This window comes from Pteropus medius, unplaced genomic scaffold (genome assembly GCF_902729225.1).
Source record: "Pteropus medius unplaced genomic scaffold, Ma_sr-lr_union100, whole genome shotgun sequence".
Taxonomy (NCBI): Eukaryota; Metazoa; Chordata; class Mammalia; order Chiroptera; family Pteropodidae; genus Pteropus; species Pteropus medius.
In genome coordinates, this window is record NW_024340693.1 from 935,219 (window position 1) to 1,077,470 (window position 142,252).

Below are 142,252 nucleotides of genomic sequence, written 5' to 3' on the forward strand. Positions count from 1 at the left end.
CTTAGGCCCCTGCAGCCACCTCCTAGCTCTTTGGTCTTGGGGCAGGTGTCCTCACCTGTGGCTTGGTAAGGGACGGAACAAGAGAAGGCACACGAAGCACGCGGCGACGTGCCTGGCACACAGCGGGCGAGCGATGAAGGAATCGGTGCGAGGATTGTCGAGGGTTTGGGGGTTTCTCGTTTCTTCTTGTTATAAGCGGCTTCCCAGTGTTCTTTAACGTTCGTTTTTCATGACGATTTACACAGAACTGCAAGTTGAAACTGTCCACTCTTGGACTTTTGTGACCTTGCCTCTTCCTTTCCGTTTCTCCGTTCCCTCGGCCACCGTCCTAGTCTGGCACCATCTTGCATTTAAACCATTAAAACTGTTACCCACCAGTGATCTCTGGCTTGTCTCCCCTCCGGCACCTAACTAGTTCCTTTCTCCAAACTGTCTTATACAAAGCTGCCAGATCATTCTAGTAAAACTCTGCTTCGCACAATTCATCATTCTCTCAAGACAAACAAACAAACAAATGGAAAACTAATCCCCAATTTCGACACCTCTCTGCTAAGAGCGTCCAATCTCGTAGGATGACTGGCACCTACGTCTCCACAAACTAACATACGAACCTCCCTTCAGAAAATCCTTCCCTCCAGGCAAAACAGTTTGCTCTCTGTCCTCCTGGCCTCCGTGTTCACAGGCCAGTCTCCCGACGCCTTCTGCTGAAGTGTCCCTCCGTCACAGGGACAGGAGGGTGACTCGAGAATAAAGGGAGACGTAGCTTTCAAGTCTTGGGCTTTTTATTTATTAAGAACGCATATGAATTTTGTATTTCTATCACATAATACATCCACGTTTTGGGGCAGCAGCCACTGCCTCCTGTGAGATCCCAGGGTCACCACTCTTGGTCTTACCACTATAGCTTGAACTATCGACCATCTGTTCATGAAGAATTCTGTTCCCCTAAATGAAAGGTAGCCTCCTTGAGACAAAGCCCCGCCTGTGACACCAGTGTTTGTCCCTGGGTGTGGCAGCTCTGATCCTTGAGCTCAAACAGCAACGTTTTCTGTATTCTTCAAAGCGTCTCACGAACATTTTCATTTTATAGCGACTTCTTTTCTTTCTTCTCTGTTCTCTCTTGAATTCCCGTCCTCCGGATGGCATTTCCTTCACCTTTGTTCCTTTCTCAGGTCTGAGTGAAACAAACACCGAGTGATCGAAAAACAGTCGCCGGTTTTCCGGTGCTCTGCTTGAAAATGCCTCCAGCAACACAACAGAAAGAGCGATCAGCAGAATCAGTGACGGCTGGCTTATTTATTTCTGTGTTCGTTTGTTTTTTGTTTGTTTGCGTTTCATCAAGGTCGGGCCCTGTGCTCAGAGATCTGTTTGACTTGCTTCATGATAACGCAACCAGCGGAGAATCCCTCGCTGGGGTAAAGTGGAACTTTCTCGGAGAGGACATGAGCCCCTCTCAGCTTCCTGGGAACTCACTTCCTTTCTCGGCAGGGCCTCCCCCAAATAATTTCTCAATAACAGCCTCACCGCAGGGGAAGAATGACGACGCCCGGCCGAGGACTCAGGGCAGGAAGGGCTTCGAAACAGAGTTACAAGGAGAGGCTCTTTGCCTCTGGTTGGTTCCCTGGTCAAAATGGAGGTGGAAAGCGTGCATCGGCTGAATTGCAAAATGTGACTGTGTTGTTTCCCCCCTCTCTGTGGGTAGAAACTACACACACACACACACACACACACACACGCACGCACGCACACACGACACACCCCTGTTCTCCACCCCCTCCCCACTCTCCAGCTCATGGCATCCATCGCTTCATGCAGCCCAGGGAGGGTGGCCTCCTGGCTCCAGGTAAGAACGGACACTTCCAGCCGGTGCTGCGGCCACATTCTGGTTGCCATGGCACTGAAAACCGGGAGGTGAGCGCAGGGAACCGAGGAATCGTGCACCCACCGTGCAATCTTTCTCCCTCCTGTCGATTGGCCGAGCAGTTACTTATTAGTTTGAATCCTGAGAAGCCTTACATTTCATCACATTAAGGCGGTGGTTTCCGGACTATTAATAGCAAGTCCATTTTCGCAGTAATGTCAACCTTTCAGGGCAGATTCCCCCAAAAACCGTCTCGCAGAATGATCTAAAGAGAGGCGGGGCCGTTGCTCTTTTACGGACAGACATTCTGATTTCCTCGATGCCCGCACTGACTTCTTCGAGACCGGGAGGGAGGAGGGGGGCCGGTCTGCGGGGCTGCGGTCGGTGTTAACCCGCATGCCGCTCGCAGACTGCTGCGTAGCAGCTGGGCGGCAAGGACGGCAAGGAAGAAGGAAGCGCGTGGAGCACTGTGCCGAGCCAAAGTTGTAACGTGGAGAGCAACTCTGCAGAAAGGAACAGAAACCTAAATGTTTGGGGAAGAATAAGCCCCCGAGCCGCTGTGCAGTCGAGTGCACCCCTTCCTAGTGATCTCATTTCCACGAGCATCCCACATGCTGTTTCTCTGTCCCCGTTCAGATAACCCTCGCCTCCGGGGCGGGGCGGGGCGTAAAAATGATGCTCTAATAATGTGCCACATCTGCGATCGAAAACAATGAAACACTCTCACGATCAGGGCGATAGGCTTCAAAGGACTGTTCTCCGGACTTAGACAAAACCAGCTGGCTTCTTGTGGGAACTTTCCCTGGCACATTGTTCGGTATTCTCTGCAAGAAATTACACCTAAGCTAAGTGCTCGGGGCGGAGTCAGCATTTTTTTATTCGGCCGTGAGGACTCGCGGGCTCCCAGGGGACCTCTGAATCGGTGCTGTCCATTATGCTGCATGCGTAATATAAAATTCTCTCGTAGCCACACCGAGGGAAGTACAAAGACACGGTGACGTCAATTCTAATAATGCATTCGATTTCACACACTGCTGGAGCCGCGAGATTATCATTTCAATGTGTAATCAATATGGAAACACTATTAATGAGATCACTTACGCGGGGTTTTGGTACTAAGTCTTCAAGATCTGGCGTGCATTTTATGTTCACAGCTTATCTCAGTTCTCAGCAGACATATTTCTACGAGGGCTCGGTCGCCACCCGTGGCCAGTACTGGATGAGACAGCTCTAGGGCAAAGAACTTCAGAGAGAGTGGCCTGCAGCCAGCTCGGCAGGAAAAGCCTGAGTCTTAAGAAGAATGTTTAACCTCAGAAATTAAGAATGCAGTGGTCCTGGGGGGCTCCGTGTGGAGGTGACCACTGGCCGACAGTGAATGGGGGGCGCAGGGGCAGAGAGCACTCTGGGAGAAGAGCATTGCACGGGGGTGGTCACAGGAGGGGTGGCAGGCGTGGCTGGAGCCAAGGGAGCAGAGAGGCTCGCGGCCACCCACCATCCCCACGAAGCCATGAAAGCATTTGGGGTTGGTCCTAAGAGAAATAAAAATACCCTGGTGGGTTTTAAGCCAGGGCACGTGGCACAGGGCTGATGGTGGTGGCCGTGGAAATGGTCCAGGACAGAGATGACGTTGGCTCGGACAGTGGGGCAACATGGAGGTGGGGAGGACTGGCCGGTGGTGGGAGGCACGCTGAAGGACAGCCGAGGGAACTTGGTGTGGCGGTCAGCCGTGGGGTGAAAAAGGACAGAGGAAGGGGACGGCGCCTTCGTTTGCGGCCTGGGCGCCTGAGTGGTGGGTGGACGTGTACTGAGCTGGGGAGGGCGTGGGGGGTGGGAGGTGATTATAAAACCTCAGACTCCCTTTCCACAACCAGAGAGGTGCTTGGCACGGAAAGAATCCTGTCAGTCAACATGCAAGGGGAAGGAGAAGCCCCCCTTGTCACATCTCAGCTTCGTCTGTTCTGCTGACACCCACGGGCGCCACAGAAGAGGCGAAGAGGCATCCCCGACCCCAGGAGTTAGAAGGAACCCCGGCCCCCCTCCTATGGAACCCCCACCCCAGGCGTTCGCGCATACAAATTCACACACTTCCTGCTTCTTCCCAGAGCACCTGCATGGTCACCGTCCACCAGCTCGGTCACCCAGCTCTCTCGGGGCTATCGGAGGGAGTCAGCGTCCTAAACTGACCCACACCCCGCATGATCCCCTCCCCATGAGGGCGAGCAGCCCGAGATATGATTCCACTCAGTTACAGGACAAGGTCAAGGCGAAGGGATCTTGCAGATGTAATTGAGGTCCCCAGCCAGGGGACTTTAAGCTAATCAAAGGAGAGCTCACTCTGGGTGGGCCTGGCCTAATCAGGCAAGCCCGTAAAAAGTGGGGTCCCCGGTTCTCAGATGAAAAAGCACCCACGACTCCCCTGCAGGCTGTAAGGAAGGACGCCGCCACGTCGCAGAGAGCAGGGCAGGGCAGAGTCCCAGCTGGGCTTGCGCCGATCGGACCCCGGTTTCTCAGCCGCCGCCGCAGCTCGCTGCAGTGCAGGGTCAGGCCGCACTGACCATCACAGACCTCCTCCCCGCAACCTGAGCAGGCGGCCCAGCTCATTGCGGAAGCTGTGAGACAGTGAACGTGTGTGGTTTGAAGCCACACGCTGGGTTCCCTGGGTTTGTGGGAACTTGTTATGCGACCTTAGAAAACGAATACAATGAGAACAACAACTATAACGAATGCGGATTCCGTGCTAGCCGTCTTTAACTGCTTTCTCCCGCCTTTCGTCACGAGGACCCAGAAATCTGACACCGCTATGATCCCGAGTCGACACGCACGAAGCCTGAGGGGACATCACGGCACCGGGGATGTGACGTAGCAGGAGCTCGCGGGCCTGGACCTCTGAGAGTCGGAGCGTCTCCCGTGCTGCCTCCAAGGAGGACGGGGCTCCCGTGGGAGCTTTGTGCCCCACACCCTCTTCTTCGTCACTGGGAGGCTGCTGCGGCCAAGTCTTCCTCCGTCGCGCCCTCGGTCACTTGCACTCCACCCAGGCTGCTGGCCTCGGGTGGGTCATCTCGGCATTTCCTCTCCTTTCCCTCTGGGGTCCCGTGGTCAGCCGTGGTCAGCCTCTCAGAGCTAAGGCGTCCCCAGGCTCCCTGCGAGTACTCTGGCCTCGGTCACCTTCAGGTTTTCCCAGGACTGTCCCAGTTTTTGAACTGAAAGCCCCACCTCCAGGAGTCCCTTAGCCCCAGGCGACCTGGGACAATCATCACCCTGCAGCCTGGGTGGGCCTGGAGGTCACTTCCTCCCTGCAGCCTCCTGCGACTTCCCTGTCACCAAGAAGAAATGACACACCTAGCTAGCATATTTGAGTCTTCCTCTCCACCAGGAGCTAAGAACAGATCCAGCTCTATGACAGCTCCTGCCGGGCGAGTTTGGCGGTGACAGTTGATGGGGCTTCGGCCTGGACCGGCAGACAGGCCTAGGAAGCCGTGCCCACGTGGGGGCCTTCCCCCCGAATGCAGGGATCGGCTGCCTTGAGCATCACACGTGAAGCACATGGATCCAGACACCACACAGGCCGGGCCTCAGGTCTCCACCTGCTCCGCTCCCCAACCAGGTGGCTCGGCGGAAGCTGGGGCCCCTGGATTCACCCCCTTTCCTCAGCCTGGCCCCTCGTGAGACTCTCACCGAGGGCTGGCCACCACACCCGGGAGTTCAGCCCTGATGGGATGACCCCCCGTGGGAGCTGGCTTCTCTCCGTCACATGTCCCGGACTCTTAGCCACACCCAGTCAGTCACCTTCCAAATTGTGCCAAGGGATCCCAGATGTGACCGTGGTTGAACCACCACGAGACTGTCCACAATATGGGAAATGGCTCGACACGCATATTTTATTAAATACTGTCAGCCGGCAAATCGTGAGCGCATTCATTCGTTCATTCACTCATTTGTGTGGCCAGTATCTGGGGACACCTACGATGGGCCTGGCGTTATCAGAGGCTCTGACACTGGGGTACAGCGCATTTCAAACTGAATAACGTGACGAGCGCTGGGCACGACGCTAGACTTGAGGGTGCCGACCTGATCCTCTTAGGGAGTGTGAGGGGACACAGCCAACGAAAGCTGCGTAAGGTAGTCTGTCCCTCCGTGGTGCATATAATTTTTCACTATTCATGATATGTCTTCTCATTAAAAGAAAAACACATCTTAATCTCATAAAACTCACACCTCCAGCCCCCTACAATATAGCACTTTGCAAGATGTTTGTTTGGGTTCCCAAACGGTTTGTATCATTGGGTGCCTGTTATGTGCCCATCCCCGAGCTTGGCACAGGAAAAGAAAAATAAACAGGACATTGGGGTCGGTCAGGAGCTAATGGCTTAGTTGGGCAGAGTGACGCATCTCCACAGACTCTTTACATTGGACGATGGATCTGCGGTGGCTGAGATGTGCACAGGGTCCTGAGGGTCACGGGAGGCACGGGGCGACCCGGAATTAGCAAGGCTTCCTGAAAGAGGTGACACTTCAGCTGCGTCTCTTCTGTTTCTTTGTTTAGTGGCGTTTATTTGCTCATTAAGAAATTTCAAGTAATTCATGCAAATGTAGACAAGAGGCTAAACCTTACTCCAGCTCTCTTCACCTGGAGATAATCGCAGCTGACATTTTGGTGCATATCCTTCAGGTGTGTGGTATTAAATGTGTGTGTGTGTGTGTGTGTGTGTCTTTCGTGTAAGGATAGTGTATGTTTGATTATCGTCATTCAAATTGAGAAAAACAATCACATTCAACTGTAGCAACAGACCCATAAAAAAAAAACTCATCCACCAGCCGAAAACACGTGTCTGCATTTTATTTTAGGAAAACATAAATCGGGTCTCGAAACGTCTTCAGAAAGCAGGGCAAGTCAAGGGACACACAGAGCGGCTCTGAACTACAAGTCTGAGGCCACTGCCATTTTTCGAGGGGCACCGCGGACACAGAGCTATTTTTTCCAGGAAAAGCGGGGTTCACTCAAGCCACGAAGCCCGTCAGATCTTTCTCCTGCCGAGCAAGCGAGCGAGCAAGGGACCTCGCTCTGCTCAGGGGCTGAGTTGTGATGACTTCCAGGTATTGCTCAGCCGCGAGCGAGCCCCCGCCCCGTGTTCAGCAGAGAGCTAGGGAATGAGGAGCAGAGGGGAGATGGTGGTGGTGACCGTCTTTATGTAGTTTTCGAAGTCGCTTCCGAAGAAGAGGATGAGGTAATAGTTGGCGACGCCAGCGAGGGACATGAGGAACAGGAACAGTATGATCCGCTTGCCGAATATGTAGCCAGGTGTGCTGTAAGAGACGGGAGAGGAGGCTGTACCAGTGGCACGCGGCCCCGCCTGTGCACGGAACATGCCCCCACTTGGAGGGGTGTGTGTGTGTGTGTGGTGTGGGGGCGGGGGTGGAGTGACAGCTCCCTTTCCTGGAGGTGCTCCATTTCCTTCCCACTGGCCGGGGAGCATGTCTGAGAACCGAGCCCGAGGAGCCCTCGTCATCCGTGCTCCCCTGGGTGCCTCCTGGAAGGCAGCTCCCCCATGGCGGTCCCTGCCGGTCACCAGGAGCCCTGACGGGGGTCAGGAAGCCCATCCCGCCATGCGGACCCCTCACCGGCCCCGTCCGGCAGCACCTGAGCGAGCCTGCCGGCAGCTGCGTGATGCAGGCCTCAAAGGGCCTCGGGGGAGCAGTGAGGATGCAGACGGGGCCTCAACCTCAAAGGCACAACCTCAAAGGCTCCGCCCGCCCGCCTGGGAATAACTCGCACTCACTCTAAGGAGAGCTGGGCCCCCAGCGGGAAGATGGGCATTTTCAGCGAATGCAGACAGAGGATTTATGCTAAATCCTAAGCTGCCCAGGCTTATGGTCAGCTGGGGCCAGGGGTATGTGACCGCCTACTCGTGTACAGCCACCATCCTGGCCCCTCCCTCCCTCTGCTGAATCCTGTGACCGCTGTGACTGGGTCCATCTGCGTGGCGCTAAGTCCGGCCAAGCGGCTCGTTCAGGCCGTGATATGGACTCGGCAAGGAGACCTTTTGGCCGCCAGGACAGCCGAGCGGGCGGGTCGACCCTGTTGAGCCTCTTCCCTGCCACGTGATTGTGGAGAACGAGTTTGGCCTCCACAGGTTTAACGCCAGAAATTCTACCTTTTTGAAAGGGACCCTGAAAGTTCGCAGTGTGACCCGTCATTTCCCCGTGCCAGGCATGCCAGAACCCGCAGTGGGTGAGCAGCGGCCACCTAGCTGCGCCAAACGCAGTCCGCGGGCCAGCGGCTTCGGCACGGATGGTGGGAAACGCAGGATCCCGGGCCCCTTGGGAGCCACGCATCAGAACTGCAGGGTGACAAGCTCCCTCGGGGACTCTAGGCACAGCAGAGTCTGAGAAGCACCGCCAGCTGGGGTGCCCCTGCCTCCTTGGGGTGGCAGTCCCTGAGACCTTTGAGAGATCCTGCCCACATTCAAGAATAGCGCTCTGTCATCGGGAGGCACCACCACTTCCTACCCGAAGCAGCTTCCCAAATCCCTTCGCCTGGTTTCTGAGCATCGGTGGCCTCACGCGCGCGCGAGAGATCTCAGCCACTACTGTATTTGGCCTCACGCGCGCGAGAGAGATCTCAGCCACTACTGTATTTGACTTCTCACAATTTAACCCCTCCAAACCCTCTGTTCTCAGTCGGAAAAACAGACTCCTGTCCTTTCTTTTCATCTCCTTACCAGCGTGAGCAGGTGACTCAGTATTCACCTGCTAGAGCCACCATAGCAGGTGCCACAGACGGGGTGCAGTTGGCGGGGGCTACAGGCAAGTGATCGGGGCAGAGAGGGAGGGGCTGGGCAGGGGGACGCAGGACTGAGAGCGAGAGCCATAAGCTTCTGGAGGGGTGAAGGAGAGAGCTGCAGAAGCCATGAAGAAAGACGCTCTGGTAGGACAGACACACCAAGGGACGTCCTCTTTGCCCTCGGGACCAAAAAACGATGCTGCAGCCCTGAAGGGGAGGAGCCCACGCCTCTTCTGGGGAAAAGCAGAAATGCCCTTGGAGCCTGAGGGAGAAGTCTCGGGGGAGGAGCTCGCTGAGCACATCTTCCCCGCCAGGGAGGCCGAGGGTCGGAGCGGTCCTGAAGGCGTTGTGGCATTGTGGCCGCTGTAGCATCCGATGGTGACACAGCCCAGGACAGAGGGGGGTGGACGAAAGGCGGGGTTCGCCATGGGAGAGGGTATGAGCGCGTAGTTTCTGGAAGGCAGAACTGAAGACCCCCTCGGACCGAGTCGCAGAGCCCCCGAGGTGCACCCACCCCAGGCTGCGTTTGGGTCCCCACGGAGATGAGCCATCCAGCCTGGAGCATGGGGCGTCATTCCTACCGCTGAGAACTCCGTGCTAAGGAGCGCTGTGAGGCCACATGTGGTCTCAGCGGGAAAGAGCACCGTGACCGGTCAGTGACGACCTCCGGGGACGCGGAGTCGGTGAGGAGGGCGGAAGGCAGCACAGGCCGTGGGGAAAGGGGTAGGCGGGACCCTCCTACTGCCATCTAATGGGGGAGACCCCGGGGAATTCGAGAGGCGAGGCCATTTGTAGCTCAATGAGGTCTGGAGAAACCGCGTATTTTCAGGTGTGTCGTCTGCATCCTACCGTTTATTTTTGCCACCTCTGTCCACCCCCTGGTAGTAATTAGCTTTAAAAGGAAAAGAGCCAGGGGCAGACAGGCGCATTTCGTCGAGTGCCTTGGATCGTCTTAGAATTAAAGCAACTTTAAGACCCACCCCCAACTCCTGATGACAGGCAGTCTCCCGGGGAAGGCGGAGTAGATGCTTTCTAGGGTAGAAGAATAAAGGCTACCGTCGAGGACAGTGTTGAGAAGGGGGAGAGGAGATGGGGTCGTGGTTTTAGAGGGGGGATCGGAAGGCACCCCGGGAGGAATGAGGGGCCGTGAGCTGGGAAAGAACCGCGGGAAGTCCTCCTTCTCCTCCCGGCTGCCTGTCCCCCTCGATCCCCCCCGAACCTCAGCTTCGGGCGCCTGGCTCCCCAGCTGCGGATGCTTCCGCCAGCCGACCTGGCAGGTGGGGACCTGCCACCGCCTCTGCTACCGCTGAAGGATGCTCATCAGCCACCGGAGAAGCACGTCTGGGCTCACAGGCCAGGCGGCATGTGAGCCCAGACGAGGGACGATGCCGGGGAAGGCTGGGCTCGGGCCGCCTGCCCTCCGAGGCGCACTGTCACCCGACCGTCTCTTCGGCGAGTGCCATCATGGACCTGACTGAAATCGGACTTCCCGACCCGGGTGGGGCAGCAAGGAGATGCTACTTTGGCACCTCCTATAAGCCGTGCCGTGGTGACCGTTCTCGGACCCCACCCTCTGCCTGCGATGGCATCTCATCTCCCCAGCATTCTGCTGGTCCCCAGTCGGTCTGTCACTCGAAGAGAACTTAGCACGAGGCACGAGCGTCAGTTGTCTCCTCTCTAGGCAGACAACGAAAGGCTTCTCCCACTGGAGGCCTGGGGGAGCCAGACAGAGAAGCCGTCCAAGCCCCCCACCCCGGCGGGTGGGAGTGGGGGGCGTGGGGGTTGCGAGGAGTGTGCCCTGAGTGTCTTTGCGAGCCCGACAACACCGGATTGGGGGGACGGGGTGGATGGTGTTTAACAGGAGCCTGGGTCAAGTCAGAGTCCGCAAAGTTCAGGGACAGAAGCCCCCCTCCCAGCCCCTGCAGTGGCCCGCCAGACCCCTGAATGCCAGGCAGAAGGTGGCCGTGACTGGTCACTCTTCCGGCCCGAGCAGCCTGGCTCCCTGTGGCCCTCGGTGCGCCCCGCGCCTACCTCTGCGTCCGCTCTCCGAGGTAGCCCACGAAGTACTTCTGCCTCACGAACAGGTACATGAGGCCCGCGAAGGCGGCGGGGACTGTGAGCGGAAGGGGGGACACCTGTGTTAGTCAGCCCGGCAGACGCCGAGACGTGCCGAGTTAGCGCAACGCCAACACGGGCACCGTGCGATCGCTGTGGGTCGCAGAACCTGCCCGAGGCCCCGGGTGCCGACGGCGGGCCGGTGTGAACTCCGGCAACGGCCTAGGGCATCGTGCTTTGCCTCCCGAGGTATTTTCACGTTTCCAGATGTGGCAGCCTGGGCTGGTGTGGCGGTGGGGGGAGGGGCATGGGCAGCCTTGAACCCTGAGCCCAGCTCTGAGCCTGGGTCTCTTAAAGGGACCCCCTACGCCTCACAAAACACAAAAGGCACTGCTTGTGAGGTTCGCCCTATTCTCCGGAAGCCACGAAATTGTCACAGTTCACCGTGTGTTCTCCGGTTTGTCTCACCTGGATGGCTCTGTGCTAACGCAGTAGCCCGTCTCCCCTCCCTTCTCCCTCCCAGGGCCGAACAGTAACAGGAGTCGGGTGGGCGATGGCTGGGCTCCAGGCCAGGCACAGTGCACGCCCTGGTGACCTGAGCCGCCCAGAACAGCAGTGGGGGCGGGAGGGGGGCATAGTGGGCCCACCTCTGGGCTCACAATTCTGAGGTTCGAGCAAGCCACTTGCCCCTCGGGGCTTGGGCTCCTTGTCTGTGACGTGAAGGGTTTAGGATAGAGTGATCTCTGAGGTTCCTCTCGGCTAAAAATTTCTACCATTTACTATATTGATAAGACAATTACCAAACCCGGCTGATTGACAGCTTTGTCCGCTGGAGACGCCCACGCTTGTGTCAACAGGAAATGCACTGTCCCAGGCTGACACACCTGCAGACTCCCGTGTGTGTGTGTCTAGCTAGAACAATTCTACATTCGTCTAGATCCCGTGTCATCCGAGACATAGGAGGAATCGTCACGCCTAGCATGAGTGTCATTTGGTTCGACTTTTCAAGAAATGCTGGACAGGATGGAAAGTGGAAAATAAGCAGTGAGTTTACCAATGGCCTGTGGAGCCCAGAAAGAGCGGTTTCTGCCGCCAGCCCTCACCTCTCCTGGCTGTCACTGCTCCGTTTTCTGTTCCTTCGTGGCCCTTCTCACTCCTGGCAATAATTTATCCGTTCACTGGTTTTCTACGGTTCATCCGCCAACCGCCGTGTGCCTTACCGCCTTCTCTCTCTATGTCCCACCGTGCATCCAGGCACAGGGCTTGTCACAGAGGAGGCGTTCGATGAACATGGATTATATAAAGGATGAAGTAGAAGGCTACTGGTGAAAAATCCAAAATGTAGCCCAAACCACCTGGGCTCTCATCCTGGTTCGTTACTCACCAGCTGAGTGACCTTGAACATACACCCTTATCACCCTGAACCCAAGTGTCCTCAGAGATCATGGTGAGGGGAAAGAATACGCAGTCTGCCTGCTTTACGACGTGGGAGAAGATGATGAGGGTTACACGGTTCGTCAGAGAACCCTCGTGGCCTTTCTGCGGCGGCCTGCTAGGTCACAGTGTGGACACCGGCCAGGTCACGCCAAGCCTCCACCGGACATCGTGCCAATCTCCAAAGGGGACCTAAAATTTTGAGTCTGGTTTCCATTTAATTTTAAATGCACGCTGGGTGTCAGCTGGCAGAAGTCCAGACTGTGAGCTACTGACAACCCAAGGAAGTCTGGACACTTGGAATCCGGCTGTGGCTCTGCGGACGCAGGCCTGAGGGAGGACCACCGGGCTGGACAGGACAGCGGGCGCGGAGCGGGTCCCTCTGGTGCTCGCATTTATAACGCCCTCGTCTCTGCGTAAGGACGTGGCTTATGGGTTCTGAGTCACAGTTAGCCTTAAACCACCCCTGTCAGGGGTGGCCGCTCTCAACCAGCCCGCAGGGAGCGAGCATTGGCCACGCGTTACCGCACCGCTTGGTGGGCACAGAGCCGCCGGACACGTGGCCCTGAGTCTGTCACCTCTCCAGGGCTTCCCAGACTGGAGCGGAGTCCAGGCAAAGCCTTTCGACAGGGAGCCTGCACCGCAGCCTCCGTGAGACCGAGGCCCGGTTCGAGGAGGGAGCGCACAGAGAGGAACACCTCACCTTGGCTGCACAGGAGCCCCGCGCCCCAGAGGACGACGAGGAACGTGGGGTACGCGTCCACGCAGTTCTGGCTGTGAGATAAATAAAAACGGAGACGAGACGTCAGCCACGGTTTTACCGCAGCGTCGTCGGCGACCCCCCCGAAACCCCCTACGCGTAAGCACAAACCCGCTCAGGACCCCACGCACGCCGGCCCCCAGACCCACGGCACCGGCCACCGCGTGGGACACGGGCAGCCGGACCACGGCCCAGAAGGGACGCAGGCTCAGAACCCATTTCCTCTCCTCTGCGGAGAAGCCCGGCGGAGGCCCAGAGCTCCTGCCTGCAGCCGTGCCGGGCGCTTCGGGGACCTAGCGTGGGACATCAGATAGCAGGGCTGCGGTGGCAGGCGGGTGGCTTCTCAGGAGCAGAGCTGGTTGGCTCCTCAGGGGCCGGGCGGGGAGGTGACAGCCTGACCAGCTCTGCTGCTTCCTCATTGCCATAAAAGAAAGGCGATGTAACGTCTCACGAGGGACGGTGGGATTCCGCCCGGGGCCCCCCGCCTGCCGAGGCCCGTGCAGGACACAGCGTGACACTGAGGAGGCGGGAGAGGCTTCCCTCGCCCATGTGTGCAAGGCGCTGAGTCCACAGCGGCCTCGATGGCGCCCCTGGTCACACGCTGTCCTTACAGCTGCCCCATGCCGTGTCCAGAGGGGCCCTCGCCTGTCCCCCTGCATGTGGCCGATGGCACCTTACACGAGTTCCCTGCCCTCCTCTGAGTGGGTCGGTGTAAGTGGGTCGATCTGATGCTGAGGACCGAGACGCTGAGGCCCCCACAGTGACAGAATCCCCCCTGTGGGCGGTTCAGTGAGGGGTGCCTTTGAGATCAGAATGCAGGACAAGCCACACTGGAGCGCTGGGCATGGGGGATGGGACCGGGGACATGTGGTGGCGGAGACTGGGAAGTTAGCCTGGCAGAGCCCTACAAACGTGTCTGTGAGTGGCTCAGACTGTGTACACAGCAGTTTAGAAGCTGGGCGACAAACGGGGGCCAGTGAGGAAAAGGGGCACCCCCCCCGGCTCCCCCATGCCCGGGCCGCGTTTAAAGCAACTGACAAGTAGCTGAGTGGGGCAAAGGGCAGCCGAGAAAGCGTGTCGGGGACAGTCACGAAGGCCTGCATAGTGGAGAACCCTTGAAGCCACTTCGGTTCACAGGCGAGGTCGGTCCCCAGCGGGTGGCGCCTTCTCCCTGGCCATTACCACGGAGCCCCCAGCCCTCAGGGGACTCCTGGCCCTGTGTCTGAGCTGTTGCTGATACTCTAAAACTCCGTCCTGTGGGGGCCACGACTCCTCCCTCGGAAGCGTCCCTGGGGACGTCAGCCACCTCCGAGCCGAGCCTAAGGCCCATCAGCAGCTCACAGCCGAAGACCCCCATTCCGACAGGCCTGGGGGCACAGGCACAGAGGGGCAGGGGACACACCGGTGGTGGAGCCTCTATTTAAATGCTTTCTGCATGGAGGGAAGATGAAGGTTCGCATGACGTCCACCGGCACCCTCGTCCCGAGCGGCATTAGGAAGTGGACGGTGTCACCCTCAGACTGCCAGCAAGGGGACCTCAGGGGCGACGAGGGCCAGGCTGCTGCTGGGTTTCAGGAGCGAGGGGGGTGTGGGGGTCCCACCCCTTCCGCTGGGTCCTCTTCCTCTAGCACTGGCACTTGCTAAGATGGTGACGGGGTGTCCAGCAGCTCCTGGGAACCCGCCCCCCACATCCTGGAGGCTGGTCCGGACGGACACGCGTCACTAGGCAGGGAGGCCCCTGTGCCCGCCCCGTCGACCAGCAGGCGCAGGGTTTGGACTCACTTGGCAGTGTAGACCCGCTCGAAGGCCAGCGTTCCTGTCCTCTGGAAGCTGCGCCCAGACTGCGTCCTGCTTTCGTGCTCCACCTTGTGGGCGAAGAACCCTGGCGGGGAGAGGTTTGCGTTTGGGGTGCGCCCGGCACGCTCGTGAGCCTGCCGCCCCGCATGAAATGTTCCGTGTTTCCTCGACCTGGCCTCAGACGGCCCGAAATGTCGGCCAAAACTGACTCAGCAGCTGCTCTCCATCCAACCGCTGTGCGGGTGCGACTCTGAGCGAGACACAGCCCCCCCTTCATGCTCCGACAGTCGAGGAAGCAGATGCATGAGGGAAGTGGACTCCACCTCCCCCACAGTGACACACGCCCGGAGGAGATGGAGCGAGAACACGGCGCCCCCCCAGGGCCCGGGGAGTTCAGTGCTCGGGTCCCAGAGGTGTCCCAGAGGTGGGAGCACCAAGGATAGCACCTGAGGAACTGGTAGGAATTGGCCGGCAGATGCGGGGGGAACAGGGGACAGCAGGGGAGAACCCTCCTCTTAGGGGGGACGGAATATGCAAAGGTCCAGAGACAAGTCCCTGGTTCAGTGAGTCCTGCTTCCAATGGGGAGTGGGGAGCAGAACCCCAAGAACTACAATGCTGCCAGAGTGGTAGGTAGTGAGTTGTCCTTTCAACGACACTCAGCCACTGTCATGCTCAGACCCTTAGCTTAGATCCGAGGAGCAACACACACACACACACACACACACACACACACACACACACACGGAGCCTTGGCCGCCTGGGAACTTACGTCCTGGCAAGGATGGGGACAGACGACACACAGCAAACAAAACGCATCAGAGCAGGTGCACACGGGCCGAGCGGGGAACGCGGCCGGCCAGGGAGTGCCCAGCAGAGCGGACAGAGCGAGTGAGCGAGCGAGCGAGGCGGGAAGACGGCCTGAGACCCGACACGCGGCCCCCGGGTGCGCCCGTGAGACCGTGACCTTGGCGAGAGCCAGGTTAGGACGTTCGGAATTGGCTTCCGTCTGGAGAAAAACAGGGAGTTATGGACGGGTGTAGGCTGAGGGACGGCACGGTCGGAAAGTCACCGTGTTTAGCGCGGGGACGAAGGTGCAGAGGAATGAGCCCAGGACGGGGGAAGATGGCAGGGAGCTGACGAGGGTCACAGCTGCGGACCCTAAGAGGTGCTGCCTCCAAGCAGACAGCGCCCGGCCGGCTGGTCTACAGATGGGGTGCCGGGCTGCAAATGAACCCCCTCCCTTCCGATCCTTTGTGAGATTCTCGGGGACGTGCCACAGGATTCCTCTTCGTCAACTCCGTATTCACCTCTTCGGAAGGCGTGGAAAAGGCCTCTTACCCATCGCGTACGTGACTAAAGGCCTTCCATGCTGTCCCTCACGGGAACGGCCCGGCTTGTGGGCAGGGGACCCACGCTAGGCATGAGGCGTTAATTCTCTGCCAGGCCTCGCGCCAACTCCGTGACGGGGGCGGAGTTGTCCCCACCCCGTAGACGAGGACGCTGCGGCTCAGGGAGGCCACGTAACCGCGTCGGCATCACGCCGTGAGGCGCGGACGCCGCTGGCACCAGGGGCAGTGCCCTCACTCACACTGCGACACCCGCTGCCCGCTTTTCACCGGCCACACAGGGCTTGAGGGCACGCCTGAGCCCCGGAAGCCTCCCCAGAACTCTGAGCATAGTCTCTCAAGAACCCGGAGTGACGTCCCGGTCTCCGAGCTCATGCCCCGAGGGAGTGTCAGGACGGCCACACTTCTCTGCGTCAGCCCCTCGCTCAGAGGACAAACCCTTTCCTCTCTTCCAGGCGGGCCCTCTGCCTGTGACCTTGACCCTGTTCCTGCCACCTCTTCAGGGCTCTGCTTCATTGGTGTGTCCCCCATTTCCTGAACCTCCAGTCTCTTTTTTTTTCTCCTCTTTACCCCAGAAACACACCCAGATCTTTCTCGCCCCGAAAACAAGACAAAAACAAGCCTGTCTCAGTCCGATCCTCCACTCTCCTTCCTTCTAAGCTACACTTGGAAGAGTTGGGCTGGCCTTGCCCACGCCCCAAGCCCCTCACGCTCACCCCCTTGTCATCGCCCAGCAGGCTGCAGACACTGCGTGCACAAGGACCACTCACACGCGCCCCTTGGCTAACAGCTAACATTAGGCCAAACCAGAGAACATGAGGGGTGGGGCCAGAGACGCAGAGAGAGAAGGCTGACCGCTCGCTGGGTGCTGCCAGGGCCTTCCCGACTTCATGTCACACAAGGCCTCCCGGCGGAGGAAAGCCAGGGTCGGAGACGCCAGACAACCTCTTCAGAGTCGCATGAAAGAGATCACGAGATCTCGGTGAGCCGCGAAGTTAGTCTGAGCGGGTAGCGATATGGGTCCTCAAAGGGACGTGTCGCACGTGGATCGTTTTCGTGGAATTGTCTGGACGTCGGGAACATGGGGGACGCCCGAATCTGCAGTTTCGGAAGAACCCGGCGAGATGGGCGGGTCACCCCAGGGACCAGGGACTCTGGAAGCCAAGCCATGTGAGAAACGATATGGAGGAGAAGATGGGTCACCGCTGACTTCGTGAAGGCAGAAGCGGCAGCACAGTCTGAGCCTTTCCGGAGAACAGAGCCGTGACCGGGAGGCAGAAGCACGGGGCAGGTTTCCGCTCAGCGTTAGGAAGGACCTTCCGAGCAGCGGGCACGCCGTGCACACGGCTGCGCTTCGGAGAGGGTTTGCATCCTGGCGTCACCACTCCCGGCTTGAGGAACCCCAACCAACGGTCCAGCCTCCCCGAACCCCACTCTGCTTAACTGTAAAACAGGAGTAACAAGAGGATCTGTTTCCAAGGGGGCAGGGACGAAACGAGACAGGGTCACGTCCAGCAGGAAGCGCTGTGCTGGACGTGAGCAAACACTCCTGGACCCTGACCGCCGTCAGGGCACGCTCGGTGGGTCGCGAGCCCCCCGCCAGCGGGGTGTCCGGCAGGAGCCACTGAGGACGGTGTAAAGACTTTTGCAACAGAGAGCGTCATGGCTCAGGAGCTGGCGCCTAGGGCCGGTCACGCCCGGGTTGGGGTGTGTGACCTTCCAACAACGGTGCTGCCGAGACTCGCTGTGTGTGTGTGTCAAGCAGGTGTACCAGGGGTGTCAAAGAAAGGCGGGTGCTCCTGCCAGCTCTCCTACCCTCCCCATCACAGTCCACAGACCCCGAAGACCACAGGGCATTGTGTCCCCCGACTTGGCTTTGCAGCAAGAAGGCAGCTGAGGCGGTGGCCACCCAGCCCCTCAAGAACCAAGCTCACGCGTGTACGAGAGCACAGAGCCCCGGGGGCCACACGGATGGACGTGACTGGACCTGGCTAGGGACAAAGACGAAGTGTGCAGTGCCTGGCAACAGCATGTAAATATTTTTAAAAACTAACAGGAAGGGAGAGGAATGACATGGGGGGGGCGGGGGGGGAGGAAAGCACCATCTTTGCATGTTTTCCCGAGTCTGTAAGGTGGGTCTGTGGCTGAGGTTGATTAGAATTGCAAAGATGCCTCTGGACACACATTCAGACCTTTGTCTTTACCTAAAGCTCACTTGAAAACGAGCCGAGGTGCCTGCCCCAGGTCCCTGGGGATTTTCTTACTTCCTACGCGACCTGTTTAACGGGGGACAGCGGGAGCCCAGGGCTGCGTCTCAGAGAGCAGCACAGCTCGTCCTAAGCCACCCACCGAGGGGTTCAGAAGAGCAACCGGTCCCTTCCCCAGGCTGGAACAGTGCCGTGAGGTCACTCTGCCCCCATGTGGCTGGAACAGCTCAGAGGGGACTGGGGAGGGACAGAGGCTGTGACGGGGGCCAGTGTGGGGTCTGCCCAGCATGAAAAAGCCTCCCGCCCAAAACAGAAGCTCCGTGCTTGTCCACACGTGTGTCCCCCACCAGGAAGCCCGCACCCCACTGGTCAGCTGGCAAAACCCTGTGAGCGAGGACACTACTGTCTTCTTCTGCCTTAAATGGCCTTTAGACATTTGGCCATCTAAATCCGCCCCTCCCCCATACCAACGGACTCCTTAACCCCACCTGCCCAAAATAACTGAAGTGTCCGCATCCAGCTCAAGTCTGCTCACGGTTTGCTAGGTCACCACGGAAAAGGCCAGCACCCGCCTGACAGCCCAGGGCCGGTCCTGGTGCCTCTCCCTTAGGAGAGATGAAGAGGCTTGTCACAGCAGGAGACACCGCAGCTCCCCCGGGCCACCACCAGCTCTGAACTGAGAGGGAGCAGCTCAGAGCCAACCTCCCAGTCGAGCTCAGCCCTATCCGCCCAGGCGAGTGTGAGGGCACCAGCTTCCGGCCCCGACACCCGACAGCTGCGTTGGTGGGTTCACGGGGAAGGGCGGAGGGGAGACCCCGCGGAGTTTAGCTAGCACTGCCCAACCCCCGCCCACGTCACAGCCTCCACAGAGAGGTCATCGCAGACTTCTGCTCACCTTCCCCCACTGCCCTTCCCTCCCTGGGGGCTGGGACTGTAGCTACCTGTCCACTGCTGCACCCCATGCACCGGCCACTGCCTGGCACACAGCCGGGTCCCTGTAGGTGTGTGCAGGTGTAATGAGTGAACATCTCGCACAAACGGAGGGGCCCCGGGCACGGGGCCCGTGTGGAAGTGGCCGTCCAAGTGCTCCATGTTCCCTCTGGAGCCACCCCGCTCCCCCACTGCCACTGCGTGCGATCTAGTACAAAAACGTCGGGGTCAGGAAATCACCAAGTCGTCGCCCCCAGGACACAAGCGCGGGGTGTGCGAAGCTGGGGCTCCGATGCATGGGGGGCCACGGAGAAGCCGTGCTCTGTGCCCGGAAGGCTAATCACCAGCCTCGGTCCACACTTGAGTTGGGGGGGAAATCAGAAGATCCCAGGTTGGTTAAACACTTAAGTTCCCAGAGCGTGATGGGAATTGCCATGAAGCGACACAGCCGCCCTTAGTAAGGGCTCCCGTTTGCTCCATCTTCATATACTACAGGACGCAAAGCCACAGGAGCTACTTAGAAAAGAGTCTGACGTAGCCCTCGCCCGGAGCCTCCAGGAGAAGGTCCCACACGGTCCTACACGTTCGGGTCTGGGTATCCTGCTAGGTTCATGGAGATGCAAACCCAAACAAGACAAACTTCTCTCTCTCTCTCTCCCTCTCTTTACGTAAATAAATCATACATATGAAAAAAATGCTTCGAAAATTATACAGTGCTATAGAACAAGAAAACATCACAAAGAACATGTTGCTTCAAAAGAAAGAAAGCAGTACTACAGGGGAGAGAGTGATAAGGAGGTTTCCCTTTCACGCTCCTGAAATTCATTTTTTTTTAGCCTACGCCTGACAGGTAACTTCAGATGCCCTGAGGTCGCCCCCACCGCACGCGTAAAGCCCAGAGTCTGAGTGAACACACATCCACTTTCTCTTCCCTGGCTTCGAGCCCTCCTGTTCGGCGACATTGATTAAATGTTGGAATGCTGACTGCCAGCACTTCCGGCCCTTCCGTGGGGGCTTTTGGGACGCCTCCAGGTCACTGTCCCAGCACGGCCAATGGGATTAGTGGTCCTGTTCAACTGGTAGACCCTGAGTCCATGCAGAGATGCACACACCTCTACACATTCAAGTAAGAAGAAACACACATAAAGCAGGTGTGTGTGCACGTACACACACACACACACACACACACACATGCAAATCTGTGCAAGTCTGGCTCTCAGACGACTAGCCAACAAAAACGCCCCCGTGCTACCCCCAAAGGCGGGGGGGCCCCCTTACCGTTCTGGACCACGCTGATGAGGGTGACGATGACCAACAGGACGATATTGCCCAGGGTCTCTTGGTCCATGTTGGTGGCTTCGGGCTCCTCAGCGAGGACTGCTTGGTGGCACCCAGGCCCGCACTGTGCAGGAAGGGGAAGTGGGGGCCAGCTCTCTGCCTTTCATCATGAGAATTTCTGAAGGGCCCAGCACGGTTACAGTGCCGCCTGGTTCTTCCTTTTTTTTTTTTTCAGTTAGCCGCCAATGTGCTCCGGCTCAGTGTGACCTGCCAGGGCTGGGCAGAGGAGCAGGAAGAAAAGAAAAAATAAAACTTGCTTTTTATTTGCAGAACACCCAAAAGATCTGTTCCCGAGTACTATCGTTCTTCCCCAGAATTCCTGGGGGAATTCTGCAAGGAATAACAAACAGGTGGCAGACTCCCCAGGGGCAGCCACGTAATAAGGCCTGGGTGAATGAATGAATGAATGAATGAGGAGGAAGAGGCTCAGCTGATGTCTCCACTTCTACAAAACCAAAGCAACAAGAGAATTAAAACTCAACCAAAGAATTAAGAAAAGTGGCAGAAACGGGGTTGCAGAGGACTCCTACAAAAAAAAAAAACCTTCCCAAGGGGAAGCGTTGAACACTGAGGCTGGCTTCCCTAGCTCATTGTGGGGACTCCCTCCCCCGGGGAGAGAGAAAGAAGGTGTGACGGTGAACTTGCTGGGAGGGGTGGCAGGTGGCCTGGCGTTTGATAGCACAGCTTTCTCTGTGGTAAATGGCGACCCTCGGCAAGTGACACAGAAAATCCAAGGTTCCTGCAATCTTCGGTCGTCCTTAAAGAAAAGAAAGGAAAACGGATACATTTCACAGGAAACAACATTCCCCCGGGCGCCTGTCGGTAAAGGTGACTGAGCAGAACCCGCCCCACAGCCACAAGGCCACGGGCAGCCCCCGCTCCCCGCCCCCGCGCCCGCACCAGCGCCTGCGTTGGTGCATGGGCTGCGCTTCTCTGTGTGACAGGTTAGTTAGACAAATGTGCCGGGCGTAGGGAAGAATAATTAGCACATTCATTAATTAGAGTGCAGTTTGCAATTTCGCCGTGAAGGACAACCATTTGTCAACAGAGATCAGGACAGCTGGGGCCAAGCGGGAACTCGGGGGGGGGCAGAATTGCAGAAGGCACTGACCAGATGCTATTTGGAACAGGGACGCTGCTCGTGCACTTGGCTTCCACGTGCCTCCATCGCCATGGCAACACGGGGCCACTTCGTCGCTGTCAGGCAAAACACCCACCTATCTCCCTTCTCACCTCGGTGCGGTGCGTGTGGCCGCCTCACGACATCTCTGCCCTTCACGAGGCACTCATGGGGGCAGGACCCCCTTACACAAAGAGTTGGGAGTGGGGTTGGGGACGCAGAACGCCCCTGAGCTGGGGCAGCGACACCAGAAGGGACATAGAGAGGTAGCCTCGGACTCCAGGCACAAACCGTAGATGGTCCCAGAGCAGTTCCTTTTGTTCCAATCAATCGAAAGAATAGTCAGGTCGATACGGATCCGAAGGATCCGTGATGTGAACGAAGGCTCGGCCACGGTCTTCGAGCTGTCGCTCACACATGGGTAGCCTCTGGGAGAACTCAAGCAGCCGCGTTGAAGGCTCCAGTCTCCTCCCCCGGCCACAGTCCATGGCCTTTCTTTACACGAGCAGCCCATGGTTCTGAACCGAGTTTAACTAAGCAGAGATGAGCTCTCCTGCTATTATATAGCAAGGACACTGAGGGAGAGTGAGTTTGCCGGAACCTCAACTCTGTCGGTTAAATTCTACACGAGCTTGGAGCCCTGAGCCTGGAGATTCACAAATCAAATGACGTTTACAGATGTGGCCTTCCTGACCTAGAATCTCAAGCTAGAAGCCGATAACATGGAGATGAGAGACAGAGAGGAGCAGAGGCCCACAGACATTTGCACAGACTGCAGGAAACCACTATGGTACCAGAAAGCCTCTTCCCTCGCCCACCGCAAAAACGCACCACACAGTGTGTTGTTACGAGTTTGCAGAGAATGAAGTGAGTCACCCACGAGTGCAGGAAACACCATGCTGTGTGTGGCGAAGGTCAATATAGGTTCCTTTGCCCGAGTATCAGCTAGATCTGTCTTACAGATTATCTAAGGAGAGGAGGCTGGTGATGGCCTGACTTGGGAACGTGCGGGTCCAACGGGATTAGAAATCGTGCTGCTCATATGTGCTTAGCTGATTTTTGACAAATTAATTGATGATGAGAAAATTAATAAGAAAAGGAAAGTCTTTTTAGCAAAGGCTGCTAGAACAGCTATCAGTGGGGGGGTGGGGGGGATGGGGAGGGTTTGGGAGGACGAACCTTGACCTACCCCAGAACCACAAGAAATGTAAATAGAAATGAGTCTCGAACAAATATATAAAAACTAAAACTATAAAGCTTCTAGAGGAAGGTATAAGAGAAAGACTCTATGACCATAAGGAAGGCAAAGGTTTTTAGACAGACACAAGTGTGAGTTATGTAAGGGGAAAAAAAATCAATAAATTAGACTTCATCAAAATTTAAAACTTCTGCACTTTAAATGACACCATTAAGAAAATAAAAAGGCAAGCCACAAACAGGGAGCAAATGCTTGTAATACATAAATCTGACAGAGGACTTCTATCCAGGAGATACAAAGAACTTATTTCCAGTCAATGATAAGGAGATAACCACATTTTAAAAATGGGTAAATGATTTAAACGGATGTTTTGCAGAAGAAGACATACAAATGGCCGACGAAGGCATGAAAAGCTGATGGACATCATCGGTCATCAGGGGAAGGCAGATTAAAACCACGACGAAGTCCGCTGTGAACCTTGTAGCCAGGTCAGCAAGGGTGTGCAGTGAGCGGCACGCAATCCATTGCTGGCGAGGATGAGAGACGGTAAATGAAAACGTGGCAAAATGTAGATAAAAACATTTTGGAAAACGTTTGGCGGTTTCTTAAAAGGCTGAACGCACACGGACGATATAACAAAACAGAAGTCAATTTCCAAAGAAAAGACAATGGCAAAATCATGCTTCCATCTAGCAGAATGAAACTTTCATAAAGCAGAAAATGCACTAACCCTCTCCTCCCACCCCCCAAAAAAGGGTATAAATCTCTTTATTCATCTTTGTTCGTCGTTCTTTCTGCTTCTGAGTCACCTTGCCCTTTTGAGAGCTGGCAACTTAAATGCCGAGATAAGGTTAACTACCATCAATATATATTATGTTATATTGTAGGGACTTAAACAGAGGAATAGAAAAAACGTTTAACATATATACAGTTATACTCACATCAAGGTAAAGAAGAAATATCAACTCTGACGGCCCTCATTTCTACAACTGGTCATCAGCAAGAACCTCGGAGGGTCAGGCTCCCGCCTGGGAAAGTAAGCCAGGCCTGTATTCCTGGGGGGCACGGACCGTCATCGGTCCCGAAGGCACTGGATTGTTGCCATTTTCCATGGACACTAATCACGGGACACGGGAGCATGAAGTCCTCACCCGAATGCATAGCAGCGGGCCAGTTCCCCCTTTATAACCAGCACGGATCACTCCAGAGGAGAAAGGACCGCCCCCCTTCCTCGCTGTTGGCTCGCTGGCCCGAGGAGATGGCCCTCAGCTTTCGGTTTAACGGAGCTATGGCTGTAGAGTCTCTGGCGGAAGCATTCCCCCCACAGGGGTTAAGATCTCTAAACGGGCAGAGCCCAGGGTTACAGAGACGAGGACTCCGGGGTGGCACTCCCGTTTTCACCCGGTGACTCCTGGACCCACGAGCCCTGCGAGGTGCTGCCAGCCAGCTGCTGTTATAACTGAGCCTGGAAAAGTAAGTCTATGCCACAGTTCTAAATGGGCCAGCTGCTTCCCTGTAAGACCGGCGAAGTTCGTGGTCACGAAGCCATCATCGTATTTCCTTCGCTGTAAAATTACCTTCGACCAGAAGCAGTGGTGGCTAGAGTTCCATGACAATAGCATCCAGCCCAGGGATGATGGGCTGCGCAAAAGCCTTGCGGTCAAGAAAGGCAAGTCCGCATCTGGAGCAAGTGTCTATTCCAGTGAAGACAATGCAGTGTCCCTCCCATGATAAAAGCAGTCCATGTGGCCTCCTTGCCACCTCCCCTCATCCAGGGAGTGGTGCCACATCCATGCAGGTGTCCACGCAGGGCAGGCCCAGCACTCAGCAGTGACTAGAGCCGAACTGGTCTTGATGAGTAGAAATCCACGTTGCTTTGTCATTATAGAACCCTGCCCCCACGACCTCTGGATGTGGAAGCCCACTGGGCCAGAAGGGGGGAAGCTGGAAAAAGAAGATCATGGTGCCACCTAGCGGGACCATCTTGCCCACCTGGCTATCAGGTGCCTGCTCTGCGGCAGTCACCTTTATAAGCGCCCATATGGGATACGTAGCCTCACATTTTCTGTGCATTCAGAGAAATCGATCCATATGCCTCTTCGCCAGACCTCCTGCCATCAGCTTTCCAAGCACGTCCAAGTTCCTGACAATCCAACCAGACCATTGGCCGCTGTCCATGAGTTAGCTCAGGTTCGTATTTATGGCCATTTTTTCACTGTCCTGCATTCGTTCACTGGGTCAGTGTCCTTTACCACTGTCCCAGGGCCCCCCCAGAGTGAGGCTATCATCTGCAGCTACCCACTTGGGGCGGTACTAGCATACTGTGCAGACACCTGTAGACTACACCTAGATTTTTTTCTTTTTCGGTCAGCCACTCATCGGTCATCCTCATGAGGCCGTAGATTCTGACTGAAGGGAGCTCTCACCTCGGTGATGGTGACATATATACATATGCCCCTTCCACGTGCTGATGGGATGCTGCTGCGTGAACTCAAGTTCCTGCCTTGGGTCAGGTGACAATCCGTTCATAATGGACAGCTCAGGCCACGAGACAACTTGATGGCCCACGCTGAAGCGTTCGGTGTTTATTACCAATAGCAACTCAGGTGTTTCTTGAAAAAAAAATAGTTATCTTCAGAGGGTAATATAGCTTTGCTCCAAAATCCTAAGGCCCTAAACTACTCCGGGACCCACCTACAGAGCTGCCTGAGGCCGCAAATGGCACCCCTGTCCACCACTGACGCTGCAAGCACCACCCGTCTGCTGAGTCTCAAGGCACATGTGATAGAGCAGCTCGCGCAGCAGCCTGACTTTGTATGCAAGGCCTTGTCTCGCTCTGGGTCTCACTCAAAACTGGCAGTTTTTTAGGTTATTCAATGAGTGGGTTGGACTAGCAACGGACTAGTTGCCTCTGAGGTTCGCATAGATCTGGCTGCATCATGACTTTCTCGGTGGGAGGAAGGGCCAGACGTAACACTTGTCCTTCACCTTGGAGGGAACACTGCACACAGCTCTGACCGCCAGGCCCCTGAGAGGCCCCAAAAGCTTCATGGAGCACAGATCCTCCACGCGTGAACACAAAGGCCTGTATTGTGGCGCTTGTAGCAGCTTTATTTAAAACAGCCCAAGCAGGAAACAACCCAGATGTCCATCAGCCAGCAGGTAAGTGGAATAATCAAATCGTGGCGTATTCGCACAATGGAATTATTCAGCGATGATACAAAGCAAACCACTGACACCCACGAGGCAGGCGAATCTCGAGGCCATCGGGCTGGGCGGAGGCAGACGGGCGTGGAGGAGCATGAAACCCGCAGTCTGTAGGGACGGAAAGCAGACGGTGTCAGCCTGGAGTGAGGCTGGGGGTGGAGCGACCAGGGAGGGGCCCTAGGGAACCGTTCGGGGGTCATGGAAGTGTTCTGTACCTTGATTTCAGTGAAGGTGACACGGACACACCCATTTGTCAAAACCCGTCAAAGTGTGCACTTAAAATGCTGCAATTCATTGTATGTAAATTGTGCCTCAGTAAAATCGATATTAAAAGAGCATTTTTTAAAAAATTTCAGCTTTAGAAGCTCAGTAATGTTTTTTCACTCAGGGGTTAAAGTGAGTTGCATAGAAATATAGAATCACTTTATTTGATAAACGTTCAACAAAGGAATGTATATTAACTGAATTATGGTCTGTATGGATTAGAGGATCTTCTGGCTTTGCATTTCAAATAGGTTAGAAGTATCAGGTGGCAGAAAACCCCATGATTCATTTTTCCTGCACGAACCAGCAATGCTGCCAGAAGATCAAGCCCAGAACACCAGTGTCATATTACACACCCCTTGTTCTGCCCGTTTGCTTTGGCCTCTGTTTTAAGTCGTTAGGGGGTCTGATCACCTATCTGAGTCTACGGTCAGAGACCAGGGACTGGCCCCAAAAACAAATAGATTTCACTTCTTAAAAAAAAAAAAAAAATCAATGAACTAGCTGTAAATTGTTCTAGGTCTCAGATCCTCTATCTTTAGCCAGAAGCCAACCAACTGTGAGATTGGATTACCTGCTCCATCCCCGAAGAAAACCAATGACAAAGAAATAAAGCATCTAGAAGCTAAAGGAAGGTAGGACAGACAAATTAGCTCAAAGAAGAAGCAAATCAGTGAACAGACAGGAGTTTGCCTTATTCTGTTAGGAGTCGGTCAGAAAAGACTTCACAGAAGCATGTAAGTCATCCCAAGAAGAGTCTGAGGAGCAGCTACCCCAAGTGAAGAGAGATTGAGATGGTTCTGCTCGGGCCTGGCCGCTGGGGTGCTGGGAGAGGACACACTGGCACAAGAACTCCCCCCGAGAACAGGTGGTGAGGGCTAATGCCTTCTGAGGGCTCGCCTTTAGCCCAGGTGGGTGCCGAACATTCTGGGTGCATTGTCTGATTTAGCTCCCTTTACCAAGTATCACTGAGGCTCATGATCACTTGCTCAAGATTCAGGCTGGTCAGTGACAGGACTTAAAGAAAGAACTGAGCTCTCTTTTGGGTCTAGTTTCCACTTTTTATGGTCTCTGCCGCAGGCTCTGGTCCTCTCCTAAATTCTCAGTTGCCTCTTATAAAATATGGACACTTTCAATTAGGGACACTTTCTCAGCAAACTAAGAAATTGGAAGAAATGCCATCCACTTAATAAGGAACATCCATGAAAAGCCTACAAGCGACATCACATTTAATGGTGAGAAACTAGAAGCTTTCTTGCTAAGGAATGACACACCACTCCTTTCAAATCGTACTGGAAATCCTAGTGAATGCAGCAAGACTAGAAATAAAATGACAGATATATAGATTGGGAAGAAAGAAATAAAACTATCTTTGTCCGTTGAGGATATCATGGTTGTCTATGTAGAAAATCTGAAAGAATCAACCCAAAAAACAAACAAAAACAACTTGGAACTAACAATGATTATTGCCAGGTGGCAGGAACAAGGTCAAATCGATATACAGAGTCAATCTCCTTCTTACATACCAGCAATAAGTGAGTGGAATTTGAAATTAAAAACATGATGCCAGTTACATTAGCAGCTCCATCATAAAATATTTAGGCATAAATCTAACAAAATATGTATAAGATTTATCTGAGAAAAACTACAAAACTCTGATGAACGAGATAAAAGGGTAAGTCGACAAATGAAGAAATCGTTCATGTTTATGGATACGAAGACTCAGTATTCCCAGGATGTCAATTCTTCCCAACCTGAACTATAGATTCGGTGCAATCCCAAGGAAAATCCTACCCAGTTATGTTGTGGGTGTCGACAAATTAAATTCTAAAACTCATCCGGAGAGCCAATAAACCCACGAGAGCCAACTCGATATTGAGGGAGAAAAACAAAGTCAGAGAACTACAACCACGTGGCTTCAAGACTCACTATAAAGCTACAGTAATCGGGACAGTGTCTATCATTTGGGAAAAGACAAGACAAATAGATCAATGGAACGGAATAGAGAGCCCAGAAATTGACCCACGTAAATAATAGCCACCTGATCTTTGACAAACGAACAAAGGCGAGACACTGAAGAGAAGACCAAAATCTCCAGAAACGGTGCTGGAATGAACAACTGGACATCCACATGCAAAAAAAAAAATACTAGACACAGACGTTATAAACCTCATAAAAATGATCAACACATGAGTCTCTTTGTATCTTCTGCTTCCGCAGTGAGTCAGTGGATCTAAAACAAATCATTATCTGAAAGGATCTTCAACAGAGAGACCGTTTTGGGACATGTGTGGTGAGTAGAGTCTCAAGTCACTTGTTAGAAAGTGATCCAGGATCTCCAACTGACCTATTAAAGGAATAATCGAATCGTCGTGGAATTAGATACAGTCCCCGGAACCCGGACAGTCCTCTAGAGGATCAGATAGATGACAGCTAGGCCGGCGGACGAAACGGGACATATCCTCTGCCTCCTCGCATCTGTGCGTTCATTCAAAAAATACGTATTGAGCATAGATACCGCTGGTTTGGTACTGAGCAAAGTAGACCCAGAACTTAGGATTAAGTTCATTTGCATATAAACAGAAAAACACACACACACACACACACAAAATAATGATGGCCTCACACGTAAAAGTTTATTTTCCTCTCCTGTAAAGGAACTCTGGCGGTAGGCAAACCGGGGCTGATGTGGCAGCTCCAGGGTCATCAAAGACCCAGGTGCCCTCCCTGTTTCTGCTCTACCATCGTCACGTGTGGCTCCCGGCTCACGGTCACGTGATCGCCCAAGGTGGCTTCTGGGGCTTCTGCTGCCTGCGCTTCCTTTTCGGAAGCAAGAAGGAGAGAGAGTACGAAGAGAAAAGAGGAACCACCCACTCCGAGAGCTTTCCTGGAAGCCCTACCCTACGAAGTTCAGTTTCTACCTCGCTGGCCAGAACGCGGTCACGCGGCTGTCCCCGGCTTCGGAAGAGACGAGGAAGGTGGTATTTCCGCCGGGCACGTTACTGCGCTGACGGAGTCCGGGATGCGGGGGCGTGGGCACCGGGAGGCAACTATTTCCCGTCTCGCTTACAGAGGACGTGGAGCATGTCTTCCCAGAGCAGGTGGCATCTAAGATGAGACTCGAAAGATGAGTAGATACCGGCTTGGCAAAGAGATGAGGGGAGAGGAAGTTACGGATTCTAAGATCCTGAGCAGGAGAAAGATCGCAATACAGCCGAGGAGCTGAAAAGGTTTCCGCTTTGCTGGAGACGAGATAGAAGAGGTGCTGGGGGGCAGGGGCTTTGCCGGTCCCACTGAGCCTGGGGATGAAGGGAGGCCACCGAGGATTCGAGGTGCAGGGGAGTCTGGAGACCGGGTTTGCATTTTAAGAGACCACTCTGGCTACGCAATGGAGAAGAGATTGGAGGGGCCGGCATGAAGACAGGGAGAGCAGTCGGGGGCCACTGTGGGGTCAGTGGACAAAAGTCGGTAGATTAGGTTGTTGCGGTAGCAGAGGCCCTGGCCAAGAGTTGGCGAATTCGAGGGCTGTTTATTGATTAGTCACCAAGAGCCTCAGGATGGGATGGGGGGAAGGCAGAGGAAGCAAGAGCAATTCTTGATCTCCGACGACTCGCCGGTGCCATTCCCTGAGACCCGTTCACTATCGTCATTGTCACAGCGCTTTTCAGGATCGCTCGGGTGTGTAGCTGAAGTTCCCAGGGCTTGGCGACCTGGCTGTTCTCGGTGAACGTCTGACAAGCGGCACAGCTCCCAAACCCTCCTGGCAATGCCACCGAGATGAGGCAGAGCAGACTGGCCGCACGTGTGTGTGTGTGTCAGGGATCTGCGCCCGTCCCCTGCGGATCAGCACGTGTGTCTGTCCAGCTGGCAGGAGGGAGGCGGCGGAGCAGACTCGACGAGGGGACAACAGAAGCACAAGCTTCATTTACCCTCAGATAAATGGCCATGGGGGGTGCCCAGCCCGAGATCAGGGGTTCAGCATCCACACTGAATGACAACCCCTATACTCAAAGAGCTGTCATGTCCACAGGCAGGTAGAGACGGATGGTAGAGAGGCCACTGTGTGCCCTGCAGGACACCCTCAGAGTGCGGGCACCCGGTCTCTCAGGGGTCAGCAGAGAGGAGAGAGAAAAGCGCCTTTGTTTGTTTTTCTGTCTTCCTTTTATTGACAGAAATTATGCAACAGGCAAGCAAATAGAGCGCTCGGATTAAATGACTGGGCATTCAAAGATTCAAGAGTTACATGTCCTCCCTGGCCGACGCAGCCTGACCACATGAGCAGAGCACTCAGAGCGATAACATGTTTTTGTTCCTGTTTTCCTTTTGAACAAACCAGCTGAAAACATCATTGTTTGTGGTGTTAAATGGATTTCATAACTAATACAGGATGTGGCTGAATTCGTATGACTGTGATCATTTTAATTGAATTTCCTGACTCCTACATGCTTAATTGTCGACTTTTAACACTGCATTAAACACGGGGTTCCAGCGTTATGAATCTGAAGTGCTCACACTCCTTTTTGACTGTGATCATCTTCTGCTTATCATTCCTGAAAGTTGCATTAAATCTATTTAAAAGATACCCCAAGAGACCCTTCTCTGTTTACTGCAGTGGAGGGAAAACAGATGTTCTCACATATCTCGAGAGATGTTACAATTCACGTCGTATGTGAAGGCTGCTGCGAGCCACTTACAGATCTGTTTGGGTGGCCGGGGGGTTTGGGTAATCTATAACATTCGATAGTGTGTGATAGTATAAAATTAAGGGGCCATTTGCCTGAACGTAAGCTTCTGGAGAGAAGCCCACTAACACGTCCCAGAAGGAAACCCACGGGGAGCTTTGAGAAATGTCCCAGCCTCTGAACACACCCCGGTTAGACAGGCCCGCCCCTCAGCGTGAGGGCGGCTCTCCCCAGGCTCGGGGCTCGCCATAGAGCTGGGCAGCAGCTGGCGGGGGAGCAGGCAGGACCTGGTAGGACATGCTGCACCCCCAGGGCCCGCGAAGGTGCTTACCACCTCCGCTTTGGCCAGGGCCGTGTGGCGTGACCATGCTCACAGAGTCACAGAGAGATGGTTAGGAAAAAGCTGACGTATATCAGGTGTGACAAACGTTCCAGGCTCTATACCACATACCGGGTGCCCGCTGTCTCATTGAATGGGGACAAACGCCTGTCAATACTGCCGTTTTTACAGACTGGAGAGTGAGGCTCAGAGAGCCCAGTGTACCTGGCAGCGGTCACACAGCAAGTTCAAACATGGAACTCAGAGCCAGACCTATCCGACTCCAAAGCCAGCGAGACCTGGTTGTTCCATGGAAGTCCAGGGGGTTAGGCGACCTGTCCAAGGCCGCGGGTCAACCTGGAGGAGGATCACGGCCTTTGCACTCAAGGAAGGGGACAGTCCTCCCACAGCCTGTGTGTGTCACAGCCGTCGGGAACGAATCTGGCTATGCAGGTGCCCCTGCCTCCCCAGCTGAGGGTGGTCCCCGCAACCCCCCAGCCCAGAAGTGGCAGGAGAGAGAGAGCACAAAGGGGGGCCTGGCTTCTCCCGCCGAAGGGGCGGAAAGGGGCTCTGAGCTTCGCTCGGGTCTTTAGGGTCACACGCCCACCACCCGCCCGGAAGCTTATGTGTGCGAGGGGCGTGACCTGTGACTCGCACTGACGGATCCAAACTTTAGAAGTAACTGGGTTCAGAAGTAGGTGGGGCTGGGAGCATGTCCCGAGACCACCCAGCTCCCAGCACCACTTCCGGGAGCCCGAAAACTGCTGCGTGAGGCCGTGGGGCCCAGGCAGATCTGTAGGGGACGTGCAGAAAGTGTCCTCGACACACACGTGCGCGCGCGTGCACACACACACACACACACCTGTACTAGCACTCAGAGATAGCGACGGCATGAATGTTCCCCAAGGGGCCTAAAGACTCCAAATTCAGAGGTTTTCAGGCCGTCCCGTGCACGCCATGACGGCTGTGGTAACTGCCACACTTTTGTCTGTCGATGTCCCCAAATGCCCCGCTCACAGCGAAGGCAGATCTACATGGTTCTCCCGAACGGCCCAGACCGGTAAGGACACTGCCATGCCAGGGTGGGTGACGGGTGACGGGAGGGAAGCCAGGGACAGAGGTAGGGAAGGGGGAACGCAGAGGCACCCCACAGCTGGAGCCAGCTGCTTCTGCCAGGCTGTGACACCATCACCTCCACGTTCCCAGGTGAAGGGAAGTGACTTCTGTCCCTTTCTGGTGCCTCCCGCCTCCCCAGCTCCCCCAGGCCAGGAGGGGGTAGGTGCTATTCCTTCCCGTGGGGTCGGGGGGTAGTGGGGGGCGGGGGGCCGAGCTGCTGGTTTCCTCACTTCCTTGTTCCCTTGCACCTTGTGGGGAGGAAGTCTCACAGTCTCAGGTCTGTGGAAGGACAGCATTTTGTGTGGACACTTCCTCTTTCCCAACCTCGGCCACTCCACCGGGCCTGTCTCGCCACGCCCCTGTGGCCTGCCATCCCAGCCCCCGCATCTCCTCCCCTCCACCAGCACCAGCCCCCCCACTTCCCCACCCACCCCCACACACATCTGCAGAAGGTGTCCTTTCCTGTGTCTTAGGAAATCCAGCACCTCACATTTTGGTCAAATGCAAAATTAAGGACAGAAATGAAGGCGTGTGGGCTCCCGCCCCCCACGTGGCTGGAGCACAGCCAGCAGCAGGACCCACCCGTCCGCGGGCTGCCCCTGCCCATCTCCGTGTCTCTGTGGGTCGGCTTCTCCCTCCAAGTGGACCTGGGCTCCGGAGCTAGAGCGGGGAGGTGGGGGGGCGTCTCCTTTCAGTTCAGACCCTCCGGCGGTGAGATGGCCTCCGTCGTCATCCAGAGAAGCCACCCTGTCCAGCCTGACGTGATGGAACCGTGTTCTTCCTCCTAGCTTGGTTTGTTCTTGGGCCTTACAAAGCAGAAATCCCAGCATCTTGGTCCTGGCTCAGCTTACGAATTCCACGACAGGTCTTAGCAGCCGTGACGGCATGACTCGTGCACCCCAAATACATCCAAGTCCTAAGGCCTGGCACCTCGCGATGTGATCTTATTTGCAAATAAAGTCACTGCAGATGTAATTAGTAAAGATGAGGTCACATTGGAGTAGGCGAGCCCTTATCCAATGACTTATAAGAAGAACAGACACGGAGACAGATGCATGACGGAGAAGGCCATGTGACAAAGGAGGCAGAGATTGGAGGGACACATCCACACGCCAAGGAACTCCAAGTATGGGCAATGACGCCAGAACTTACGAGAAAACCATGGAACGCGACCTCACAAGAGCCCGCAGAGGAAGTGCCTGCTGACACCTGGATTTTAGGTGCCTCGGCTCCAGGATGCAGGGAGCATGTGCGGTGGTTGGAGCCCTTCTTTACAGCAGCTCTAGGTCACTAACCCAGCAGGCGGGGTGGGCGGTGCCAGCTCAGTGGATCCTCTGTGATGCCCAGATCTCCCCGTGATGGGAGGGGCTTCTGTCTCAGCTCATCCCACCGGACAACACTGCGTTTGGGTTGCCGCCTACGAGGCCCTTGCCTGGTCACTGTCACTGAGCTCCGTGTCTTCCAGGAACCAGGAAGTGATGCTGCAGATGAACCAAATGCCTCGACAGCAAGCCGTGGGCGTGGATTTATAAGCCCCGCGGGCAAGAAATAGAGTCCAGTATCAATGCTGGACCCGTGAGCAGTGCCTGCTCTGGGACGTGGTAAGACCGTCACCTCGCAAGAGCCCTTTGCGGTCACTAGGTGCACAAAGAGTAGGCTCTGAACAGAAGCAGGCCGTGCTCACCAACACCTCTGGGACCCAAATATTTGCCATCATTCCTTCCCTGGCTTTGAGTTTTCAAGACTTGATTAATTTAAGGCATTAACGAGGCAGGTGGTGTTCCAAGATCCCAAATTTGCAAACTTGTTTGATGATCTGAATAAGAGACTGATGTTTTTTGTCACAGATCAGGTAGCCTTGTGGACGGGCCATTGTCTCGTTTGAAAAACTCCCCATGAACCTTCTATCCTCCTGTGTAACCCTTTGCTGACACTGATATAGAATTAACCGGAGATGCGAAGCATAATAAAAAATATATTCCGGGTGTTTCTCTTTGTCCTCGCTCTTCGCATTTATCCCGGGAAGACATCTTGTAGCATCCTCACAGCTTAGGTGCGATCGTCTCGCTTCCAGCTCCAAGGGCGGGTTCCGATTAGCCCACCCCAAAAGGTGGGACCCCTTCCCTCCACCCAGTGGCTGGTTCACGGACGCAGCCAGCGCACAGCATATAAATAGTCCTCTCCCCAGTCTCCACGGCCGCTCGGGGGTGCGAGGCCACTTCTGGTCACTGCGTTCCAGCCTGGGCTCAGGAAGGTTTTCGTGATGGTTAGGTTTTTCTATTTTTGCCTTTTTTTTTTTTAACTTCGGACCAAAAGGGGCGGACTCAACCATGTCTTCCTCCTATTTGTCCTCCACTTCCTAACAGGAGCTGAAATACGGTGCCAACAACAACAACAATAACAACAAAACAACCATCTTGCTGCCTGGAAAACAAAATCAACTTGCATAAGGCGGCGGAGCGGAAAACTACGAGGAGCCTGGCTCTGAACAGGCGACTGCCTCGGACAGGTCCACCGGCCCTGGTCAACCGTCTCTGGAAACAAAATAATAGTCCTGAGTCAGGAAAGTGGCAAGTGGCAGGAGGTGGACAAATAGATCGATAGAACACAACAGAGAGCCCAGAAATAGAGACGTGCTGGCCACAAAATTAAAACCTGACCTACGGAACTTCGGCAAACTTTAAAGGTCTCACTCATCGAGAGACATTAAGAAAATGAAAAGGCAAACGACACACAGGGAGGAAATAGTCGCGGGACATTTATCTGACAAAGAGCTGTATCCAGGACATCTATGCTGTTACATAAGAAAAATAAGGGAAAAGAAAACAAAGAAAGAGATAACCCCATGATTTTAAAGAATGAGCAAACGGGTCTAGGAGCATGTCACAGGAAGCTATAGACATGGCCGATGAGCACATGAAAAGGCGGAGAAGCGTGATTACAACCTCGGCGAGAGTTCACGTCCACCGGCTTGGCTGCAACATTCAAAACCGCAGCGCTAAGCGTCGGTGAGCACGTGGAGCCCCCGGAACGCTCAGACGCTGCCGCTGGGAGCGCAGAGCAGTGTGGCCCATTGGAAAAGCCAGTTCTTATAACAGTCGATGTGCATCTACTTACTACCCAACCATTTTACTTCCGGTTATTTACCGGCCCCCCAAAATGAATAAAAGATAAATAAAAGGTAACTTGTACAAGAATGTTTTAACTGCTTTATTTGTAATAGGCAAAAATTGAAAACAGTTCAAATATGTATCGATAGTGAATGGATAGATCAAATTGAGCGGAATACTACTCAGCCATGAAAAAGGAAAACCTGCCGATTCACTCAACAACGTAGATGAATCTTATGAACGTTATGTTGAGCAAAAGAAGTCAGTCTCGAAGGAATGCATCCTGTGTTATTCTTACCCACACGACGAGCCCTAGCGGGAGAAATCAGAACGGTGATTGCCTGGGTGGGGGAAGAGGGTGCAGAATTGACAAGAAAGAGGTGTGAGATCACTTTCTAGGGTGACGAAAGCATTCCTATTTTGATGGGATGCTTTCATATAGCCGCATCACCTGTGCCGAAACTCGCCGAAACGTGTGGAATTTTACATCATGCAAATGGGATCACGAAAAGAAATTACCCTATCTGGTTATGTCTGTGAAGTCGGGTTTCTGTTCATGCAGCGCAATGCAACCCCCACTGATTCAGGGAGAAAGAAAAAGCAGGGTGAACGATGAAGCTGATACAGGCGACGTAGAGAGGTGACAGAAGGCAGTGCGGCGCGCAGTGTGACTGCCTTCGACCTTCGGCAGTGTAGTAAAACCATTGCGTTAATCGCTCGGTTTCGTTGGATCTCTTGCGCAAGTCGCTGGGAAGACTCCCCAAAAGACCGAGACTCCCCAAAAGACCGAGTGGTGGGTCATTTGGTGGAAAAGGGACACGTGTGTGCATTCCTGAGGGGACACCCAAGAGCCAGAGGCAGGTGAGCCATTGGTACCCCAGGCACCGTGGGACGGACGAGCTTCAGAAACCCACAGCCGGGCAGCTGGGTGCGTGAACCTAACTAGCTGAGTCTTTGAAGGTCCCAGAGGCCCAAACTCCTGGGGGAGGTGGCTTTGCTAAGGAGAAGGGAGGGGATGAATACTGGCACTCCCAGTCCTCCTGAGGCCCCGCTGGTGTTCTGTGTCTGTTCCTGTTTCTAGGAGTCACCTGCTCGAATTGGTTTTAGCTCAGAGCAGTGTTGCTTGCGGCGGTGTGGGACCCTCTGCCGGAAGATGCCTTCCCTTGTCCGTTCACTACTACCCAGTATATGGGGTCTTGTCTGCTGCCTCCAGGGCAGACATTCTCCTCAGATCCTCTCCTACACCCCAGCCCAGCCTGCCCGAGGCTCCGGGGACACCCGAAGCACGCCACCCGGGGCGGGTGGGTGTGGGCCCTCATGTTGTTACCATCGAGACCTTGTGGTCTGACCCCAGGGCACTCCTCAGCATCCATGCGGTTCCCATGGAAACACAAACACAAGGTTCTATTACCAAGACCAGCCGCGCGGGCCCAGGACAGACACCAGGCAAACGCCTGCGATGCTGGAGGTGGCAGAGGTGGCGGCGGTGCTGATGGTGATGAGTGCAGTGATGGCTTGCCGTTTTCTAAATTCTTCTTTTCTTTGGTGGAGTCATAGCTCTCCTAGGAAAGCTTTGGTTTAGAAAGCAGAAGAAACTGTGCTCGGCAGGAGCCAGTTCAGCAGCCACGACGGTTGTGATGTTTCTGGGGGGGATGTAGCGGCTCTGATTAGGGGGTAATTCTTACCATAGGTTCCCCGGGTCCCCTCTGTGAGGGGAGAAAGTTCTATTCCCCCACAGAAATGTCACGAAGGAGACTTTCTGGCTGCTTCTCTCGCTCCTTCCACCCCTCTCCCTTTAGAAGAGCACCTGGAAAGCGTGAGTGAGACCTGGGCACGTGGCTCGGAGCCTTGTGGGGTGACCTCTCCCCCGAGTGGCCTGTTCCTGGATGTGCATGTCACCCGCTTTTTCTCCCGTGTGCTTGGCTACAAATTAAGCGCAAGGCTTCAAGAAAAACCCCCAAATTCCGGGGAGCCCCGTATGTCCAGAGTGATGGATGATATTGCTTGGCTGAACCCCACTTTCCCTCCCACCGTGAAGGGGGCCCTGCCTGCCCTGGCCTAGCTTTGTCGGCACCCTTTCCCGCTCACGCAGGGCACTGAGATGTCCCCCGGCCTGGACTTGGCACAAACGCTCTGTCACGTACCGAGTCTACCTCTCACCTTTCTCATTAGCTGGCAACCGCTTCAGGAAATGTCCCTGGGCATCGAAACGATTATACACATTTGCGGATACGGGTCCCAAGGTAACAAGGGCGTACGGCGCGTCCTCAGTTAACCGTCGTCCACAGGCTCTTTGACCTTAAGCGAAAGGACGTAGGACGCAACCGGCCTCACCCCAGGCCGAGTGATACAGACAAGGAGGCGAGTTTCTCCAGCCTTCAGCACCTTATAGCCAAACAGCCTGGGAAAGAACGACGTTGAGGACCGGGGTCCTCCTGGATAACGGTTGTCTGGACGGCGCAGAGCATGCGTAACTCCACCTGTTCCTCATAAACACGGAAACACACACTTTCGCCGTCCTCGATGCTCTGGGACCACAGTCATGTGTCTTCTCCCGCCCCAGACCCGGCCAGGGACCGGGACCGCGTCTGAGAATCTCCAGTCTCCCTCAGGGCTTTCTTGCTTGGCCCCAGTCAAACTCGTTTGGTGCAAAAAGGCACGTTAAGAATCCCGAAGGGCTTTTGCCCGAGTCTGATCTAAGGATCCATAAAGACGATATCTCCGTCCTGGTGCTTTTCCAACACCCCTGGCCAGGTCCTGTCTTCGGGCTGGATGTAACCGTCACAAGAGGCGTGTCCATATTCTGTCTGTGATAACGGCTCCCAGACATGCAGGCACTGCCGACCGGCCACAGGGAGGAGGAGACCAGCAGAAGAGGAAGGTGTCATCTGAAACAGGGTACCGGAGAGCAAGAGTCAGGCCTGTGGGGTCCCCTGCTAGCCTCTGGGGGCCCAGAGAACTGTGCGTGCCTGGCGTCTAGCCCCAAGCCCGGGCCGTCTATAGGAGACCTCGCTGCACAGCACCTGGGGGGCGGGGGAGGGGAAGGAGAGAGCAGTGACCTGGCTGAGGGTGACCTCACGCTTTCCTTGGGTTCCCGAGAAGAAGAAGTTATGGGCAGTTTTCACTTTCAGTGAATCTTCTTCGGGACACATTTTGACAAATGAGAACGGGCGACTGACAGAGAAAATGTTTATTTGGGTTTCTAGTTGGGGTGTGAGCCAAGAGAAGGGGCAGAGATGGCAGCTCATGCCACAGCCACCTCTGGCCTAGAGGTGACAGCTAGCCCAGGGCCCTGTCACAGAGCCAAGAGCCAACTGGTGGCACGTTCCTTCATAAAAGCCCCGAGCCCTGGGCTGTGGTGGCCAATCACCAGCAAACTGAAGGATGTGAGCACAGAAGCACAGGGTAGGGGTGTGACAAAAATCTCACCACCCACCCCTACGGACGCATGCGCAGCACGGTTACGTTGCATCGAATTGTAACCTTTATCCCGAAAGTGGCAAAAATGATGTTAAAGCCAGAACAATCACAGGAATTTTTCTTTCTGCAAATAACTTTTAAGAAAAGAAAAGGTTTGGACCGGTCCATTTATTGTCATCTTAGTAGCGCCGCATGCATTCTTTTCCAGGTTTCTTTTTTGCCAAATGTCCCAAATCAGAGTATTGGAAGAAAAAAAAGAAAGGTGTTTTCGAATGGCCCAGCTTTAGAAGGACAGACGAGGACCGGGCTCTGTGGGTCCCCAGCGGCCGAGCACAGCACAAGGGGGTGGCAGCTGGGCTGTCTGCCCAGGCTCCCCGCCCCCAACTTCCCCTTTGCGAGGGCTTCCACTCTCGCCCTGCCCCCTCCTCTCCTGACACCCACTTTCTTCCCTCTCGCCCACTCTCCGCTCCGGGAGCTATACTGGTCTTTCCTGCCACGCCCGTCCTCAGAATACACCTCCATTTCCAGCACCCACGTCCCTCTTCGCTCCACCCCGTGGCATCCTTGAACGTGTGACATTCCTGCCCCGACCAATGGTTCCGGATTCCGAAGCATTGCACGCTCCTGGCCCCGACTTAGGCGGGTGAGGTGTGGATCTGCACGAGGCTGAGGCTCCTAGCCACTTCCAACCCAGAGCAGGAGGCGGGCAGAAGTCCCAGACCTGGAATCCGGGCCGAGGGGCTGCGGGAGCCATGTCAACTCCACAGACTGGGTGGGCTCCTGGAGGAGGTGCAAAGGAGGGCGAAGGCCAGAGCCTGCCTTCCCGTCTCGAAGTCTCCTGTGAGGGTGCTAGGCACAAAGTTTGAGGAACACACCCTGGAGCCCCAGCTCTGTGCGTGCAGGCCCGCACACACACACACACACACACACGATGCATGTACACACACACCTATGCATGCACACACACACACAATACCCATGCATGCACACACACATATACACTCATGTATGCACACACAATAATGCATGCACACACCATGCACACACACACACGCATGCACGCATTGCTGCATGCACACACACACATGCACACACACACATGCATGCACACACATACCTGGCTGGAAGGCAAGACACACATTGCCAAGGCGCAAGATACGTATTACACATCGCATGCATGTGTATACACCTATGCATACACACACGCATGCATGCACATACCTACATGTAATACTGGCCACACGCATGTGCACAAGTATCGTACACACGCATGCATGTACACACACACATGCATGCACACACACACATGCACACACACGCACACATGCACGCACACGCTGGCTCCTCATCAGCGGCACAGCCAGCTTCCCATTCTCCACGATGTTTGCCCAGAGGGGCAGCCGCCACCCAGGGGCGCCCCCCCTACAGCTCTGAGGGAGAGGACCAGAAGGAGAGACGTCCCCTCCCTGACCCGGAGGCACACGCAGGTCCCTGCTGTGTTGCGTGCCCTCCGGCCCGTCTGGGTCCGGCTTCCACCCAGCCCGTCCTGGGCGCTGACTCATGGCCAGCGGGCTGGTGAGGAAGTGGAGACAGAGAGAAAGCAGATGATTCTTCCAAGAATCTGCCCCTGAGCCAACCACTTCCCCTCTGGGGCCTCGGTCCTCCCGGTCCTGGCCAGCTCGGACGGGACATGCTGTTTCCTGTTCCCTTCTCCCTCCCTGCAGTGAGTCTTTGTCTTCCAACAAGATAAGGCTGTTCCTCAGCTCCTGGAGGCCACTTCTCAGCATCTGCTTATCACCGGCTTCCATGAGTGACAGGGGCTCGCTCCCTCCACCTCCTCTCCCCCCTCCCCTAACCTCCTTCCCCTCCCCACGCCCTGCTCAGGCTTTGTCAAAACTCGGGCTTTTCTCTGCCCTGCCTGGAGCGGGCCGTGCTGCTGTCACTTTGGGGCCAGCTCTTCCTTGGTTTCCCTCCTTCCTCCCAGTGGCTTTTGGTGGGCACTGGCCACCATGCAGCGACAGGAAGTGGGGCCTCCCGACCTGCTCAGCACTGCGGGCAGAGCCCTCAGATTTCTCTGTGCCCGCGAGACAGCGCCACGGCCCCCGCCTGGCTGACGTGGGATCTCTGAAAGGCTTGCAACCCAGAGGCGAGGGTCTCCCCCGGCAGCGCGGCACCTCACGCAGGGTCTGACGCCACCAGCAGTCGGCGAGCGACAGAATGCAGGATTCTGTGGCGGAGAACACTGGCTCCTTGTAGGACCACCGGCAGAGAAACAGCCTTTTTTAGGATGCGCTCCATAGAGAAAGACGGCACAACAGTACTGAGCGTGTAAAATACATTTCCCTTGGACCCTTTCTGCTAGAAGCTTCCTCCCTGCCTTCATTTTCCCAAAAGAAAGCTGAGCGAACACACCGTTTGGAACGGCTGGTCCAGGGGTAGAGGCTGCCCAGGGTGGCCCAGGGTGCCTGGCAGGCCCCGCCTTTCTCCAAGTCCTCCTTGCTCCCCCTAATACCCGCCCCTGCCCACCAGAACTCCCTTCCCCCACCTCAGATGCTACATCCCACCCCGGAAGGGGTGAATTTTTAAAGGAACGAGAGAAACTATCTATTCTTGTGGCCGAGTCAGTCCTGACCTCTCCGGGCGACCCTCCTTCGGCATCTGCGTGCCGCGTGCCACGGCACACACCCAGATTTATTGCCTTCATCCTTTCCGCGGACATGCCCAAGTTCCTTGGCCCAGCGCCAGCTGCTCCAGGACCTGGACGGCATGTCAGCCATCTCTGCAAATTGATCTGGTACCGATCAACATGTCCAATTCACAGTCAGGGGATTCTTTCCTCATTTTTTCACTTCGGTTTATTAAACAAATAAAACATGCCCACGGGAGGATTCCATGTTTATTGGCAAAATAAATCACCGGAGGAAACAATGCACAGCCTCCAAAGCAATTAAAGAAATGCAGACTTTTAAAAATGGAAGATCTCCTTATATGTGTATTAAATTTAGACAAATCAATAAAAATGACAAAATGCAATGCGGGGATGAGTATACAAAAGAGTGTGCTTATCCGGCACTGGAGGGGGCGCTGTCATCAGGCTCCAGCTTCTGGAACCCCAGCTGGAGACATCTGATGGGAAGTTATCAAAACCCGTTAACCCGGGGGGCATCCTGATACTGTCCCTCCGTTTCTCCATTCCGGGGTCACCGTCATCCCAGCTCCACACTCACGGGGCCTCCTCACTTCACACCTGGTCTACTGGAATAGGCACCCAACTGGTCCTCCGATCTCCAGCCTCTGGGCCCCGCTTCGCCCGCCAGCTGTGCCTTCCCCGGCCCTTGCTGTGTCTCTTCCGTTCAAAGCCTTGGGCACGTCCGTGCTCCCCGCATGTTGTGTAAATATCCCACAGCAGCTCATGTGCTGTCCCTTTGATGAGCATTCAAGTCGCTTACCATTTCCCTGTTGTCGTGAACCATTCACGATGCATATCTTCTAGCCTGGGACGAAAGGCCCTCCAGCCTGTCACCAGTGAGCTGTCTCTATGCCCCGGCCACGCTCCATGTCACCCTCTGCTTCCTCCAGGCTGAGCTTATGTCCGAGCCTGTTCCTTCCTCTCACGGGCGAAGGACCCAGCCGGGGAGCGGCCCAGCGCCCACCCCCGGCACGGGTCTAACTGCGCGCTCGGTGACCGCCCCAGACTGCAGCTGGCACTGTTGCCTGGGAACTGTTCATGTCCTGGTTCCCAGAGTAGAGGAGAGGGATCTGTGGGCAGGAATGACGTCTCAGAGTCCTGGGGCGACAGGAGGTCCCCGAAGCATCGAGCCCTGAGCCCCGGTCCTCACGAGATTCGATAATCGCCTGCTGGCTGTCATGTAGCCCAAAACATGCTAAATGTTTCGCGGTCTATTTACAAATACTTAACACAACTTTAGTCGTCTCAGTTAAATGAAAAAAAAAAAAACTCGTAAAAAAAGAAACAAAATAGTGTCAAGAGGTGTTTTAAAAAATTAAAAAGAATGTGAAAGTCACCTAAAAGCTCAGGTTCTCCAATTCTTTTCAAGTGAAAGCCCATTCATTACCGAGGAGTCACACTCTGCGGCCTCACGGACACCGGGAGTGGTCTCCGTGTTCCTCAGACACCCTTCTCTCACGGCGGGTGGCAAATAGGGTTGGAGCGGAAGGACTATCGTGACACTCGTCCTGTGCTTGGCGAAGACCCGTGTGTGCACAGACCGGACGACGGTCCCCACCCCGCAGACGGCATGCCTCTGCCCCACGCGGAGCATCTGGCCAAAAATAACCACCTACCACCCTCTGTCTGTAATTTAGGGAAACTGCTGCTACCGCCTGTCGTCACCGGCTCCTCGAAAATGCCACTGGCTGCAAATGCTCGAGAAAATCATGAAAAGGGAGTAAAGTGGAAAGCAGAAATCACCGTCCAGAGACCACCACTAATCATGTTGGGGAGGCTGTTCCAAATACGACACGCGTGTGCACGCGCGCACACACGCACACGCACGTGCACACACGCCACAGTTCGGGCTCACCCCGAAGAGGCCGGGTGGGTCGGGGTTTCGGGCGAGGCCGCCGGAGCCCTTCCTCTCGCTGGCTCTGCAACCTGAGCAGGGCGCGCTCCGCACACGCTCCCGTGCCCGCGGGCTTCGATCACAGTCGCCGGGCTCACCTCGCACGCACAGCTGGCATGGCCCGGGACGAGCTGGTGCGTGAGGCGCTCCCAGCCGCAGCACACGCGGGGGACCCGAGCGCCTAGCAGATGTCGTGACTACACAGTTCACCACCACACCTCTCCCTCGACCTTGTACCAGGACCGTGCTGCCATATTCTTTGCGAATATCATTTTTGACGTCTATGTAATTAATACTCTGTTTTCTAAACATACCACAATTTATCATTTTCTCCTGCCCCTGGGCATTTCGGTTGTTTCCTATTTATCACCATTACCGATAACTCTTCAAACTTCGTCCGCGTCCCTGGTTACTTCCTTAGGGTAGGCTGCTAACGTAGAATTTCTAAAGCGATAGGGTACAGACGGCCTTTAATGTGTATATCATCAGACTGCTAACCAGAAACAATATACCAAGTTTACTCTCACCAGTCCTGTGAGACAGGGGCCTCTAGCTACGCCCACGATAGCATTTTAGTATTATCTCTTTTCCTTCTTTGCTCTTTGGGAAAAGGAAATTTTTTATATCTTGATCTTGATTCTGATGACTAGCGAGGCTAAACGTTTATGGTTATGTTGATCACGCATTTCTTCTTTTGGAAATGTCCATGTCCCCACTTTTTTTGTTCACTTGATTTTTTTTTTTTTTTCGTTCAGTCGTAAAGAGTTTTTTATAATTCAATGGTAAGTGCTCCTTATACCTTAGAAATGTAATTTTTCTGTCACCTTTTATTGTTTCCAGCTTCCGGCTTCCGGTTCTCATTTACCCGTTGATTTGGCACGTGGTGACTGAGCTCGCCCGCCGTGTGCCAGGCACCGGTGTAGGCGTTGGGAGCTCAGCAGGGGACAAAGGCGACTAAAATCTCTGTCCTCCTAGAGCTTGCGTCTGAGTGGGAGCTTCCAGGCGAGGCTGTAATTTCAATGGACAGAACCCTCCAGGTCCCGAACACCTGTGTTATAGTTTGATAATTCCGATGATTATGTAAACATTACTGGCCTCTCAGAAAACCACTGTATCCTCATGAATATGGGGGAGACAAGACGGAGCTCGGCCTAATAGAGAAAATTCGATGATTCCCAAACAAGCACGATTGAAAGGATCGCCTCAGACTTTCCGATGGGAGTTGAGGCTTAGTGTCTGTTTCCTTTTCTTCCTTCCACACCGGTTCCTCTAAAACTTTACAACCACTGGTGTATCCTCCAGTCTGGGGACGGAGAAATGGGGCGTGCGGGGGAGGTGGGTAAGAATAAAGAAGATCGGGCTTCCGGCTTAGACGGCTCAGGCCACTAGTACAAAGCTCCGCAGAGCAGGTGGTTGATCCACAACGGACTTTTCTTTCTCACCCTTCTGGAGGCTGGACGACTGGGATCGGGGCGCCAGCGTGGGTGGGCTGAGTGAACACCCTCTTCCGGGCTGTGGACTGTGGACTGTGGACCTCTCGCTGTGTCCTGATCTGGTGGGAAAAGATGGAGCTAGTTCTCTGTGGCTTCTTAAAAAGGCGCTAATCTCATTGATGAGGGCTCTACCCACGAGACCCCCCTCCAAACACCATCACATTGGAGATTAGATTTCAACAGGTGGGTGCTGGTGGACACAGACATTCAGCCCATGACAGAGGGGACTGTGCCAGCAGTGACTTTATGCAACGGCCGACGTAACAAAGCCAATTTCTCAAGAGAGGGAGCCATGGGACCTCTTCTGCGGTCTGTGTGCACGGGTGACCCAAACTCCCGGCGGGCGAACACCCTCCGAAGCCTCGGCACTTGGGAACGGCTCCAGGAATGGGGACAGTGGGAACCCAGGGTCGGATCGACTGAGAGTGCCTTTTTGGCGTCAGAAAAACAGGGAATCAAACCACAAACTGAACGGAGTTATAGAAAAACAAATATCTATTTCTTACACATCTGAAAGATCTCACTTGTTTAAGAGAAATCACACACACCAATAGAGATCATTGTTTAAATACTTAATAAGAAATTCCCACAGTTCTCAAGAAGAAACTGAAAATGCAAATAAAAAAAAATCCCACTAAATTCGTGTAATTTTAAATTCACCTTTAAAAATGCAGTTTGGGAGACAGTATCTGTCCCAATATTTCAGTTCCTTGGTCACACAGGGGCCACTCACGAGCACCAGAACCATAACTATCCCTTCAGAGCCCAGATAAACATAACTGACTCTGACAGGGACCCAGTACAGACAAGCTAGTACCTGGTGACAGCAGACTCTCTAGATGGTCCCTCTTCATCGAGAAGACTCCTTTAATCTCGCCTTGCATGACGGCTCAACAATACAGACTCGGCTCTGCAGCCTCTGGCTTGGAGGAAGCAGGTAGGGGAAGGGTCTAGAACCCAGTGCCGAGATGCTCAACATCACCGATCATTAGGGAAGTGTACATCAAAAGCACAACGAGATACCACTTCGCACCCACTGGAATGGCTGTTAGGGAGGGAGGGAGGGAGGAAGGAGATAAGTGTCGGGGAGGGTGTGGAGAAATACGACCCCTGGTTCACTGCTGGTGGGAATGCGGAATGACGCAGCGGCTGTGGAAAATGGCACAGTGGTCCCTCGAAAAACCGAAAGTGGAATTATCATGTGCTTCGTCGTTTGCACTTCTGGGTACGCACCCGAAAGATTTGAGAGCAAGGCCTCGAAGAGATATGTGCACACCCACGTCCACTGCAGCTTTCTTCACAGTAACCAGAGTGGGAGCACCCCAAGTGTCGACGGACAGATGGACGCATAAAGAAAACGTGGCCCATGCACACAGTGCAGTATGATTCAGCCTGAAAAAAAGCAACGAAATTCTGAAACGGGCTAAAACGTGGATGAACCTTGAGGACTTTATGCTCACTGAAGCAAGATGGTCACAGAAGGACAGATGCTGTGAGATGCCACTTACACGAAGTCCCTGGAGTCCGGTCATAGAGACAGGAAGTAGATGGTGGCTGCTGGGCTGGGAGAAGGGAAGGGAGGAAGCAGCTGGCGACTCACCTGGACAGGCTGCCCTTTGGGAAGATGGATAGTTCTGGAGATGCATGGTGGTGGGGCTGCCCCGCATCGTGGACGCGCCGCCGGACTGTGGAATTCAGAACAGGGTTAAAACGAAGAGAAAAGCAACCACGAGGAGGGGGTTGGGGACGGGCCGAGAGGGCAACCCATCCGCGGGTGGCACTGAATGTGGCCCGCGCAAGGCGGATTCACTGCGCGGAGCATCCCCCATCCTGCAGGGCGAGGAGCGGAGAGGACAGGACAGGACGGGTCCCAGGGAGCTCCAGTGACACTGCGGGACAGTGGACCGCCCCTGCCCCCGCCCCCGCCCCCTAGGGACTGGGCACCCTGGTGTCAGCAGGTCAGTCCGGAGGTCAGGGGAAGCAGGCCTTCAGGGGCCGCGACCTTCGGATGGCCTACCTCACTGGTCACTCCCTCCACAATGCCCTTTCGAATGTCCCCTAGGCCGTGCGACCGCCACAGAAGCCAGAGTTCTCCAATGGGAGTCTCTGGTTCTTTGAAGGTGAAAAAATCTGATTTTTCACGGGCGGCAAGTTTAGACACGCGCTACGCCCCTGCCGTGGAGGTGTCGGGGTGATTAGGGACGACGGTGTCTGGGGGCGTGGGGGGGGGCATCGGGCGCGCACGCACACTCGCACACACGCTCACGCAGGCACACTCACGTGCACACACGCGCGCACACTCGCGTACGCACTCACATACGCGCGTACACTCAGATGCACGCTGTCGCACGCGCACGCACACGCACACTCACGCGCGCGCGCAGGTCAGCGCCCCGCGGCCCCCAGGCCCCCAGGGCACTCGGCCTCCTCGCGCAGGGCCGTCGCGTTTCGTCTGGCGACGTCGCCCCCTCCCAGGCGCCCGGGGCGCGCCACGGTTCCCCCGCGGGGCTGCGGCGCCGCAGAGCGGGTCGGGGCGCGCCCCCGCTGCTCCACGCTGCCCCGGGGGCCCGCGCGGCGCGCCCAGGGCGGCCGGAGAGGCGCGGCCGCGGGCATCTGTACGCGGCGCAGGGCCGTCTGCCCAGCCGCGTCTCTGTGGCGCAATCGGTTAGCGCGTTCGGCTGTTAACCGAAAGGTTGGTGGTTCGAGCCCACCCAGGGACGGGGGTGCTCGTTTTCCCGGGGCGACCTCCGCGGAGCTTCCTTTTAACGGCTCGCGGTTTCCCAAGGCTGGGCCCTCCGTGCACTGGGGGACAGGTGCACACAGCCTGCGGGGGGACTCACGCCGACCCCCGCCGCGGGCACGGGCTGCGGTGGAAACACAGGGTTGCCCACAGACAGGGGCGATCTCGGAAAACCCGACACCCCCAAAAGCAAACGCAGCGACCCGGCCCTGCCCGACGGACCAGGGGAGCCGCGCGGCGGGGGCCGCGAAGCCGGTGGAAGCGCAGGCGCCGGAGATGCGCTCTGCCCGCCTCGCCCCTGCGCGGCGGACCGCGCCAGGCGCGCCAAGGCCGCAGTTTCCAGGTGGCTCGCGGCCAGCCCTGGCCCACTGTCCACAGCCCTGTTGTCCTAGCAGATGATCACACGCGACTCTCCGTGCAGATGCAGAACCGCACAGCATGGTAACGTGGTGGTACAGTTCATTGCCGCCAAGGTCGCGGTCACATAGTAGGCGCTCGGCCTCTGGGAGAGACTTTATCGTGAGGAGAGGTTAAAGACCTAGGACGAAGAGCTAAGCGCCTGGCTAGGCTGGCTTTTAGGGACGCCCTGGCGATGCTGGCTGGTGCTCGGTCGTCAAATTACCGCTGCCAACATCCTCTACTGTTTAGTTAAGCGCCCTAAAGGAGACACACTTTCGGGGGGATTCCAGGCAGCGGGACAGGGAGTCCCGAAAATACTCTCCAGTAGGGGTCTTTCTGATGCCCCTCAAAATTCCAGACTTTGCACCACACTTAAGGATAGCTTACCGTGCAAACAAGAAAATGGGGCAAATTAGGTTCTAAGATCATTTATAGTTTCGATCGAGCCTTTTCAAGATGAAGAAGGCGTAATATTAGCCGTTACTGTCGCGGTGGGGACTTAGAAAGTCGTCCTGCCACTTTGCAGCTGCCTGTATTTACACTAGGTTCTAAGCTCCTTGAGGGAAGAGACCATTTTCTGTCAGTGATCATTTTAGGTCCCAAAGGAGACCCCTTCGAGATACAGTTCAAGTTTGAGTTTCACACATGCACAGGCTTTCCCAATCCTACGGTTAAGGGCGATCATATTTGAAAGGAGCAGCGAGACTCCTAGCCAAGGCGGGCATAGAAAACAAGACGCGGCCTGATTGAGGGAAGAGGGGACAGACCTCCCTTGGGACTGAAACAGGAAGCGCTTGTGAGGGAGGTGCCTACACTTAGAACCTTGGGGACCAGAAGTTGCTGATACTTTTGCTTGCTTGATACTGAGAATTTGGAGGGGTCTTTAAGAGATCTTAATGTTAGAAAAATTATCAATCGTCTGTACTCTTAGTTTATCTTATTTGTGGCTACTTCTGCACCATGGAGTTTATCTAGAACCCAGCCCCAGAAACAATCCTCACGTTTCAAACTTCATTTTAAGATAAACTTTTAAGATAAACTTCCCAAGAGACAGCTTAGGGGTCCATGGAGCCCTGTGAAAATGTGAGTGGGAAGCTAAGGACCTCTTACCCAGAATGAATATATTCTCAGATAAAATTTTACTTGCAATGTCTGAGGGAGTCACAGGCCCTCTGAAGCAGGGTTGCTGGCCCCAGATTTTGAAGGCCTGGCTTTGTATTTTACTTATTCGATCTATATTCTAATTATCGATAAAGGTCATGAAGTGTGTCAAAACACAGTGTTTAGGTATGGAAAAATTACTGAACGGATTTTTACTGTAACACAAAGAACTAGAAACGTCTACTACTACTGACAAGGACAAAGAAACCAATTTTCTTTTTTCTTAATTTGCTGAGCGATTAAGTAGACATATAAAACTAATACAGAACTTGAGACCAATAAGGTTTCCTTGAGGTTTTAACGCTTCTGCCTTGTCACAGTCTGGAAGGGCTTGAACACATCCATCCCTTAAGGGTCACTGTTGCAGGGGTACACACCAGTGGCCGGGACCAATTTGTATTTCCTTGCAAGTTACATTAAGGACGCCCAGCAAACTGTCATATTTAGTTACCTGCTCATAGAAATTAGGCCATGTTTCATTGCTTTTTTTAATATATATATATAAAAACAAAAATTATTGTCTCTCAAAGGACTCGAATGAGTTTTTTCCAGACAAGTAAATCAAATACACACTTTAAATAAGGAGACGCTCAACTACCTCAGTAATAAACAGATTATCATAATTATCATTCGTATGTGTGAGCATAATGATAGTTTAACTACATTTAATTGAACAATATATTCACTTATACTAGAGTACAGGCTGGCCCGATCATTGGAATACGCTATAATTACTACGTGGGCAAAACCTGCAACGGATGACTCAATACAGAACGGAAATTTTAAATAGAGAATTTCTCCATTAATGACTAAGCACGGGGATTCTCGGCAGTAACCACGAGTCCCGTTGTCCGTGGGACGTCACGGCTGAAAAGGCCTGGTTTCGCCACCCTTGGCTGGGGCAGCATTAACCAGGGAGCTGCAGACACTTGCACCTCCCGGCACATTTAGGTGACCTCTGCCTCTCAGCCCGGGGGAAAGAGTTTAGTAAAGAGAAAGCTGGCAAGTAGGGCACTTTACCAAGCTATTAGGTGCCTGTAGTACCAAAGCAGAAGATGCATTTTTCATTGTGAGATCTGAAGCTTTGCACAGTTCTTTCTCCTGATGAACTCGTCTTGAAGCATCCGAGGTGCTGTCCGGCCCCCCTCGCCTCTTGAGGGAACACGGGGTGAGAAAAGGGGCGGGGGTGGGGCTCCCAGGGAGCAGGAGGAGGCAGGGGGAGTGGGAGGAGGGAAGGGAAATGGGCCAGAAAGACAGTCACAGAGAAAGCAGCTTACTGAGTGGCCCATTTCAGAGCCAGCCAAGGGTGGGTGGCTCTGACCCGCGCGGCAGGGCACCCACAGGGGCTGCCTGAGGATGACACCTTCAGTTTAATGTCGCTTCTTTGGGATGCTTTCTCTAATCCACCAGATGGATCCCACAATTTTTCTTTTGGCCCCCAGACTCCACATTTGGAGAAACCAGTCCATTCTGTGTTGTTTGCATTTGTGTTACTCAGCAAAACTCTGAGTTAACTAAAGTAATGCAGTAATCACTTCACAATATATGTAAGTCAAACCATTATTCTGTACACCTTGAACTTATACAGGATCTATGTCAATTACATCTCAATAAAACTGGAAGAAATAAAAACAAAACTAATCACATCTTCCACTTTTCATATACTCTGACTTGCAGTGTGCTTTATTGTGATAATGTGAAGTGCAAGAAAAATCAGCTAACATTTAATAGACTTTCCTCCTACCATTTTTTTTTTCTGGGAAATTGGTATTTACATTTTAATTGGAATTCTGTAATTGGTCACTAAATTTTTTTCCATATAACCTCAACCTACAACAGGAATTGAATAATTGTTAATATGAAAGATGTATGAATGTGTATTCTGAATGCTTAAAGCTCAGTGAGGTGATTCAATAAATAGTATTCAAACAAATTTACTGATGGGGAAAAAAGAAACCTCAATGCAACGTATCAAAATACATTCCAAAAGAATTAAAGATTCTACCCACACAAGTGAGAGAAAGAGACAGAGAGAGAAACCTAGTTTCATTAGAGATACATGTAAATATATGTATTTTGGGGTAGAAATAAACTTGCTAAAACAATGCTAAAAAAGAAAGACTTATAATGTAAAACTTGTCAAACCAGTAAAAATGGTCAACTGGAAAGCAAAATTGCCACGTGACAAAGGAAAGTTTAGCACCTTTACGCTTAAAGAGTAGAAATTTGTGAGACTCCAATTCTGCCCCCGAAGGACCGAGGGGGCCACAGAGCCCCTCAGGCTCCCTGTTCACATGCCCCGTCGACACCCGCCCCAAGTGGGGGGCTGTGGTCACCCCTGAGACTCCCGTCTCTTCCCGAGCTCCCACGCGAACCTGCACTCATTTATCTGTCGCCCTGTGAACTCTAAGCCGCCTGGGACATTAACCTCTTATGTCTCCCAGGCCTGTCCAACGCCGTCACCCTCCAGTGTCCTCTGGAATGCATGGCCTGTCGCTGACAGGACCTCCCATGTCCCCGGATTCTGCAAACAGTCTCTTCCCTGCCCTGTGAAACGTGATAGCGAACATCCCCTGAAGAAACAGCTTCCCATACAGCCCTGTCACGTGGTAGCTGTTTCATCCTCCTGGTCCTCCGTTGCTTTCAGCCACTGCTCCCCCATCCTCCTTATAACCCCACAGTGTCCCCAAAGCACAGATCATTGGACGAATCTCTGAGGCTGCTCCTTAGCTGTCATCTGGCATTTTCACAGCGTCCGCTTTTCCTTGAGGACTTCAGCTCCTGGCTTACTGTGTCTTCCCTCCCATCGGGACCCCTTCTGCCATTTACGAGACTGCCTTCCGCAGACAGTCCCTGGCCTCCTGGTTCCCTCGCACCCTCACTGTGCATGGACTTCTCCCCCAACCTTGGCCGTGCACTTCCGTGTCCTACTTCATACCTGTCACCACCAGTCACTGCATTGCCTCCAAAAGCCCAGTTTCAAGCACGTGCCGTTCTACTCAGCTTGCCCCCACTGGCGTGGGAGCCCACCGCCAGTTCACTGAGATCCGCCACCACTTTGCAAATGACTACCGCCTGCCCCGTGTCCCTGCTCGCCTCCTCGTCCATCACTGTCATCGTTTTCTTTCCATGAAACCTCGATTCCTTTTCTCTTTCTGGCCCGTGAGTCTGGTGATACCTCCGACTTTCTCTCCTACTTCCTGTCCTGCACTTGAGCAGCAAACACGATTAGAGGAAAATAAATGACCTCCTTGGCTGGTCTCAGTTCAGCTTGTGACCGTGAACCTCCACTGGGCTCTCAGCACTGCCCAGCGAGGCCACTGCATGTCACTATTCAGTCAGCTCTCCCGACTAGTAACCATCCCTGCTCTCTTGAACCCACTCCCTTGTTCTCACGGCTCCATCGAACTGTCCTTGCTCCGTCACCAAGGACCTGCCTGCTGCCGAAGCCGATGGTCAGTTCTCAGTCCTCGTACTATGCTGCTCTCGGCATCTGGCAGACGCGCATCGGTCCCTCAGGAAAACAGATCCTCCTCCCTTGACTCCTAGGACACCTCGCTCGCCTGGTCTCCCGCCTGCTGTTTTAACCCAACCGGCCTCGTCCTGCAGCCCGGGTGACACAGGGTCCGGCGTGACACAGGGTCCGCATCGAGTGCCTCCAGTGCCCGCCTCCCTCTGGGCCCGGAACTGCAGACCCGCCTCCTGGGAAATCACCTCTGCTTGGAAGCCTGCCAGGAACTCCACAATTCCCAGACCCGAAAGAGAATTATTAAATTCTTTCCATTTTTCCTTCCCAGGTCTGTTTCAGCTCAGTACATCGCACACCCCGTTGGGTCAGGCGCCAAAAGCTGAGATCTGTCTCTGACTCCTCTTTCCACCCCACGTCCAACCCATCCACACGTCCTGTTGGCTCTACGTGAGATGCCACTGTAACCCAACCTCTTCTCACACCTCCACGGCTGTCAGTCACTCTGGTCTAACTCCAAAGAGATCGTAGCAGACTGGGACTTGTATGTGACCGAGTCACTCCACAGTCGATGACCCTTTTGGAACTCAGACGAGATCATGAACCTGCTAGTGGCTTCCCACTACTCTCAAGCGTGGACAAGGTCCTCACGGTGGCCCTCAGCCACCAGACGCGGCATCCCCAGCCCTGCAGCCTTGTGCTCTAAGCCCCCTGGCCTGCTCACTGTGCCCACCTGCACTGGCCGGGGTCTACTTCGTCACGGCCCCGAAGCACAGGGGCGGTGACGCTGGCCACTGGGGTGTGCCACAGGGAAGCTGTGAACTTTATCACAGGTAGGTACATGCAGGAAAAGAGACAGTACATACAGTGTTGGGTACCATCTGCGGCTTCAGGCACCCACTGGGGCTCTTGGCACTTACCACCCACAGAAAAGGAGGGACCACTGTATGACGTAAGTGTCTTTAAACAGAAATGCGCAAATAGCAAGGTTATCTGTCGATCGGTTGACAAAATTGCTGTGACCGGAGGTGGGAACCTAACCTGCATTTCCCCGAGGAGCCGTGAGGCAGAGCCTGCTGACTCGGGTTCACAGCACTTTGCACAACTACCGCAAATGACAAAAGTCGCCTGTACGCCTCTCCTGTTACCACCTGACAGCATGAAGTACCTCCTTGTTCAGAGGGCACGAACTTCGTTTCCTAACCGCCCGTCTCTGGGTTTACAGCAGTGCATTGGCACTTAGAAATTAGATACGTGAATGAATAATAAATAACAAATAAAGGATGGATTAGCGCTTCCTCAGAGAAACTCGACTGACCAACAAAGTCAGAAAATACTTGACCTCACTGGCAATCAAGGAAATTTAAACAGCCAAGGGCTTCCTGACCCACGATGCCACAACCAAGTCCGGTGAGGGCTCGGGGAAGCCAAGCGCAGCCGGCAAGGCTTTTTAACAGTGCGTGTCCTTGGACCCCGTTCCACTCCCAGAAAGACCTGAATCTGCGCACAAACTTATCAACAATCATAACTGCTGCAACGCAGTCAACGATCACAAAATACGACAAATCACCCCAACCACCAAAAGGACTGGGGAGACGACGGGTACCGTGAAATATTATGTGACTACCCAAAAGCTGTCAAAAACTGTAAGATGAAAAATGCTCATTAAACATTAGGTAAAAACAGATCAAACAGGTACGATAGAATCCCACTTTTATTTCTTGTGATCCATGTGCATAAAGATATAAAAACGTTTTCAGGAATTATCACCACCAAGTGTAAAGATGGATGATCCCAAACCTTCTTGGTGTTTCTGTCTTCCTCAGTCTTTCCTTATAAACATGCGCTACTTCCATAATCAGAAAAAAAAAGGGAGCGGGAGGTTTAGGAGTGAATTTGACAAATCGATTATAAAGTACTTCGTCCCTGGCAAAGTCCTGCACCCAAGACTGCCACCCTTGAACCTTGGTGACGACGGCTGCCAGTCGGCACTGAGCAGGGGTGCTGCGGGGCACCCAAACTTTAGAGAAAGCTTGAGAGGCGAACACATCTTGCCAAGTTCAGCTCTTGTAACTGCCGCGGGAACCACGCTTCTCCAGCGCAGCCCTACGCCTTGCCAGCTCTGCTGAACGTGGTAAAAGCACTTCGCTTACAGGAGTGTTGAGGTTTAACTGAGTTAACGTTTCGTTTATGACAGAACCTAACACACGGCAAGCCTCATAAGCACCGGTTGTTATGTTCTTCCAAAACAGAGCTGTTCGATGGCGCCCCACTTCGGTTATAGAAATGCATGCCTCGGGGACACAGATATTTATGATAAAGTCTCTGCACATCGACACAAAAATAGATGACTTTCTCCTGTTATAGAGAGTGTACTGATCATTTACCATCACTTATCAGTTCCGGTAGCAAGGTTTCCTGCCACCGTTTGTCAGGAGAGAGGGCGGAGGAGGCTGTGTGGGGCAAGCTCCATCTCGCAGCACTTGGCCGGTGCAAGGGCCAGGTCTGGGCTCTCAGAGGCCACAGGTCTTCAGGGGGACAGTCACAGTCATATACCACGCACTGTGTATAAATGAGTGTTTTTCCCCGAGCATGGAAACCATACGACGCAATGTACCCAAACTATACAAACTGCCAGAAACTAGACACTACTTTTCATCTTCTTCTGAGAATTTCTGAGTGTATCTGAGACAAACTGCTGACATGCTAGCAGGCAAGGTCTCCGACGCTCTTACTTTCCCCTTTTTAACATTCCGAAATCCTTCTTGTCCTACGAGTACAAAATGAAGACAGCAAGAACACATTCTCGTTTTAGATCACACGCTTTATGGGCGGAACCGAAGGTAAACCCTCGACCAGCTACGTGTCGCTCATGACAAGGCCAGGGAACACCCACCACCTAAACACATGGCACACCTCTCCGAGACAGAAATAAATACCAAACGAAGGCGTTAATGACGGTTCAGCAATTCTCGAACAGATACTCATCAAAATAAGGTAAGTCTAATGTGTCGTGTGCTAAGGAGTTTAGTGCCGAAGTGGAAAACAAGTCATCGAAGACGTCAGGCTTCACGGGGCTCTCCCAGCTTGGGGTTCTGCTGCAGGCGTGGCCTGTCAGTGGGGCTGGCTGGACCCCGCACTGGTTGTCCTTGGCGGGGCTGCCGGAATCGTGGTCCTGTCCCAGGCGTGCGTGGCGGGGAACGCTGCTTAGCTCACTGGGCACCGGGGCTGGGACGCGGTTCTCGCCCACCTCCAGGTACCGGAGGTCGGCCTCGCCGTGCTCCGACAGCACCGCGGAGACGGCTGCCGGGGACAGCAGCTCCGCTAAGATGTCTTCGTGAGCTTGAGTGCCGTATGGGGCAACGCCGGGGACGGTGGCGCCCCCACATTTATTATCAGCAAGGTCGATCTGATACTGCAGTTCTTTTAACAAGTCTTCGATCGACTCACCGTCATTCGGAGACCCACAATGGGACACGTGCTCTACATTTTCACCTGGAAGCTTTCCGTTCTGGGGTGAAGACATAAGAGCAGCTAACTTCTTCTTTTTTGCCTTAAGTTTCTTAAGAAGTTTTAGACGAAGTTTATGAATCTGACCTTCAACGGAGTCTCCGGGGTTTGTGGAAGAAACGTCAATGTCACCTCCGCGAGAGCCGTGGCCGAGGGGAGCTCCGAGGGAGGCGTTGTCACACCTCGCCACGACTCGCGGGCTGGTGCTGACAACGGCATGTGGCAAGGCCGCGCCACCAGGCCACGGGGGACTGGCCGGAGGGCCGCTGGCTGGAGGCGGCTTGCTCGCACACCCACGGGCTCGCCTGGATGCCTGGTTAGCCTTCTGCCTTTTACCTTTAGTTTTAAAGCCGCCAAAATTACTGGCCCCCTTCACCGAAGGCTGCAGGTCGGCTACGGCGCTCCTGCTGTGAGCTGAAACGCATGGCGGCATAAAAGAGGCGCCCTTGCTTAGTAAGCCCTGGACCCAGCTTCCCACGAACGGTTTCTTCCGAGCTGCTTCCAGAGGTGGGTCCGGGACGGGCTTGGCCATTTGAGCAAACGCTAAAGTTTTTTTTTTCTTCAAAGAAGTTTCTTTTTTCTTCAAATTGCCTATCTCAAGTGTAACGCATTGTTCTGGTTTTAATTTCTCAGTTTCTGGTGAAAGGAGTTGTTTGAAAGGAACAGACTTTTCTGGGGCAACTGCCCCCTCCACGTGTGCTGACTTCACCCCCTGTGTGGGGTCAGCAGCACGAGTGTCAGTCACAGCGGTGGCGACGACCATGCCCTCCGTATCCCGCTGTGTTGACTGCGTATTTGCATTCACAGTCCGAGACGGAAAGCTTGAATCCGCAAACTGGTCTTGGGAAAGCTTTTCCTTACGTGGAGCTGACACGACAGAAGCCATCAGTGACTCCTGGGACTGTGCAGCGTCTGTTCTGGCAACTTCATTTCCCGCCACGGGTCCATTTTCTAATAGGAAACCCTCAGAGTTAACCTGGATTTCTTCAAGTGCCAAAGGTAAAATCTGACTGTCAATCACACCTCCTGGATCGGCAAGCAGACGATGCCCGTGAGTGACAGCTTCGTTCTGCGAGAGAGTGTCAGAAGCGACGGACACGCCTGTGGGGTGACTTGCTGAGGTCGTGCCGGCCGAGGCGGCACCACTGACGGAACACGATGCTGGGGACCCCGGGTCCCCGGTGCCGGGACCGGAAGCACGCCCATCGTCGGTCTTCTGCAGCGGAAGACAGGCGGCTGCTGGGTCTGTCATGCGGGATGTTTTCCTTTCCCAGATGACAATGTGGATCTCTGGAGCAGGAACTTCCAATTTCTCATGCCTTTCAGAACACAGGCCTTTTAAGTCGTCGCACTCCAGCCAGCTTCCTGGGGGATGAGGAGGGAAATGGAAAGCGGTGAGACATTCGAAACCACCATCCCAGGCACGCTCCCTTCTGGCCATTCTGACTGCTGCATCATGGACCATCCACCACGGGAGAACGCCCGAAGACATGGCCACATCCTTTTATTGTCATTTTCCTCTGACAAGTGTCTAAGTCCTTATTTGGATAACAAAGTTATGTACAAACATCCAGGAATTTGGAAAACAGAGGTCGTTTTTAACCTTTCCTAAAATACCCACAAAAATCAAGACAAAGGAAGATTTAACTTCTGGGACTTAGAATATGGTATCATCTGACTTTTCCAACAATATCAGAAAATAGATTTTTTCCCATGCATATGACTTTTCAAGATCAATGAAGCTGTTACTTCAAGTACCAACATTTGTTTCAATTCTTTTCTTCTTTTTTTAGTTAAAAAAAAAAGCTTAGGTATTTCGGTGTCTGCTTTTTTCCCCTGAGCCTCAGTTTTCTCATTTGTCAGTGGGAATGAGATGGGGAATGGCAAGGAAAGAGGTTAACCCCCTCTCCACACGCAAAACCACGAACGAAGCCACCCGCCGAGTTCGTGGGGATGCACCCTCACCACCCACCGCTGCTGACTCCGTGCCCACTGAAACTGGGTGGTCAGTGGTTCTCTGCCACGTGTGCACTGGAGTCACTCAATGAATATTCGGACTCCACGAGAGCTAGGCCATCGATCTGGGGGAGAACCAGGACACTTTTTACAAGCTGTGACTTTCCTGCGCTGCCACGGTTGCAAACCGTCTCACCTCTACTGCCTGAAGAGGGTTTTTTATGCTCTAGAATGCAGTAAAAAATTATAATAAGTTGGTTTTTTAGTTTGTTATTGAGAATCACTTCCTCCGAAATTCTGAAGAAGGATTAGAAGTTTAAGGTAATAATTATATTGCTAACATGAGTTTCAGTTTGCAAAGCGCTTTTATAACTCATTATTGTGTCATCAATTCAAACCATCCCTAGGAGGGAAATATCAAACATGAAAAATGCAAACAATAAAAAAGAGAAAAATAAAAAAATATCAAAGTGACCCCGTACCAACAGCCTGACATGACACTTTAAGAGGATGAGGCCATGTCGTCTAAGACAAAGCAAAAGCTGTGAGTGAAACAAACTCGATAGTAAACAGTATTAAATAAGTGGAAGGGAAAAAATTAGCAGAATCCATGAGCTATACTATTTAACCTTCTATTGAAAAGTTTATTCAGATAGAAGCTTTGGCTTGACTGGAGCTGTTAGTGAGCCAGGAGTTCAGACGCTGTTTCACACTGAGAGAAGGCCACACAGTCTGTAATGTCTAATCGTCTCAGAAACAGATGTTTACTTTTATTTACGTTACTAACAACTGCAACTAAGCAAAACTTGTTTTTTTTCCTCAATTAAAAACCATTAGTTTCATGCACTCTTTTTAAGAGAAATACAAGGTTACAAACCTAAAAAATCAAAATTGCCACCATTCATTTTTCTATACTAAACATGTATTACTCATATAAAGCAACGATATTAAGTGGAAAAAAGCAAACTATAAACCACTAGTAATGTATGATTTTACTATTTGTCTAAAAAACTATAAGCATACATAAGAAATATAAATATGCTGACATAAGCAAAGAAAAAAGTCGGAAGTGGTTCTAAACCACAGCGACAGGCGGAGGAGCGGGCAAAGAATTGAAGGCAAGGGCAAGAAGACGGAGAAGGCGAAGCTCGTCTTTGAACAAATGAGCAAACTGGTGTTCAGTCTCTACACCTACTATCACAAAAGGAAACGTTTGACACTTACCATCGGCATCTAAAATCCACGTTATAAAGTGATTATTTGCTTGGTACTGAATCACGGCGGTGACGTGGTACGCAGCGCCCTCGAAACGGAACACGTAGTGCTGCAAGGTGCTGTGCGGCAGGCCTTCCACGAAGTGCAGCATGAACACGGGGGACAGTCTGTGGGGCACAGGGAGACAAGACAGGCAAACGTCAGGCCACCTGGCCGGAGATATGAAAGATAGTCTGCAGCGGGCGAGTCGCACACGGCGCTTTCGAGGCTAACTGCTCGTTTTCTCGAGCACCCCAGATGTGCGCCTTAGTCAGGAACGTAGAACTACGATGCACGCACACGGATCCTGTCTCGGACGGGGCGGCCCTGACAGGTGGGAGCCGCCACGCAACAAGGCTCCAACGCAGACTATTAAAAATCGTTGCGGAGCTGCTTCGGCTTAAAGCAGGTCTCTTAACTACTTTGTAGAATCAAAGGAACAAGCCAGACATGTAAGAATTTCCTTTGGCATCAAGTGCCCAAACGAAGTGCTTTTGTTATGGGGACAGGTAACATGTGAAACAAAGTCACAAGCCTAAAATGTCAAATAAACATTTAAAAAACCCCAACAATGCTAATAATTTGGCCAATTTTTACTATCTCACAAAGTAAAGATGGCCATCAAATTAGAATTTCTGTTTAGGAAAAGCTTAATTTGAACTAACTAGAGAAGAAAATAAAACATACTAATTGATTTACTATAAACTTCAGGACATCCCTCATTTCAAAAATATGTCATTACACTAACATGCCAAACCAGAAAATAGAACCCAAAGATGAGCCTCAAGTATCTAAATTTAACAGAGCGCTCAGGATTTAAGAAAAATGTTGACTATCTCTCTTCCCAATATTTAAACAGCTGTCAAAACTTACTTAGCTTATCTAAATTTATTCAGCTGAAAATGAACCTGAATCGATGTCCAAAATGCAGATTATTCAGACTGACAAGGATAATCTGTAAATTATCCGTTGTCAATCGTTCTGTTAGAGAATAATCAAGCCTTCAAAATATAAGTCCCTACGAATAAAAAGTCCTGCAAAGCGTCTGTAACGCTCAGCTCCTGTTGGTTTGTATCATACCTGTTTCGTCAATCTGAGATGCCACTGACTGTAAAATGCACCACCATGAAAGAATACTGCCAATTAAACTATACCAGGCCATCAATTTTTAGTCCCAATTGTAGTCCCATTTCAAATACGTTGAAATGTGAACACTGCACCTTTGCATCCAGGAGCCATAGTGAAACCAAAGATGCATCCTCACGGCTGGAAAAGCAGGCAGTGGGCACCTGCCTGACCCCTTAAGTGCTAATATTTAGTTCTCCTGGCCTCATATGACATCTTTTTGTGACGTCTTCTGAGGCTGGTTACTACAGCATCTCCTGCTGGTCCAGACGACACAGCCCCGCAGTTTCCTGCCTCCTTTGTGTGAGTTTACACGTGGGAATGTTAAATAGGCAGCATTTCTTAATGGCATATTTAGAAACTGGTACAACTTATAAATGATGGCATCTTAGAGCAAATAAAATAAAGCACGTGCCTCCTCCTCTTCCTTATCTAGTTTATTTCCCCCCTGGGTCCCCTAGATTCTAGTGCTCCCTAAAAGTCACAGTATTCTCCTACCTATAATTTCAGCTTGTCTCATTTCCAGCCTCTCAGGTGAGGGTAGGAGTTTACCCCTGGCAGCAGATTTTTATTCTCAGGCTGCTCCCTACCCGCCATGCCTGGAGCGTCAAAGATGATGCTCAGAGCTGAGGACAGTAAGTCAGGTTCTGATTGAACCGTAAGAACACTGAATGGGATGGTCTAGGAAGCTGGAACCAAGAGGTTTCAAGCTAAGATCCATTTGTACTCATCTCCCTAACGTGAGCGTCAACCTTTCCTATTGTGAGGATCTACTCTCAGGAAAAGGAAGGAGGGAGAGAGGAAGGGAGGAGAGAGGAGGAAAGAAAGGGAGAGAGAGGGAGAAAAACAGATGGACAGACAGCAAGATGGAGCCGTGCAAACTGCTCTGCTCCCAAAGACAGCAGGGGAACGGGGAGCCTCTGATCCGCAAAGGGCAGCCAGTCCCGGGCTGACGGCCAGGAGTACGTTTCTGACTTTCATCCCGACTAATGCAAAATAATGATTCATATTTTAGAAAATGCCAATGTAATAATGTGAATATATTACCTCCAAACTGTAATAACGTAGGCTTTAGGCAAAAAAGTCTGCAAATGTAACTCTTAACCTCATTATATTTTAGATTACATCATTGTTCAAACTATTTCAGACTCTTACGACAAAAATGAGTAAAATCAAGTGTAATTCCAACAATTAGAATTGGTTCATGTTACCTGAAACTGGAAAATACATCTTTAGAAAAATTCAAAGGTTCAGCAAAGGTTTACAAATGTGTCTGTCTTTGGAGGTGGCTCAAGGGTCTCATAAATAATAAAGCGTTTTCTACCAAATAACAAATTTAAATTAAGAAACACAATTTTAACTACTTTATATATCAGTATTCTAACCACAATTTTGTAAGGAAAAGTATATTTATATGCTTTTTATAAAAGTCTCAAAATCATTACATTAGATGCTTCAAAAACCTCTGTAAGCACAGAACAGAATTGTATTTCTCCTACCATTCGCCTATCCTTTACAAATAGTTGTTTTGTTTTGTTTTTTAAGTCAGTGTTAAAACTGAAGTTTAAATAAATAAGCTTTTCAAATGACAATCCAGGATGGTGTGTGACCAAACTCCTAAAGGAGACTGTGGCAGTAATGGGAATGCAATAATCACTTCAAGAGTCTGCGAGGCAGAAGTTACATCAGATTCTAAATTGGTTCTTCATGTCACCGTGCTCTGAATATAAGTCCTAAACGAGCTAAAGAAAAGTACACCTAAACCCGCTAAACATCATTCATCTCACTTATCGATGAACTCTTTCTAATGGGAACACGTCACAGATGTGGATTATCTGAGACAAGGTGTTCACGAACTTACAACACTATTGGTTTTTAGAATGCTGTAACACTGAATCGTGCATGGTATCATGATAGGCCTAATTATTTTTAAGTTATCCTTAAAAATCTATATTACGTTTGTCTCTAAGTTCCATGAAACACCAACAAATCAAGTTACACAAATCCCTAAGTAAAAAAACTATAAAGGATTTTATAAAGACCTTGTCATTTAAATTTTAAGTGAAATTTACACACTAGTTCGATTTCCTACTGAATACAGGAAATGTGTGAGCCGTTGATTCTGCTGATCAACGGACCATCAGAACTCTAGAAGCATTTCCCACTGAAAACACTGAAGTTTCACAGATGCATTTTCAGATGAAGGCGTGAGTTTTTAACATAAGTAACATATTTGTATAATTAAAAATTTTATGTTGCAATGTGAGCAATTAACAGATCAAACAAAGTAGTAGCGTGAGTTCATCGTCAATGCTGGGGCTTGAGAAAAAGCAGGTATAAACTGTTAAATGAAATTACACACACCAAGAAGCCCAAGTCGTGCAACGGTTCAATGCAGGCTGGCACGCACACATGCCCGCAGCCCTCTGCCCCCTCGCTAAGGACAGGGCTTAAAAAAGAGGCCCCGTGCACAACACCTCAGTCTGAAAGCCTGCACCGCAGGCAGCCGAGACGGACGCAGGGCTTCTGGCTGAAGGGACCTCCTCTTCCCCACTCTGCCCTCCACTTGAATGCTATCGGATGGCGGTGAAGGACAAAACAGGGTCATAAACCGAAAGAACAACGAAAAGGAACGGAGACATGAGCAAACAAGACAAGAGGGCAACGACTACTTAGACAAACGGCAACAGGGAAGCGGCAGCTCCGGCTCTACGGAGTGCGGGGAGTGGACAAGCGGCAGAGTGGGCGCCCCGCTGGGAAGGGAGCCCCCGAAGGATGCAGCGTCCACAGGCAGCATGTGCTGGAGAATGTGGTGGCAAGGCCTTGGGCTAGAACCTGGGGCAGTGACAGAAAGTGTCAGATGGCTCCCACTCACAGGCCCAGAGAGGAGCCAGCACAGACTGAAACGCTGGGGCACAAGGATGCGAGGCACGAAAGAGGTTTCCAGGAAAAACAGAAGGGGAAGAGGCTCAAAACTGCAAAGCATTGGAGAGTTCAGAAAATCATCAATGGGTGTTTAAAGAATTTGGGGGAAAAAAATCACAATGTGTAAAGAAAGCAAATGAAACACGAGACAATGACTAACTGCAGAGAAGATGAAGAGCGATCAGGGAAATGAAACGCAGTCACGTGTCCTGCTCGGCCAGGGAGGGAGTCTGTGCATATTCATGCGATGGTGAGTGCTGACTCAACTGAAAATGTGACCGCGCTGGCAGGGCAGGGAGAGGCCACACGGAGGTGGCCCAGGCCCTGGTTCAGAGCCCGACACTCGACCATCATGAAAGGAGAAGACTGCGCGGCGGGAATGAACTCACTGTGAGAATCCAGGTAAGCACCACCTGAAAGGTGTGAGGTCCACGCCTGCGGATGACGCAGCAGGGGCTCTGCTGTTGGACTGCGAGTTTCTCACTTGGATGAAAACAAACCTTTCGGAAAGACTCTGAGGGGTTTCTTGGCACTTCCAAAGGCAACCGAAAAGGTTACTGGCTCTTTATTACGTAGAATTATACCTCGAAACACTTCCCATACAGAGTTAGAGGTGAGGACAACAGAAAATGAAGGTTAAAGAAGATGAGCGTTTTAACGAGAGAGACGCAGACAAACCGCCTCACGTGGGACTGATCCGTGGCTTCTGGCCACGCTCGAAAAGGTCGTTCTGACCAGTCGTTTTGACCACTGAGGACAAACAGAAAGGCTGGCCAAACATGACAGAAACACCTGCTCAAGGGCAGCGGAAAGCTTACAAGAGGAGGAGCGTCAGAGGGCCGAGGCCTAGGAGAAGCCGAGAATTCAGACGGGTGCAGCTGCGGGGCACCCGAGTCATCCCAGTTCCTACAATTAGATTAAGGAAACAGCGGAGTTCTAGTGACTCCGGGCACTTGGCAAAGGAGAGAAAAACTGATGTTTAATATCCTCAAAGGGAGAAGAAGGCAAAAGAGTAAGGGACGCCTGTCCTGTAGGAGGGGGGCCCGCTCTTTGGGGTGTCCCAGCCGGAGGCCCTGGCATGGGGGCACTCTGTCAACTCATAAACACGCATTGGCTCACACTTCTGGAAGGCAGGCTGTAGTCATCATTTTCAATTCTACACCTTTGAAAAAATACGTAAACCCACCTTCACTTCGTTTTAAAAATCAGTAATTTTAACTCACTTTTCCAACACCATTTTCCTTATCTGTGACTTATTGTTGCAGTTGTTACATGGACCAAAATGGGCAGCATTAAGCGGGTGCCACTCAGGAATGACATTTGTGAAGGTGACCAGATTCTTCGTACATCTACAAAAAAAGAAGATACAGCTTTAATTCATTTGAATGAAATCCATCCATGTTAATTTAAATCGATGTCTAAAATAAGAGGTACTGGTCTTGGTGGTACCCATACTTACCCCCACCCCGGCTGCTGTAACGAACAGGCCGACATGGCTCCCTAACCCTGGGCGAGCTCTGTGCGAGACTCTCCGCATCAGTTCCCTACAGTTTCCAGCTGAGAGATGAAGACCTTAAAGGCAGGGTTTCTCCAAAGCAAAACCTGGATGCCCACGCCGGATAACGCTCGCCGTAGAGACCGTCCTGCACACGTGCCTGACTCTGCACAGGGGCCCCTTTCACTGTGGGGACCACCCCACGCGCATCAGCATGTTCAGCACCGTGCCTGACCTCTGCACACGGGACCCCATAGCGGCCCCCAGCTGCTCCCTAGACACTGCCCAATATCCTGCGGGGCACGAAAGCGTCCCCAGTAGAGAACCACTGTTCTAAGGTTGTCAAATTTATTAAGAGCTCACCCCTTACTCAAAAAATTCATAGCCTGGCTACCCATCACTGACAACACTAAATGAAAAGGGCATTTCCAGACACAGAATCAGGAGTATTTGCAACTCGATCATCTTGGTCCTTAAAAATTAGAAGACAGTTGTGAAAGCAGCGACTGCCTCCACAGGTCACACCCAGGGTCTAAGCTGGCACCGCAGTGTGAGTACCTGACAGCAACAGGCATCTCGAAAGATGATCTTGAGAGCAGAGATGTACACTGTGCCCCAGCTGGATTCGCTTTCATATGAACTATCTTTAAAAAAACAATTATTACCTAAGAGACACTGGCTTCTTTCTAAATAATAAACCAATGTTGATATGTGACAAGTGACATAAGCACAGGCTGTAAAAACAGATCTGCTCTCAAGGAAGCTAACATTTTAAAAGCAAAGCAGCATAAAGGATGGACAAATGTGCTGACTGTATTTCTGATAAGTTCTTGGTTCTCAAAGGGAGCTGCTAGTAAAGGCTCTCACTCTTCCGCTTGTGAAAGGAAACCTGTCCCCGCAGACAAGCGTCAATGTTCCATTCGACATCTGAAGTTTCTGAGTGCTGACTATGCGCGAGGCAGGCCACACTGTGTAAGCACGCGTCCTTCACACAACACTGAGTACTGTTTTTATCCTCATTTTACAGATGAGGAAAGTGAATACAGAACGCACATCATGCAGTAAATGGCAGACTTGAGATCTGAATCCAGAGGGTCTGACACAAAAGACCAGTTTTTAACTCTAGAATATATGTTCTAAATCGAGCCAACGTTCCTTAATTTGCACTAAAAACAGCAGCTCAAGAACAAATGAGTTTGCTGCATATTCGGATTAAGTGAAAGTAAGTTTTAACCTACGATATACTAAACGTATTTAATGAAATGTCACTTCATTTTAGTTTTTCTTCTGAAACTACATTTTTTTTTTCAGAACAAAGGAAATTAAAAACAAAACAAAAAAACAAAATGAGCAAACCCAAGTGGCTGGTGGCTTCTTTCCCTCGCGTTCTCAGAGTTTTCTATAAACTTCCGAAATGCACTTATCAATTCATATTCAAAATAAGTTAAAGCAGACAACAGACCAAAATAATCACGACCCTCTATTATGTGTTTGTATGTTATCTTTCTAACTAGTCTGAGTTTGGCCAAGATCAAGGTTACTTCTGCTGAGTTTCTGGCACCGAACGTACTCAGTGAAAAGCGGCCAGACTGAAATGCAGCCTTTGGAGAAGCTGGAACCCAGCTGATTCCATCGCCAGGCCTGTTCGCACCCTGAAATGGAGGTGGTCACGGAGGGGGCCGCAGCGAGCAAGGAGGCCTCCAAGGCCAGAGGATCTGGGCACAAACTCTGCCTCTTTCTAGTGTGTCACCTCAGGCATCTATTTAACCCCTTTCAAGCTTCAGTTTCTACATCTGTCGAATGGGGAACAAATCAGGTAATTTATATAAGACAGTGATAGAAAACCAGGGAACAAGTATTTATTTTCTTATTTACTTAGGCAAAATTATGTAAGTCCTATGTACACATGAAATGCTAGTACTTTCGAGCTAAGTGGTAAAAAAACAAACCATCGTTTTCTGATGCTGTGGCTTGCACAGTCCCTAAGGCATTCTTTCAGACTCGACTCTCAATGGACCCCCAAATACCTAAAATTCACCGCAATCTAAGTAATGAATATCTAAGTAACATTTTTCTCTCACAGTTTTTAGACATTTTTGAAAGACTTCAAATTTTTCTAACTTACGGGTAGGTTAAAGAAAGAAAGGATTTCTCAATTACAGAAATTTTGAACAAACGACTAACAGAACCAGTTTGGTAATCCTTTCGGCCGCTAGCCAGCGACTTCCCGCACATGGACGCAGTGAGGGCAGCACGTCTGAAGGGCCTGTCACTCCCTGCCCCACCCCAAACCCCAGTCTCTCCCCCATCACCTGGCAGGTGCACGGAGCGGGGGACCCCTGCAGAGTCGTTCTTCTCCTGCTCCCTCCTGAGCCCGACCTCAGGGCCCCGCACACCAAGCGCAACCCCCCCAGTGTCCCCTGGAGGCACAGGAGGCAGAAAACATGGCTGACTGCACTCGTGGAAGGTTCTGGGGTGCTGCTGGCCTTTGGGGACCGGGAAAGCATGTGTTACCTCTGACAACTGCCGCCAGACTCCGGGAGCCTAAAATGTTTCCGTGATGCTGGAAACATAAATGGAACCCTAGCCTCTGCGGAGGGGGCAGATCGCACGCGCTTTCGAGGGGGTCTGACGGGCACTCTCACTCAGCAGGGCAGGCGGAAGGGGGACAAGGCGGGAGAGCCACTGTCCTACCCCCACTGGGAACTTGTGGGACAATTCCCACTAATAGTGATGGTCTTTTACTCCCCCAGTCTAAAGACGCAAACTATAATTTCCGGGGTTCACGTTCTTCCCTTCAACCTGAATGCTGAAGACACTTCAGGACACGGTGGGAGATGTCATCAAGGGGAGAGGAGCCAGGGAGAGAGCAGCAATATACGTGGCAGCGAGTTTTATTCAAACGTCATTACTTGGAGCCATTTTCATCAAGACGAATCCATTAAAAAAATTAAAACAAAAACAAAAACAGAAAAACTAACCTGTTTTGATACTTGTGACCACACTGTGAACATTCAAAGTTCCAAGAAAAAGAGTACGTGAAGAGCTTTTCAATGCAGGGTTCTAATTTTAAGAGCAGGGGAAAGGCAAACACAGGGCTTTCCATGTCACCTTCAAAAACAGAAAGGAAAAGTTACTGCCGTGAAGAACTGCAAAAGGCAAACGCCAACTACGAACGGTCGTCTTTTCTCTACGCTCTCGGCAGAAGACAGGAGAACACGAACATGTGACAGAGAAGTTATTCATACGTGAGCAAATTTCTAAAGCATTTTTCTAAAAACGTCCCCAATCAAGATTTCATTATCACTTCGGTCTCTATTTTTCATTTTTCTTGACGGACACTGATGAAACTTCTTAAGACAAAAGACACAGTAGACCCATAATCTTCTTGGATCTTGTGAGCTTTTCTCAGAAAAAAAAAAAAAAAAAGTCCTCGGAACTATAATAATCCTAGGGCGTTATGAAAATAAACGTTTGTAAATGGTTTGCTACGGATACTAAAAACAGCATAACTGGTGAAACATGGTAGAGTAAGTTCGGAGTTGGACAAAGCTGTTAAAAAACCACTCCTACCCCCATGGCAGCTCTATGGGTGGAGAGCAAGAGCCCGGGCGAGAGCAGGAGCCGGGGTTAGGCCGCCCGGGTTAGAGCACCAGCCCGCGTCTCCCGGCTCCTTGCCAACCCGCCTTCTTCATCTTTTAACAATTTTTTTTGCTATGTGTGTATCACCACGTATCAAGCATCTGCGATGAAGCAGCCACTTTACATACACCGTCCCGAGTCTCACAATCACTCTGCGAGGTCAGTACTTTCCTCCTCGGCCACAAGGCTCTGTGCCTGGAGCCCCAGGGCAGCACGCTAGCGAGAGGGGGAGCTGGGCCGCCATCCCCCTGGCCAGAGCCAGGCAGTGCCCACAACAATTAAAATTAAACTTCAGACACGTGAAGACTAGAGAAGATCTGAATTTTGCTGTCATTGAAACAAAAACGGAACCACGATGCTGTCTTCCAGGGTGGGGTCAGCAAGCAAGTCACATAGGAGGGTTTCCGGTCCCCTCCTCCATCCCTTCTCCCATGGGTTCCTCTCCTATCCCATCCTCAGGGAGCTTAGATGCTGCCTCACTGATGTGACCCTAAAACAAATCTGGGTCCTTTCACCCATCCCTCCCCGGGCAGTGTCACTTCCGTGGTCCAGCTCTTCCCCGGCCTGCGCCTACGGCAGCCAGGAACGCCACCAGCAGTTACCCGGGTGGGAACAAAAGGCACAACAGTAGCAGTTACTGCCTGAGCATATGCAAGGCGGGGGTTCTCGTCCAGACTGCTATCCTACTGGTCTGTCTATCCTGACACTGGTACACAACGCTCAGATCAAGTTACAACGGCTACTGTAATAGTTACTTAGGTCTGTGGTATAGTCCTGCTGCTATTTTTGTATAAAAATATAAAATCAAAACATTTTTATAAATAGAAACAAATACAAATCAATCTCCTAAAGATGAACATGTGCAACGCCATAGGCATAAACAGTATGTAGTGTAGCATAAGTTTGTCATTAGCCACTAATGCTTACTCTATTGCAACTAAATATTAATTGGAAAAGTAGATTGTTTGCATTTCATAATGACAACATAGAATCTTCAGGTCCAAAAATACATGAAGTTCCCAATGAACCATCATGAAAGAGTTGTAATTACAGACCGTCTTAGGTCATTTATGTAGCCCCAACACTGGTCTTTTTTTCCCTTTGATTATAAATTTTATGACTATTAAATATAAAGCATACCACTAGCAGACACATAATGCCAATGCCTAATTCCATTTTTTACAGCCTCCTGCCTAAATTAGTTAAGTAGTTCCTCTGCCTGTAGTAACTTAACCCCAGCGCCTCCCCAACCATACCCGTTTGCCATGGCGCGAGCCTCTCGGCTGCGGCCTGGCTCGCCCAGCGCTCTCCCCATCGTGTGTTCGTGTCTTCTGATGGCTCTTCTATCAAGCTGTCTTTCTTTAACACATGTACAGAAGATCTTTATAAGACATACCTGACATTTCTTTGTTCGATCTTCGCCCGGAAATATTTAAAGTTTAACAGTATGACTACATCTACTAATCTTTTATTAGAGAAATTCTTTCCCACTGAGTGAAAAAGTATTCACCTATATTTTCTTCCCAAGTTTTACAACTCTGCTTTTCGTGTTTAGGTCTTTAAACATACTGACGTTTCTTTCTGCTTATGGTATGAAGTAGGATCCAACTTTCCCCTGTATTGGGACCCAGCTGTTCCAGGCCATTCACCAGATACCTGTTCTCCCTCCCGCCTACCTGCATCACCGCCCAGCACAGCACGAAGCAGTCGAAGGCGGGGGTTCTCGTCCAGACTGCTGTCCTACTGGTCTGTCTATCCTGACACTGGTACACAACGCTCAGACCAAATTAAGCTCTTTCGACTTACATAAGTAGAAACCATAACAATATCAATCTTTTCTTCAAAAAAAAAAAAAAGAGCAGCATAGAGGTTAGAGAGAAAGAAAACACCCAACTGAGGGTGGCAGCTACCTCTGTGGGAGGCAGTGGGGTGCTGGGGACAAGGATGGGGCCTCAGCTGTGCTTGTGATGCTGTTTCTTAGACTGTGGGGAGGGAGAGCAGAGAAGACAGTTTACAATGTGCTTTTTAAAAACACTAATCAAAATGATAAAGTGGCTGATCTTAAACATTTGACCCACGCTCAGGGTCAGCACAGACGCTACTTCTCTTTCTTTAGTACTTTCCACCGGTATTCAGAATGAGGACAACTCGCGGGAAGATTCACAGTGCTCTGAGGAAAGATCAGACTCCGTCAGCAAGGTCCTAAGCTCCAATGCGGCAATGCTGGCTGAGGAGTGCCAACACCGACGCGGGGTGCACCTGGATCGGAGGGGCTCAGGGCCTGGCCAACCACCTGGCTGCGTGATGCCTCAGAACCCCTCCTCTGCTGCAAGGGAAGCCAGGCCCAAGGCAGTGATGGAGCAAGATGCATCCCTGTTCCAAGTGCAATCACCGGGGATAAGAAAGTGGTGATTCCGACAGGGAGAACCCGCTCTGAAGTCCACCTGGGACCCGAGTCCAGATGCTGAACACAGCATCTCAGGTCACACAAGGAGGGAAATGATACCTGCAGAGTGCGGCACGGAGCCCTCAGGTCTGTGCTCTGCTGGTCCTACGGAAAAGGTGCCTGAAATGAGGGTTGACCAACAGACTGGTGGTTGGGGCGAGGAAGGGGCTGACTCCTAAAAAGCCAGGGGCAATGTTTAGGGTGACAGACATTCTCCATCTTGACTGTGGTAACGGTTACACATATAGGTAAATCACACTTCGATAAAAAGGGAAAAAAAGAATACTCAAACGCCACCTGAGCAGCGCTTAGACCTACAGGTGGCCATGCCCAGGGTTCGGCATCTGGAAATTCAGTTTACTATGGTAACCAAGTAAGCTGACTTCTGTGGGCGTTCGTGAAAAACATGACAATAAAACTAGGGAACAAAACTGTAGCACAAAGAAGTCGGGGATACTACCGTGCAAAAAAAGACACTGCTTCCAGATGCAACAGCTGGGTCTGATGAAATGCCTGCCACTCGCTGAGAGAAAAACTTGAAGGCACTGACGTTACACAATTTAATATGGGTAACGGGTAACATACTGACGGGGAACCGTACATTCTGTTCCTATGATCCAATATTAATAGAGTTAATACAAGAATAAGAAATCAAACAAAAAGACATTCCCTCAAACAAGCTAAGCGCCTTTCTGCAAAACTAAAAACAGATCCAGCGGCCTGCTCCACTCTGCTCCCAGAGGCCAAAAGCCGATCAGAGGACAGAGCAGGTCTCATTCTTGCGCTCTTTTTAAAGGTGAGAAAGCTCTCCCAAAAGGTCATCAGTATATTTCTCCTCACATCCTACTGGCAAAGCCTGTGTCATCTGTCCACGCCTAAACCAGCAAGAGCGGGCGGAGCAGAATCGCTCTGCTGGGTTAAGACCAGATATTCTCCACCGGGCCCACCGTTAGGATCACGTGGGCGCGCCTGAGGATGACTGACCGAGCCCCACCTGAGATTCTCTGAACGGGCCCCTGGCACTAGCAGTCGCTCTTACACTCTCTAGGTGGTTTTCAACGCACAGTCAAGGAGGAAAATGCTGGACTGGCCTACTGGGCGAAAGCAGGCGGAGGTGCGCTTCAGAGTCTTCACCTGGCTGGGGCCTGCCCCCGCTCAAGGGGTGGAGCCCAGCCAGCGTATTTACAGGGCGCAGCTCTGCCCGCCGACGGTTTACCAGCAGTCGATTCCTACATGAAACCACTCAGATTCTCCCTCCCGAGAATCTGATCATCCAAAGTAATAAAACAGCATCACGTTTCCTTATGATGTAAATATGTCTTTACGGTAGGTGAGTAATACAGTTAAATCTCACAAATTACTTACCTAATGTGCATCTAAGCTGAGGCTGGAGTCTAAGAAAAATTTCATCTCTGACTTCATTCAGACAGGCCTCTATCTTTGCAAAGATTTCTGAATTAAGTTCTTTACAATCTCCACCTAAAAACATGATACAGAACATTATCATTTCTCATCAACCTATATCTTTTCAAGAAAATTAAAACATTACCAAGAATGAAAGTTTATCAGTCAACATATTTTGCAAACAGACATGAAAAGCGACGTTTCCTTCACCCTCCCTCCGCCCTCTGCGGCGTGCCGTGCACTCCCTCAGTATGTTAACGGCACAGCACCGTCAGCGCCGACTGGGCCAGCGCCATTATAAGGAGTCTTAAGAAGTTATGACTATTTCCCAAACATCTGGTATAAATCCCTCCTTCTCTGTCATTGTTTGGGAGGATGGGAAGGGTCTGAGGGGTCTTCGACAACATCATAGCATTTATACAATTCCACATCCTGCTTTTTTCACTCAAATTTGCTTCATTAAAAACTCTGCAGGCTCGTTACTACACTCCAGTGAAGCCACAGTTTTATTAATCATTCCCCTATAGCAGCACGTTTGCTGCTGTGAATACTATCATGATGAGTGTCTTTGAGCACATACCTGTCCATGTTTTTGATAATTTCTTTAGGACAAAAGTCCTCAAAATTGAATTACTGTGACAGAAAACTATCCAAGATTAATAAACAAATTATTTTTAATAAAAGCCTCCATATACCTCTGAATCCTGTTACTCTTAAAGCTACAAAGAGATCTTTTCACTCAAATCTTACAAATAAATAATACATACAGCTGATCACAAGCATCGATCAGAACTTTTGTTATTTGACCACGCCAGAAAAGAACATTTATAATTCAAAGAAATGCAGCTCGAATGTAATTACAACCGTATTATAAATACTACTAAATATTCTATAAAAAATTAATAAGATTAAAATATAAGATTAAAATAAATTCAACAGTCGAGTCAAAATTTGAACGAGAAGTATTCTTTTCTGCAATGAACTGTCCCCTACTCAGCATTATAGTGCCTATAATTATAGAAAACAGAAACAGAAGACAAAAGCAAAAATGCTTGTGAAAAACTTAACTTTAAAAACTGCAAAGAAATTCAATCTCAAAGAAAGTCAAATTGAAACAAAATACTTCTTATCTAACAAAATTATAACTTTTAAATGTTATACCCAGGTGACGAGCGTGCTCTGGGATGTTTTCTTCTACCTGTGAAAATGTAATTACGTGCTGGTGAAAGCCTTCTGGAAAGCCATTCGGAAAGACTCTTTATGTTTGTATTTTAATATTCCTTCTAGGATATAATCAGCAAGGGATTCAGAGGATAAATGGATATCTGTCATGCTGTTTATTCATAATAGCAAAAAATGGTAATAAGCAGCTTCATTGGGCACCAATGGGGAAACAATGTATAAGATTTACATAAAAGACTGCATGAGCAAAGTCAAGTAGAATAAAGGATTCTTACACTAGCACATAGCAAGACCAAAAAAGCCCTAATAATCAAAACAGTGCGGTATTGGTGCAGGCACAGAAAAAGTGGCCAAGAGAACTAAGAGTTGACAGTTGTCTTCATATATGGAATATCATATGACAAAAGTGGCATGAATTGAGACAAAAAGTAGAGCTAAAAAAACTGGCTATGCAACGGGGAAAAAATGGGACCTTACCACCACACGTCACACTCAAAAAAATGATTCCAACAGAATTAAGGATTTCAACGTCAAACGCATAACTTTATGACTTTTCAGCGAAAATAGAGAAGAACGACTTTCTGATTTGGGGGAAAGAAAAGTTTTCTTTTAAAAGCCAAATTACTAGCTATGAAAGGAAAGATTAACAATTTTTGCACATAAAAAGATATCTTGTAAAAAGTAACAACACAAATTCTGAAAAACCAGTAAAATGCACCCTAAAAGCCATCAAAAAAAAAAAAAAAATAAAAGTAAAAACACAAGATACAAATTGGGTGATTTATCAGTATGTATCAGACATAAACACAGAACAAGGACACCTAAAACTCACACAAACCAGTAAGAACGTGGCGGCAGAACGGAGAGGGATGACAGGCAGGCACTCCACAGAAGACGGAGCACAGCCACCCTACACGTGAAGACCTGTTCAGCCTCTAACATCTGGGAAAGGCAAACCGAGACCACAGACTGCTCCCACCCATCAAAGAGCAAAGGTCTCCCAAGTGTGCCGCCAAGGGGTGTGCTGATGGGCACGAACTCCATGGAACACGACTCACTGGGACACTGTGACGCTGGACTCACACCTACGATGGGGCAATCCCATTCCTACCGTACAGCCAACGGGCTTGCTACCTGTATGCCAGGAGACCCACCTGAGGACATTAACAGCAGTAGCATTGTAATGGCAAAAAACAACCCAAGGGCAGTTGAATGAATATATTGATGTATTTACAAAATGGAAACATTCTAGAGCACTGAAAATCAATGAACCACAAAAGGAAGCAGCTTCGTAGATAAATCTTTAAAAAAAGAAAAAGGGGTCCCAGAAGACATTGCGTAATATCCTTTTTTTATTAAATTGAAAACAAATTAGACGTTATATTGTTCAGACACACCCGTAGGGCAAACCATTAAGGAAGAAGGAAGGACGGGATGCATTCGGGGTGATGATTGCCTTTGCGGGGGGGCAGGGGTGGAAGATGCGGGGGAGGAGCACGTGGGCACATGCAAGTTACTGGGACTATTTTAATTCTTCTTGGGTTGGGAGTGGGTTCGTGGGTATCCTACTTTATAGAAAATAAAACAAAAAATATATCCCTCACTGTGAAGACAGATTTTGGGGAGAGCTGCAGAATTGTGGGTGATCTGTGTTCTTTTTTTCTGCTTTATGGCAATTAAAAAACTTAAAATTTTACTTAGATACGCTCTCTGATGAGCACTGTTACCCTGAGCTAAGATCCACTACAGCCTCTTTTGATGTTCACTCGGTTTTTGAGAAAGGACTGCCTTTCGGGGGCAGTCGTGACCATGTAAGTGGTGTCAGTTCAGTTTCACGACAGCTCCCGGGTCTCCACACAGAACAGAGGGTACTGATGGCATCTTTTCCACGGGCTGTGAGATGAAACTCAACATTTTCTTTACAAATTAAAGAGAAATAAAGTATTACCACGGACCTTCGACTCCATCCACCTGGCTGGCGTGCAGCAGCTCGCTGGCGCGGCTGTACTGTGTGAACAGCTGCCAGAACACGGAGTCCTCTTTGGCGCACAGGTGGGTCAGCACAGCCTTCCTCAGCACTTCCAAGTGCACCAGCGCTGACAGGAGGCAGTCCAACCAACAGAGGGCATGAGAGTTTCTCCACTGAACACACACAGTCCGGCAAAACGGCCTGCACCTGCTCTCCAGCGGCGTTTCCAGTCCAGGCGTGCCTCCTTCATTTTGAGGGGCAGCGTTGCCAGTTCCAGAAACACCCACCGTAGCAGCATCTTCTTCAGCAGCCACGTCAGCAATAGCAGCTTCCAAAATCTCGTCCTGCTCCAAGGAATTATCGGCCCTAACTGGGTCCCGCTGACCGCCGTGTGGTGAGCCAGGTATGTCCGATGCGGCTTCATCATGGGCCTCTCCAGAACGTCTGCTGCCCAAAACCCGGTCGCCACCGGTGACGATACGATCTTTAATCTTTTTGGAATTTGCTAAAGGAGGTGAGTCTCTATAGCTGGTTTCCAAGAGCTTTCTTTTTTGAGGCTTATTTGGAGTCTGATGATCTTCCAAATCAGGAGAAATTAAGTTATTAAGTGATTTAAAGCCCAAAGGATAGATGCACTGGAAAGGAAAGATAAAATGATAAAAACTACAAAAAGTCAAGTAATCTCAAGTTTTACTTTACTGTTCCTAAGTCATTAAAACATGTACAAAATTTTAGCATCAACTTGACATGAGAGGGTATAATATCATTAACCTAAATTTGAAGGAACTAGAGATAAACAACTATTTAATAAAAAATTTGGTCCCCAAGAGAATAACTATTCCTAGTGAATTTAAACAATCAAGGCTTTAATCTGAATCACCCTGGGTTAAGCAGACAAAGAAAACATACATACTTTTGCTCTGATAAAAAGCTAACGTCAAGTGGATAAAATTTTTCAACAGTTTAAAGAAATATTTTACGAGTGTGTTATTCTTAGGGACAAGTACACTGCGTAACACTAAAAATTAGAAAAGCATTTTCAAATAAAAAAGTTACGTGGAGTAATTTCTGTTGCTTCATTCTGAAGCTGAGTATTAACCTGAGAGAACATCAGCGCATCAACTTTGGATCTTTACTGGGCCTAAGAGTCAAACTGGCTGGATTTTAATGACTGTCAAATCTCACTGTGCATTAACCCATTTTCAGTCAAATATCAACAGTATAAACAGATGGCTAAAATAATCAATAAGTTCTCCCTAAGTTTGATAACCAGCAAAATATTTCACAAGACAAATTCAAGAAACGTATGTACTACGTGCCCTCATTCAACACATGCCGCCCTCTCCGCAAGCAGCCAGACTGCGGCCTCGGTGGCCTCTAGTGAACTGAGGAACAGCACCTCCGGCTACTCCTGTCCTCGCAGTCAGCCCCTGCCACACGACACTGGGTTGGGCCATGTGACGAGCGGCGATGGGACGTCAGCATGAGCGATGCACCTGCAGCCCTGCTAAGTGCTGGCTCACGGGGCCGGCCCCCATGGAACCCCTCTGGAAGACCCTCCCCAGTCCCAGCCACCACACTGTGAGAGGTCAACCCAGCCTCAAGGACAGAACGGTCCTACACCCTGGGGAGAAGAACCCAGACCCTGGCTGACCGCCTGAGCTGGGACCCAGCTGGTGGCGCGGTCCCACTGCCAGCCAGGCGGACATTTCGGTCATGGCATCGAAGGTGTAAGAGCCGCCCGGCTGCCTGGCCAACCTATGGAATCGTGAGGAATAATAAGTGAAACCATTAAGTTTTTTAGTCACTAAGTTGTGAGGTGGTTCGTTTCACAGCAACAGATAACTGAAATGCACTAAATACAGTTTCTTCAATACAAACAAGATACTCATGATACTGCATTTATTATGAAACTGTTTAATAGAACAAGTTCTAGATTCTTCTGTTACCAACTAGTTGTAGAGTCACTGTCAAACAACTTTACACCTTAAGAGTACTTCCTAAATCCTACATATGTCAGTAAATGCTTTAAAACAGCAATAATTTTCTATTCGAAGTGTCCTAAAAAGGGGTATACTCCCCCAAATTAAAAGACCTCAGAGATACTTGCACACCCATGTTTATGGCAGCAATCTTAACAGTTAGGAGGTGGCAGCAACCCAAGTGCCCATGGGCACACAAGTGGGCAAAGAAAACGTGGTATATGCACAAAATGAGTACTACTCAGCCTTTAAAAAGGAAATCCTGTCACATGCTATAACATGGATAAACCCTGAGGACATTATGCTCAGTGAAATGAGCCAGACACAAAAAGACAAATGCCGTACGTGTCCACTTACGTGAGGGACCTGACGGAGTGAAACTCACAGAGACAGAGAAAAGGGTGGGAGCGGGGCTGGGGGAGGGTGGGAGTTACTGTTTCATGGGGACAGTTTCCCTTGTGTGAGATGAGAAAGTCCTAGAGACCTGCTGCACCCCAATGTGGATGCAGCTGACACTCCTGAGTCGGACACTTAAAAACGGTTAAAATGATAAACTTTGTTATGGGTTTTTTTTTTTTTGGTTACTGCAATTAAAATTTTTTAAAAATTTCAAAGAGGCAAAAATTAAAAAGCAAACAATCTTTCCCAATCTCAAGCAGAGTCAGCACCCTACTTAATAAAGAACAATAAACCAGACTCTTTAGCGATGACGGTTCTTTTACCCGTACTCCTAGTAAATTCACCCATCTCATGGTTCACTCAGCTACACGCCGACGACTCCCCACGTGCATCTCCAGTCACAAACACTGCACCCAACGCCAGAAGCACAGATCCAGCTGTTCGCTCCAGACCCACAGATGTTGGGCAGATGTCTCCAGCTTGACTGGTTCTGGCCTCCTGATCCTTTTCCCAATCCTCCTCTTCCAAAGCCGTGTCATCAAAGTAACTGGCAATTCCACTCTTCCAATCATTCAGGTCAAAAATCTGGGACTCGTGCTTGAGCCCAACCTCTCCTACAGTGTAGCCCAATCCCTCAGCGAATCCTTTTGGCTCCGCTTTCAAAATACACGTAGAATGCAACCATGCCTCATCGCCTTGCTCACCATCTGCTCCGCCTGCAGCTGCTTTCCAACTGGTCTCCCTGCTTGAGGTCTTGCCCATGACACACACTTTCAACACAGCAGCCACAGTGACCCTTTGAACACATAAGTCAGATTATGTCACTGCTCTGCCGACATCCCTACCTGGGTTCTTCATTCAGCCCAAGTAAAAGCCAGAGACCTCACAATGCCGACGAGACCCTCCTTGGCCCAGCCCGCTCCTGTTACTTCTCTGACCCATCTTCTGCGACCCTGCTTCCTTTGCCAGACCCAGCCACAGGTCTCCCCGTGGCCACACAGACATGGACGGGCAGCCTCTATGTCTCAGAGATCCCCACGGCTTCTTCCTCCTCATCTCCCTCAGGTCTTTGCTCAAACGCCACTTCCTCCATGAGGAGTTCCCTTCAACATCTACGTAACCCTGCGACGTCCCACTCGCTGACACCCGGTCCCCGTGGCTCTATTTGCCTCCATAGCACTTTTCATCACCTCACACAAAAAAACACACTTGACTTGTTTATTTTCTTCCCCACTCTAGAACACCAACTTTTTGAGTGAGAAATTGTTTGTAATTGTATCCTAACATTTAGAAAAGTACCAACACAGTGACACTCAAGAAATGTTTACTGAATAAATGCATGAGAAACGTATTTCCAATCATGAGAATGCCTGGGGTTTTCTTCAAGTTGTACCGAGCAAAGCACCACCAACAGTGCGATTCGGTCTAGTTTTTTCCAAACGTGGCTAATCATCAGACTCGTCTTCAAAAGTTAAAAAAAGCTATAGAGTATCTGGTTCAACTCCACCGAGTCAGCACCTAAGGGTGAGACCCAGGGATTTTTCAAAAGCACAGGACAGTCTAACGAGCTGCTAGTTTAGCTGGAATAAAAGCACCTGAAATCCGAAGGCTGCGTTCCAGCCACAGCCTGCTGCTTTCCAAAGGCCTTGCGTTCCTGAACGCTCTGCACGTGTTCTTAGTCACAAAATGGGGACACCTACCTCGTGAACTTATGAGAATTAAATGTGTGTGTGAGTTTCTTAGCAGTCAAGTACAATACAACGTAGGGCATTACAGAACTTAATGAGCTCCTTCCTATATAAAAGTTGTACCAGTGGATACAAATTACTATAATTTATTCTAAAAGACATTTAGAGCCTTAAGTACATAACCTGCAGAGACTAATAACTCGTCCGATTAATCCCAAAGTTAATACACGAAAGAGATGAGAGAGTAACTACTATATACCAACAGCTAGCAAGGCCCCTTGAGAAGTTAAAAAAATCAATCTTGAAATATATGTTGTCCTCTCACAAGACTAATGACGATAAAAACAAACATATTGCAATAGCATACCAGACAAATCTAGAAACTCTGATTATTATGTATTACAAATATACAGCCTGGAAAATACAAAGAGAGCACAAAATTAAATACCGAAGGAAAAAGCAAAAGACTAAAATCTTGATACTATCTACGATTAATACTTTACCTGCAGATCCTCACACAACGAGATAGATTCTTGAAAACTAATTCGATAAGTCTTTAAGGCTTTCAACTTTCCCTTCTCTCTGCAAGCAGGGCAATACCCATCTGATGGGACATTAGAATCACAATTCTAAAAGAGAAATAAAGTAAATTAAAATATAGACATTCCTAAATTGTATCAAATTACAAAAAGTTAAATGGAAAAGTAAGCAGGAAAAAAATTACACCTTTCACCTAGAAATGTACTGCAAAGATATTTTCGACATGGCAAATAAAAAATGCACACAAGCTTTAAATACAGCTATTATTCCAAAAAGAATGTATCATACTTTTAAATATTAAATTTTAAGTGTTAAGAATAGCATCAGTTTTATTTTCAGGAAACAAAGTAATGTCAATTGCCAAGGAAAATGCATGTTCCACATTTTCAGAGAATAGCAAACCATAAGATCTATGCTTTATTTCTACTTTCACACATTAATAAAAGACAGGTAACACAGTAAAACAATCTTTCGCCATTGCTATAAGATTTCCGTGGAAGATACAAATTTTTAGAAGTTAATTGGTAAAATTAAAACCGAATTAAAGTCTCAAAATAAGAGAAAAAAAAACCAACTTTGCACGGAGGCAAAAAATAAGTTCACTAACTTTTCCCAAATACCCCACCATGTGGAGTGAAGATTTCCCTATATGAGTCCCTGGTCCAATCACTGGCAAACCATTTCCAGTCTTCGGGGAATCCATCATTCCGAGTCATTGGCTAATTTATGTCACTTGAAACATGTCAATATCACTAAGGATTTTTCAATGAACCCTGAAAAAAAAAAGTCAATAGACAATTAAATAAAAATCCTATTTACTCTGAAAAAGAACTATGCTATTTTACAAAACGTATATATACTAAGTATATTCTGAGAACTGCATGTCCTAAGATAAACATAGTTTAAAATTGTAATCTTGAAGTGCAAATAAAACATCTGAATTTATTTATAAACCTAGCAAATTTGTGGGGAGAGGGCAGAGGCTGGCAATAGGACAAGTTTCTATAGTAGACTCGTTTGCAAGCAAGTTTTTCAAAACTTTTAATAGAGATACTATTATTTAAAGCCAATTTAGATTGACCAGAATTCGAAAGCCTAAGATTTTAGTCTATGCACAATTTAAAACAAACATGTCAGCATGATACTAAGAAACTACTTTAAAAATCTCAGATTCATTGTGCCAATACTTGACAGGGAGAAAAGAACCCACTCTGCTTTCAACCACCAATAATAACACTACTTTTTAAATGCTGCCGACAAGATACTACTTTACATTAAAGTAAATGATCTGTATCAGCACAAAAATATAAACACTGTTACACTACGAATTACACATGTAACAAGCTTGTTTTGAGTGTAGTCCCATTGATCAGAATGACATTCAATAAAGTCAAAATTATGAGACTGGAGCTCGGTGTAATTAAAGTAATTGTTAAAAATAGTTTAGAGAGGAATTTAAAATACAGGAAAACCAGATACAGGAGACTCAGTAGAGCTGTAAAATAATTTCAAGGTCTTCCTCGAATCTGAAAATCCATGATTTAATGACAATCATCTCCTGAAAAACTGCAGCTCACAAGCTCACTTTAAAAACCAGTCATGCTTTTCTATTCTAGCTGTATACACTTTACACACCTTTCAAGCCAAGAAATAATTTAAAAAATAAAAACACTTTTAAGCAAATCAGTCCCAGTGAATCTCAATTTCCGATTCCAGAAGAAATATCCCCAAGGCAGGGCTTCTCAATTACAGCACTGCAAGCGTTCTAGACCAGCTTGTTCTCTGTCGTGAGGGCTGTCCCACGTGTCCTATGATGTTTATTCAGCAGCATCGCTAACCTCTACCTGCTAGATGCCCATGGCACGCCCCCCCTCAGCCGGGACAATCAAAAGTGTCTCCAGACAGTGCCAAATGTCCCCTTGCAGGCACAATCGCCCCACCGAGAACCACAACCAGAAGAGTAAAAACAGGTTGGTGCTAAACTTTTCCTTTTTAAGCTCCTCACAGACAATACCAATTTACTGTCTTTGGTTGGTTCTTCTTAAGACTCTACCTACAAAAGGGAACCATACAGGAAAGAGTCAAACTTCTACAGGTCCAGAGTGGCTAAGGGCAAGGGCTTTATAGCTGCACATCTGGGTTCAGCGAATTATTTGTAAAAGGGTTGTTCTAAGAATTAAATGCAATGATATATGTCAAATGCTTAACACCTAGCACAAAGTAAATTTTAACTAGTATTTATCTGGTGCTAATTCTATACTTCACTCTGTAGAAAACATGCGGCACATCTTATATCAGCCTGCACTATTCTCAAAAGAAAAACTGGTAATCTATCTCTTGAATAAATTGTTCTTAGTGAAAATTTCCACCTGCTTGAGGGATCTAGAAAACTTTTTCGGCTGGTTCTTTCAATTATAAAAGTGAAACATAAGGAGCCTTGCTATCTGCTCCCCAGATCCCGCTACCACCATTTCAATGCGAAAAGCAGGTCGGTTGGTGGCTGAAATCCTAAATACCCAGAACAGCTGGGGGTTGGAGACCTATAGGGCAGAATGCCTGAGCGAAAAAATTCAGTTGAGAAATTGGGCTATTCAGGCCGCATACAATTTCCTTTGTCCTACATACAAAATCCTGGGGGCGATTCTTACAACTCAATCTGTCCCTAAACGACCACCTTCACAATGCTCCCTTCGAAAATAACTGGCTCCGCTTTCTTGTATCTCCCCTATATGTTGGCATCTCCATCGTTCCAAACACAAACACTAGAACATCTGAGCGGTTCTCTACCCTTCCACTTCCCTCTTCTTCACACAGTTAAGTCACCAAATTCTGCGGACAGTTCTTTGTTAGCATCTCCAGTCCCCACTTCTCTTTCCATCCCGTCCGCACTCCATACCACTATAAGACAAGTCTGACTCTTTCCTTGCTCAGCTCTGATCTATCAACACCAGCCCAACTCTGGGAAAGTCCAAACAGGGCAGCGTGTGACCTGAAGGTAGTACGAGGACCTAAAACAAAGCCCACTGCGCTGCCAGCCCAAACCGGCCTCCCAGTCTTCCACTTCGCCCCCGGCATCTCTCTTCTGACGCCCCCCTGTTCATTTCTTCTGGGAGCCAGAAACTCCAAAAGCGTGAACGTGAACTGCTGGCCCAGTAAGCAGCCAGTGACAACGCAATGGATGTGGGAGATTGGCCACGGGAACAGCGAAAAAGATGCAATTACGCTTACTTCGCAGACCCGCGTGCAAAAGGGGGAAACCCAGAGAAGTGGCTGCTCAAACAGGAGCCTGACAGGCACCGGAGCCTGCCTGCCTGCCCTCCGAGGCCCCGCGGGCGCAGCCCCAGCGCTGTCGCAGGTGAGGTCGCGGGGGGCCTGCAGCCGAGGCAGGGGATCGGGCGCCAGACCCCGCGGTCGTCAGCCGGGGACGGGCAGGACCGAGAAGTCAGTTTCCAAACGCGACCTTGGCAACCAAGGCGGCGCAGGGTTCCGTTAACCCTCCGCGGCTGCACGCCCCTCGGGACGCGCGAACACGACTCTGGTTTCTCTTCAGTTCTTACCTCTCCGCGCCCGAACGGCTCCGGAAGCCGAACCGCACACCATCCCCTCGCCCCGGCCCCTCGCACCGGAGCCGGGCCCCGGCCCGGCCCACCCTGCCAGTGCGCACGCCGCCCCGCAGCTCGGCCCGGTTCTGTCCCCGCTTCCAGAGCCAGAGGACGCTGTTCCTCCTCCCTTACCTGCGCCAGTACTCTGCTTCGAGCCGCGTCGTTCCGAACTCCGGTCCCGGCTCGAGCGCCGAACCGCGCGGCGAAACGTTCTCCCCACGTTCGGCCGCGGCCCGCTCCTCCCCAGCGGCCTCTCCGCCGGGAAGGCAGCTTCCGGTTTGGGTCCGCGGCAAAAGAGTTCCTTTTCCGGTTCCGTCCGGGCCACAAAGGATTTGGTCCGTGAGCGTGGCGGAAGGCGAGGACGGGAGCACTTCCGGTCGGCCTCCGCAGAGGCGTGGCCGTCCGGCCGGCTGCCGCAGCCGCAGTTTCTGCTGCGGAGACGACTGGGGGCGGGGCCGGTGGCTGCAGAGCCCGCCATCTGTGAGTGGCTGCGTTGGGGGAGGCGACGTTTCTGGAAGCTGCTGGAAGGCGCTGGGGTGGCGGAGGTGACGCCAGCGGCCAGGGGGTGGGGCGTGATTAAAACTAGTGCGCGGCCGGCAGCGGAGGGATTAGGCCGAGGACCGGCCCGGGCCCGCGCCAGCCCGAGTCGGAAGCCGACGCGCCCTTGAGTGACCTGGCGGGCGGGGGAGGGACGGGCCGCCCAGCCCGCCGAGGCTGCAGTGGAGGCCGTGGGCCGGTGCGTCCCCGGGGCGCCGCGGTCTCGGCGACTCGAAAAGCCTCGGGGCGAGCCGAGCTGCCCCAGTGCGCGTTCACAAAGGGTCACCACACAGGGAGCTGCCCCTCCCCGCCTCCCCAAACCCCACCTTCGAGTCCAGGGGCCTCTGTGCCCGGATTCTGGCGTGTTTCTCCTCCTTTCCTCCCTCCCAGATCTTCTAACGGTAAGGGGAGTAGTCAAAGCACGGGGACGCTCCGCTGTCTGCGGCCGGTCCCTCCCCGGCGGCAGCCGGGCCGCCCCTGCCACGCCGGCTGCAGCGCCCTGCCTTATCTTAACGTCGGAGGAAGGGGCAGTTCTCATTCAGTTTCTAAGTTAAGGCTCTGCTTCCGTAGGAAGGTCATGTGGCTTAAGGGACGTCGTGACCGCGTGTGCTATTTCGGAGTCTGCATTCTCAATCTTGGGGGCAGCTTACTCCAGAAGTCCTTTTGATCGATTGGTTGTGTGTCCTAGAACACCGGTGTGTGGTTTCTGACCAGTGCTTTACGGAGTAACCAGTGGCTTTTTTTTTTTCTTTTCTCTTTCCCCCCGCCCCATTAAGTGGTCTCAAATGGAATGATTATATTGTGGAATAGCGCTGATCATTTAGATAGGATGGTATGGGGAAACAAGTCCCGTGAAATCCTTCAATAAAAAGTATTTTAGTTTTTGGTATTTCTCAATGCGAATAGTCAAGAAACCCAGCAGGGAGTTTGTTGTTTTGTTTTTCTCAGACTGAAAAAAATAGCCTGGTTAGTTTTTGTTTACCTTTTTTTGTTGTATTAGGTTACTAATGTGTTGGTATATTTGTTATAAGATCTAGCTAGTTAGGTTTTTTTTTAAAAAGTGAGTTATGAAAATAGAGCATAGGGTTTCCTGCTGGAATAGCCAACACTTAGGGGTTTGTTTTTTTTCTTGTTCACCATTGCTATTTTCATTTTTGGAACGGAACACACTTTTTTGTAATAAACATTTGCTGAATATCAACTTCATAAATTGAACAAAATAATTGATTCAGGTAAAATGTAGCTAAAATTTTAAGATTGAGAAATCAATGTCAGCAAACTGAATTATATCAATCAAACATCGTTCTACAAAGTTGGCTCTTAGTCTTTTAGTACGAATTTGATTTTTTTGCCAGGAATGAAGTATGTAATATTAACAGAAACAAAATGGAGGGGCATCTTGGGTTGTGGAAAGAAAAGATTTTAGTGTAAGCTGTGTTTTGACTCCAGAGCTTCTCCCTTTGTAAAAGATGGAAAAAAACATATTCGCCTTTGTAAGATAAAAGGATACTAACGTAGTGGTACCAAGTTGAGAAAACGGTGTGTGTTCCTGCCTGCTGGACTTGGGATGCTATTTCAGTGTGCTGCACTGGTCAAGCACAGTTACCTCCCAGTAGGATTAAAGCTCATTCCCTCAGTCCTCTCGTCAGCCATGCGGGACAGAGTTTTATTTACATATTTCCATTTAAAAGCTGACAAGAGCTAATCAAATGGAGCTTTTATTAAATTAATAACATATGAGGCTACCATAGGAATGCAGCGCTGTAGTTAGGAGTTTCTTTTCTTCTTTTACTCTAGTCATAATCTCAGCTTTTGCCCCCTCTACTAGTTTGGATCTCTTAATCACAAGTCCTTGGCCCAAATCTGGGATGTAAAAGCTGCCTGCTTGTTCTGTCCCCATCAGAAAGATGAGAGTTGAGGTGACTAACCATGTTTTCTAGCAGCACCTTTGTGAGTCTGTAATTTCTTAATTCCAACATTCGGAAGGCTTTGACGACCAAAAACTTTTTAAGCTTGGAGACAAAATTCATTTGGTAGCAAAATACGACCTGAACTAATGAGTTTATACATTTAATCTTTTATCACATATTTTGCTGAAGAAATATTAATACGTTTGATTATGGGATGCTGCCCTTAGCCACTGGTATGTGAGGTTCTACATAATGGTTTGTGTACCTTGTAACCTTTTTTAAGTTCCAAGAAATTCTTATTTCTAAAACACATCCAGCCCCTGAGTTTTGGTTAAGGAATGCGAACCAATGTTAATATTTTTGGCAGTATAATTCTACTAGGTATTTGTATATTAAAAAAAAAATTAAAATAAGACATTTTGGTTCTTTCCTTCAGTGAATTCAGTTGAGTTAGAAGGATCGTACTGTAATGTGTACAGTGATAGAAATACGCACAGCCTGTTTATAAGTGTAGCCATGTGCAGACCACACAAGAAATTAGTAGTCCAAAGGTTTGAGATTGTTCTGACTTCAGACTCTAAAATTTAGATAGAACGTGACAACCCATATGTCGTCTAAATTTACTTGGCTCTGTGTTGCCCACACAAAATGAGAAGACAATATAATAAAAGTCCTGGAGTAGATGTTGGAGTATCCGGTTTCTAATCCCCACTCTTCTGCCATGTGACCTTACATGGGTCACTTAATTTTCAAGGCCTTGGTTTATAGATCTATGAAGTGGGAAGTTTGGAAAGATGGCTCTCTTAAGGAAAGTCCTTCATAGTCGCACATCCTACCTACAGGTGTTTACCCGTAGACTGCCTACTTTTTATAAATAGTTTCCGTTAAGAACGCGATCCTATTTCATCTCAAACTACTTTCTTTTTGTGTTTCCTTTTGGATTAGGTAATACAATCATACGGTTCAAAATTCAAAAAGTCAAAGAGACGAGGTAAAAGTCTTCTTTCCATACTTGGCCCTCAGCCACCCAGTTCCTTGCAGAAGAAACAACCAACGCTAACAGTTTGTTGAATATTTTTCCAAAAAAACTTATGCCTATACAAGCAAATAAGTACTATATATATTTTATTTTTCTTCCGTTTTTACATAAATGGTAAATACTCTGTGTAGTTTACATACTTTATTTTTTCACTGATGTTAGAAGTTGTTCTGTATCATATGAGATGTTTCCTCATTTTTTATGACTGTATAATATTCCATTGTATAATGTATCATTTCATCAGTCCTCTCCTTTTGGACATTTAGGTGTTTTTTTTTTTAACCTGATCCTTTTTAAAAGCATTGTGCAATGAATAACTTTGTACATTCATCATTTTCCAGATACATGAATACATTTGTGACCTAGATAGAAACATAGCTCTGTTGGGATAGTGACGTGGTTGATGAAATATGTAATTTAATAACCAGTACATAAAAAAATTGGTAAATCACGGTCTCAACAATGCATTTCTAGAATTCCATCAACTTTGATGTACGTGTCCCCTACATGCCAGTGTGAGAAAGTGGCATAGTGGAGTTGACACCCTGCTTGATTCTAAAGAAAACCTATGAGAAAATCACATCACCTGGATGGCTGTTTCTTCATTGGAGCTCTAGATGAAGCAAGTGGATTATATGTAGGGACCTTGTCCTAAACAGACAAATATATAAATCTTTGAAGACTGAAATCATACTGCAGAGCGAGACTTTCAATGAGAGGCATATAAGCAATCAGATGGCTGGAACAACAGATTTGTGCTTTTCAGCTCTTGCTGACTCCAGGGCATATGCGCACTGAGTGCTATTTAAATTGCTATTTTTCTTTTAAATTTTTTGCTAAGCACGTGTACCTGTAGTTGAATTTGTGTAAGATGCAACTTTAATGTATTCCCGCTTTACCAATAAGAAAACTAAATCTAAAGAAAGTAAACAGTTTACCGTTTACCGATATTTGCATAACAAAGTGGCACACCTGTGACCAGATCCTACAACCTCTCGTTTCTGACCCAGGGCTTTCTCCAGGACATCACAGGCTCCTAACTGAACCTGTGCTGTAGCTCCAGCAGCAGATCCGAGCACGCTCAGTGGTTAGGGACTGCTTGGGATGCCATTTGCTCAGCGGAGAGCTAGGCTCTAGCTAGAGTTCAGAAAGCAGCAAAGCTGCTTTCTTCCGATGACAAGATAACATTCTATAAGTGATTGTTGAAGTAATCACACAACATGTTGATTAGCAATCAGGAGGGCTCCAAATCAGAATTAAAAGCGATATAGAGGAACACTCTTCCCTAATTGGGACATAGTTGTCACTCCGAGATGAATTTATCAGTCACAGGGACTGGGAGGAAATGAGGATTATCTGGAAATGGGTAGTCGTATGTTCCCCAGTGTTTATGCTGTCACTTAATTTAGCCAGGAAAATCTAAGCCTTAGAAAAAGAGAAGTGATAGAAGCAAGGGACTGAAAAACAGAAGACTGGGGAATGTGCTGCAGTAACCGTTCCCCCGAAGCTGGCATTGCAGCAATGGCCCCCTTTCCCACCACCCCAGACACTCTTAGGGCCTTAACTCTGCTGGCCACCCCCTTCTCTGCATAACTGACTCTTACCCTTCAAGTCGCAGCTTAAATTTTGCTTGTCAAATGTCTACCCTATCTGAGCAGCCCTCTGCCCTCCACTCCACTCCGAGCCCTTATTACCGCCTTCTGTGTGTTTTCTTCAGTGTGTGTGTGTGTGGGTTATTGTGTGTCTCCCTGCTAGGTTGGTAGCTTTGTGAGGGCAAAGACTACATCTGTCCTATCCCGTTGTATACACGATGCCTGGTACATAGAACACATCTGTTGATGAATAAATGATCTTGTTGGCTCCCGATTCCCCAATTCCGTAGCTGACCAAACCCGCTCATACACTGCAATGCTTTCAACAGTAAATTTCTTAGATTCGCTAGTTCAGGGTTGGTTTGGCGGAAGATGTGTATGTAATTTATATGCTCATCTTATTGAGAAAAATACTAACTCGTCCACAAGCTCTAACTGCATGTGCAAGGCAGTGTGCTAAATGCCGAGTGAATACACAGGTGAATAATGCAGAGTCTTTATCCCTGAAGAGAAGTAGAAACATTTGTAAACAAATGGCTTTCATACAAGGCAAATGACATAAGTGCTAAATGGAGTTGTACAAGGTTCCGTAGCAGCAATGAAGAAAAGATGATGCACTTTAATTACGGGAAGGGCCTCACAGGGTTGAATTTTGACTTTGGTCTTGAAGATAGAAAAATAGAACCAAAGTCCCTATACGCGGAGACTAGAAATAGAACCAAAGTCCCTATACGCGAATTAATGTTAAGCTTCACTTTTTAAACAGTCCATAAAATAATAATACTGAACACAAAGAAGTCTAGTAAAACATTGTCATAAGGCAGTCTTTAAAAATTTCAGTTACAAATAAGAGTACTCTGACTTTAAACATAACACTTTAAAATTGAGGCTAACCATAGATTAATTGAACTTTGACTAGATTGGCGCTTTCCAACTAGTTGTTATGTCATGGGTCCAGTCTGCAAATTGGATCGCTAATTTCAGTTAGTCGTCGTTTAGTAATCGGTTAAAGTGATTTCTAAGCCATTGGTGGTCTGTAATGTTTGGTTCTCTGGCTGCATCATAAGTTAAAATATAGACGAATGTTTGATGGTCTGATTTGATTTCTTTTTTAAGTTTACTTTTTCTTTCCTACCTTTGTATGTTTTCCTAAGCAATATAGACCTTCTCGTCCCCCTCTTATTAAAAAAATAAAAATAAAGAGAAGCAGCTGCAGCAATGTAGGCTTTAGATTCACAGACCCGATTTCAACGATTTCAACGTGGCCACTTACTAACCACAGTTCTGCCACTTTCCAATTTTGTTACTTCTGACAAAATATTTAACTTCCCTGAGGCTCGATTTCATCTACAAAATGAAAGTACTAATCCCACTCTGTCATTTAACTAGTTTTGTGACCTCGGGCCAATTATTTAATCTGTTTGAACCTCAGTTTTTCCGTATATGAAATGAAATCGTCTTAAATGACATTCTGTGTAGTACAGGGCCTGGCAGTTAATAAGCTAGCAAATGTCGCTTTCCTCTGACCCTCTTCATCTAAACTCTGCGTGTCCTTTCAAGTTTACTTAGCTCTGCCAGCTGTCATCTTTCCTTTGCTAGCTCATAGCAGTCTCCTTTTTTCCAAAGTCATTGCACTCACCGAGTATATCTTGCGTTCTGAAATTGGTATGGATCAGCATTACATTGGGAACTTAGCAAAAATGCGGTTGCTGGGGCCCGTTCTGATCCTGTGGGTTTGGCATGGTGTCTGGGCACCTGTGTTTTCACCTTTCTCCTTCGGATTTTCTTCTGCTCACCGAGGATCATAGTTCCTCGCCTATTTATTAATAATTACGTGCTGCTTCTAGGTAGCCCTTCAGATGTTTTAGTTTACACCCCAGATATACTGGAAACTCCACAAAGACACAAAATACCCGTAATAGCACTTAGCTTAGAGGGTGATAAGGTCTGCTTTTTCTTCTTACTGAAGTTTGGATTCAGTTAAGGACTAAGACTCAGAAGTCAGGTTGACAAAGATTCAAATGGGATTTTACCGTGACTGCCGTTCGGGAGCCGAGGCTGAGGTTCGCAGCAGCGCTGAGCTCCGTAGTGTTGCATTCCTGAAATTGGCACATTTAAACCTCAAGTTCATGTACACAAATAGACCTGGCCCCACCACAATGGCTGTGTGACAGGGAACACACCAGAGCAAAAGGCTCCCTTCAGTCCCCCGAATCCCAGATGGAGAGGAGAGAGGAAGTGGCTGAGCCTCTGAATTTCTTCTCAGACTTACCAGACCAGTCACTCCCCGCTACCCGAGGGCGATGGTGACATCAGCCCGAACAGTACTCTGAGGAAGTCTCATGTTCTTGCCCTGAGAGGTGCTAAGGTATTCGTTAATGGGTATTTTAATACCTTGATCACATCAGCATGCTGCGGGTTTTAATACCTAAATGACAAGTACTAAAGTTACAGCTTCGACCAGATAATTTGTGTATATAATTGTGTTAATTATGTTTTGTTATGTAAGAAACCACCCCGAGCGTCTTAAAACCCAAGCATTTGTCATCTCATGCAGTCTCTGACGGTTCGGAAGCTGGGCCTGGCTCGGCGGGCTGGGTCCAGTTTAGGGTCGTGGGGCTGCGGTCTTCTGAAGGCTGCCTGCGTGTCCTCGAGCATGGCAGTGGGCTTCCCCCGGAGCAAGTGTCTGAGAGAGGTGGAACCAGCGCCAGAGGCGACACCATCACTTGTTGCACAGATGCCTGACCTCATGCGGGAGCTCGTCCCAGTCCCCAGTTACGTCTCCCAGCCAGGGTGTCTGGAATGCACGCCTTGGAGGCCGCTGCCGCAGTGAACATCATGGAACATGTTGCGTTGATTTGGTGACATTGCTTCATTTGAGAGCAAGTAATTCAACAATGTTTAATTACTGAACCATTAAAATTGTTAAAATGTCAATGGTAGTCGCGTGAGATAGTTGTCTTTTTGTCTACATGAGTGTGTAATTTCCTAGTTGGAGGGTAAGTTGAGAGGATGATTTTCCGCCCCTGGCCCGTCCATCCCATGTAGTTGCATCTAAATCAGACGTCCGAGTGGTACGGTCAGGGAGGGACCGCTTAGTCTGCAGGATCTCCCGGGCGGCCCGCGAGAGAGCAGGCGGTCCACAGGTGGGTTTACCGTCACGTGACTGTAGCTAGGATTTTGACTTCACTGCGGATTAATCATTTATTTCTGGTCTCCCGAGAGGTATTTCGTAAAGTCTGAGCCCAGCTTCTGATTTATTCAAGTGAGGTTTTTTGCTGGGGTAATCGGGTTGGGTGGACTGGGCGGCCAGGGAGGGTCATTACCTCTCTGAAATAATCCATAGGCCCAAAGGAGTTTAAAATGATTAGTTAAGTGAGCACAGATGCCAGAGCACTGAAGAAGTTCAAATAAGTGAAAGAAAATTGTCAAAAATAATTAAACTTTTAAAAAATTCTACACATAAGTGAGATCATGTGATATTTGCCTTTCTGTCTCACTTATTTCACTGAGCATAATGCCCTCTTAAGTTCATCCATGTTTTCCGCAAATGGCAAGATTTCATTCTTTTTCATGGCTGAGTAATATTTCGTTGTATATATGTACCTCATCTTTATCCATTCATCCATTGATGGACACTTAGGTTGCTTCCAGCACAGGGAATATAGTCAATAATATTGTAATAACTTTGCACAGTGACAGATGATTACTAGACTTATGTGGTGATCACATCGTAAGGCATATAAATGTTGAATTGCTATTTGTACACTGAAACTAATATTGTATACCAACTGTACATTAATAAAAAGTTTAAAAATAATAATTAACCATTTTATTTTATTCATTTATTTCATCATATGAAACAAACTTATTTCACTCATTTCATTTTATTTTATTATGAACCCATATATAGGATGAACTCATTTTCATCATAGTTTAAATTTCATGTAATATACTAGATAATTTCAGGCTTTGTAAGATAGCAAAAAAAAAAAACTGGAATGTTAAGTTAAAGGGATCTTGAACTGTTCATTGAAGTAAAGAGTATAAAATCCATTTGTATAAAAAAGTACTACTCTATTTTTAATGCTTTCCAATACTGTGGACAAGACAATAATTTGAAGATTATGGCAGAAAATTTTCTAAGGTAAATCGACAGTGCCTAAATGTTCTTTGGAATTCTAGCCATAAACATTGTTGGGTCAGTTTGCATTTTAAGATGCTAAAAGAATTGCATTGTTTAAAGAATTTATACATTGCATTGTTTAAAGAATTTATACATTCTGAAAGACCAGTTCTAGAAGCCCTAATACAAGTAAGGTCAAATTTTGTATTCTCTATTAAAGCTATGACTACACAGATAGATGAGCATGTAGCACACATGACCCGGCACCAGACCAGCCAGCTCATCTGGCTCTTATAATTTCAGTCGCGCAGGCATGTTTGACAGCAGCTCTTACCCTCAAGTATTAGGAGGTGCTATTTTGCTAATCAGGAACGAAATTTCAGAGAATTCATTTTACTTCGCAAAGGTAGTTTGTCGTGATTAATCAATAAAATGATGTTTGCTTTGGGTGTTGATTAGCTTTAAGACGCGGTCTCCCATGAATTCTTACAGTAGGTGAGAGGCGGGGGAGAGTATGACCCCTGAAAGTTGCTCTGTTAAGTCTTCAGAATAATAGGTGGCCGTTACAGGGGAAAAAATCTTGGAATAAATTGAGTGTTTTCTGAAAATGAAAAGGCAGAGAGTTATAGGAAAGTTGGGAAATGTTAATTTTAGGATATTGTGCCAGGAATAATAAATATATGTGCTACCCTCAAAAGCTTTCCTTCCAGGACAGAAGAATGAGTTAAATGGCATGGCAAAGAATCTATAAAATCCATCCTGTAAGACAGCTTTTTTTCCTAAAAGTAATTAATAGAGACCAAAGAAGCATGATAACCAAGTGCAATGCAAAGACGTTGATTAAATCCTGGTTTGAAAAAAGAAAAAATGCTATGCGACACATATTGGGGGAATTTGAATATGCCCGGCTATAGACTGTATTGGGGATATATTTTATCTTCCTAGGTGTGTTAATGGTTATTATGGTCATGTAGGAGAACGGCCTTTTCATAGGAGGCATATCCGAAGCGTATTTAGGGGCAAAATGATCTTCACTATTTAGAAATGCGTGTGTGCGCATGTATGGCTACATATGTTCATATAGGAAAAACACGATAGTGTCAAATGTTGAATCTCTGTGGTAGACAGAAGGGGAGTTGTCGTACTGTAAGCTTTTCTCCGTGTTTGAATATGTAAAAGAAGAAGTTGAGAGAAAAAAATCCCCTCCAGACAGTATTCTCCTTACTCGGCTTTGCAAAGGCCTAGAGAGGGCATGTCGCCGTCTCGTTCCTAGCCGTTAGCTCTTGAATCCAGGCCAGTCAGGGTTTCATTCCCCCCGTCCCATCAAAACGGCTGTCACATCAGCCTTGGCGTCCATGTCGCCAAATCGGGTGGTCGTTTCTTGGTCCTTGTTTGGCCTTTCGACCTCTCAGCAGCGTTTGCCTCGGCTGATGACGCTCCTGTCCGTTCTCCCCCTCCTCAGGCTTCTTCCCCTTCTCGGCGTCTTCTGCTGGCTCCACCTCCTCTGCACGGTGGGACCCCTCACCGCTCTCCTCAGTTGGCATGCTCTCCCCAGACAATCTTATCCTGTCCTATAGTTACTGCATAGAGTTCTCTTAGCGGGCTTCCCAGTTTATATCTGCAGCCCCAGCCTCTCCCGTAAACTTCAGAATCCTACGTCCACGCGCCCACCTGGTATAGTCACTTAACACCAAGTAGGTAAAATTTCAAATTTGATATGTGCAGTACTGAACACTTGAGTCCCATCAGTCCCTTCCGCTCACCCCCAAACTAAACAAAGCACCTGTTGCCTGCCTACTACTCCCACCCTCCTCATCCCAATACAGGGCACCTCATTCTTGCAGTTGCTCAGGTGAGAAACGTCACCATCTTTCCCTCATGCTGTCCATTTAATCCCTCAACAAATATGATCAGCTCTACTTGTCGAATATAACCCGAGTCCAAACGCTTCTCCAGCTCTTGCCACTACCCTCTTAATCTGAGCCACTGTCCTTTCACAGATTACAAGTTTCTCAACCTTGGCACCACTGACATTTGGGGCCGGTAATTCTTTTGAGGGACACTGTGCTCTCCTGTATACTGTGAGATGCTTAGCAGTACCCCTGGCCTCTGCCCACTAGATGCCAGTAGCAACCCCCTCCTCCACAGGTGTGACACCCAAAACATCACCGAACATTGCCAAAATGTCCCTGGGAGGCAAAATTGCCTCCAGTTGAGAACCATTGGGTACACCGCAGCCGCCTGGCCTCCCTGCTTCCTCGCCTGTCCCCTACAGTTTACCCTCCATCTAGCCACCAAGTTGTCACATAAACACATAGATCATTTCATGCCTTTGCTTAAAACTTTCCAGTGGCTTCCCATCTCATTAGGATCAAATCTGTAACTGCCTACAGATTCCTTCTGTGCGCGCACACACACACACACACCAGTTGAAGAACAGCTTTTTCTCATGCAAAGCTGTTTTTTTTTTGTTTTTTGTTTTTGAACAAAGTGCGAAAGGGCGCCTCTTCCACTAGGTGGATGCAGCCCACTTTCCCTCCCTTATTTTTCTCTGCTGCGTCATTTATCACCACCTGACATGTTATATTTGTTGAATGAATGGCAAGGTGAGAAGCACAACTATTATAATGCATACAAGATGTACAATTTTAATAATATATGCAATTGTAATAATGTACCAAGATTAAGTGCTGCAATTTCAAGAAAGACTTAGCACCTAACTTAGCCCCAGAGAGTCCTGAAAGGTCTGGGAGAAACGATGCCCGACTAGGACCTGGCCCAGTGGTGCAGAGGAGTGAAAGGCGTTGCCAGCAGAGGGGAGAGAAAGCGGGGAGCGGACGATTAGTTTTGAACTGGCCCGAGGTCGCTCCATGTGACCGACCATCGGCAGTTAAGAGGCATGAGTCTTGCTCTCGGGAGAGACATCGTCGTGATCATAGACACAGATCTGACAATACACAATAATGGGAGAATGTTTACACGTCAGCATTGGAATGAAGGCCTCGGAATTTGGTATGACAAACTAAAGAAATTCCCTGATCGGATGCCACAGAGAAAAATGCCAAGGGGGCCCCCGGTGGCGAGGACTGCCAATTTTCTCCAGGACCGGGGGACGAGCAGGGCGGGGTCGTCTGGTCGCGTGCACCTCGGAGCCTGTGCCCTTGCTTTAGTCAAGTTTAAGCTAAATAATTGCCCTTCCGCAGGGCTCAGCGAGGTGTTGGTTGCATCAGACACACGGAGCCTGCTGGCTGTGACTAGTCACAGAGGTGCTCAGGTTACTTGAACTTCTATGCTAGAAAAATCAGTTTTTCAAACTTGAAAACCTTTGGAGAGAGAAACTTCAAAGTATGGATTAGGAAATGTTCTTTCTCGTCTCATTCTTAGGCTTTTAATTGGGCAGAGTCAGCTAACGTGTTTTTAGTTCAACTGAAGTAGTCATCTGTGGTCCACCTGCAAAACTGAGTGGCTCTAAAAAATGGCTTATCTCTCGTGCTTCTGTAGGTGACTGAAGTTCCGCTGGCCTCACCTGCTGCGGGGTGAGATGGCTGCACCGCAGGTCCAGGCCGAGGTGTGCGTGTCACCTCACAGCCTGTCCTGGGACCAAAAGCGAAGGGCTCCAGGGCTGCATGGGCCTTCTCCTGAGACGGCCAGAGGCCTCTGCGTCCCAGCACACTGTTATGAGTGCAGATGAAGCCATGTAAACCCCGCAGCAAGGCCAAGCAAAGTGGGTGCCTTAGCATCGCCGTTTTTAAAATGAGGCCACTGAAGCTGAGCTCGAGCCATTTGACCCAACAGGCCAGCCACGGGGCCAGATGTGAGTTCTGCCTCCTCCCTGGCGGCAAGCTCGGTGATGGTGGTTTATCTGCGCCTACTTCCTCTTCTGTAAAGTGGGGCCGACACTCCTATGCAGGATTATTTTTAGGGGAGAGCACCCAGCAGCGTGCACAGTAGGGAGCAGGTGCTCGAACCGCCAGCTTCAGCCCCTTCCTCTTTCTCGTCTCAGGTTCCTCTGTTAGACGAGGAAGAGTTATGCGCACGCTCTCCTCATCACTTTAAATCTCGAATGACCTGGACCAGAGAGATTGCGAAAGGGGATCGTCGTTCACACGCCAACCGCACAGCAGTGGCTAAGAGCGTCCGTCAGACTCAGTTGAAGACTGCTGTCTTCGCCGTTCCACCCTAAGGTGTTCGTGGCTGACGCTCACTTCGTAGAAGACCCTTCCAGAGGTCACGTATGTTTGCAGAGGAAACTGGATGGAATCTCAGGTTCTGTGGCCCGCCAGTGAGGAGGCTGTGATCAGGAAACGGGTCTCTCCGTGGGGCTCCCTGTGGTCCGCCTGCCGCCGTGGGCGGGCCTCGGCGGATCAGCAAGCAAATCACTACACTTAGTGTATAATTTATAGATTTGGGTTTGCATTGAAAAAAGAGAGATGCCTTTTAATAAATTCAGATCATCATACTCCGTTATTCATTTGCATATATGACATTTAGATAAACACAGGTGCAGTCACTGTACTATAAATGCAAACTACGGCACTGACAACTTGGGGTTTGGGCCTGTTATGGGCTGACCTGTGTCCCACCCCACCCCCAAATGCGTGTGTGGAAGCTCCAACCCCCAGTACCTCAAAATGTGACTATATTTGGAGATAAGATCTTTAAAGGGGCGATTAAGTTGAAATCTTTATGGAGGGCCCTAATCCAGTATGGCTGGTGTCCTTATAAGGAGGTTAGAGCACAGACCTGCACGTGCACAGGCCCCCCGTGAGAAATCGAGACACCTTGACCTTGGACTTCCAGTCTCCAAAAGTGCAAGAAAATAAATTTCTGTTATTTCGGCCTCAGTCTGCGGTGTTTCGTTTTGGCAGCCCTACCAAGCCAACACAAGGCCCATTTTTCACCTTCCGCATGATGTTTAATATCTGTCATCTTTCAAAACCAAAGACTTCTTGGGATAGGAAAACAAATCAGGAATGGATTATAGGAGCCTATGCCTACAGAGCAATCAGATTGTTACACGACCTGGTCCTTGAAACAGACTGGATTCAAAGTGCCTTCTTACCCTTTATCCTTCCCAACCAAGGTCATGACCCTTCCCTTCCGTCTCTCTCCTCTTTGCCTGCCGCGTTCAGCACACGTGCACACCCGGCTGCTGGCTCTCACCCCTTCGGCCCTCGCCGTTTCTGCCATGTTCTCTCAACAAGCTGTCATTACCTTTCCTAAGCAACAGGAAACTTCCATGTTGTTTTCCTGTGTTCACTTTGTAAACACGTGAGGAGCCCGACAGAAGGAGGAGCGAGGGCCTGAGCACTCAGGGACACGTCCATCGCCACTCACCTTACATACACCATCTCCTTTAATGAGAAAGCAGCAGTGGCCTGACTCAGGCAAAGAGAAGGAAGAGTGACCATAATAGCCTTGTGACATCACTTGGACTTTGAGTCTCCGGCCATTGCCCTACGTTTTATACACAGCTCTGCCATTATCAGACCCACAGTACCTGGTGGGGATGAAAAGTATTTAAATCTCCAGATACAGATCACTCTGTGAGATGTGGGAGCAGCATATCCTCAAGGTATCCCTGTGGAATGGCCTTGGAAGTAGCATGAGGGACGAGTGCTTCTGAGAGCCTGTCATCCATCAGTGATTTGCATGTCCGTGCCCCCTTGTTCGGAGAGTAACTGAAGGGAAAACCTTCTGGACTATTGTAATAGTACTGTCAAGCAGGGACAGTAGCTCTAAGGACACCAGAAGCACACCTGGTCTGGTGTAAAACACCTTCCACACAGTCACGAAGAGAATGTGAGGTAGTTTCCCTGGGCTTACACTTCTGAAGAAAGGCGCCCAAGGGGATAGAGACTCGTCGGCCCTGCATGCCAGGGTGAGCCAGCCCTGGCCAGGGGCTCAGCTGTGGACCGGGGCCAGTTTTCCTATGTCCCTTGTGCTGAGAAAGAATTTTATGTTCAAAGAGTTGTTAAAAAGTCAGACTGTGTGGCAACGGTTCATGTGGTCCACAAAGCCTAAAATCTTTGCTATCCGACTCTGCAGAAAAGTGTGCCGTGCCTCGCATGTGGTCCTGGGAGATCTGTCGCGTGTCTTCTGTTGGAAGACGGGTGGTGAGCTGTGAACAGTTAAGAGGACTCACTGTGGCCGCGTGGTTGTCCGTGGCGAGGTCTGCGGGACAGAGCCTGTCCTGGGCCTCGTCTGTGCCCCGGGGGGCTTGCTGGCAGACCGTGCTGTTCCTTGGCTTTGAGGCATGAAAAATCTGTCTTCACGTTCGCATGGCACTTTCCCGTGTTCACCTCTGCCTCTGCCCGCGGTGCCCCTTTATGTGGGGTCGCAGTCGTACTGGGGTAGGGCCCACCCCTACAGCCTCATCTCCACTTGATCACCTGCCACCTCGCTTTCCAAGCAAGGTCACATCCGCAGGTCCTGGCGATCAGGGCTTCGGCATCTTTTGGGGACCTAGTTCAACCCGCAGTGTTTTCTAAGCCTGTGCTTTACAGATGAGAACACAGAGGCCAAGAAAGTGTAAAGAAGTCATTTCAGGTCCTGCAACGACCTCGAGGCAGCACGAGTCTTCACACGCAGGCCCTCTGTCCGTCCGGGGTGTGTTCACCTGCGCGCTCCCACCGGACACGCAGCTGCCTAGGGCCATTACTCCCGCCAGCCCTTACAGGCCTGCCACCAGTCACAGAACAGTGAGCTGTCCTGTAGGTGGCTCCCAGTGAGTCATCATGTCCCTCGCGGGGATGAGCGCATCACGCACTCGTTTTCGGTTAACCGCCTTTGTGTGTTCAGAAAGGGCTGGCCAGAGGCCCGTTGTCACCCGGGGCGCGCTTCCCCGTGCAGCACGAGCTGGTCCGGGTGGCGGGACGTTGCCTGTGTCGGTTTTGTGTGGGGGCTCTTCCAGGGAGCCTAGGCCCGCAGGCTCACCTGCTTTGGACCTTTGACGAACCCCTCCTGCAAGCCGTGGTCCCCATCGCCTTGAAAGAAGGGCTGAGGTGTTCCGAGCCATCCTGCAGTTCTAGGACTCCACACTGAGTCTGTGGCTGATGGGACCGTCTGGCGGTGCCCGTTGGTCAGGGACGGGGCACTAAGGAGCGCATGGGAAGCCTCTGTGCAGACAGACTTCCCTGGATGACCTGGAGTGGCCCGCGTGGGCGTTAATTGCGGGCCCACGTGTCTGGTGACAGATACCGTTCACAGAGCTAGCTCTCTGTGGACACATTCTAGCGTATGCTCCATCACAGGAGTGGGGACAGTGCCAGGCTGTCGTATTTTCCATTTCAACTACTGGCCAGGTTTCTGAGCGAAGACCTAAATGTGCGAGGTTTTTCCCAGAGGTAACCTCACGCGTCCTGTCATCGGTGTCCCGAGGACTGGTGTCAATCGCGCCTCTTCCCACCCCCTGGTGATTTCTCTCTCCTGCAGAGTGTGCGGTGCTCAGCCTGCAAGGTGGCACCTTGTCATTCGTGTCCCTGGGAAGCCCCCATCCTAAGTAGCACTGACCATGGGACCGCGGGACCGTGGGACATGCGGAGGTGGCCGTGCTTTGACACTGTTTTCCCTCGAATGTGACTAACTTAGGTGAAGGCTGCAGCACCTGGGCTTCACCAGCCGTTCCTACTGGGAAAGGTGCAAATCACCTCTACTATTTTATTTGGAAATAAATGCAATATTTTAAATAGATTTTCTTAAAAAGAAGTTAGCATGTTTGAAAGATGTAAATGAAACACAAATACGATTATTTATATGGGACTTGACATTTTTATCAAGTATCTAAACACAGTGGAAAAGACAGAAGAACAAGGTAGAACTGTTGGAGTTGGCCATCTTTACAGAATTTGCCCAGAAAAAGAATGTCTTATTTTGCTTTCTCGTTTTTATTTTTTATTTGAAAGTAATTTCAAACTTACACATAAGTTGGGGGAAAAAACCACGAAGAACACCTGTATGCCTTTACTGTTCACGCTCCTGTGCGCGCTTGCTCTCTCGGTGCAGGTGTTGGTAGTACACACACACGCAGTGCTGCTTCTAAATCATCTGAGGGGAGCTCACACACATCGTAGCCCTACACCCCTAAATTCTTAAGTGTATACTTTGGAAGAATTACAGTTAAACTTCCGTAAGGTAGCCCTGTACTTGACTGCTTGTAATCCAGTTTGGTCACGTGATCCAACCATCCCCCCCCACCTCACCCCGCCCAGGACTGAGGATAGGGTCATGAGTTAGTTGTGTATCTTTTGTCTCTTTTCATCTGTAGCATTTCCACAGACTGTCTTTGTCTTTGGCATTGACATTTGGGAAAACCACGGGCCCCTCCCGGCTCTTTAGCAGAGCGTTTCTCATTCGGGGCTTGTCTGCTGTTTCCTTGTGCTCGGACTCAGTGTCTTTGTAAGTGTTCTAAAGTAAGAAAACAATATGCCATTCGAAGAATCAATTTAAAGCAAGATTTAGGTCATGTTTAGTTGAAAGTCAAAATGGAAAACCAAAACCTGTTATAGAATCAACCTCTTATAAAATGTTTAAAATAAGAGAGTTTTTGATCTTTCCTGTCACCGTATTGATTGATTGGCTCAATGACTAGACTTTAAAAAGTCAAGAAGTGTCTTGGCAGTGGGGTGGCCTTAGGCGGCCCCCCAGAAAGCCAGTGCTGTCTTCCTGTGGAAACCCAGGATTTTCTTCCTACGACTGCTAAATTTGTTCAGCAGACGCTATTATATTTTTATTATCCGCCAGACGCCGGAGTGGATCGTGGGAATGCAGAGACCGTAACCAGGCCGTGTAGGGAAAGTCCACCAGAGAGGCCAGCACCCACCGGGACAGGAGGATCCGCTGCTGGGAGCGCAGTCGAGACTGCCTGGGGTAGGGGAGCCTAGACCCTTCTACGCCCCAGGAAATCCTGGTAGCTGCTGTGAGAGTCACATCCACCTTCAAGAAAAGCTTGCCTTGCTGCCGTTTGGCATTTTCGCCTGTTCTGGTGCGCTAAAAATGACCGAGTCCTGGTGAACACGTCAGTGCAGACCGTCCCTCTAAGAGATTGGGGGATAAGATAAAGTATTTCTTCTAACGTTTGAATTCTTGAGTCATCGCGGTCGTTTTATGCTGCATGAAATGCCCAGGAATTTACCCGAGGAAAGATAATAGCACCTAATTTTTAATTACGTGTCTGTTTATTTCTGTATCATTCCCAACGGTGTCACAGGTGAATGTTTGACATTAGTTTAAGGTGAAAAGTGTCTTTTAAATCTGAAGATAAAACAGCTTTGCGTCTTCTGGTGCTGTGATCACAGTAATGGCTTTGTTCCCGACCCCACGTGGCAGTGTCCCAGGCAACTGATTTCACCTGGCGACTAACGCATTTGCAGCCACTCAACTTTGTGCCTCTGTTTCTGTGAGGAGTTGTCATTATGTGTGGCTGGGTTGCCTAAAATACTATAATTTAACCCTGGAAATAACATGCTGCTTTGCCGAAGCTGGGGTAATTTCTAATAAGAGTATCACTAAAGATAATTTCTGTTTTTTCCAAACATAACATGGGGAAATGAGTGTGGTTGTACTGTGTTCCACAACCACAGTAGATGTTCTTTATCTTTAAATTACCTGGGAAGACCGATAATTTTCTGATAATACTGATAATGTAGTTCTCAGTATTAGCATAGATACAATGTAGTAGCTATCTCCTCTAAATACTATTTTATATTTCGTTAATACAATAACTAAATACCAGGCCAAAGCAAAGAAGCTGTGATTTCATTTTGTCAGAAATAGGACTTTAAAGGCACCTAGAGAACAGGAAGTTTTCAGAAAGACCCATAAACCTAATATAAGGTTGGGAAAGATTTTTTTTTTTAAGTGGCTATCTGTATGTCCTTGTTTCTATGTTGGTAAATACTGACCATAAAGAAGTATTTTATCGACAAATATATATTTGAATTAAAATAATTCTGTGATATGACATCCAAATAAGCTGACTAGTTTTGATAGTTTTCTTTCTCTTAAAATCGAGAGGCAAGGAACATAGATACTTTTCACCCATGCAGTTTAAATGCAGTTAACTACGGTATATAAACATAATTGATCTTTCAAACCGCCTTAGTCGTTGAGTTGCCTGAATTGGGACGGCACCGTGAAGTATAAGGTAAGCGCCGATTCTCATTGCAAATGGAATATGAATGACTTAGAGGTTCTTATTTATGTCGTTAATACAGTTTAAGAATCGATTAGGTTGTCTTAAATTTAAAAATCCTTGTTGCTTTGCAGAATGCAAAGCTTTTTTAATATCCTTAGCACAATCTAGTATATCAAATTACAGAGTGAGTCTTTTTTTAAATCAAAACTGGTCGAATATTGGAAATTTCATATGACTCAACCATGAAATGGGTTTCTTTGCAATGTGGCTTCTGCCTCCCTCTCTGTTCTGCTATCCTGCCTCGGTCCACCTTGAACTTCTTTCGACAGCATTAAATAGCTTGTCATGTCCCTGCTCACATCTGACTTCAACAATTTAGGGTTGCACTGTCCAGCTTGGTAGCCACTACCTGCATGTAGCTATTTAAATTACAGTTTAAATACATTAAAATTAAATGGAAAATCCCGTTCCTGTCGCACTTGCCATGTATCAAGGAGCCAGGAGCCACACGTGACTGCTGGCTACCTCGTGGGACAGTGCAGGTATCGGATGCTGAGATCACCGCACGAAGTCGCACCGGACTTAGAGCCCTCTGTTCTGCTCGCTGCCACCACCGCTTTCCGTCCTGTCTCATCTATTTGAAGCCTACTTGTTCTTCGAGATTTATATCGTGTCATATAATGCAAGAAACATTTCCAGCCAGTCCTGTTTGTTCCCAGTTTCTGGGGTGGGGTCCTCTTTTACGCTGGCATTTGGCCTTTATGATCAGCACTTTACTGTGTGGAGATTTTGGTTCCGTACATGTCTTCCCTTCTGGACGGGACGTTTGTCAAACTTCACCTTCTAAACACTTCTTGAGTCCATCCACTTCACTCTAAAGACAGTGGAAATAGTTTAGTCTTAGAAATCAAACATCTCCTTTTGAATCCTGACCCGCCCACTTACTATCTTTGTGACCTTCGTTTTCTCTATAAAATAAAAGTGGCAAACCTGGCGTTCGACGTTATAATCACAGGTTGTAATGGACTGGATGTGTGTGCGCTTCCACAGTTCAAGTGTTGACATCTCACCTCCCTCCCCTCACGTGGTGCCGTTAGGAGTCGGGAGGCTTTGGGAGGTGATCAGGTCACGAGGGTGGAGCCCTCGGGAACGGGATGGGTGCCCTGACCATACAGAGCCCAGAGAGCTCTCTTTACGCTGTGGGGACACAATGAGAAGACAGCAGTCTGCAGCTGCAAGAGGGCTGTCCCCAGAACCCGCCCACGCCTGCGCCCTGATCTCGGACTTGCAGCCCCGTGAGAAATACACATATGGAAAAGAACAATAAAGTTATTTTTTAAAGATAAAAATGCGGCATAGAAGGGAACGAGCACATAAAAATTTTAAAATATAACCAAGTTTTCTCCTTTCTGACCTATTTTTAAATAATTAATTTTTATGAAATTAATTATTCTTAAACAATTATACATCCAGCCTCCTCGGTTCTTTGTTTCATGGAAAGAGAGACTCTAATGAAAAAATTGGGGGACTACACAGACACCCATTTGCAATCTGAAAATTTCAGGATGTATCCTTACAAAACGGGTACTTCGTAGCTGATGCGACCAGCCGGGTATCCAGCGCCGCGTGTGACGTTTCCTTGTGGTCGTCCGCTGCCACTCTCCTAATCCAAGCCCTCGCGACCACAGAATCTAGCTGACGTCCCAGACTCCAGCTTCTCCGTGTTAATCCGTCCTCGATGCCAACTTTACAGATCTGTTACTTCCTTGCCTATTTGTTTAACCGTCTGTTTCCTGCATTATCGTTGTACCCTTGGCATCAGCTCTGAGACCTTTCGTGTCTGGCTCTTCCTTAACGGCCAAACCTCTTAACCACGTACCTTCCCAGCATCCCTTCTCGCTCCGTTAATTTGCTGTGCTCAGTCCAACTGCCCAGTTTTCAGCGGTATTGCACCCTGGGCCCTGGCCGGGAATTCCTTTTTCTTGCTCACACACGCTCCGCCTGTCCATCCTTCAAGGTCCAACCCGTCTCATCTCCATTAAGCTTTTCATGACATTTTTCGTTTTTCGGAATCTAACTTTTCTGTCCTTCATGATTTTCAAATAATATATTGTCTTTGCTTAAATGTGTGTATGTAATTGCCTTTCCATGTTGCTACGTAATATTTTTTAATATACATTCTCATTATTTTTTATTATCTAATTTGTATTAATGTTGTTTTGCAAGAATAGATACTGTACTCTTTATCATATGCTGAGCACATGAAAAATCTTTTAAAAATATTTGTTCAACAATAATTGTGATAAGTAGGGATGGAAGACATGACAGTATATGATGGTCATTTTCATAGGACTTTTGTTTTGCTCGTGAATGTTTTTTTCTTTTACATAGCTGTAGAATAGCTTCTCATTCTCACACTCACTTTTTTCTCGGAGATTAGTCACCACTTACTGAGCTTCTAGAAGGCGTTTTGTACTGGGCTCTTAATAGCTCACTCATTATCAGTTTATTCCTCAGAAATATGTCTCTGTTAGTATTTTTCCAGACTGTTCTTTTTACAATAAAAGGAAACCCTATTATGTTATTGTTTCTAATGATGGAGTGATGTAAGAACTGATATAATAATAGCCCTATATGAATGAGTAATTTTATATGAATATCCTGTAGTGTATAAGTATCATGAATCATTAGTATTTCGCATTGTAATGAACTTTATTAGGAGACATAAAAGATATACCTGCACCCCAAAAAACATTCTAGTACATATAGATCTAAGTTGTTTAATAAAATGTTCCCTGAAGGTAGTGTGAATTCACTTGAAAGACCACACCGGTCTCATTCATATTACATTTCAGTATATATGAATATATTCATTCTAATTATTTATTAGAAAATAAATAGTTCTAATTTCAAATTATTATTTGGACGATAGACTTCGTAGTTAACGGAAGCACATCATAGTGTAACGGCACCGTTCACACAGTGTTGCTGTGCAAATGCCACTTTTTCATGGCCTCACTTAATCCTCACGACACTGAGATCATTGTCCCTATGTCACCGATGAAGAAACTGAGATTTAGAAAAGTTCACGTTCCCTAAAATCTGTCAGTCTATACGTGATAAAACTGGTTTAAAAAACAAGTTTCTTGACCCCAAAACTAAGTCCTCTGACTTTGAACCTCGTACCTTGAGTCACAATGGCTACGCCCCACAGCCCGTGTGCTACAAGAGGTACGTTTCGTGCTTTGGAAATAGAGAAAGGGCACTTTGTCCATCCTCATTCAAAGGGGACGCCTGGGAGTGCCCGGCAGTGGGGACAGCATTAGCAAAGGCATGAGGTGTGAAACGGTATGGTGTGTGTAATAGAAATATGGAAATTTGGTATTAGCTTTATTCATTTGTTATTTCCCTTTAGGTCATTTTGAACTAGGAGGCGACAAGGGTTGTGGCCAGGACCTTGCGACGGGCGTGGGCCTTCGTCTAAGATGAGTTCTGATCATTTTTCCGACATTAGAGCTGGGTGACCTTGGGCAGGTTCTTCTGTCTGTCTGAGCCTAGTTTTTTTTATCTGTAAAATGGGGAAAGTGTTACTGCTCTAAGTTGTTAGGCTTACACGATACGTACATGGAAAAGATTTATCACAGTGGAACATAAAGTTAGATATTGTTGAGAATAGATTCAGTTCTGAGTGGCAGAAAACCCTAAATGATGGTGCCTTCATGAGTTAGAAGTTTCTTTCTTTGACCACATAAGACTGCATAGTGATCCAAGCCTGACATAACAGCCCGAGAAATCAGAGAACTCAACTGTGGCTTGTTGCTGTGCCGTCTTTGGCCTCAGACTCATGGTTGAAGATGGTGGCCTTTGCATGCTAGTATCAGGATAAAGAAAGGTGTGGGGGGAACAAAGGAGAAGTCATGATATGTGCTCTTTCTCTTCAGCGTCGGTATCCTGAAGGTGTCACACGACACTTCCATCGCCACTAGAATTTAGTGACTCAGCTACACTGAGCTGCAGGGGAAGCTGAGAAATGCAGCCTACTCAGCAGCCAGGGCTTTGACTGCCAATATTTGAGCTAAAATTTTTATTATAATGTAACATGGGGAGATCCTTTGCCACATACTATGTTTATAAGGTTACGTGATTATGATTTTGTTGACACCAATATTGGTTTGGCTCATTGTTTTTACAAAGAAATGATCCTAAGTGGAACACAAGGAGAAGCCCTAGTTTGAACAAACTAGAGACGTTATATTTTCTTAATGTCGATCTATGTTTTAGGGAAGAAAAATCATCCTACGAGGTAAAGTTTTTAAAGAAAATCAGTTTAACAGTTTAATCACGATAACGAGTGAGAAAAGAATTTTTAGTAAATTTATAACAACGAATGCTAGAACAAGCATTTATTCACTGTATGAAGATAACACGGTGATGTTATTTATCGAAGGAAGTAGGGACAGGTATAAGGGAGGACATCGCATTGGACTTTTTTTAACGCATTGAGTTGCCTATTAAAAGTCCAAGTGCATATGTCAAATAGATCAATTATTTTAAGAGAGCCCCGGAGAAAAGTCGGGATATAACAGGGTTTTCAGCATACAGCTGCATTTAAGGCATGGGACTGAATGAGATCCCCCAGGGGAAGCACAGAGAGGACAGAGGAGTAGGGCCGGGCCTTGACTTGCTCTTAACATTTATTGGTCAGAGGAAAAGAAGATGATGGAAGAATCGATCAAGGAAGTAGGAGGAAAACAGTAAACTTGGGCATCTTTAAAAGTCAAGAGGAGAGTGTTTCAGGGAGGGTCTCATCAGCTGTGTCACCTGCTTCCGCGAGACTGGGCAAGATGAAGACGGAAAGTGTCCACGGGAGCTGGCAACGTGGCATCGCCGACGGCCTTCACAAAAGCAGCTCTGGGGGAGGGCACCGAGCTGCTGCCGCATGGGAGTGGGCCGCAGGCGAGTGGGTCAAGGGGAAACCCTTCAGATGCTTTGCTGTCAGGAGAAGAGCAGGTGGCCATGGAAAGGCCGTTTTTCCCCCTTGGGCCGGGACTGGATAGATTGTATTTGTGTATTTGTGTTTGGATGGGAATGAGCGAGCAGTCGGTTTTAAACTTACAGAGATCGGAGTTTTGTGATGTTAAAAGAGATTTACGCTTTAAAAGCCCCTGCAGAATCAACTATATACTTTATACTGGGCTTAAAGTTTGAGCGTCTCATTGCTTTTTATAAATAAAAATGCTCCGTGTACCCCATCTAGCAGCGAATGCACGTTGCTAGAGAGACTCGGGCGGATGTTGCTACGACACTTTTCAACGTGATGCTTCCGGTTGGCCAAAAAAGTAAATATTTTATTTAAATAATTGGGAAACACCTGAAAAAAAAATCAATATTTAGTTAATTACATATCAAAGCATATGTGTTTTGCTTAGAGAGTAAAATTATCTAAGGAGAATGTTTCGTAACTCGTAGATAAGCAAAGTTCCATTAAGCACTGCTGTGTTCCAGGCTCTGTTTTAGGTGACGGTGATATAGGAGTGAAGTGGCCTCTGCCCCGGAAAAATGTGACATGTTAGGAGGCGGGCCGGCAACAAGCGCGGCTGCTTAGTCCTCAGCATAGTGCTAGCCCTACCGCGAAGAAAATAAAATGGCAATGATGTCGCAGAGAGGGACCGCGAGAACTGCTTTTGCTCAGTAGTTACTCAGACCCGAGACCCTTCAAATGAAGTCCAAGTCATGAGGTTCACAGCGGAGAAAAGAGCTAGCGTGAATGAGGGGAGGCGGACCCGGCGGGTCAGGGGTACAGAGTGGCGGGGACAGGGGGTAGGACGTGCACAGAGAGTCAGCTGGGACTCGGAGCCCTGCCGACTAGGGAAAAGAACATGGATTTGGGTTTTTTTTTAATAGGAATCCATCGACAGCTTTTATTCAGAGAAGGGGCGTGATGAGATTTGTGTTTAGAAAGATGATGGAACAGAGGCAGGAAGGCCCGAGCGGAGGCGCCCACGGCGTCCCGGCCAGGGGTTCTGGTAGTTCGGCCTGAGGCTGTGGCAATGGCGCTGGTGGGAACCGTCAGGCTCCGGACATGCCGCTGGACTGGATGCGGGGTGTCAGGGATGGGGAGTGGGCACATCCCCCGGAAACGCTCAGCTGGTACCCATCCCGATACGGTGCCGTGTCAGAGGGCAGACAGGCAAACTCATCTGAGCGGTCGCGTCCCCTCCTTCGGAGACAATAATTCTCCATCACTTCCTCCCATTTTGGTGTACGTTTTTTTAAATCACCTAAATGATATCAAAAAATTTATTTTCTAGTTAAAAAGTGATGTGTTTTTCAAACAATTTTTAAAGGTTTCGATTGCAGAAGGAAAGAAACGAGGAGAAGTGTGCCAATCCCAGCAGAGGCCATTGTTTTATCAGCCTTCTATGTGTCATCCTGTCTCAGGGTCCAGCTCCTGACACCGCGAACGTGCCACGTGAAGGCGTCCACCCTCCTGACCCCAGCCTCCCTCCCCCGTCTTGTTTTGCTCCGTATCCTCGCCCTTGGCTCAGCTTTGACACGAGGCCGTTGAGAATCACAGCACACTCCCTTCGGCTAGGGACACTGTCTCCCCACTCCCCCACCGCCCCCACCTCCCCGGAGGGGCGAAGTAAGCGGCCTTGACCGAGGAGAGGCGTTGTGGAAGCTCAGGTGGCAGACAGAGGACAGAGCCGAGCCCTCGTTCACGTTCACGGGGTGAAATGGGCTGACTTCCTCCTGCAGATGAGTGCGACTTTGCCTGCAGGTGTCTCCCTCGCCGAGTGAAGGCGACCTTCTGGCAGAGTCCGAGCCCGGGTTAGGGACCTCGGTTTCCACTGCAGATTGTTGGCCTTGTCACCTGCCTGGCTGGCTTCTGACACATGCGGTTCAGAGCCTCTGCAGGAATGCTCGTGCTCCCCAAGGAGCAGCAAACTCCGTGAAGAGTCTCCCGTAGCCTGAGGGTTCGTGTCCCCCAGATAGGTGTGGGAGCCCTGCCCGGCGACATGCCGTTGGGGGGCAGGGCCTTTGGGGAGTGATTGAGGGTCGGACCCTTCCACGCGTCCAGAGGGCTTGCTTCCCACCTCTGCTCTTCACCGCGTGAGGACACAGTGGGAAGTCGGCAGCCCGCAGTCTGGGAGAGGGGCCCCCACTGGGCCCGGCTGCCGGCACCCGGGACGGTGAGCGGTGGAGGTCTGCTCTCTGTGAGCCACCCCGGCGACGGTGTTCTGGTAGGGCAGCCTGAGCGAGGGCAGGGTCGGGTGATGAACATGTTAGCCTTTGTGGGCCAGCTACCCAGCGCTGCCATCCTAGTGGGGAAAATGAGTGGGAATGGCTGTGTTCTGATAAAACTTTCTTTACAGAGCCAGCAGCAGGTGGGATCGTGGGCTGAAGCCTCCTCTAGGCCCTGTCAGACTGTTACACTGCTCGGCTGTGGTCCGAGCCTGGGCTGTGGCCCGAGCCTGGGCTGTGGCATTTATGGGTTGTGACTGAAGAGCCGTCATGTGTCCGCTCCTCTAGGTGATGTAAGCGATAAGATTCAGCTCTGGGATCCGATTCCCTCCTCTGCGTGTTTAGAAAAAGGTTTCGCCGTTGCCTGGTTTTTGTTTTCACGTTGGGCAGGTAGACGTCCTGCTCTAAGTCTGCTTCATCCGCAACAGAAACGCCGAGAAGCAGGAAAGGCCATACGGAGCCAGTGGTGACGGCGTCTCAGTTACGATGACAGAGGTGACTGGCTACATGGAAAATCACGGGGAGCAGATGAAGACAACGTCAGAGGGAAAATGTGATGGAAATTCTCAAAAATCCAACTTTGCCTCTTGGGCGGCATTCTAGTCACTCAAAGAATAGTTGTCAGATGTCTTTATGCAAAGCATGGTGCCGGGCAGTGTGTCCTGAGACTGTCCCGTGGCCAGGGACAGCTATCTAATGCAAATGCTTGGATCTGCGTCCCCACATACATGGCTCGTTGCCCGGACTGCAGGAGGTGCTCAGTGAATATTTGCGGCTGAATTATTATCTCTTATTAGAAATCAGTACATCGATCTTCTTTGAAAATTACTCTCTTAGGGATTCAGTTAACATGAATCGATGGCTGAATTGATAAATAAAATGAGCCAGAGCTGATGCCCAGCCCTGAACCCAAGGCGATTCCAGACACCCCGGGGGTGTCTGACAGTTTTCACGAGGTCAGCAGAATAGCTCCTCCTCCCTCATACTGTCATACACAGCACTGAAATATGCGAGAGGAAGTGACCAAGTTAAATAAATACAATAGACTCATTTAGGGAAAGAAGCGAGAGCTAATTTGGGGGGTTAGAACCACTTGGGTATTTGCTGGCTAATAAAGCAGAACTAATATTTCTTTTGAACACCTACTAAGTTTCCAATTTCTGGTGTTGTACTAGGACTTTTTTTTTTAATGAGAAATGCTGTGAAATTATTTTCACAGGTGAAAAACAGTCTGAAAGAGATGAAGCGATTTATTTGCGGGACGCCGTCTTTTCTCACGGTCTCTCTGTGTCAGAAATAAAGTCCTGGTCGAGGAGACGGACGGTCTGGTGTCGTCTCCCTCCTGCTGTGCGTATGGTTATGTCGTCACTTGCGTTTTGTTCCTTTTTCTCCCAGTCGGGTGGCCCTGCTCTCGTACCAGATGGCCCGACCTTGTGAACGAGCATTCACTCCTTCTACATGGTTGTCGTTTTCCATTTTGACCTGTCTTTCCACCGGCCAGCAGTGAGGTGTGCCCCACGTCCGTGCCAGCCGTCAGATGACGCCCGCTGGGTGGAAGGAAGGAAACGAGGTTTTTACACGTCTTCCGTGCCAGGCACCGTGCGGATGCCACCATCACGCTCACCAAGCACTGTTGCCAGGATTTCCTGAGTACATACTAGATACCTGAGTAGACACGCGAAGGCCTCGCGCACCTTGCTCCACGCAGTCCTCAGCGGCGCTGTGGGAGGGGGCGCTGTTGCTGTCCTCTGCGTGACGGGGAGGGGACAGCGAGGAAACCGAAGCTCGTGGGGGAGGCCGGTGAAGGCTGCGATGTGTCCCAGCCACGGCAGGCCGTGACGTGAAGCCGCCTACCTGGCAGACGTGCCCATGCTCGCCGAATGCTCTCAAAGCCGTGTGGTGGGCACCGTGTTACAGTTGGGGTCGTCACAGAAAGTAAACTATGCTGACCTTTCCAGCCTTTTCTCAGAACCACACTCCGCAGTGGGAAAAGCATTTTGCAGTAATGCTAATAATAATAATACACACACACACACACACACACATAATTTCACATTATAATATTACACACACACAGCACACACACACACACACACACGAAGCTGAAACAAAACCTGTGTGAACCGGAACGCGCCCTGAGTGTGCGTGACACCCCCTGAGCTTTTCTATCATTCTGATTCTTTCGTGGCCCATGACCTACAGTGTGACAGGTAGGGGCCCAATGTGTGTGTATGTGGCCGTGCGCGTACGGGATCTTGGTGGGACACTGACGCCCGTAAGCCAGAGGCTCTTCTTGAGCTTTCTAGCCGTTCTGCTCATTAAATTACTTTAACATATGTTTGTACGCATTGGGTGCTCGCTGTGTGTCGGGCAGTTTTAGGTCCCAGGACATAGCAACGTCCGCTTCAGTCCTTGCCTTTGACTCAGATGGTGCGACGGGCGAGATGATGACCTTCAGCGAGTGCTGCGGGGCCAGCGTGAGCAGCGGGCACACCCGGGGACGCTGTGGGTGTGCTCCCTGTCCCCGCGGTCCGGGGGGTCGTGACCTCTTTGCCGGTGGAGGGTCTTGCCTTCAGTGTGTTAACACGGCGCCTGAAGTGCCGTAAGGCAGAGCGCAGTGAAACGCCGTCTGCCTGTGATTCTCCCAGGGGAAATCCCAGAGAGGCTCGATAAAAGGAGACTTAGGGCAGACAGAGTGACCGAGAACCTTCCGGGTGTAAGAGGGCGTTCCGGGCAGAGGGGCCTAAGGGGAGGTTTGAGGGGCGGGGGCTCCTCCAGCAGCGGAGGGGTGGCCTGGCGGACCTGTGGCCTCGGGAGGGAGGTCAGGCCTGCTCCCCACATCCGGGGAGCCCCGAGGGGTTTCGAGCGAGGCACGTGTGAGGTACGGTGTCTGTGCCTTGGGTGGACCGTGCCGGCCACCGTGTCGGGGCTGGCGGGAGAAGAGGGGCATCGGCGGGGGACACCCTTTGCACTGCCGCAGGTGGGAAGCGAGGCTGGGGCTGAGGTCGCGGGGCGGGCCCGGAAAAGGCGGTCCCGACTCTAGTCACTTCTGTTCCGTTCCTCAGACACGCACTGAGAGTTACTGTGTGTCGTCAGCTTGTTAAAGACTGTGACTGAAAGAAAAGAGACTGAGAAATGGCCTCTGGTCTTCCGGAGTTTTCTGACACAGATGGATCGCTTTGGTGTCACACAGCGTCAGGGAGTCCTGGGGGCCGCCTGGGCAGAGGCGTCCACGTGGGGTCTGGGAGGAGGGAGAGGAGTCGGCCAGGTGTCGCGCAGGGCAGAGGACAGCAGTCCCCAGCATGAAGGACAGCGTGCCTGGCACAGGGTTCGGTGCGCCCCAGTGGGGTGGGGACTCGGGGTCCCAGGGCCCCATGGGCCGGCCCAGCAGCCCGGGCTTCGGCTGTCGGCAGTGAGGGCCCCGCGGGCGTGGAAGCGGGGCGCTGGCCCGGGCAGCTCTGTGCCTCGGAGGACATCGCGGCAGACCCGCTGGAAGCTGGCGGCGTGCCCGGCACTGCCGTGAGCATTTACACAGATCGTCCTGTCGAAACAGTCCCCCTCGTAACAGCCTTTTATAGGGAGGTTACTGCCGCACAGAGTAAGTGGGCGCCCAGGGTTACACCGTCTGTGGCAGGGCAAAGACCCGACCCCAGTGACTCGCTGCTGGGCAAACGAGGGAGTGGCCAGCCTGTCAGGAAGAGGTGGGGGTCCGCCCTGGGGAAATGGAGCGGCTGGGGAGAAATCTGCTTGGGCCGCCGTGACAAAACCCCATAAACTGGGTGACCTAACAACAGAAATTTGTCTTCTCACAGCTCTGGAAGCTGGAAGCCCAAGGTCAAGGTGCTGTCAGGGTCGGGTCCTGGGAGGGCCTCTTCCTGGCTGTGGGTGGCCTTTTTCCTGTGTGTGCAGGTGGAGGGAGAAGCTCTCCCGCTGCCTCACAGGGACACTAATCCTGTGGAGTCAGAGCCCCGCCCTCATGACCTCGGTTAACCTCAGTTACCTCTAGGTGGGGGAGGGTGGCAAGGGGGAGCACAGACTCTCAGGGCATAACAGCACGGACTCCAGAAAATATTAGGAGGTAGAACAGTGCAGGTCAGCGATGGATTTGTTTAGGGTGACTCTCGGGCTTCTCACAAGGGACAGGAAAAAGAGCAGCTTGGGGCTGGGTTATAGTGGATCAGAAGCCCCTAGAGAACATCCTGGAGATACTGGCTGATATGAGGAGAGCCACTGGCATGTAGGTGGCAACTGATCAGGCCACCGGTTGGGTCTGGTCACCTAGAGAAAATACGTGTAGTGAAAAGCAAGGTGCCACCTAGGACCGTCCAAGGTGAGCCGAAGAACAGCAAAAGGCTGCTTAAGAGACACAGACCTTCATCCCTGAATGCGAAGGAAGAGAGGGCTCTGATTTTATAGCCCCCCGCCCCGCGGCCCATGTTCTACAGAAAGGAAGCCGAGGCTTCGCAAAGCCTGCCGACTTGTCTCTGACGCCGACACGGTACAGGCAGAACCAGAACTTAGGTCTCCCAAGCCTCTCGATGTCAATCTAGTGCTTTTTACAACATATCAGATCGAATCCATCCATCATTGCGGGGATCGAAAATCAGATGTAAATTGTAAAAAATTACACTAAAGTACGGAAAGAAGCATCCGAATTTTATTACACGCATTTGGGGAAAGGAAGACGTAGTACATAAAATGTCCAAAACTTTGTCCACAAGGAGAGAGAACAGAGTCGACCTTGAATAGTGATACGAAAATTGACCAGAGGAAGAGGTTCTGTCTCTACCATGTTTAGAGTGGAAATGGCACGTTGCCAGGGTCTCCTATCATGTCCTGGGCACACGTTTTAAAATGCGACTCCTTTTAATGATTTTTCTATCATCAACTAACCCCATGTTAGGTATACAGCAATACTGTATTATTAGAAAATCATTTTTAAATCAGTATCATCTTATAAGCTGGATCCTGACAGACTTCTTTACTTACACAGAAAGGAATGTTGTTCTCCGCGGCCAGATGTCAAAGTTGCCTTCAGCCACGTGGATTCCCTAAGTGAGAATTTCCGCAGGCAACAGAAAAGCGGTTTATCTTGTAATTCAATCAATGAAGCACATGCTGTCTGTACTGTAAACAAAGCACTAGTTAAGTGCTTCAGGTGGTGGTGATGAACAGAATAGAATCCTTCTGTAGGACCGTGAAACCTGTTGCAGGTAGGAACACTGTCAGGTGAACCTGTGGCCCCACGAATGTTTTAACGGTGTCAGCGCACTCAAGAGTGTCAGCTTGGCTTTTCAGTACTTATCGTTGAAAACATGTGAGCTGACTTTTTTATATTTGTCACTTCCAAATTTTAAAAAATACAAAAATTAGAGCAGGTTTAGCCACCATCTCAGCTTGCGTATTAAATGCTTTTTTTTTTTTTGCCAGCCAAGCAAGCATGCATTTGACTTAAAAACAATAACAAGACTACTTTTTCCATTTTATAACTCTGTACTTTGAAAATGCGTAAGCTAACATTTAAAATAATATATACAAACCATAAAGGTACTCTTGCTTTGTCTTTTGGTAGATTTTAATATGCCCATTAGGATAGAATTACACAGCACGCTGATTCGCTAATGAATACAACTCTGGGACTAGGCATTACCAGAATTTTCAGCGTGGTATGTGCGTATCACAAAGAATGTATTATGTGGAAAATAAACCAAGCTAGGTGTATGCAAACTTCATACGAAAGGGCTAGATAACATGCAATTTGCATCGTAAGAAGAATTTTCATGTATAGTATCATGGTATAACATCAGGCAGAGCCGTCGGCAAAATTATGAAATAGGCAAAGCGTAGCTTCTGAGGGTTTCAGCATCTCGGCATGACCTGTGGCGTATGTTGTCCCGAAGAAGGAGTCCTACCACTGAAGACATTTCATGAAAGGTTCGGTCCATAACACTGCACTGGTCAAAACATATGACAGAGCGGGAGCTTATCCCACGCGTGTTACTGTTCCCATCCCAGCCTAGGTCATGGAAATCAGTAGGATCTCGATAAACATTTATTAAATGAATGCACCCTATTCGTTAAGGAGAACATAAAGAAGAAATTTTAACTGGGGATCATATCCACGTAGTGCTATTATCATAAGGGTTTACTTAGCAACTGTTTATTGAGCACCATCTACGTGTCCGGACTCAGCGTGTGGGCACCGGGCCATGATGACGAATCGGACAAGCCTTCCCGCAGCGGGGCGGGGAAGGGCGGAGAGGCGAGGGAAAAGGGACACTCGTGAACAGCCGTGGTGAAGGTGGCTGGTGCTGCCAGAGAAACGTGAAGACGCACAACCACAAAACAGCAGTGCAGCCGTGGAGATGTCCGCAAAGTGGGGCCACGCTGCTGTCAGCCCACCGCATGAGCTCCGGCGGGAGGTGGCGGGCTGACGTCACCGTTCACCCCCGCGTCCTCCCCGTGGGGAAGTGCTAGAACCCTTTGGCTCCCTCTCTTTCTCCTCCAATATTAACTTGGTCACTATCGTCACATGAACTTTTGAGTAGTTGACAGTTTCACAGTTTCACGATGCATCGATGTACTTCGTGCATAATCAAAAGCTTGTCAAAAATATTTGAGTTTATCTGTGTCCTAATTACATATTTTAAATTTTGTTAAGTTATACACAAAAATGTTGTGTTTGAAACCATTCCTTCGTTTTTGTTTTTTTTTTCACATCGAAAAGGTAAAATGCCGATATCTAAATGATGTACGTAATGGGCTCGCTGTCCTGGTATGCAGTCGTCACAATATTTTTATTTTAAATAAGACTGTTCTAAGAATATAGTCTTTTTGCTTTGTTCTTATCTCTACAGAACCATCAATTTTAGCACTCCTCTGGAATTTCTAAACAGTAATACATTTCTCCTGCCATTTGGAGGAGCCTGCATCACAGACTAGCAAGGAGCTGAGTCTGTCTTGCAAAAAATGCCTTCGTCTGAAATTTAGACCCCCCCACACACACCCAAGAATTCTCAGTCGCATTCCCATAATTAATGAAACTCGCCTTCTCGATTTCTCCAGTTCTAGTCTAATGGAAGTTACAGCCATAACTAATCATTTTGTAGAAATTCCGATGTTCATACACCACCGAAACAATAGCTATTCTGACACCCGAAGCCGAAACTGTCAGCATCTATAGGTAACAAACTAGACTGCTGTTTAGTTTGAGATAATTGTGAGATTCAGCCAAGAGTGTGGGAGGCCTCTGTGTTTTCCCGATGGAACCCTTTAAGTTTTGTTAAAACTTCTGAAGCACAGTTGCGGTCGCTCTTAACCCAAACTTTTAAAATAGTACCTGTAGCTACCTGTTTCTCTGGCATGGCCTGAAGAGTTAGGGAATGCAGAAGTGCGTGAGGATTTCACTGACTTTCTCCTTAAGCCTTCTACCGGAGTTCCTAAGAATTGGCAGAGTTCATTGATCCAAGACTGACACTTCTGATGGCTTGCCCTGGAGAAATACTAGAAAAATGTTTTGAGAAGTAAAAGGCAGATGTGAAGTGAAAGGAGATTTCAGTTAATTAACAAAGTTGCGTTAAGATAATCTTAACCGCGATTGTGAAGTCTTGAATCGTAAGGTTGCTTTTACTGACATAATGCTAATTAGATATATTACTTCATTTTAATTTTTTTATACTAAACAAATAGCCAGCCCAATTTCTATCAATAGGGTGGAGAATTTGTGTTTAGAATTGCCTTCGAAATTAAGTGAATTTTATGCCATTATGAAACGCAACTGAGTGGTCTCTGAAGGCCAAGACGAACGCTTTATCTGCTACATCCTCGCAGTCTGCTGCTGACACGTGTGAGAAAAAAAGGTGCTTCCTAACCGGGGTCTTTATCAACGCCACACACCCCGAGGACTCTCCGTGAGTCCTGGAATCGTTTCATGCCTGCTGACATCACATTCGTTCTTCAAGTTCTAACTCCAAGTCCTTCGAAGTCACAGCATAAGCTTGCAGAACTAGGCCTGATTTTATATCTTCCCAAGTCATGCCTGCTATGCAGGTAAATGTCAATACAGAAACGGTCTCAGGTGTCGTCTCCCAGTGCATACAGCTTGACTTATGATACGTTGATTTACTGAGAGCAGATAGATATAAGCAGTTGTCCATAAAATTATTACGTACACATATAACTCACCCAAATTATCAGACTGTAAATATTAACTATTATTACTATAACATAAAAAATAATACTTGCAAAATATAATCCATTTATTTATTAACCCTTCTTACTAACCTTAAACTGTTTTCACTCTCTGCTTCGACCCTCGTAGTCCTCGCCAGACCTGGATAGACGTAAATGTTTTTCATTAACCTCTTTGTGGCTTCAAGACCACAGGATACCATGCTAAAGGTGGAGATTTTTTATTGAGCTTAATTGTTCAGAAAAGAACTTAGTTGTGTTCTGCTAATCCTGGACGAGTGCTTTCCTCCACACACGGCTGTTCCTTCTGTAAGCTGTCAGGCTTCCTACATCGTTTCCTCCTGCCATAATCAATCAGAAAACAGTACAGAATTAAATGCCTATATACGTCAAAAGTTTCCTTGTGACTGTGCATTTCTAGTCAGAATAAGATTTTTCTACCACCTTCCAGCTATTCTTACTGTTTTAAATTTGAATTGATGAAAATATAACTTAAAATGAATACTCAGATTTATTCATGAGGCTGACTTTTGAACAAGACTATTTTTAAAGGGCCCACGATACTATTTTTTGAGAATTAATTTACATGAAAACTCTTACAAGAATATGAAAATTGCCTTTATTTAAGAAGAGGAAATTGCATGAAATCAGAACCTTCCCCCCAACCCAAAAAAAAATACGGAATACATAATCATCTCTACGTAGCACAGGCCTTATCTATTTGATGTGTCTGGCACAGTGGCACAGAAAGGTGGGTGTTTAATAAAATCCTTTAATAATCAGGGGGTGAACTTTCTTTGATATGAAGAAGGAGCCCAAACTGCTTTCATTCTCACCGTCCCTAAAAGTGTCAGAAGCAGAGCATTTATTCAATACCGTGCGTGAACAGGCAAGCCACGCACAAAATCAGAAGCACACTGCATAGAAGGATCAGGATTTCCGACGGCCCAGTCCCACGGAGGATAGGGAAGTGGAGCCCCCGAGCCAGTGTGAGGATGCAAACTGATTAAGTTAAACACTTACCGAAATTGCTTTGTGAAAACTAAGTGATCCTAGAACAAGACGCAGAAGTTCATGGTGAAAAACAGGTTTCCTTAGACTAAGTGAAATGAGAACCCCGTTCAGCCCTAAAGCAACACTTACAAGTTTTCACTGCCATCTTGAAGTTCACAAGTGCTTTTCTTAAAGAAGGAGAAGTTTGAATATTCACTGCTGGCTTTGTCAGTGTGCTTGTTTAGGCAGAAGGGCCGCTTCTACACAAAGCCTCGGCTTCCCGTGAGTCATGGAGACCCGTGCTGTCCTTCACATGCAGATGAAGTGCTGTGACTCTGCTGCTGTAACGTCTCAGGGACGGGAGTGGCTTAACAACAACCTTGGCTTCTCTCTCACGGTTCTGGAGGCTGGAAGTCTGATACCAGTGCCCGGTCGGTTTCTGGTGAGAGCGCGCTTCCTGGCTTGCAGACTGTCACCTTGCTCTGTCCCCAGATGGCAAGGGGAGAGATCCCTTCTCCTATGGGAGCACCAGTCCAGTTTGTTTGCGAGGGCTCCACCTAGTCACCCCCCAAAAGGCCCCGCCTCCAAAGAGCTCAGGTTGCGGGGAATTAGGGCTTCGCCATGTGAATGGGAGGTGGATAGATACCTGTCAACAGAGAATCCACCAACTTGGTAATCATCCGTTTTGCTTTATCCCATCTTCCCTCTAATGAAGCCCGCGCGTTTATGAACTTCTTGGCAGGTCGTTAGAGCACCGTGAATGGTCATATACTCAGCTTAGATAATCTCAGTGTTCTCCAGACTTGAGCGAGGATCAACACACAGAGATGCAATGCATAACCTTTGGCCTCATTAACAGAAGAACTGATCCAACTTGTAATGTACATAAATTTGGTTTTGGTGTTCTAGAGCCTTTTTTTGTCATATTTTTTATCATCTTCCCCTCCCGGCTCTTCCCCTTCCCCTACCTTGTGACCTGTGCTGTCCACCCGGCAGCTGTCACACCACACTCTCTGAAGATGAGGCGGGAAAGGCGTGACGGCTTCAGAACAGAGGCTCTGGGACTCGGAAGCAGAGCAGCTCAGAGCCTGGCCCTGCCACTTAGTAAACGTACCACCTCAGGTGAGGCAGGTGACAGCATCGCCTCCTCAGCTTTCTCTATAAAAGGAATATCGCCCACCCCACAAGATTCTGCAGAGGTTAGACAAGGTGTGTGTTCAAGGGCTTATTTCATTGCAGAGAATAGAGTGCGTACCAAATAGCTAAAAACGGAAATGGAACTAGGCTTGTTTACAGTCAAATGAATGATTTTAACCTACAAGATGAGGTGTAATTTCTTTCAGAAAAATTCACTTTTAACAAGGAACGAGGGCAGAATCTCTAAATATGGAAGCAGGAATGCTCTGCCCTCGGCGGAGAGGGCTCTGCTTCAGCGGGGCTCCCCCCAGCAGCCCCGTAGTCACGCGCCTGTGGCGCTGCGTCCAGAACTATGGCCCTCGACCAGCCTCTTGCTACTTAAGATGTGGCTAGGCCCTCAGATGATCCATTTCAACTTGGTCATACTGTGAGTTTGTTTCCTAATGCTGCCGTGACAAATTACCCACACACATCGGTGACTTCAAACAACGTGAAGTTGTCCGTTATACTTCTGGAGGCCAGAAGTCCAAAGTCAAGGCAGGGTTGGCTCCTGCTGGACGCTCTCAGGGAGAAACGGCCCCGTGCATCGGCCCCGGCTCCTGGGGTCGCCGGGACGCCCCGGCTTGCAGCTGTGTCACCCCACTCTCTGCCTCTCTTTCCCCGTGTCTATCTCAAGTCTCCCTCTGCCTTTCTCTCGTAAGGACACTTGTCGTGGGACACAGGGCCCACGCTATGTCCTGGACGATCTCGTTCGCGAGCCTAAATTTACCCACATCTGCAAAGACCACCTTTCCAGTTAAGGTCACTCCCACAGGTGCTGGGGACATACCTTTCTGGAGGACCGCCATTCACCCATTATGTACCGTGTTAGAGCGAGGACCAGAATCTGGGCAGAACCGGGCTGAACCGGGAAAGGAAGACTCCACTTATGGGAGGTTCTACCTAGTGGGGCCACTCATGCTTCACCGCCAGGGTGGCCGTGGGACCACTGAAGGTTCGTTTCCTGGGTAGGTGTCCGTCCTCAGCCGCAGGTGACCCGCGGGGGCGTTTGTCCAGGCCACCATGCCAGTGCTCCCTGGTTTCTGGGGTCCATTAACTGTGCGCGCGCAGAGAGCAAGCAGTGAGCTAGAAGCGCATGCGCCCGCTCGGCGGAGAGCTAAGACGGGGCGTTCTCAGCGGCACCCGCTGAAGATACTGATAGCTGTCAGGGCTCATCACCCCACCACCACCGCCGAACCCGTCTTCCCTCCACTCACTCCAGGCCCCAGGAGTGAGTGGCAGGCATGCACCACGGCTCAGGTACATGCACTAGCCATGGAAATTTGGTTGACAAGTGACTAAATGGAGGGATTAGTATTGATATTTTGGGTTTTGCTCTGAATGGAGCACTGGAAATTGTCTACAAGGGCTGAATAAGGAGCAAAATCACCTACTTTTATTCACGATAGCGTGGCTTGTGACTGGAAGAAAGACGGTATTAATTCCGGGTCACTTTGCCAGAGACTTAGAATTTGATCCTGGTAGTTCTCCCTGAAGTGGTTCGGAATGGTAGTTAGCGGAAGAAAATCTAGGCTGGTAACGCGTATGATAAAATTTCCTGCCAATACGCACAGCGAGCTGCTTAGGAAAATAGCATGACACGTTTTTTTTTTAAAATCAAAACTCATTTGTTCATCAGCTCTCTAGACCAAGATATCCTCCAAGTAATTACTACGTTATATTCCCTTTTTGCATTTGTAGTTCCTATTTAGGATATATTTAAATCAGCCAATTATTTAGTATATTCCATCCATGCTCAACTTTTAAGATGCTGTAACTGATTTCCATAATGATCAAAATATTGAGAAAGTAAATGACATGATTTAAATGCCAGATTGAGTAGGTACCCACTCTTCATTTTTCAGAGGAACTTCCTGTTGTTCTGGTAAGAAAAAATAAATGCCTCGTTTCAAGGGAAAAATTCTGTCGTTATACATCGGATCAAGGTGTTTCTGCGGCCGAACCCTGCCCACCACCTCGTTCCGTCTGGCCCGCCGTCCGAAATGGTGGTTGCCTTTTTAAATGGTCGAACAAAAATCAAAAGAAGAACGATATTTCATGACCCATGAAAAGCATATGAAATTCCGCAGTTTCAAGGTCCACACAGCTTGATTGGAACACAGCTCATTGGCTCACGTGTTGTCTGCGGCCACCTTCGCCCTATGCTGGTGGAGCTGAGGAGCTGCAACGGAGACCTTCCGTGGCCCAGAACGCCGAAAACACGGATGCTCTGGCCCTTGACAGCAAAGGCTCGTCGGCCCCTCTGCTCTGCACCGTCTAAGGAAATGCCGACTTTGAACTTCAGAATATCGAGAAGTTGGGTTTGTCTTCTCAGTCTGTACTTGGACCCATGAAAAGCAGGGTGCGTTGTATGATATGAAACGACTGTCACACTTCCCTCCTGGGGCCTGAGAGCAGTGGACGGGCACTCGTGCGCTGGGCGGCCACTTCGCAGAGCGGGGCAGCTAAGCCAAGGAACGGTCATTCTGAACAGGACACTGCCCCGGGTCCCACTGACATTGAACTCCCAGTGCCACCCGAACTGGAAATGTTTCTAAATTGTCTTTGCATCTTTGTGATGTAGTCTCAAGGGTCACGGCCCCTGGAAAGAAGTTTCCGGTTGGCCGGACCTAGTTCACATGCCCACACCCGTCGCCAGGCTCCAGGAGAGCGAGGTATTCGGTCACTCTAAGTCTAGTGAGCGAGGAGCTCGTTTTAATTCTAAGGCTAGTTTTCAACTCGCCGCCCCTCCCCCACCACTATGATTCACAAAGAGGAGATTTCTCCCAAACGAGCAGCCATGCGGGCAGCCGGAGTATGAATCAATCAGACATCTTCCGCAGCCTCGCTGCTCCAGGTGTGGTCGGAGGGCCGGTGACATCGTGTCACCTGGGAGCGTGCTGGAAACGCAGCCTCCCGGGCCCCTCCCCAGGCCTCCCGCATCAGGTGCTGAAATGTCACGAGATCCCCAGGTGACTTGTATGTGCATTGAAAGCTGAGATGACATCCAAACAAAGTCCTACTTTGGTAAGACTTCAGGCAATATTATGAAGTGAAGGTGATCTTCCAGCAGCACGAGGGGCACATAATTTGGGCCCGGGAAGTAACCTAGAAATATGACAGCTCTCTCTGGGATCCTGCTGCCCTGGGCTATGCCTGCTTTTCAGTTTCTTCCTTTCTTAGACCCTCGGCGTCAGAACCCCCAAACCGATAGCATGTCCCGTGGCGGTGCCCCAGGACCCCTGACGGAGAGTGGACGGTGGGGGAGCAGGTGTTTACCTCCGATGGCTCGTCCGTGCAGACCGCTGGGCCAAGCGCTATTTTAAAGGATCAGAGGTGAGTTGTGAACCTAACGTAAATTCAGGGATGGAAGCTGAATGCGAACCCAGCCGTACCTGCATCCGAGTCCCAGCCCTGTCCTTATTTTGTCATTTTTATGTAACTTACATAAGCTTTCCTGAGCCAGAATTTCCTCATTTCTCAAGTGGGGTTAAGAGTATGATCTCTAAAAGATAACCTATGGAGAAGAGGTAGCACCATGCCCAGCAAGAACCGTGTGCTCCGTTGGTTATAGCGATCACTATTCATTTCGGTGTGCTAAGTTTACCAGGCCACGGTACTTCATCAGCGGGACGGCTTCCCGACTCACGACTACTGGCGTTGAGTGACCTCTGCCGCGTATTAAGATTACAGATCCTTAGGCCTCCAGTTTATGTCACCAGGAGGTATCATAGAGTACGGTCGTTTATACCATCAGGGCAATTCGATAAATTGCAATCACGAATATTAGAGGGATAAAAGTACATATTTGAAAAACTGCTGAGTGTACTAAGTGTGTGCTTTAAATGTGACTTCTGGAATATTGCCACTTCTGACCACAGTGAAAAGCCTCAGCAGAACCTTTCTGTAGGAAAGAAATGATTCCTCTCAGTTATTACAAACCTATGAAAACTTATTTCCAGCCATCTTCGGAATAGAAGGCGAAGAGATCTTTGCAAGCACAGGGCAATGGTTGGTGTCTTAAGCCTTTCCTTTGAGAATCTATCACCTCAATAAAATCGGTTCTAAAAAAAACGTGAATTAAGTTTATCTCCACAGTTAAAACGTTTCAGGCACAGTTCCCCAGAAGTTATTAAAACAAACTGCAGAAAAGCAAAATAGGTTTTCCAGTCACTATTTTAATTTTCATTACCTTGTAAATTAAAGAAGATTGCAGTTATAGAGTAGAAAACCAACTAATAAAGCTTAAACAGGTTGTTAATAAATGAACTGGATACATAAAATCCTTAAACCATATCTCAGTTAGCAGTGAGGTGTCTTTATCCTCAATTGATTAACAGGTTTCTCCTATGTAACACTTGTGTCAAAAACACCTCTAACATAAAAGTCGTAGGTTACTAGAATTTAAATGTAGATTTGAAGAAAAATACTAGCCTCTTCACTACGTGGCTGTAATGTATCAAGTGAAATAAAATAAAATGTTTTATTGTTAATAGCCAGGTGATATTATTAACACCGACCAGGTAGTGCAGGGGGACATCCTATCAGAAATTAAATTTGTGGGACTGTCCCCTTATGCTTTAAACAAGAGACCTTCTAGATGCTTCTGGAAATGGCAGGAATCTATTTTGACCTTGAAGCAGATCTTCCTTGTTCTAGTAAAATTTGCCTGAGAAGTTGCCCTTGGCAGGTGGGGCTGGTAGGCTTCCTGCTGTCACTGCTGTGTGGAGCCGCGCGCACCTGCTCGGGAGGCTGGCACCTGACTCACACCCCGGCCTGGCACGTGCATCCCTGTTCCAGCTCTTACACGGCATGGTCGTCTCTGACGGCCGCTGATCACGTGCCCGTTAGAATCCATCCTAACCCTCACCCTTTGGGGTCCTCCAGTCTAGAGACTAGCTGAGGAGACCAGAACGTCCTCCTGGATCCGCGCCCTGTCCTCAGGCCAGGAGACTGTACAGTGGCCCTGCCCGTGCAGTAGCGGTCCCTCCTCCAGCCCACCCCGGGACAGTCCTGTCACCTCTCAGTGTGTGCTGGCCGCATCCCGATGCTTGCCTCCAGCAGGAAGGTCTGTGGCCAGCATCTGTGAACTCCGCCCCACCGGCGTGTAGACATGCGTAAGTACCTTCCGTCTCATGAAAATAGTCGTCCTTGACCGCACGTGCCTTCCTAGCCACCGCCCTCTCGTGGCTGCTCGTCCCAGGTGTCTCGGGAGAGGTCGCACCCTGCCCCCCCTCACACGCTTCCCCGTCCTCATCCCACGCCATCTGTCCTCGTCCGCATGGCCGCGCCGACTGCTCTCATGGGGCCGTCGGAGCTTTCTTTGTCACCAGGTGGTCACCAGTGTGTGGCAGCCGCCTCCCTGGTCCTCATTCGTCTGTCCTGGAAGCATCACCCCCTCGGCTTCCCGGGTCCACCGAGCTACCTCTCCGCCCGCCACGGCTCGGCCTCCTGTGGCCCCCACTGCGTGTCTGCGCTCCCCAGGAGGGTCTCCTGCCTCTTCCTTCTCATCCCACACGCAAGCTGGGTTTCCTCAGCCGCCAGCCTGATCCTGATGCCACCAGACAGAGTCGCCTCCTCGTCGGGAGCCGCAGGCAAGGGCGTCGCTGACGGCTTCTGCCTGGTGACCACACCATGCTGTGGCTTCCCCGATTCCTGAGGGCCTGGGTGTTCTCCATGTGTGTTTCGGCGGACATGGCCCAGTCTCTTAGGTCTGTCACCTCCCTGCCGAAAGCACTCCAGTTGTTTGGATTCGGTGTGTCCTGAGTCCCGGGGTGTCTGGCTCCCCCCTCCTTCTCTGGGTGCGTCTCAGCTCACACCTGCCTGGCTGTCCTCGTCTTGCTGGTCTTCCGTCAGCTGTCCAGTCCCCTGCTGCGTCTAAGCGACTGTATGAGCAGAAGCTGGCTCCATCTGTGAGCCCGGCCTCCCCGGCCTGGGGAGTTATCCGAGTTTCCGCTGCTCTGAGCCCTTCGGTGCTGGTACCGCTAGCCGCCTGTCTTGGCAGTGGGCTTCGCCTCCTGCTTCACAGGGAAAGCAGAGGGGTGGGGAGGAGGGTGCGGCCCACGCGCAGAATCTCCTTGGCCCCTTCTTCACACTCAGGAATTTCCCTCCGTGATTTTGGCCCCGGAGGAAGACCCGTGCTCCCACCCCGTTAAGCCGGATCCAACCCCTTCCTCGCTTCTCAGGGCCGTGGCCCAGCTCCTCTGTTCATACCGGCTTCATCCAGGTCGCACTGTCGCACTCCCTGGGGAGGAAAGCAGCCCTGCCTCCCCATTTCCTTCCGGCCTCCGGCCCAGCTCCGCCCCCTCCAGATTCAAGTTTCTCCAGAGAGTGGCCAGCGCGTGGCCATCCCCACTAACTCGTCCCCACTAACTCGTGCCCGTTCGATCCTCAACCCACTGCAGACTCAGCTTCTGTTCCCGAAACTCCCACGAAGACGATCTTGCTCACTTGCCGGTCAGCTTCGCATTAGCGCAAGCCACCCGACTCTTGACCCATCACGCTGTTGCCCTTGTGACATTAGACACTGCCGAGCCCCTCCTTCGACCCACGCGACCCTGCGTGGCCCTGGCGCACCTCCCAGCTTTCTAGCGTCTTCCTCTGCAGCTTCCTCGGGGGCTCCTCTTTATTCCTCTTTATTCATCCGACAAGTATTCGTGGAGCGAGACCCTGGAGCGGCGGCGACAGTCGAACGCAGCCCCCGCGCGCTCGGAGTTCACAGCATACGGGGAGAGGCCGATCGGATCATCACGCCGACCCAACTGGAGATCGTTATGGGTTCTGCCGAGGGCCGCGAGGGCCGCGAGGGCCGCGAGGGCCCTCGGGGCGACGTAAGAGCACGTGAGACCTGGAGCACTCCTAGGAGCCACCCGTCGCACGTGTGGGATTTTGGTGAATGAATGCGCATTCGTATTAGTCACAGTCTTAATCATTTAATAACCGTCAGTCACGTATCCTGTCACAATCTGCTGTCTCCAAATGGAGATATTTTTAGCCTTTTTTTTTTTTTTTTTTTTTTCTGTGCAGTCTTCTTCCCAGCCTCCTGCTTGTAGTTACGTAGAGCCTGGGGCTTAAGTGCATTTCTGTGAATTTTCTTCGGTTCGGTTGCGCGTTACTGGAGCAGCAGTCCAGGCCCCCGTCTGTGCAAAACTGAAGTCCATCCGCTTTCTCAAAAATTGGGTTTTCCACATGTAGCTCTGTAAACGTAGACCTGCGTGAGAGTAGGCAGCCCGCTACGGGCATACCTGTGAACGCCGCGGTGTGGACGGACCTCCGCCGTTCCGTGAGTCTGACCGACTGTTTGAATTTGCTGCTCAAGGAGACATTGAAAATCAGCATTGAAACAATGGCAGGCAGACCGGGATTGGGGGTCAAACCTGTTAGACACGCTACTGTTTCCTGGATGGTCATCGTCAGGACCGAGACAGCCATTCTCCCATGGTGTCCTACCCAGGCCATTCTGAAGCACGGGAGGCAGCTAGCCTTGGAGGCGGGTGCCTGATTCATGTTGCTGAGGAACGGTCGAAGGTGGCGGTTCTCAACGGGGGCGACTCTGCCCCCCACCCTCATCCATTTGTGATTCTCGCCACCCTGTGGGTGCCCCTGACATCTAACAGGTGCAGATCAAAGGTGTTGCTAAACTTCTGCACCGTAGGACACAAACCCCCCACAAAAAGCATGCTCTGGTCCAAAGTGCCAGTAGCGCCGAGGCTGAGGAGTCCCCAATCTCAGAGATCATGAAAATGTGATGATTTAGGGAGCTTGTACCTAAAGACAGATGCAAGGAACAGGTTCACCTGTTTCTAGTGAAGTACTCAAAAGGTATTTTTAATTTTTAAAAATAATTGTAGATTCAGAGTTTCCTGGGGAAATGTGTAGATTATTCACTCGTTCGACGTTTTACCAAGAGCCACGTGCCAGGGGTTCGGCTTTCAACCAGCACTGGCCCCCCCAGAGGACAGGAGCCAGGCTGTAGTGCTGGTCCTCACCGGAGTTGCCCATGGGTTTGTTAAAACCTCACGGCTGGGCCCCCCGCCACAGTTTCTGATCCAGTAACCAGACCTGGGGTGCGTCCCAAGAACTTGCATTTCTAACACCTTCTCAAGTAGTGCCCATGACGCTGACCCGGATGACACTCTGCTCTGGGGACACAGATACAGAAACGCCTATGGTTCTGCTGTGAACTCTTTTATCTCAAACCCCAGCGTAGTGGTGTTAGGAGGTCGGACCTCTGAGGGTGACTGGTCGTGAGGGCGGAGCCCTCGTTAGTGGGATCAGGGCCCTGCTTGAAGAGGCTCAAGAAAACGTACTTCCTGTCTGCCCGGCCGTGCAAGGGCGCAAGAGGTCAGCCTCTGAACCAGCACAAAGGCTGTCACCAGCCACGGGCCAGGCTGGACCCTGACCTTGGATTTCCAGCCCCCAGAATCATGAGAAGTGAACGTTTGTTGTTTAAGGCCCGTGACCTGCGGCCACTTGCTGCAGCAGCTGAGCTAAAACAGGTTTCGAGGATGGACGTCTGCGGTACTTGCAGGACGCTTGAAAGGTCTGACCGTGTCTATCAGAAAGTCTTTGGAGCAAGATTTCGTAGTCCATAGCTGCTAAAGACAGGCGAGGTGTTTGTTCCACGGGGAACTAGTGTTATTGCTGGAAGCCCAGCTGTTTTAATTTACGTTTCTCTAAAGCCAGAAAGGTCGAACATTTTTTTTTTAATCTTAAAAAAAAAAGGTGTAGCACTTTTTTAATGTGCATTATGCGTTCGCTTCAATGATCTTTTTTATCTTTTCCTCTTGAGGTCTTGGTGAGCAAATGGTTTTAAACTCCATAATTTTGGCTAAGAATGAAATACAAGATACAGGCACAGGTTCTTAAAATTCAGCACCATTCACTTTTGCCAAGTGAGCAAAAACTGAATCACAGCACGTTATAGAGGATCTAGAATTTTTTATTTATTTTTTTCTTACGGTTACCTTTCCACTGAGAAATGTAGTCAGGCGATCAAGATAGCAAGGGGTAAGAGTCCACGTGGCCGCAGGTCGGAAGTGACCAGAACAGCCTTCCGCTGGGCAGGCGCCCGAGAAGGCCCCAAGGGGAAGGCAAGAAGCAGCGACTCAAACCTCGTTCCTTCCGTTATCCCTTTTTTTTTTTAAAATAGCTTGCGCATAGGCTCGGTTTTTGGAAGTTGCGCGATGCTAATTTAGGTATATGTGTCATCACAGTTTTAGCATGCACGAGATACGCCAGACGTGTGGAAAGAGGGGAGAGCCAGGCATGGGGACCTCCGGGGCCCTGGGCAGCCGTACCCCCCAGACCTGGAACCCCCTTGGACACACAGACCGACCGGCAGACCTGAGTTTCAAGTCCACCTCCGAGCGTGGAGGAAGAGCTCTTTCCTTCCTGTCTCGCTCTCTCCCCAGCACCCTGTTCTCTCCGTGTCTGTTTTCTGTGTAATTCCCTAGGTTAGAACAAGGGCCACTGGGTGAAACTCTTAACAGGAACGAAAGTCTGACTCAGTTTAAGAAATAAGTACGTAATCATTAGCTCGGTCATGGTTAATGAAATCGTCTTGGCATAGAGGCATCTTTTTCCCCAAAAGTGTTTCTGCAAAGCCTGGCTATTTGTAAAGCAGCACGGTATTAGAGAAATGGGTTAGATGACCTTAAAAGCCCTTTTAACTCTCAGATGAGTCTGTAAATCTAGGGTTCTTTGATCAACACTTATTGGTGCACATTTTTGCTCAGGGCATTGTGCTAGGCGCCAGGTGTGTACGGGAGATGAAAAGGCTGGTCTTTGGCCTGAGAGCCAGGCACACGGGCACGTGAAAAATACATAAATAACAACACAAATGATCCAGGCGTTATTTTTCAGCCCCCGGAACTGGTGTTAAAGACCACTATGATTATGTTTAGAATTAAATTCTCGGGGATTACATTTTTAGATGGATGTGCAGCCAGGGAAATTTTTTTTTTACTAGAATGAGTGGACTTATTCCCATTGGAACACTGCTTATATATATTTAAAAAAAAAATGAAAACATGGAAAAAGATAACCCTAAAAAAATGGGGAATTCAGTGTAAATTTTTTCAGCCTACAAAAACACATTATACAATTTTTACTTTTTCCCCACTATACACTTTTAAAATATTTACATAAAATCATAAAAAGCTAGAATGCTAAAAAAAAAAATAGCACGAGACGTCATTTATTTTTAATCTATCGTGTAAGTAAATTAATTTCAGCATCTTAAGGATTCAATAAATCATTCTAGTGAATTCTCTCTTTGAAGACTCGAGGTGTCTTCTGCTCTTTGATATGGCAGCAGTTTCCAGAACCTGCTTTTTATAAGGTGTTTGCAGCTTTCTGACACTTTTCCCCTTGAGAAAGTAGAATCTTTTTTTTTTTTTTAAGTCTCATTTCCCACTAAGTGTGTGAGCAACCCGGAGCATTTTGTGAGATCTATACAGATGAATATTTCAAGCACAATGATCCTTATGCATTCTAGTTTGACGGTGGAGATTATGGTAATGAAGTGAAGCTTTTGAATTCAAGCTACTTTTGAGGTCCCAGAGCTTCGGAAATCTTAGGTGGAAATAAGATAACACGTTCCTACGAAATGTTGATATCGTACGAGTTTTCTTCAGTTTCTCATCTACAGATTAAGAGTTTCTCCCTGAAATTCAGACTTAACACGTAGTTTGTCTTTTTCCTAATTTTAGGATGGGAATTAAAAATAATTCTAGACGTCGTTCATTCCGCGTATGAGTGTAGTCAGTGCACCGATTAGAACTTTGGTTGCTAATGAAAGTGACTACGATTAGCCAGTGCAAAAAAAAAAAAAAAGAGACGTGGGTCGAAACGAAGCTGGCCCTCAAGGAGGCACTGGACCTGGAACTGGAGGCCACCGGGACCCCAGGGGACGTTTCCTGCTGTCCTCTCAGCCCCTGTGTCTGCGTCTTCACAAAGTTCCGTAACGACGGACTGTGCTTTGTACTTGCCTCTTTCCGTAGACCAGAGTTTTGTGTTTCTTCGTCCCCTCCAACAGATCTCGGGTTTACGTGTTACAGCGAAAGCCATCTGAGAACTCAACGGCCTGTTTCTTGAACTCGAGTTGAATGTCCCAAGATAAAGAACCTACTCAGAGTCCAATAACGATGGTCAGAGGGGAGGATCATGCGGTCTCACTCCTGGGGGTCTGCGGGGAGGGGCAGTAAGTTTTAAAGGGAGTGGGAAGGGGGAGCAGTGTCTCCGTAGGCTGGACAGACATCCAACGTGCTTTATTGTGGCCAAGTCCTGTTCTAGGAATTTACATTATATAATGTATTACACACACACATACATTACATGGGGGGTTTCTAATCTCTAATTATCACAATCCTGCAAAGTATTATTATCCTCATTACGAACTGAGGAAAGCGCGGCCCAGAGCAGTTACATCCCCAGCCCGAGGTCACAGCAGGTGGATAGTGAAACCCAGATTCGCATCCGAGCCCGTCCGACTCCCGAGCCCGCGCCCCCTTCGCTTCACCACACTGCGTTAGTCCAGGCGGTCTCGGGGGCAAGTGCCACCCCGGAGACTGGGTGCAGGCGGCTCGTCTGAGGCTGCGACCACTGGGGATGGCCCCGGAAAGAAGGGAGAGCCGATCCCAGGCTCCCTTTCACGTCGGCAGCTGGGATGAACATCTGCTACCTGACCCCGCAGGAGCTTCAGAGGAACCTTGCAAAATGCACCTCGGAATTGGCCACCTTGGGATCGGAAGTGGGGGCTGCATTCTGCCACGAGCCCCCACCACCCAGTGGCCCAGGATGGCCCTGCAGACCTCAACCGCCGGTTTCCGCGGAGGAGCCATTCGCCAAGGCGCCCGTGTCGCCCCGGGCCAGAACCGGACACAAGCTGAGCGCGGCGCCGTGAGGTTGCATCCGTGCAGCCTGCATCGGGCAGAAGCCTGTGCAGGACTGGGTCCCAGGGGCAGCTTCTGAAACAAGGTGAAACTGAGAAGACCCGCGTGGTGCCCGGAAGGCTCCGAGACACGCGGACCGGTGGTAAGGAGAGGATCTCGGATGCCACCATTCGTTCATGCATCGGTGCATCCGTTCAGTCAGCAGCCAGCGCCAGGCAGGATGTGAGTCTAGCTGGATTTCAGGTCCTGCAGAGGAGGAAACAGACCGTCTGGTAGGGTGTGGGAAGTGCTTCAGTAGAGCCACACCAGAGGTCGTAAAAAGATGGAAGAGGTCTGTGGCCATGCCTCCCTGAGGGCCGGATCCCGTCTGATCTCGGAAGCTAAGCAGGGTCGGGCCTGGTTAGTGTTTGGATGGGGAGACCACCTAGGAAGACCAGGTGCTGTAGGCATTATCAAAAGCATCAGTGTGTGTGTGTGTGTGTGTGTGTGTGTGTGTGTGTTTTAGAGCCTAGTCTTGGAGATAAATAATAGCGCATTGCAGATAAATTTGAATATTGACTATATGTTCCAATTAAAATTTAGTTTTAAATGTCCTGAGTGTGATCGTTGTACTGTGGTCAGGTAAGAGAACGTCGTAATTTCTAGGAGACACAAGCTGGAGAATTCGAGAGTCAGGTGTCGGTCGTAATATCTGCAACGACTCCCAAAGGATTCGGCAAAAGCCAATGTGTGGGTCGGGGGAGGAAATGAACACAAGTGTGGCAAAATGTTAACGGCGGCGAATATCGGTGGAGGGTTTGTGGGTGTTTGTTGTCCTAATCTTGCAGCCTTTGATGTGTTTTCCAAGTTAAGAAATTGGAGGGAAAAGTTGATTAAATTGGCGATTGTGGGGGACACAGCAAGGTGTGAGGAAACTTGGGGCTTTTCAGAAGCTGCGAGTGGTTGGGCGTGACTGGTGACAGGCACGCAGACTGGGGACAGGGACAGGAGTGAGGGGAGAAAGGCGGCCAGTGCGTGGAGTGTCCGGGCTGTGTCCCGAGGGCATCGGAGTGACGCTGAAGGGCCCCACGCATCTTTTACGCCTCAGGTGACCACGCCGGCAGCAGTTTGACAAGAGTGGATTAGAAAGAGGCAGAATTAAGGCAGAAGGACTAGTGCGTATGATATTGCGGTAGTTCATATGGCAAACCCTGAAGACCTAGAGGGAACTGGCCCCAAAGATGAAATGGAGATGACGCCTTCGAAACTATGTGATTCCACTCGTGAGCTTCGTAAGAAGGCTGACGTGGTTCGGCTCAGCTTGGTGAGCCTTGTAAACCCAATAGAAAGGAAAGACTTGTGGAGTGATAAAATTAGTTACGGACCTTCCTTAGCCATAACCGATAAATTAAGGGGATCGGTTTATAAGTCAAGGTTTTATTTACCTTTTACCACCGTATCTAGTACTGCTTGGCATATAGTAGGTATTCACTAAAATTTTTTAAATTGTTTTTAGAAATCATGACATTAGATAGTAAAACACTTTCCTCAGTTGCTGGTGCTCAGGGAAAATACGCTCTGTATTTTGTGGCTGTTTTGTCCCCGAGGGCTAAGCATTTGGTGAACATCTGTCCCCTGACACCTGTGGACTGATTTACATCCAATCCAAAATGAACACACGCCAGGTAATGCGCTTCAAGTACTTGCACTTTTTAAATCTGTCAGATGTTTCTAGAATTTGTTTGGCCTTCCACCAGCTAGTTTTTGTCTCAGCTTAGAGAATACAAGTATTTCTCCTTCTTAGCAAACTTAACACATGAAACGTGACTTCGCAGAACTTGCAAAGTAGGAAACCTTTATATTTCACGTAACGTGAATTTTCAAATGTAAGCATTTCCTCTCGGGAGTGATTCCTCTGCTTGGGTAGCAGTGACAGAGTAAACAAGGTATGGAGGCCACACTTACCCAGACACTGCAGACGCTCTGGCAGGAGAAGAGGTGGCCTGGGTGTGTCATCGGCGGACCCTTAGGGACGGAAGCAGGTCCTTTGTTGGGTGGCGAGCTGAACAATGAGGGCAAGTAAATGATAGTCACGGAGGGGGACCCCCAAGTCACAGAGGCACAGAGGGCTTTGGGACGCGTCCCTCCCTGCCACACGGGAGCCCACGTGCGCCCATCCCACCCAGCCTACTAGAAGAGCTGAGAACTGTCTGACTTCCTGTCACTTTGCATGGGCTCCGTGAAAGCCACCCGCCTTTGTGTCCTGGGCACTCAGCGTGGTGCCCAGGACGAACACAGGGACAAGTAACCATATGTGACTTCCTAAAAGCGTCCGAGCTCCCAGTAGTCATGACAGGACCAGTATTAACCCCTTCCTTTGTAACGAGTTTCGATTTAGTGTTTTAAAGAAAACATGAGATCGTTTTAAAGGTACATACACACGCGCGCATATTCCATTTGGAGTCTCCTAGTAAATATGAACATTAATTTGTAAAATGAAATAAGCTCGTGTGCTTTAAAAATTAGTATTTATTACTAACATGTTGTTTTAGGGTCTGCCAATGACCGAATGCCGACCCAACCCGGCCAGACCCTCCTCTGAGTCTTCTGATTCCAAAAAAACAAAAATGTCGGGACACCGGGAGAGAGAACAGTCGAAAGGAGCTTGCACTGTTCCTTCATTTCTTAATGGTGACCGTTCGCAGCTCTCTGCACTGCACTGACGGCCTTCGCTGCCAAGGCCAGTGCCTCCCAAACGGCGTGGCTCCCTCCGTGCTGGGGACAGACCCCGAGGAGTTGGTCCGCGGCTGGCAGCCCAGCCCTGTGTCACCTCCTTCCACGGGACAGATGCTTCAGGCCCCCTGGAGCAACGTCTGTAGCTTCTGAGTGACATCTTATCAAAACTCACTGGAAAGACTGAGAGGCAAGCGAGCAAGCATAATTCTGGGCAAAGAAGGACTTCCGTCATAAGAACTTTGCAAACAATACGCACCCTCTGATTTGGATACGATTCGTGCGATTTATCTTTTGGGAAAGAGGCACACAGGTCTTGATATCGTTTGTGTACTAGTCACTGCGCATTACTGAAACATCCTTCTCAGTAGAAGTAAAAACATATTCACGATACCGGAGTCCCCACAACGGGTGCTTATGTCGCCCTATAAAAATCTGAAACCTAGGGATGTTCCCGTCACAGAAACAACCAGTAGATAAAATGCAACAATTGGCGAAACAGGGCTTTCCACTGGAGAGTGACAGTTTTCATCTTCTCCTGAATGTAGGTGACCGACTCAGACCTCTGTTATTTGTTTTCATGCTAGAGCCCCGCGTGTAGAGACCCCTGCCCTATGTGATCGGACAGCTATCGCAATGATAACGCTGGGTAACAAATCACCCCAGACGCAGTGTTTTACGTCGCTGTGTGTTTACTCTTGTACTCACGGGTCTTATAGGTGACCAAGGGTTCACTTGTACAGGATGGGCTTGGCTGGGTGATCTGCTTCTGCCTCTGGGGAAAAGACATTAATGTTTCATCAAATTAAAAAAAAACAGTGACATATTTTAAGTTCATTAGGTTTTGCCACCATACATAATAATTAAACTTTCACCAGAAATGTTTAGCAACAATATTTTCCATGAAAAGAAAGGATAAAGTAAGAGGACTTATAACTAGAGAAGAGCCTTCCCTGCAGTAAGTTCTCAAATAATATTTGGAAAAAGAATAAGGCAATGGAATGTTTTTTTAAAACTCTGAGATGATAAAGTTTCCTGAAAACGGTTAATATTTAGGACACAGATGATAGTGGTCATTAGCAGCAGAACTCTGAAACCTACAGCCTGCAGTGGGTTGGAATGGGGAGTGGTTAAGGGAATTCAGAAATTTCTTAAGAAACTTTGAGAAACGGGCCTTCGAGTACCTCTGAGGTTGGTTTTGGGGCAAGGTTGGAAGTTAAAGAATTAAAAGGTTACAGAAAGACGGCCAGACTTTCAGATCCCTGACCCGCGGTATAGTTAGGAACCCCCGCTCCCCGAGCATGAGGCATGGGGTTCACGCGCCATCACCAACAGAACCCTCTGTGATGACGGGACTGTTGGAGATCAGCACTGTCCACCACCAAGTGTCTCAGCGGTCAGCGTGGCCAGTGTGACTGAGGAACTGTGTTTTTTATTTAATATTTATTCATTTGAACCCAAATAGTCACATGGGGTTGGTGGCCTCCGTGTTGGACAGTGCAGCTCTAGACGCAAGGCCAACAGGCACTGCTGAGGATGGATGGGGATGGAGGGTCATCTTACTGAAACACGGGACGTAGCATCCTTCATACCGAATGGTGAGGCTGCTCAACCCGTCTCCCGCTTGGGGCCCACATTGGAGAATTCCTTTCTGAGGAAAGCGCCCTGCCAGAACTGACCCTTAGTCGCCCTCCACAGTGTGTCTGGTGCTCTGCCTTGTCACCTGAAACAAGCACTCCCCACCCCCGCCCCCCGACACGGAGCTCCCGATCAGCTTTTTAAATGCCTCACTCATAAGTATAACTAGGGAGCCAAGGGGTACTATGCATTTGAGGGGAGCTCTCCAACCAAAATAGATGAATACGGGGTGGGCGGGGAGGAACTGACAGCAAGATATTACAGCAAATGTAAAAAAAAAATCATTAAAAAAAATTTTAAATAGAAGATATTGCAACAATAAAACAAGACCGGGATGCTATTTTAAAAATCAGGAGGAAACTGTTTTAATCTCTTAGAGAGTAAAAAATAAGATGTTTAAAAAGCAATAGAAGCATTTAGAAGATAAAGTTGAGATGTTCTCCCAGATATTAAACCAAAAAGAAAATACGAGAGAAAAGTTATGAGCGTTAGAGGATCGATCGGTCCAGGAGATTCATGGAGTTCCAGAAAGAAAGAATAAATGGGAATGAAAAAAAAAGAAGAGGGAGAAATTATCAAAGAAGAACTTCCAGATAATTTCTCTAAACTGAAAAAAGTGAGTATCCGACGGAAAAGTCTCACCGAGTCCCCAGCCGTAAAGGGACAACGCCGCCCGACGCCCGGCCCTGCCCGCAAGGGCCACGTGCAGGAACGCAGTGGGAGCCGCGTCCGCAGGAGCCCCGGACTGTGGACCATCAGACGCCCATCGGCTCCAAGGCTGGACCGGGGTCACTGCGGTGTGAAACGGAACGCGAATGAGCCAGGGACCGCTGCGTGCCACCGACACAGATGGCGCTCGCAGACTTGGTGGCGAGTGACAGACACCGGCAGAGGATGACTCCACGGTGTGCGCTTCCATTTCTGGGAACGCTCCGAAGCAGGCGCTCCACCCCACGGCGTTGGCAGTGAGAGCGGGAGGTGGCGCTCGGGGCGGGTGGTGGCCGGAAGCGGCCTCTTGGTGGCATTCGGCTCTTAATCTGGTGCTAATTACAAGCTCCGTTCATCTGCAAACCTTCATCGGATGAGACTTAACGATTTGTGTTCTCTCCTGTGCCTATGTTATTCTTCAATAAAAAGCTCACGGCTTCTAAAAGTTCCATACCCGAACGCATCACTGTGCAGTTTAGTACCACAGATAAAGAGAGATCCCAGAAGCTTCGAGCATGGCTGGGCGGGAGTGGGGAGATAAAAGGATCGAGCCAGAAAATAACTCGAGACTTCTCAAAAACGTTGGAAACTGCGCCGCAATGGGAAAATGCCCACGACATTCTGAGGGGAGATTGTTTCCAACCTCCGGCGCGGACGTAAAATAAAGACATTTCATGAAACACAGTCTCGAAGAGGGTACCGCCCATGCACCCTTTCCCAGGAGATTTCCAGAAGATCTACTTCACCGCCGAGCAAACAGGGAAGACGGAGGAGCCGGGAAGCAGGAAAGAGGGAAGGGGGACCTCTAAGGTGACGATGGAAAGAACCCCCAAACCACGGCCAGGCAACAGGCGAGCCTGGGCGGGGTCCGAGCAGAACCAGGAGTCCCAAAGTAAAACCGCTGAGAAGCAGCCTGAGGAGTGAGAGGGGGCCCGCGGTTCTCTCGGAGAACAGGGTGACAGATGGCGACAGGTACGTAGACATCTCGGCCAACGAGAAGAAAAAAATATAATTACTGGCTGCAGGAACAGCAGGACGTACGAGAAAGGACGTGCCACGGTGGCCCACGACGGTGAAGAACCTGTGTGTCGTCACTGAATAACGTGAATACTGAATACTGACTCGGTTTTTTTTTTTTTAAGACTTCGTATTAGGAGAAGATAAGGGTGTTGTAAGGAAAAGTTTGGGTCCTAATATGATAGGAAATCAAAGTAAAACCCGCTTTCCGAAAAGCAACCACCAAACGCCCTTTTCTACTTTTCCAGCTTTTCCGTAAAAGCAAAAAGCCTCTTTGGATTTCTTCCCCTTAGCGAAAACGGGCGCAAACGTAGCAGGTCTCGTAAAAGTGAAGTGGCGTGAGGTGAACTTTCGAGAAGCCGGGGTCCCTGCGTTTGTCCCCCACGATCAAGCTGCGTTCCAGTTCCAGGACTTAATCTGTGTCAGCGCAAAGACTCACGTGTACGGCCCGTCGGTCGCAGCCTTCCTCACGGAACCGAAAGTTTAGAAACACTTAAATATCTAACGGGATCGATTTTTTAAAATCACGAGATATTAATAGATGCTGTGCAGCCGTTACAAAGAATGAGATGGCACTAGATCTATTGACATGGAAAGATATTTGAGTACTAATAGTTGGGGAAAGCGACATCATCAAGCCTTGATTCCGTATGTTAAAACGCATGATTTCTCGGACATGCGTAAGAATCGCTCTAGCAGCCTACCGATGGCCATGGGGCGGTTGTCTCTGAAAGTCAGACCCACGGGGAACTTTAAATTTGTCTCGTAAATTCTTCCGCTTTTGCGATGGGCATGCGTGAACTTTCAGAAAATGACGGCCGTGCACGCATACACGCAGCGTGTGTCTGTCCCAGCACGGTGGCCGCGGGCGCAAAGCCGGACCCCCCTGGTCGTTAGCGGTGGCCACGAGAATCCCCGTCAGCACGGAGCTCCGCGTCGTCCGGTCGAATGCATCGCGCCTCGGGCTCCTGTGTGACCACAGCCCCTTCCTCTCCCGCTAGACTCGTTATTACGGCGAGGCCTGTTCTCCGCATTCACGCGTGGGCTCAGGCACCCCTCCGGGCGTGCGCCGTCCTGCATTTTCGTTCTTAAAATTACGGTGGCAATTTAAGCTGGTCTTAAATGTTCAAACAGTCCTGCAGTTTGTAAAGTAAAAACTTATAAAGTCTCCATTCGCGCCCTGGCCCTCGAGCCCCACTCCCGAAGGTGGACATGGTCCAGCATGTGGCCTTCGACACTTCTCCACGGCTGCAGACTCTGTGTGTGTGTGTGACAGATAAGATCGTGTCATATACCTGGATGATCCTTCTGTGTCATAGGTTTAGATACGCCACGTCCTTTTCACGAAGAACCTCGTATAATAGTCCGCTTCATGGGTACGTTCTAATTTATTTCACCAGCAGTACCGCGAAAATACTTTTACACTGAGCGTGTCCCGCTTCGCGGGGGAGGCCTGCAGGCTGAATTCCCGTAAGTGGAATTGGTGTTGGTGAAAAGCCGTGTGCACGGAGGATATTGCTCCCCTGCCACACTTACTCACACTCCCAGCAGCCGTGAGAGTGCGAGTTCTCCACACGCACCTTCAACTGCACGCACGGTAATTATCATCGTCATCTTAAAATCTTCGGCAGTCAGGTGCGTGAAAACCGGACCTCGCCGCCCCACCGGATTTCTTTCCCGGGGTGACCACGAACTGTTCTTCGGCGCCACCGTCTCTTTGGGGTGCACCGCGGGCCCCGCAGCCCCGACAGGAAGTCTGGCCGAGGGTTTGCGCCTTGCTCAGGTGCTGGTCGGGTGTGAGTGGGCTCAGAAGCGGGGTCCGGGACAGACCCCTGTGGGAGGGGAGCCGCGGAGGTGGCGCAGCATCGCACGGTCATGGTGGTGCTTTCGGTCATCCGTGGCGGAGGCGCGGACGGGGCGGGTGGTGGCGCATCTTCCTGCATGGAAGCCAGTACCCGTGCGCCCGCCGGGTCCGCGTCCCGAGCGCCTCGCCTGCGTGAAACCGGCCGTCCCGTCCCGCGCGGCTCCTTTCGCAGCTGCGGAGATCTCGGCCGTCATTCTCTGTGTGCCTCTGCCCGCTCGACTCCGGCGGGATGTTGACTCAGCCCCTGGAGAAGCGGGCAGCCGTTGACCAAGGCCGCATCCAACAGCGTGCCCCGATGTCTACGGAGTCTCACGAAGCCCCGGTTCGGCATCGCTGCTCGAAATGGTCACGTTTCAGACCTCGGTGGAGAAATCGCGCGTGTGGGCACGCGCAGGCAGGGCCTCCTGTGCGGAAAGCGCGCAGATATTTTTGCAGCCAGTTTTGGTAACGGCTGGCTTTCCTCTTCCTTAGCTGTCGTTGGCGCACGGGACATCTGCACCCCAGCATATGTGGGCTACGACATCTGTTCCAACACACAGGATTTCCCCCTTTTAGAAAAAGCAGCCTCGAGAGCGGCTCGGGCCTGAATAGAGATTGTCACCAAGGTGGGGACAGACAGACCGGCCTCCAGCGCACCTTGTGACAGGGACCTGGGTGAGGAACTCGCAGACGCCACTGCCTTGTTCACCATCTAGAATGTTCACCATCTCCTGGCTTCTCCGTCTCACAGCCGACCTGGAGATATCGACTTGTGAGCAAGCATGACCCCTTCTGACCCCTGAGGGCCCCCAAACAATTCCCTGTCACACGGACGTGGGCCGAGGAAGTTTCTCCTGGTTCTGTTGCAGCTTCCCAGGAAGGCCCAGTGGGTCTCTATTTTTTTTTTCATACCTATCAGCTTTCTCCCCACGGACGTTTGTGACTTGGCTTTTCGTGTCTTCCCAGCACGTGCATTCACAACTAGTTCACGTCTCTCTTTTTCAATCAAGCAAATATGTATCGAAAGAGGGCAGGGGGTCCAAGATACGCACCTCACCTGCCCCCACCTGAAAAAGGACGATTCCCAGTCACATTTTGTTGGTGACAGGAGCTCCGAGTCAAAAGTTTTATGTGGAAACGGCCCGGGATCTGAGTTCCCTGTTGGGGATCAGGCTGCTAAGGCCCCACGAGGAGGGGGCGCTGTCAAAGCGTCTGCCTCTTGCAGTTTAACTTGACCAGAGCACAGAAGTCCACGGACAGCTTTCTTTATACGGTTGTTCTCTGCTGTAGGGGAAATTTTTAAATCATCGCCACCTGGTCTGCTTTCCTTAACGTTTTGATGTGTGAGCTGTGGGCCGACAGCGGGGGGCGGAGGGTGGTCTGGGGGCTGCGGCAGGTATTGTAACAGAAGAGGAAAGAGTGTGAGCGTCTCGTGATTCAGCATCTCTAACTCTGAACGCCGGCTTCACCAAGTATTGGGCTAGGCGACCTTGGGAACGTTACTTTTAAGCCCCGATTCGCTTATTGGGGAGCAGGGACGCTGCTGCCTTACAGTCTCGTGGAGAGTAAATAACGAATGTGAAGGAGGCA

General features: G+C 49.9%; 3 protein-coding genes, 2 long non-coding RNA genes, 1 other non-coding gene and 1 pseudogene across 11 annotated transcripts; 4 read left to right on the forward strand and 3 right to left on the reverse strand.

Moving 5' to 3' along the window:
- Nucleotides 1-6,689: 6,689 nt before the first annotated feature.
- On the reverse strand, nt 6,690-20,637 carry LOC120602289 (arachidonate 5-lipoxygenase-activating protein). Its single transcript, XM_039862404.1, has 5 exons — nt 20,451-20,637; nt 14,674-14,773; nt 12,835-12,905; nt 10,674-10,755; nt 6,690-7,165 (listed from the first exon to the last, which is right to left on the reverse strand). Exons 1-5 carry the CDS (start codon nt 20,518-20,520, stop codon nt 7,003-7,005), a joined length of 486 nt encoding a protein of 161 aa, XP_039718338.1. The 5' UTR covers nt 20,521-20,637; the 3' UTR covers nt 6,690-7,002.
- Nucleotides 20,638-41,793: 21,156 nt separating this feature from the next.
- Nucleotides 41,794-47,302, reverse strand: LOC120602294 (uncharacterized). Its single transcript, XR_005652685.1, has 3 exons — nt 47,040-47,302; nt 46,623-46,707; nt 41,794-46,414 (listed from the first exon to the last, which is right to left on the reverse strand). It is a non-coding gene; the product is annotated as an uncharacterized LOC120602294 (long non-coding RNA).
- Nucleotides 47,303-47,668: 366 nt separating this feature from the next.
- TRNAN-GUU (transfer RNA asparagine (anticodon GUU)) lies at nt 47,669-47,742 on the forward strand. Its single transcript has one exon. It is a non-coding gene; the product is annotated as a tRNA-Asn (tRNA).
- A 6,742-nt stretch (nt 47,743-54,484) lies between these two features.
- Nucleotides 54,485-84,177, reverse strand: USPL1 (ubiquitin specific peptidase like 1). 6 transcript variants are annotated; one of them, XM_039862438.1, is made up of 9 exons: nt 84,040-84,177; nt 80,931-81,078; nt 80,269-80,394; nt 75,683-76,331; nt 72,507-72,620; nt 68,035-68,164; nt 64,782-64,907; nt 59,479-59,636; nt 54,485-57,663 (listed from the first exon to the last, which is right to left on the reverse strand). In XM_039862438.1, exons 2-9 carry the CDS (start codon nt 81,009-81,011, stop codon nt 55,751-55,753), a joined length of 3,297 nt encoding a protein of 1,098 aa, XP_039718372.1. In that variant the 5' UTR covers nt 81,012-81,078; nt 84,040-84,177; the 3' UTR covers nt 54,485-55,750. The 6 variants fall into 6 exon arrangements, with proteins under 6 accessions (XP_039718372.1, XP_039718362.1, XP_039718381.1 ...); XM_039862428.1 differs by having other exon boundaries at nt 80,913-81,078; XM_039862447.1 differs by lacking the exon at nt 80,931-81,078 and having other exon boundaries at nt 84,040-84,172.
- Nucleotides 83,480-92,471, forward strand: LOC120602955 (translation initiation factor IF-2-like). The gene is made up of 3 exons (XM_039863343.1): nt 83,480-83,546; nt 83,666-84,387; nt 91,543-92,471. Exons 1-3 carry the CDS (start codon nt 83,480-83,482, stop codon nt 91,816-91,818), a joined length of 1,065 nt encoding a protein of 354 aa, XP_039719277.1. The 3' UTR covers nt 91,819-92,471.
- LOC120602312 (uncharacterized) lies at nt 84,461-88,073 on the forward strand. The gene is made up of 2 exons (XR_005652688.1): nt 84,461-84,845; nt 87,300-88,073. It is a non-coding gene; the product is annotated as an uncharacterized LOC120602312 (long non-coding RNA).
- A 40,604-nt stretch (nt 92,472-133,075) lies between the features above and the next one.
- LOC120603207 (uncharacterized) lies at nt 133,076-133,193 on the forward strand (annotated as a pseudogene).
- Nucleotides 133,194-142,252: the final 9,059 nt, after the last annotated feature.

Bases quoted from the DNA above. Each gene is read 5' to 3' on its own strand.
- LOC120602955 (XM_039863343.1), top strand. From the start codon at position 83,480: ATGGATGTGGGAGATTGGCCACGGGAACAGCGAAAAAGATGCAATTAC. The intron at 83,547-83,665 runs GTGCAAAAGGGG...GTCGCAGGTGAG, and splicing joins CGCTTACTTCGCAGACCCGC to GTCGCGGGGGGCCTGCAGCC. The intron at 84,388-91,542 runs GTGAGTGGCTGC...CATCTCATGCAG, and splicing joins GGCTGCAGAGCCCGCCATCT to TCTCTGACGGTTCGGAAGCT.
- USPL1 (XM_039862428.1), bottom strand. From the start codon at position 81,011: ATGATGGATTCCCCGAAGACTGGAAATGGTTTGCCAGTGATTGGACCA. The intron at 80,395-80,912 runs GTTAGTGAACTT...TTTCTCTTTTAG, and splicing joins TGGTGGGGTATTTGGGAAAA to AATTGTGATTCTAATGTCCC. The intron at 59,637-64,781 runs GTGAGTTAAAAT...TGTGCCCCACAG, and splicing joins AGGAAAATGGTGTTGGAAAA to ACTGTCCCCCGTGTTCATGC.
- LOC120602289 (XM_039862404.1), bottom strand. From the start codon at position 20,520: ATGGACCAAGAGACCCTGGGCAATATCGTCCTGTTGGTCATCGTCACC. The intron at 12,906-14,673 runs GTGAGTCCAAAC...TTTATCTCACAG, and splicing joins GAGCGGGTCTACACTGCCAA to CCAGAACTGCGTGGACGCGT. The intron at 7,166-10,673 runs GTAGGCGCGGGG...CGTCTCTTACAG, and splicing joins CTCGGAGAGCGGACGCAGAG to CACACCTGGCTACATATTCG.